This window comes from Parus major, chromosome 7, assembly GCF_001522545.3.
Source record: "Parus major isolate Abel chromosome 7, Parus_major1.1, whole genome shotgun sequence".
Taxonomy (NCBI): domain Eukaryota; kingdom Metazoa; phylum Chordata; class Aves; order Passeriformes; family Paridae; genus Parus; species Parus major.
In genome coordinates, this window is record NC_031776.1 from 2,571,654 (window position 1) to 2,714,158 (window position 142,505).

The following is a 142,505-nucleotide window of genomic DNA, read 5'->3' on the forward strand; positions in this document are numbered from 1 at the left end:
TGGGACAGTGGAGGGTGTCCCTGGCATGGCAGGGGGTGGAATGAGATGAGTTTTGAGGTCCTTTCTAGCCCAAAACCACAGTGTGACCATATGATTCATAATCTCAATATGCACATTTGATAATGTCCCTATAAATTCCAACATCCATCATCAGCTTTTTAAAAAAAATATAATCAGGGAGAACAGAAGATTTTTATTGTCCCAGAAGGGTGAAAATAAGAAAGCTTATCCCATCTTTCTATGGAAAAAGTGAAAATAAAGAAGCATTTGGTCAGAAACCAGCTGAGAAACCTACTGTAATTTCCAAAGGCTTTACATTGACTACAACACTCCCTGAGAAAAATGATGTTAAAGAACAGAGTAGTTAGAAAGAAATTACTCCAAGCTGCAGTGCAGAAGCACTTAAGAGCTTTTCCAACCCCACCAAAGGAAGAGCCAGCCCTGCCATCACCATGAAAAAATGACAGCAAGGTTTTGAAGCCGCCTCTTGAGAAACAGCTGTTCTGCACAGGACTGTGCAGGGCAGCTCCTCTGGATCTGTTCAGCACCTCCCTGTGTGCTGGAGGGTTTCCCAGGCCTGCTGCAGTTTCCTACCTGCCCATCCTTGGCATAGCAGACAGAGTTGGACTGGGTGTACTTGAGAGCGATGCTGGCCACGATCAGGTCTCGGACAGCAGCCTCGGGCAGCTGGAACAGAGCACCACTGTCAGTGCCACCCTGACACCCATGCTACACCCCCAGCCATCACAGTTACTGAATCACACACAGGGAAAACAAGGCAGCTAAAAATACCCTGTTTTGTTCAATTACCAGCAAATTTTGTTTAGATTAAAACCCAGAAATGATTGGTTTGGCAGCTGATCTCCCAGAGAGATCACGGGTAAGACTCAATCTTACTGGGTTCCATCACTGGCCTTAAGCCCAAAAACTCCTCTGCATTTACTGTCATCAGATGTGCTCACAGGCAAAAAACAGGACCACAACAATTAGAACAGCTCCCAAAATCTGTATTATTTTTAAGTTCCATTCTTAATTTATGGAAACTCTTTTCATTACCTCAATATCTGAACCTGCTTCTGAGCCTGTGACTAATCATGTGCTCATTAATGTCTGTTTTTCTAATGAGAATGAGGTCAGAGACAAAGAAATTACTGAAAACTTTCTGGTGATGTGGGCTCCAGTTGCTGAGCAATAGCAGCCAGGCCAGAGTTTATACAAAACTATGTACACAAAAGGGTGATGCAAACAATGAGTCAGGAGATGTGATGGATCCTTAGCACATGGCTGTCTCACCATAAAAAACTGCACACAGCAGCTTCTTGTTTCCAAAGAGTATTTACAAACATTGTGGTAAAGTCTGAGACAATGGGAAAGGTCCAGTGGTAAATTCCTTGATGAAGGCACAGCTGTTCATTCATTCCAGGTGTCATTAAGCCCATGTATCTCCCACACTCACGTTTTTATTCTTGGTGACAATGTTCTTGAACAGCGAGCGGTCGATGACCGCGTTGTTCCTCTTCTGCATCAGGTTCAGGCCATAGATGGTTCGGACCTCCAGGTCATCGGGCTCATAGTGAGGATCCATCTGAAAGCCAAACACAGGCCAATAAAACACTTTTGGACCAAAACCTACAGTCTTGTAGCTTCCACACAAAGGGGAAAGATATGCACACACACACAGAGCCTTTTCAAAGGAAGGCAGGAATATCTGGAGCTGCTTCCTACATGCCTCAGGGTACAACTCCCAACCCTCTGTGGAATTCAAGGAGCAGTGAATGTGATTTATTTATTCAGATTTTTGGGAGCCCTATCTGAAGCTTCAGACAGGAAACAACCCAGACTAAGGTGACTAAATAGGAGCGTGCACATGCTTTATGTGCTTTTCCTAATCCAATGAAATGTTTTAGACCAACTTTCCCTAGCACTGCTCTGCATTCAGCCCTGATGATGCAGGCTTCACCAATATGACCTCATCCTTGCAAAGTTAATTGAATTCCAGGAGGTAATCAGCTGCCATGACTGTCTGCAATTTCATTCTTTCTTGCCTGAAGCACCTGAGCCATCTTCTCCAGCTCCCCTGGCAGCTACACTACAATTGCAACTTCAGCTAAGCCCTGGATTTTCTTTTTGTGATGTTACAGAGAAGTTCTCTGCTCATTTGTCTCTCAGAGGCAGCAGAAATAGGACCTGACAGCAATCTGTGATCCATGATTCATGTTCACCAAAACTGATTTTGGACTCCCAACAATCCCTGCAGGAACTAGAAAGGCAACCTGACACTGCCTTGACCACATAATATTAATACTGCTTGACAAGTATACTGGCTGCAGCATGTGAAGGTGCATCATCTCAGGTCCAAAGTGTCTGTGCTTCCAGCTTCATCCATGACTGGAGCAGGGGTACAAACCTGGAGGACACAGTAAGCACCATTCTTCTTTTTGGAAAGGATTTTGAGAGCTTCTTCCTCATAGCCAGGAGCCACCACACCATCAGACACCTGCAACACACCGAGATTTCAGCTTCTGCCAGAGAAAAATGAGATGGGGTCTAAGCCTGAAAGCTCCACCAGCCACTTTCCTGCACTGAAGACACCTCTCTTGGGGTCTGTCTGTATCCTACAACAGCAAAAGCACTGTTACAGTATGGGTTTCAGTCCTGGGAAAAAAAAAACCAGCATAGCATTGTGAGCTCTTGGCAGAAGTCAGGAAAAAGCACCCCACATCCCTCTAATCAGAATGGAACTAATAAGTAATATCCTCCTCCAGGGGGAAACAGTTTGACCATGACATCCCCACTTCTCAGCCCTAACAGTAAACATGGCTTTAAAATCCAATAAATCCTTATTTCAGCAGTGATACTCCTGAGGAGGCAAAAACACTGGAAAAAGAGCTGTTAAGAGCATGGAATCTGAGAGTTTACATTCATCAGTGCTGTGAAGCGATACACAACTTTCACATTTGTGCCTTACAGTGTGGGTAAGGATTTTTCATTTTCAGCAGCACTGTACCAAGTGCTACCCTCACAAACCAGCTGAATATGTTCTTTCATTTGTTTGACATCATAAAATCACAGAATGGCTTGGTTTGGAAAAGGCCACCTCACTCCATCCTCCTGCTGTGGACAAGAACACCTCCCACTAGAATAGGTTGATGCAAACAAAAAGAATCTGTGATTCTGAGGAAAAAGCACAGCCTAGGAAGGGGCTAAGCCTACATCTAAGTGGCAGGTAGCAATCTATTTCCAAATTCCTGCCTTGGGCAGAGGGTTGGCCATCAGCATTGCAGTCCTTCACTTCTCCCATGACAGCTGCTCAACCAGACACTTGTGACAGCCTAACCAGGGCTCCTCTCCAGAGGTTTGCAAGCACCTCGTGGAAAGCAGCATTGCCAGCTCTGCTATTTCACAGGCTCCAGCACACAGCCAGGTGCTAATTGGTAGGGAAAAAAAAACCACATCAAAAGACCAGTGTAAATTCTGCACTCTGGATCAGAGGTTTACACAAACAGCCCAGTCAAAGTCTTCCTGGTAAAATGGGTCAATTTCCAACAAAAAGGCTGTCACAAACCAATGGCTGCATGTGAAAAGGTTCTCCTTGATACCCTGGAATGATTTGCTGCTGTCACTGACCTCTCTGGAGATGATCTTGGCAGTAGCCACGTCGCAGATATCAGACAGGGCAATGAAGTCACCAAAAGAAGACATCCGATCAGCACCTGAAAAATCCTGATTTTACTCATTTACCAAACTCTACAGCACCAGACAAAGAAAACTCTTCACTCCTACAGTCCAGTCAATTGCTGTGAGAGCTAAGATTTCAATCCCACAGCAAAAATAACCAAAAAAGAGGCCATAAAAGCAACAAGGATGAAAAATCCTACCTCAAACACATGGGCCTTTATATATTCCCATAGTTCAGATATTCTTCCTTCTTCACTGCCTCTGTCAAAGCTCTAACTCTGTAATGACTACCTCCAGCACTGCAAGCAGCTCAGCTGTACCCTTGGTGGCAAGAGGACAAGGAGAGGCAAGGATCACACAGAAAGATTTTAGATGGGAGACAGTTGGAAAAAGAGAGGAAAGCTTTTAGATGGCTATGCTCCCACCTGGCTTTTCCTGCAAGAAAGCAGACCCAGAAATGTAGCAACTTTTATTCTTCTTTCTTTTTGAAATAAATATTTTCCATTTAATGGCATAGCTAAGGTGAAATCAATTCCCATCACAAATGCTCCACTACTCAGCAAGGTCAATTCTTCTGTCCCTGCCAGTATAAGGCTTTATATTTTCAGCAATCATGCAATGGTTTTGTGAGAGCAACATTCAAAGGTGGTCTGTGAAGAATGAAGCCAAGTCAATATGCTCCTTATCAACTCTGCCTTTTTTTTTGAAATCTGTGCAAATTTTCTAGGAATTCCTTGAAAAATGACTAATGTAGCAAAGTATCTCAGCTAAGCAAACTGGTTTTGTTTACTTGTTTTAGCTTTTTTTTGGTGAGATCTGAAGTACAAAAGCTTTAAAGAAAACCCCACCAAATACCAGACAGAAACATCTCTACTCAAGTTAAATATTCCTGAGCACCCCAAAGCTGAGCATGCTACCAGCACTGCTGTTTATCCAGACTCTTTAGTCAAAGCCCCACACAGGTATGTGTGAATGTACAAATCTAAATTTAAAAATGCATCATCTTACAAGTCTTCTATCTTCACCAAGGAACAGAATCCAAAGTGGTTTGTGCTCTTTCAAACCACATACAAGGGCTGTTCTCTTGGAAAGCAACTTCCAGTAGGGACTCAGGAAGATCCTTATGGAGAAAACCCCTCTGGAGGAGGAGTGTGGTGCAAAGGGAAGAGCAGGAAGAGCTGAGGATGCTGCTCAGGTGCTGAGCCCCGAGCCCAGCTCTTTGGACAGGCTGGTTTGCTGTGGTTATTCGGAGCCCTCACCTCTGCTCCGGGCGTAGGCAGAGGCCAAGGGCGTCAGGGTCTTGTGTAAGTCGTGCACCATGCACACTTGGGCCTCCTCCTCGCTGAGTGGAACTCCAACAGCAGCACCTAGTGGGAAACACGAGCCAGAGCACTGCAGCTGCTGGTGCCTGCCCCAGGACCTGCCCACACAGCCGGGGGAGGGGGGCACGTCCCACCCTACCTGCGGGACTGACGTGCTTGAAGGAGGCTGCGGCCGGAATGCCCAGCGCCTGCTTCAGCTCCTTCACCAGCTGCCAGGCATTGAGGGCATCGCAGAGGTTGATGAACCCGGGAGAGCCATTCACCACTGCAAACACAGCACATGGACACATTGAAGCAGGCAAACCCCTCTCTCCCCACAGCCTGGAGAGCCAGCAGAAAGGGTTTCTCCCAGAGAGCACTCAAATCACTACAAATTCTTCTTGTTCAATGCCCCTGGCTCCTCAGCAACTGGTGGAGTGCCCAGAAACCCACACCAAGAGAAAAGGCCATTTTAAGGTCTGCTCTCAAAACGTTTTGCTCTGGCCCTGAAAGAAGAACTGCTCCTACTGACATGGCATCACTGTGAGCATTTCAGAAGACTGGAGGAGAAAAGATCATTTTAACAATAATCCACATCCAGAAGGAGTGAGCACAGCATTGTTCTGCTGCCATACTGGGAGGCAGACCTGCAAGCAAATCAACCTCCAGTGCAGAAACAGAAAAGCTTCCTAAGAAGTCCCAGAGTTTAAATGGGAAAAATACTGCAACACAAAGTTTCACTGCTTATTCAGCAGGACAATGCCCACACACATTCAAAGCAGCCTCAAGAACAAGAGTAGCCAGACTCTCCCTCCAAAACAGGGTTTCCCCTCACTACAATCCTGTGGCAAGTGGCACACCCTATAAAATGGCAGAGAGACACATCAGACCTGTCCCAAATTTGCAAGTGGGGCCAGTATCCCTTCCTGCCACCACCATCAGAAGGTGCAGCATTCTACAAACCCAAAGTAATAACCCTCTGCTCAAATTCACCAAAGAAAGACAAAAAAAAAGAACAAAACCAATTCAGACTTAGAGAAAAATAGCTTGGTTTCTAGGGAGAGTAAATAGTGACACAAAAAAAATGGGAAGATACTAAACAAGGAAAATGGCAAATAGAAAAACATCTTAAAAGGATGATGAGGTTTTCCCTTGTGAAGTCTGGATCTAATGTCAAGCAGAAAGTACACTACATAAATCTGTTCAAAGTATCCTGGACACACAATCCTACAGCAACAGAGAACACAGAGCTGCAATTGGTCTTGTGGGGCTCAACAAAGCAGCTTTCCTGTCTCATACAGCTCATCTTTTAACTGCAAAGTTAGCACCACTCAGTAATAAAGCAGCTATGAAGACACTGCTGGCCATCCCCTGGACTAAGGCACAACATGGTCTCTCAGTTTCAAAGACATGTCCAACCACCTCCATTCCCAGCTATCCCAGAGCTCCCTCCTGGCCAGCACAGCCCCAAGGCCTCACCTGTCAGGGGCAGTTTGGGCCTCGTGGTGTAGAGCTGAGCAGGACTCTGGTGAGGATTCATGCCATACCTCAGGGGCAGCTGCGACACTCCCTTGCTGTACTCCTTCCTAAAGTAGTCAGAGATGGCTGCATCGTACTGAGCAGTGTGGGTGAAGGCCTGGGGACACAATGGGGGACACCTGACAACTTAGAAACGTCAACTTACAGAGGATTTGGTGTTTAAAGATGTAAAGAACCTCTTTTAACACGAGCCTGGCCCAGCTCCTTCATGGCAGGAAAACGTGACCAACCTTGAGTGCCAGCAGCCGCCGGGTTTCCATGGCAGTGTCTTTGTCCCTTGATGCTGCCATCTCTTTGGCCACCGCAGCGTAGTCTGCAGGGTCACACACGACTGTCACACGGGCGTGGTTCTTGGCAGCTGCCCGCAGCAAGGCCACTCCCCCTGCAAGAGAGGGGCAGGCATGGAGCACTTCCCTCCTGGACACAAGGGACGTGCATCTTCGATCCCTTGTGCCAGATGAATGTGTCCCCTCCCTCCAGCACAGAGAGGGGTGAGAGTGCTCTTCAAAATGCTCAAGGCTGGTGAGTTTGACTCAATCTGCTGGTGAAGGTACACACTGATTGTGCTTGGCAGACCCAGACAGAACTGCAGGGGTGAGGGAATAGGATGTGCAACTAGGGCAAGGATGTCTTCCAACAGCACAGCCACATCCCAAAGATGTCTGTCCTTACACTGGCTTAACCACCATCCTCTGCACACTGGGTCTGCAGAAAGATTTGCTTTCACGCTGCCACACAACAGAGGTTCCCAAATGTCTCTGCAAATAATAATGAATCTTGCCCAGGTTCCTCTGTGTGAGATAAAATGCCACACTTCTCCCGTCAGTCTTGACTGCACTGCTTTGCAACTCTTTAAATCATACAGGATACTAGGCTGCTGCAAAGGAAAAGTAGAGGCTGGCACTGCTTCATGCAGAGCGAGTATTACTCCATAAAACATTTAATAGAGAGCTCTGCTGGGCATCATTTGGACTAAACTACTGCAAGAAAATCCAATCCCAATCCAACCACATGGCAGAGAACTGTGCCCGTGCTGTTCACAGGCTGCCAAGCAGAGATGCTGCAGAGAAGGCACAGCAAGCCTTTGGGGTTAATAACTAGCAGCAAGAGAAAACATGCTAATGCAGGTGTCCGTGCTTCCCAGCTCAGCTCCTGAGTACTCTCCCATACATTCACCCTTTTCCTTCTAATGGCCTCCTGCAGTGAAGTTCTCACCCATCCTCGGAGCACTTTCAGTGGCTCAGCTCTGCTCTCCAAAGCTCATGTTTTTTTACATTTCTATTACACTGTCAGGCTACAGAAGAGAAGTCTGCTCTCCATGTTTCAGCAGGAAGCATGGTCCACCTGGCCCTTCCTAGCAGAGCCCTCAGGCCCCTTCTTTACAGCAGTGCATGACTTGCCCCCCGTGCAGCGTGCCTTGCCAGCCTGTTATTGCCATTTAATTGCTTAAAAGCAAGGAGGCTTACCCAGCTATGCCTTCAGCCTGCTCCTTGTAGCTCCTGAGCTCTTGAGCAGATTTCCTTTACAGGTGTGCAAAGACCACCAAACAAAAAGAGAAGAACTGAAACCACTCAGAGTTCAGAAGCATAGAGTCTGTCTGGAAAGCAGATTTGCTCTCCCTTTAACTTACCAATATCAATCTTTTCCACTGCGTCCTGTACAGTCACACCGGGAGAAGACACGGTCTTCACAAAGGGGTACAGATTGCACACTACAACTCTGAGAATTGAGGGGGAAAACTGGGTTATTCAGCAAGAAATAAAAGTGCCAAACTGGACTTGGCAAAGCACAAGATGTCACCAGTGATTTTATGGTCTCATCTCTCAGATCAGGGACCAGCATAAAATCCTGTGGCCAAGAGTGGTGCTCAGCCCAAGGGCAAGTGATGGTACAGTGTACTATGACATTCCAGCTGAACTCTGTGTATCAAACAATGTCAGAACCACAGTCTACAGCACCAGATTAAAGGAAGAGCTGCTTTAAATAGATGTGCCTGAAATAATATATGTTTAGTGATTTTGGTGCACAACCTGAGCCATTTCAAAGGACTTCAAAGTGGGCTCTCAGCAATACTAAAAATGGGCATCCACCAATTCTCAAAAGACAGTAACTATCCAAGAAAGGTCCATTGCTAACAAAGTACAATCAATCCAATTTTCCACAACTTTTCCAAGAACAGAAAGTGACCTACATGTCACCTTCTGGACTTTTAAAATACCAACAATATATGGAACCTGAGTGTGCAGCCCAAATGCCATAAAGCCTCTGCAGCACATGAAAGCAGGGGAGAAAATTGACTTTTCCCTCTCAAACTAAGACCAGACCTTACTGGAGTTAGTTTTTCCATCTGATCTAGAAGCAGCATGTATTCCAGCAAGCATGATGTAATAACTTGCCAGTCCCATCCTACCAGAGCCACAGCAACTGCAGTGAAACGAGGGATTTGTTCTGACCCTCACAAACAGGGGTTTTAATCCAATGGAATTAATTTTCTCTCTTGATCTGAGTACATGAAGGTATCAAACTCCAAGGTGTGCTCAGTGTGGCAGAGAACTGCTGTGATGAGTACCCTTGTGTCCAACTTATTCCTTTGTTCCCACTCCATGTGAACTCCAGCAGAAGGGATGATAGGTTTCCAGTATGGCTTTCAGAACCCCCCGTGTCTCTAAATTTCTTACAGTGTCTTTCATTGTCTCTTCTGTTTCTAATGCCCCGTTTCCCCCCCTCAATCCATTCATGCTCCTGACCTGTAGCAAACCATCAGGAATCTGTGGACTTTAACAGTGCTAACGCTTTTATCTGTGCAAACCAACACAATCGGTATCAGGCTTTCCTTCGTTGACTTGCATATGCAAATTTTATGCAACTATGCAAAGGCAGTCCTGCTGAGGATCAGCTACTTCTGCTTTTTGCAAGAGAACCCGAATCCAAATTACCAGTCTGGATGCAAGTGCACCATAAGTCATTGATGTAAGGGCATGTTATACCCCCTGCAATTCAGCAGAGCCTGCTTTAATATGCAGTGTGCTCTGAAGAGCCACCACTGCTGAGCCATCTAAGAGGATTCCTGTGGTTTTAAATTTCAGGTTTTCAAATTCAGCCTGGAAATCCATCCATCAGTTTCTAAAAGTAATTTTAAAACTCCAGATGCATTCTGGCCCACAGTCATACTGTACCTCCAACCCTGGCTACACCTACAACTTGCTATGTCCAGCTCAGCCATTCATTTCTGAACCAGGAGCTACTCCCTGATGTACAACTGGTTATTCACATGCAGTAGCTGGGTGTTAATATAGTTAGTTATATACATCTCCCAACTGCCCTGTGTGACTCAACTATGTAAACACATTCTAATGAAAAACTGGAAAAAAACCCAAACTTTGGTACATTAGTGCACAAACTCTGTTACTTCCGCTTCTGGATGCAGCTCACTTGCTCCCAAGACAGCTCTCAAAGTTTAAGCTTTCTGTCTCTTTATCTGTGTGTTTTCTGTCTGAACAAACGCTGTGTTCCTGACCCATTTTCCAAGTCTATTCTTTATTTATGTGTTGAAACTCAGTAAACATTATGCAAATATCAAAGGGTATATTTACTAAGCAAGCATTTCAAAATCGGGAATTGCCATCTGATCAGACACGTGGAACCAACCTGAGGGAAGATGAGCCAGCTTCAAAAGTACTGCACTCAACTCTGCAACACGTGTAACATGGCCCTATCCTGACTGTGGATAACGTGTCAGAATTCCCAGGGAACCAGAAGAAATTCAGACCTCTGAGTTCCCTGTGGAAATCACAACGTAACTTTCTTGTTTTAGTTTTCTCTTAATACAAGTGGTGAAGAGGCGCCTGTAGAAAATGGTATTTTTAAATCCATAGCCTGTCCTGCCAGGGTGAAGAAAGGAGACTGCAGATCTCCTGGTCTGTAGAGCTTACAATCCCTGCTGCTCCCCTTCCTTGGTGGTGACTGGGCTCTACTGCTGGTTTTTGATTACTGATGGATTGCATCACGTGCCCCAGCATTTACCTTACGAGGCTGAAATCCTGTTTCTTCATATCAGCATTATCCTCTGGAATATTGCGAGCCAAGATGCCTAGTTACAAAAAACAGTGCATCTTCATTAAAAAATAACTAAATTACCAACAGATGTTTTTAATTCAACATCTCCCTTCACACTGTGCTTCTGTGCTCAGAGCCTTTCTCTCTTAACTTTTTCATTTTAGTTCAGACAGCACCCTCAGCCCCTGCTCCTTTATTCTACTTTACAGAGCCTTTGGCTGTTCAAATTCCATGCTAACAGGTGTTCTTCCCCCAGTGCTGAATCCTAGAGTATTCCAAATAATGACCAGAAACCTCAAAAATGGACATTCTAAGCACTTGCTTGCTACCATTGAAACACTGAAACCATCATCAAGGACTTCATGGGAGAGAAAAAGGGCACCTGCCCTATGAGACAAGGGAAGCAAGAGAGCATGAGCAGTGTAGGTGGCTGGTGGGGTCTAAGAACTCAAGAGAAACATGAGGCTGACAGGCTGGCACAGTGTGAGGGACAGCACAGTCCTGCGTTCAGAGTCATGGGACATTGTCTCCAGCCCTCATGTACGATGGGCAACAGGTTCCACTTGAGGTACCTCAAGCACAGCAAGAGGAAATGAAAAGAGCAGATGGATTAATGTGCAGGCACACCAGTTTTTAGAGATCCTCCCTGCTGAAGAAGAGTCAGAGAACATCAGAGCGTGCAGAAATCAGCCCTAAAGCCTACACTGTTGTGTTCCTTGTGCTGCACACCCACAGGTCCGTGGAGCTCCCTGCCCCAGCACATCTGCAGCTGACTCTGCAAAGGCATTTACAGAGAAGCTCTGTTACTTATAGCCCCGGGGAAAGAGCTCTGCTAACTGCAGAGATGCCAGCATAGCAACAAGGAGGTAATTCAGCCACCCTGCACTTCACCCCATGGCTTTTCACCTCTCCTTCTGTTCCCGGAGAAAACCTGTTCTCATTACTCGGTTCTTCCACACCACCCTTAAAAAAGGCAGCTGTTAACTACTCCTTCCCACCCTCCCTGCCCTCTTCCAGACTGAAAGATGTATTAGCAGAAACATACCAGCATGGACTGCAGGATGAAGGGTTTTCACACGCCCACCCAGCATCTCAGGGAAGCCTGTCAGGTCCGAAACATCTCTGGCCAAAGAAGAAAACAGCACAATAACAGATGTGCCATACCGACTTCATCCAGAAGCTGAATGACCCAAACCAAAGAAATTGTACAGATTTCACTACATAACCTCCCTATGCCAAAGGGGTAACAACAGCTTTCCCCATGGCTGAAAACAGAGCTCGTGGGTCACACCCAACTAAGCAGTACGGCTATTTCTTGAATGCACTGGAACCACCAAAATAAGCAAGTAATTTTGATTTGACCCCAACTCAAAATGGAGAATGGAAAAGAATGATAGAAGAGAATGAAAACACATGTGGAGGTGCTCATCCTCCCAGCTTAGTTTCACCACTCCTTGTGACTGTTTAGGGTGATAATAACAATAATGAGAGAAGGGGAAATGTAAGCACCCTTTGCTTCAGGCTTCACTGACAGCACAGCCAAGGAAGTTGGAGAGACACAACCAAGTGCTGGGTAACAGTGAGCTCTGGGGGTGATGTAGATTTGTGCTGATGTGTCTCAGGGGCCAACCACTGCATTCACAGGGAGGAAAAATGGAGTCAGTCACCTGTCCTGCCAAATAACTGACATTTTTTTCACCATTGCACTGAAACCTGTTTTTATTTGGCCAGAGCTCTTTTTAAAATCACAGCATGGAAGAAACCAGAACAGATTTCCCCAGATTCATGGGCTAAAACAGCCAGTGACTGTACATGACCTTTTCCCAACAGTGGATGCACAGCACTCAAAGGCTCTGTCTGCATTAAGTGATTGTGCTGGGAAAATTATTTGTGACCAGTGAACTCCAGCAAGCTTCAACATGCTCCTGATATATCAGTGCTGTCCCAGGACCAGGCAAAGATCAGCTCTCACCTGGCTGTGAGGAGTAGCACTCAGGGCAGATTATAAACATCAAAGTAACAGATTGTCCCATGGAAACAAAGCTGGCTCAAGGGAGAATCCCAACAAAAAGCTTCAACACCTCTCTGCACAGTAACACTCATCAGCCTCAGCCAACCCAGGACAAAAAGGCCCTGAAGTTTGCTTTGGGGCAGGGTTTTCTTTTCTTTTTTCAAAGGGAAGACTTGCTTTCAGACCGGTTTTCACTCAGTTTTCTTCACAGAGAGAATAATATAAGCAACCTCAGGGCCCAAAAGAGCATTTTTGGTGATGCACAGGGGAGTGTGTGTACCTGACAGGCAAGCCAGCATCCCTCAGGGATTTGGCTGTTCCTCCGGAGGCAATTAAACCCAGGCCAAGCGAATTCAGGCTTTTCGCAAATTCCACCAGGTTGGTCTTGTCAGAGACGCTGAGTAAAGCTGGCAGGCGGGAAGAGCACGAGTGTTTAGGTTTTAACAGCGGAACAGAAAGAAACGACAGGATTAAGCGAGTGAAGCTTTTATAAGCTCCGTAGTTTAGGAGTGTATGCGGTGCCGGGGGATTGGAGCACCAGAGCCTCGCTGTCCCCCTCAGGGGAAGCCGCCCCTCAGGCGAGGCCACGGCCGCAGGGCGGGCGCCTCAGGGCGCCCAGCGCGGGCCCGGGCGCCTCAGCGCCTCTCCGCTCCCCGAGCCCCGCACCGGGAACGAGGGACAGCCGGTCCGGGGGGCACAAGCAGCGCCTGCCCGCCCCCGGCACCCCGAGCGGGAACCAGCGCTGAGGCGCCTTCCGGGGCCGCCCCGCCGAAGCGAAGCGGCGGCCATTGCGGGGCACCGCGGCGGCAGGGCACCCCCCACACCCCTCAGGGACACCCTCCCCGCGGCCATCGCTCGCCCCGCGTTACCGAGCTGCTGCCGCGCGGCCATGGCGCCGTCGGTGGGTGCAGGAGGGCGCGGAGGCAAGGAAAGAACGAGCGGCCGCGGCCCGGCGGGATTTGGCCGGGCGGGGCGGGGAATGGAGGGGGGCGGCGGTGCCCGGGTCGGGTGGCGGGCATGTGTTCCTTGAGACACACGTGTATTTTGAGACACACGTGTTTTTTGAGACACACGCGTGGCCTCGGGGTGAGACAGCGGGGCTGTGGTGCCCTGGAGGGTGAGGATGAGCCGTGGATCGCGGTGTTCCCGCCTCGCTTGTGCTCAATGCCTGTGTGAGCACGATGTGGGCGCACCGAGCATACAGAGACTCACACATATATACAAAATTTTAGGTGCTGGGAAACCCAGCTTAGTACATGGGTGAAAAATGAGGTGCAGACGAAGCAATACCTCTTCACAGTGGAAGGAAGTGTAGTAAGGATCATTAATTTTTTTCCAGGAGTACTGACAGGAGTTTCATCCGTGGAAAGTCCTCTCGCAGAGCTTCCACACGGGCAGAGGCAAAACACTCATTTACCAAGTCTGAGGTAAAAAATCATTTGCAAATAGTAAAACGACTCTTTTCTTTATTTATTTTTTAGTTGTCTCCATAAGGGGAGCTACCAGGGGGAATTTTTTTCCTCTGTGGCCCTCCAAATTTCCTGATACTCCTTGCAAAAGAGCTTTGCTTGTTTTCCTGCTAGGCTGTGGTTCACAGGTAGCATCGACTGAACGTGTTGGCTTTAAATGGTTAAAATCTGTGCTGTGCCCCTGTACACCCCAGCAGGGTTTAGCTGCAGCTCAGTGCTTTGCAGGTAGAGCACTCTGCAGTTAATTTGCAGCACAAGCCCTGTCCCCACCTGGTAATACTGAATCAGCAATTGTGTCAGCATAGGCAGGCCCCTGAGGCATCCCTGCGTACTTCTGTCACATTTTCATCGGCCACACAGGTGTTCATTGTACACCTGCAGCTCCCAGAGCACTCAGACTGCATTAGGCTCTCCGCTAGCATTAAAAAAGAAGGAATAAATGGAAGTTTTTAGCTCTTGCAGGCAAAAAGGTGGGAAGTGCAACGCAAGTGCAGCTGGAAGGCCCAGACACTTGGCTGTTTTGATTTGTGAGTCTCTGGGATTGGGCAGTACTGTCTGGGTAAGGAAGAGTCAAGCCAGAAATACCAAACATACTGCATAAACCCAGAGTGTGTATTACTCTCAGCAGCAGCTAGTGACAAGCAGTAATAAATTACTGCTCAGGAGGGTGGCTGGGGCCAGATGAAAATATACCGTTTAACTGGTACATGAGCAGTATCATTATGAAAATACACACCTTGGAGAGAATAAAAGTTGTGCAAAGAGTACAGCTGAGGTGGGCTTTGGTGATGATTAATGTACGAGCAAATGAACAATTTGACAGAGCACTGGATTTTTATCCAACGTCCGAGAGTGACTGTGTGTTCCAGCAGGGTGCCTGGTGGCCCTCTCAGCCAGTGCACAAGGACAGGGACGCTGCTGCCTTCAGACAAACAGTGGGAGGGACATTATCAGGGTCAATAATGGCATTGGCTCTGTTGCCTGTCCAGCAGTTCATTGTCCCTTGGCACCTGAGGTGAGATTTCTGTTTGCACAGGAGTGGCAGGGGGTGGTTTGGGCTTAATCTCTGTCCCAGCACAGGAAGGACATGGAGCTGGGTGAGACAGTTCAGAGGAGGTCACCAATACAATCAGAGGGATGGAGCACCTCTGCTATGAGGAAAGGCTGAGAGAATTGGGTTGGTCACCCTGGAGAAGAGAAGGCTTTGGGATGACCTGACTGTGGCCTTCCAGTGCCTGAAGGAGCTGACAAGAAAGATGGAGAGACTTCACAAGGGCCTGGAGTGACAGGAGATGGGGGCAGATTGAAAGAGAGCAGGGTTACATTGGATATTGGGAAAAAATTCTTCCCTGTGAGGGTGGTGATGCCCTAGCACAGGTTGCCCAGAGAAGCTGTGGCTGCCTCATCCCTGGAAGTGTCCCAAGACCAGGTTGGACTGGGCTAGGAACAACCTGGGACACTGGAAGGTGTCCCTGCCCATGGCAGGGTGTTGGAACTAGATGATCTCTAAGATCCTTTCCAACCCAAACCATTCTGTGATTCTGCATCCGAGAAGGGATGTTCTGGCTGTGTGCTAGAGGGGTGTCTGGGTTTGGATGTGATTGATGTGTCCTGGTTTGGGGATGGCTTTGCAGGGGAATCAGACAGTTTGCCTCCCCACAGGTTTAGTTTGGCTTTATATAGCTTCATTTTAATTTGTTTTGGTGATGTTTAAAGGATATTCAAATATCCTGTGCTCTGCTCATGTCCCATCATTTATTCAATAGGATTGAAGTCTCATTGGAGCTTTTTCCTGGTGTTTTAAAGCATTACAGGAGCTCGTCCTGAGCCAAGAATGCAGTAACATCATATTGGAAATAATGGGAAGAGGTAAATGCAAGAATTATAAATACCACATTAAGGTTATTTCCAAATCATACCAGGGCCTACATCCAAGAAAGAAAAATCAGGCTTAATAAGCATTGTGCTCTGATGTGTTAATACGGAGAAGTAAAAAGAGGATGAAGCTGAATAGAGGCATACAAAAGTGATGGTGTTGCTGGTGTTAGGACAACACCCTAGTTTCCCTTCTCTTTAGGCTGTAGGGAGCAAGTGATGTTTTTTAGCTTGGCTCAGTGTCCCTGTTGTGAGTCTGTTTTCTGTTGTTGGGTTTTTTTCATGTAGCAGACCAAGAAGAGTATAGAAAAACAGGTCAGTCTGGCTGTTGGTTGATTTGTTAGGGTAGGAAGCAAACAAGGTAGGATTCTCCAGCTACCTGCAGCTGCCTGTGGGCTAGCAGAGGGTGGGCTGGGCCTGCCAGTGGACAAGGAAGACCCAGCCAAAAAGCAGGACTCCATTCAAAGTGGATGTCCATGCCTGGCCTGGTTTGGGGCTTCAGAGATGAAGTGTCACAAGTGGTGAGCATTATACCAGTGGTCTGATGTGGATCTTTCTTACCCCAGGAAAGGTGTCTTATCACCACAAGGCTGCTTTGGAAAAACACGTTATTGTGGGCATCTCTGTCTATATGAACACAGTCCTCAGCTTTGAAATTCCCCATCATACCAAGCTTATCTTCCTCAGCCAGGCCCTGCTTTCATTTACATCCCTCCCCACGCCTTTCCTCAACAACCCCCTGCCTCTGCCATGCTCTGTGTTGCCCTCAAGCAAAGGTTGTGGTATTCAGCACGATGTAAAACCAACACATCTCAGTCCTATTCAAACTCCTGTTTTCTTCCCTGGCAGTTATTTGAGTGGGAAGTAAGGAAGTACATTGTTCTGATATCTCTTATGTCCCTTGAGGATGCTGTTTGCCAGGCACTGGGCCTCAGTTTCTCCAGTCTCCCAGAGACCACAGCCTTGCAAGCACTTATCTATGCCCCTTACTCAGTATTATGGGATTGCTTACTGGAGAGGCCTCAAGTGCCCTGTCTCAGATGCTGCACAACAGTAGAGGTGAGAGTGGAATTGAATCCAGGCTGCTTCTCAAGGGTTACTGCTATAGGCAGACTTCTGGTTTGTCTGCTGTTTGCTCTCAGGGTTCATAAGAACTTCAGGGTAAAATCTTCTTCCAGGAGAAAAAGGGCTGGTGAGTATTGCTCTGTTGAACCTTGTTCAATGGCTGCATCACGCTGCCTGTGCCACTCACTGTGAGTTAACTCTGGGGTAACTTCAGCACTGAGCTGATGAACAGGCTGGCCAGGAGTGTTCCACAATAACAGAGAGGCTCAAGAGCCCTGATGCATTTTGAGTTTCTTTTTCAGCCCTTATCAGCTTGGAGCAGCTTTGTTTTACTGTGTTCCTCAGAGGTCCCAGTTAAATCACATCCGTGGTGTGTCGACTGTCATTGTAAATCCCTGCTCAGGGTCCCACAGAGCTGCTGAGGTGACAGTGAGCCTTTAGCTGAAGTTCAGAGACACCAAAGAGCTCTGCATGTTCAGTTTGACCTGGGATGTGAAGGTTACATCCCCTCTTCACTCACCAACACCACTGGTCGGTTTTCCCAAACCTGTGACATCAGTGTCTAATGCTTTTCCTGCAAAAGAACCAATTTCCTTGTAATAGAATAAATAGTGCAGATTTCAGCCTGAGTTATTCTCCTAATGCTCTGGGTTATGAATGAGACCCAAAGGTGCATGAACTGAAGGACGATTTATTTTCTGAATGCTCCCATTCCTTTCCTCCCAGAGGCTGGTTCCTAGCCAGGCATAGAAGGAAAAATAATACCAAAAAAGTAAGAAATAGTTTCTCTTGCTGGCGACTCAGTGCCTGCTCTATGATCTGAACCCCACATGTAGGCTGTGGCTGAATGGGTGTTTGAAAATGCAAATATGGGGTTTGCAGTAAAAAAAAAACAAATTTCATCCACTTTGAGGTTCTTTGCCTTGTCAGGCTATTTGTGTGAAAGGAAGAATTCCCAGAGAAAAGAAAAGAGGAGGAAATTATTTTGTTTGATTATTTTTGCTGTAGGTGTGAATAAATTATTTTTTTATCCACCGATAACAGGCTGCTTTACCTTTTCACAGCACCATGGAATCCCAGAATGGTTTGTGTTGGAAGAACCCTCAAATCCCATTTCATTCCACCTCCTGCCATGGGCAGGGACACCTTCCACTATCCCAGGTTGCTCCAAGTCCCGTCCAACTTGGCCTTGGACACTTCTAGGGATGGGGCATCCACAGCTTCTCTGGGATATTGAAATCACTGATTGATCGGTGTCTCCCTTTGCCCCCAGCTCTTTGGACACCGGTGTTTGTGTGGCTGGGTGAGAGGGCTGCTGCCGGGACAGCTTTCCTGCCGGGATCCCGCCGGGATGCTGCCAAACGTGCAGAGAACCGGCTCCCACTAGAGCGCGCTAGGACAGTTAAAATGGAGCTGGTTTTCTGCTGGCATCAGGGTGCTTCCATCAGCGATGCCTTTGTAAGGAACGGCACTTGTGTTTTTCAGCAGGGATTCTGGCTAAGTTCCCCATCTTTTGAGTTCGGTTTCCCTGGATGAGTGTGCAGCAAAGCCAGCTGTAGCTGCCTTAGAGCACTGAGGTTTGGGCTGGGACAAGTGCTGGCAAAAACCTGTTGGAAGATCCTGGCCTGGACAGAGGGCAGGGAGAAGCTTCATCCTCAAGCCCTGTCTCATCTCACAATCCCTTTGTTTGCTGCTCTGTAAGGCAGAGGAAGTGGAAATCTTTGCAGAACTTGGACATGGACAGGTGTCCACCTCAAAGTCCCATTGTTGGTCTGCTGCTGTTATTTGTGCATTTTGAAGCTACCCCTAACAAACTTGCCCATCTTCACAGGAGAATTTCCTGCCTCCACCCAGGCTCTTAGAACCCTGTCTGCTACCCTCGTTTGCTTCATGTTTACTTAATTAGCCAGCTGGAGCATAATTCCTTTCATGATCTATGGTCTAATACATAAAGATGACAGTGACATGAATCTTGGCTTAGGTTTCAATTTGCATGTTAATTCATTGTGGTTCCCCAGATAGCTGGAATTCGCTCCAACAGGATCTGGGAGAAGATGAAATGGGCTCCTGTGTCCTGGCGAGAGCCCGGAGCGATAGGTGACATAGTTTTACTGTCCACCAGGCACCATCTCTTGCAGATCTACAGCAAAAAGCAAAGCAAAAGTGAAAAGCAAAGCAAAAATCCTAAATGAGGAGAACAGAGTCATGGCTCTGGTAGTTGAGAAGCATCTGGAAATCAGTGAAGCCTGGTGAGAGAGCCTGCGCAGATTAAGAAGGAACAGAGTGATTTTACACAGCAATCCAGCCCCAGCCTGGTTCACAAAGCCATCGACACACTTATCTAGAGAAGAGAGAGACTCCAGGCAGGGAGGAAACAGTGATTTCCCTCAGTGGGAGACAAGTCCACGTTGGCTCTGAAGGGTTTAGGCACAAACCCCATCACTCCATGGGACTCATCTTTCTGTCTGACATCCAGGGGCTGGCTTGGAGGGAAGGAAATGCTGCGAGCCTACGTTCAGTTCCAGCGCTCTGGGGGACCACGGGAACGCTGTCAGGCTCACAGGAGACTGACAGCAAACACAGGCAGAGCTGCCATTTTCCTGAAATGCCTGAAAAAACAGCGGCTTGCCAAAGGTGGCACGAGGAGGCTCTCCTGGAAAGACAGCCATAGGTGGTTATTTATCTGTTATGTTAGAGCTAACTGAGATCCCCACCCAAGAGAGCTGAGATCCAGGATAAAAACAGGGCTTGCCGCAAGACCCTGTGAGCTGAATAGAAATCATGGCTAAATAGGAGGATGGGAAGAGAGACAGAGTTGTGTGAAGAGGCATGGCCAGCATCACACAGCAGGCAGTGCCACAGCCAGTGAGGCTTGGAGCAGTCTCTAGCTGGCAGATGGGTTTAGTTGCAGCAAATCATCCATTTTCAGATTTTGCTGATTTTACACAGTCTAATTTTAATAACAGAAGAAAAGAGTGAGACTTTTCTTCATAAATTAGTTTTTTTCCTCCCAAGTAACTGCACTAGGTAACTGTATTTTGGGCTTAGAAACATGGATAACATTTAAATGAAGAATTGTGGGGACAAAAAATTGAAAATAAATGTTGTCTCTTCTCTGTGTTCAAAACCCAATGGCTTTGGATTCTCCAGGAGTTTCTTGAGCTTTCTGAAAATGCTGTTATCCTGTATGCCCTACATTCATAATCAGTTGTGGCTCCTTCTTTCTGTTCTGAGGTTCTTTGCTCAGTCTTGAGTCACAACAGGACAAATTTTGGCGTTTCAAAATCATCTTCCTGATGCTTTATGGCTACAAAAAGAAGGGTTCCCCCTCTCCTCCCAGAAAACATAATTAAATCAAGCCTTTTCATTTTTCACCTCAATCAAAGCCAAGTTTTTCAGCTTTTCATTAAAAACCAAGTATTTGAAGTTGTTCAGGAGACCTTAAAATGAACATTTCCAGGTTCTAGAATAAACACTGTCATTTTCCAGATACTGCTTTTCAGAAAAGTAGGATTTAATCACGTAGCTTCTGTTCCATTAATATTTTGAGCTAGCTTGGTACAGGTCTGGATTTGGGAAATGTGAGGTTATGATAATCCTGTGCCAATTCAGTGAAGGGTGTTGGTGTTTCCCTGCATGAAACAGAGGGAGGAAAAGCCTGTTCACAGTTGAAATCTCTCAGAGAAAAACCCTGGGCAGGACCCAGTTCCATCAATCCTGCGCCTGTGTTCATGTGACAAATCCACCTGGAAGCCACAGGGAGTCTTCAGGATGGGGATGACAAACACCAAGCCCTCATTAGGCAGAGCTGAGGCAGGTACTAATTAACCTGGAGCTGCAGTGGTGCTGCTCGTGCCTCTTGTCCCGATGATTCCTGACTCTCTTGAGGCAAGGGCAGGATCAGCCTTGGCTCTGCTTGGTGCAGCTTTCCTCCACCTTTTCCTCCACCTGTCTCCATGAATTTCAGGCATGGAAATTGTGTCCCTGTGCCCATCTGTGCTCAGTGGCTCTGGAGCCACTGGAGCTTTAATTGTGTGGAGCTGTTTTCCTGAGCTAAATTAGCAGACGGATGGGGGTGACAATTTCGGCCCCTTATGAGTTTGGTGGTAAAAACTGAGCCTGGGACTCAGGCCAAGGCAGCAGGGCCAGAGGGAATTTAATGGCACTTCCTGCAAAACACTGCTACAGACTTTCAATTGACTTTCTTCAATTTGCCTAACTAATGTCTTCTCCAGCCCTGCTTTTTAATTCATGATGCTGTCATCAATCACATAATTATGACCTCATCTCATTCTCTGTTAAGACTTGGGTGACAAATAAGGACAGGGTCACACTTCAGTTTGTGTTGCTTTGTTTTATTGCCTAGATGAAAAGCAGCAAACATGCTGGGGACAGAATTCCCAAAACATGAAATTCTGCTGACAATATGCAACATTTAGCTATTTCTGGAGAGCTGGTTTTTATTTTACTTTTTGGTTGGCTGGTTTTATTTACACTGTTTTCCACATAAATACACACCTTGTCAGACCTGGGAACAGGCTCCTTTTAGCTCATCTCTTGAGCACACATGAGCATCATAACAAACACATGGGGAGAAGAACTACTCATCCAGGCAAGAGGCAGCTTAATCCAGTATGTCAGATAAAAATCCTTCAGATAGAATATGGGAAGCTCTTTCATAGATTAACCACTGCAAAGGACTGAAATCCCAATGTTAGGCAGCATCAGATTCTACTGATGCTATCAGCCATGGCAAGGAGCACACTGAGGGTAGGAACTAAGAACATGATTGAATCATGTGAAAGGGTTTTTACTCCTGAATTAGTGTTAGAGATTTGTGTCTAAAGTTATAGTTTGGGGAAAGGATGATTAAAACCATCCTTTGCTGACCAAAGGATGCCAAACCTCCCCTTGCTGACCCATTGTTCATAATTTTTCTGGGTTATCAGTGTCATCCCATCTGGAAGGAGGGTGGTTCTTTTCTTCACAGATATTTTAGGCTAAAGAGATCCTCTTCCAAGTATCTTGGGGATATCCTGAGTGCAGAATTCCATGGGGTTCTTTGTATTCCCAAGAAGGGATAAACGACAAGGCTGTGGGAAGTCTGGTGTTTGAAATCTGATCTCTGGCTTTGCTGCAGACATTTGGGGCAGACTCTCCCCTTGCACAACAGAAATAAACCATGAAGGTTGGAAAATAGAGGAGAAACATTTAGAATGTATGGAGTGTTTTTATAAACCCATCAATTTTCAAGCCACTTTCACAGTTTCCTGAGCCTAACTTGAAAGTTTTAAGTGTTTGGGGTAGGCAACACCCCACAAACAATATCCACTTCCAACACCTGTATATTCACAAGCTTCTCACTGTTGGAACTGTGAAAGCATTGCTGTTTCTCCTACAAATAATACCATGTAATACTATTCATAATGGTTTGGTGCCCCAGTTTGAGCTGTGTCATGCCATGCAGCAGTTTTGCTGCTCATTTCTTGTATTCACACTTGGTAGCTGAAATACTGCAGCCCTGTGAACTTGCTTTCCTATTTCCCCCAGATTTTCACTCATACTCTGATTAGTACTTAGTCATCTTTACAATCCTTGCCTTTCCCTGTGTTCTCTTCTCTACAGCATGACCAAAAGTTCTTTGCACAGGATTTTTATGAGCTTCTGCCCTCACTAAAAAAGGGCCAACTTGTCTTGGGAAGTTTTCCCCATCATTTTTGACATCCCCTGCAGCCTGCCATTCCTTAGCATTAATTTCTATCACTTCCCCCGATTTCCCTGGAAGAAATCCTGATTAGGCAATAAATGCTGGGCTATCCATCATTTCATGCCAGTCACAAGTCACACGGTTCTTCTCTCAGCCTGGAAGGCACCGATCGTTCTTAATCCGCCCGGGTGTGCCAGGGGTAACAGAGTTAAAGACCTGATCTCTGTGGCCATCCCCCTGGGAACCTGTCTAAGCTTGGCAGTAAGGCAGAGCCATTGTGAGAGCCTGCTAACGGTGCAGCACAGCTGATTAAACCCCTGCAAAGCTCCCAGGGTATCACAAAAAGTCCTGTCAGTCAGCTTGCATTTGATTTCAGGTCTGATTTTCATTTGTTTACAGTATTGCCCATTATGTGCAGAGTGTTTGCTAAACGCTGAAGAATAATGGTCCTGTCCCAGGTAGCTGACAGCAGAAGGGCTGACAAAGGGAAGGAAGGCAGTAAAAGAGGTAATTTATGTATGAGTCATGCTTCCAAGCCAGCTGTGCTGATAAAAAATGGCCACTTTTATGGGAAGGCTGGAAAAGAGCAACGAAATTACCTTTCTAAAAAAAAAAACAAAACCAAAAAAAACCAACCAACCCAACCCAAACAAAATATTTGGACCAGCAGTTTGATTAAAGATGACTTACTGCCAACAGTGCAGGGAAGGGAGTCCTGGGGAGGCATTTGGGTTTATCAGGGAAAGGTGTTTCTGGCACAGGCACCTGCACCTAAGACAATAGGAAACAGCAGCAGGAGGTCCTGCCTACAGCACAGAAAAACCTTGTAAGGAAGCAGGACAACAGAGGATAGGAGGTGTGAGAGATGAGCATTGATAAGCAGGGGTGGAGTTAGGAGCTGGGAGCAGTCGCTAAAGCAGGAGAGGAAATCATTGGAGGTATTTTTTCGGTAAATTGCAGAGCAGTCCTGTATCCACCTAATGCACAGAACTCTGCAGAAAGATTTCTGTTGTCATCCAGCAATGTGATTTGGGGCCTGACTTTGCTCCACTTAGAGGCAATGACAGATTTTATTGATGCATGGGAAACCATAGAAATCAAAGTAAACTTGCTGTGGCAACTGGCTAATTCAATAAAAGCATTGATTTTTCCAGCTGGACTATTAGAGAGCATGAATGCAACGTAGCTGATTTCTGTCTCTGAATTAATGTAACAAATGATCATTGATTCAGGTGAGAGGAAACCATACCCCAAAGGAAAGGGCCTTCCACAGTAAAAATCCCCCAGTCTATGTGGGCTGGTCTTTAATGTGCCACAGATAGAGCTGGTTATGGTTCTGTGTCTCTCTTGGTTAGCACACTTAGGAGTGAGTTGACTGTCACCTCCCAGAGCAGCCAAGGTAAAGGCAGACACACAGGGTCAGGGAGAATCCTGGAAAGGTGATGCAGGAGACCATGGAGTGCAGAGCAGGTAGTGATAGCACCTCATAGCATCACATCACATGAAATGGCTCTAGTTTTGCCCTGGGTTTGAGACAGAATCACAGAACGGTTTGAGTTGGAAGGAACCTTAAAGATCATCCTATTCCAACCCTCTGCCATGGGCAGGGACACCTTCCACTATCCCAGGTTACTCCAAGCCCTGTCCAGCTTGGCCTTGGACACTTCCAGGAATGGGAAGCCACAGCTTCTCTGGGCAACCTGCGCCAGGGCCTCAGAACCCTCACAGGGAAGAATTTCTTCCCAACATCTGATCTAAACCTACTCTCTAGTCAGTGGGAAGCCATTCCCCCTTGTCCAGTCACTCCAGGCCCTTGTAAATAGTCTCTTCATTTTTGTTGTCAGCTCCTTCAGGCACCAGAAGGCTGCAATTAGCTCATCCCAAAGCCTTCTCTTCTCCAGGCTGAGCAATCCCAATTCTCTCAGCATTTCCCCACAGCAGAGCTGCTCCATCCCTCTGATCATCTTGGTGCTTCCTTTGGACTGCCTCAAACAGCTCCAGGTCCTTCCTGTGCTGGGCCCCCAGGGCTGGGGCAGCTCTGCAGGTGGGGTCTCACCAGATTGGAGCACACAGCTCTCTCTTCCTCCACAGTGGGGAGGATACTTTGAGCACCCCCTCAAAGTCTTAAAGGAGGAACTTCTTAAACCACGTGCAGTAGCTGTGAACAGGCCCAGAGATTTTCAGGGCTGCTGGGTATTTGTGAACTTAGGTTATGGCTTCATGCTCTGCTGCCCTGGCTCAGGAGTCAGTGTTGCAGGCAATGTGATGGTTTCTTTCATAAAAACTGGTGTGCCACTTGTCCATCTGCAAACCCTTTTTGCTGTTGAGATTAGTTCTAATGGTGTTGGAGCATCCTGAACTCAGTGCACCATGGAAGCCGCCCAGACGGGGCTGAGGAGTCCCAGCTGCTGACAAAGCATCCCCCAAGGGTGACAGGAACACATCCCTGTGTTCCCAGCTCCTGGTTTCAGGCTGGCTGCTGTCTGTGTGGTGGGTGCCACGGGTGTGCTGCCGTGCTGGCACAGGGGCTGCTGCTGTTCCCTGCTCGGTGTCACCTGGGCCACAGGGGCAGGACAGGTGGTGACATTTTAACAGCTGCACTTGTTTGCGTCAGTGCTTGTGAGTCAGGGCCCTGACCTGGGGGATGTTTCACGTTGATCCCTGGGCTTTGACGTGGATGGGCCATCCCAGCACCCCTGACCTGCCAGAGACACCACCTCCTTTCATCTCCCCACTGCTTCTGTGCTTGGTGCTTCTTTTGTTCCCTTTCTAATGGCCTGTACCTGCAATAGAAATGTTGTGAGAGGGCCCGGCAGACACAATGCACCTCCTGCCCTTCATCACAGGAGCAGGAGTGAGGAGGTGTGATAAGAGTTGTGGAGCATTAATGGAGTGGGATGCTCAGTGCTGGAGGGGAGGAGGGATATTTTGATCAGTCACTGGGATAAAAGCTAAGCTGCTTTACAGCACAGCCTGCTAGAAAGTGGTGGTTGGAAAAACGTGTCTATTAAAAGGTCAGGTGTGGTCCTGAGTTCTGGGCTGACACTTGCACAAGGTGGTAAATGATACATAATGAACACCTTATTAGATTAATTTTGTCTATTTGGGGTCACCGTGAACAGCCCATTAGAAAATAGTAGGTTTCTCAGAGGCTGCCAAATGCCTGCCAAATGCTGGTTGTTATTATTTCTGCAGATAGTACCAAAATCTGTAAGTTGTTTGAGAGCAGCTTATGCAATGTTTGGTGATCAGATTTGGAGCATTAACTGGATAGCTTAACTCCTTTGTGTGCTTCTCTTCACTGACCATGGGAGTGTAACTCTTAGAATCAGATTTCTCATCTGCAACTATCAGAGGGATGGCCACAATTAAAGTTTCACTACCCCAAACCACTCAAAAATTGTGGTGGCCTTTCTGATCATCATGTCTTTTTAAAGTCTATGGCTTTTCAGTTGTGAGAGCTGAAAATTAAGCTTTTGTTTCAAGTAAAGAAGTGCTCTCACTTAAATCCCAGATCCCAGCACCAGAAACGTCAGGGAGGAAAATGAAATACCTGAGAGCATAAAACTGCAAATGTACTTTCAGAATACAGTGCAGGATTTGCTCCCAGTAAACTGTCAGAGCTCCTGCTGAGAGTGGCGAGTGCTTGCTGAAAAGCAACGTGAAAGGTGCCAGACTTGTTTAAAAATTCACAGACACATTTTCATACTTAGAACTTCTCTCCCAGTATAGTAAGAGAGCTCCACTCCTGTAACTGCTGGTAGCTGTCATGGAAGCTTTTTGTTTCCTAGCAAAAGGTACAGAGGCAACAGTGGCACAGGCAAGAGAGCTTTGATGCAGAATGTTCAAAAGCCTGATTTCTATTTCCTCTCCTAAGAGCAGTCCTCCAGAAACCTTCCTTGACCTCTTCCAGGTATGAAATAGTCAGGATGGGCTTTGGTGCTCTTCTTCATAAGTTTCTTCCACGTCCTCCCCACAGGCATCTTGCCAAACAGCCAAGGAAAGTGTTGCTAGCACGGCTTTCTTCTGTGGATGGATTTAGATTATTAATAAAATGGTCGGGATGAATGGAACTAGTTCACATCTTGTCAAAGCAGCACAAGCAGGATGCTGCTTTTATGAGACTTGCCACTGCCCCTTTCTCCTCCAGATCATCCCTTTCATGTGCCTGAGCAGCACTGAGGTGACTGCCTGCTTCATTAAGAGCTGTTCCAGCACGGGAACCAGCTCAGGAAGTGGTTTACAAACAGCAAAGAGAAAACTCAGAGACAGAACAAAAAAGAGGGGAAGAAAGAGATTATTGCAGTTTTAAGTTGAATTTCCATGACCTTTCAAGCAGGCATTCCAGTATGAGTACATTAAATTCACGTATTTCTCAACAGCAAGGGCTGTTTAGCAATAAAGACCTTTGGCACTGAAAGAGGCTCAAAACAAATCTTTGCAGCCAGCAATAAAACACAAGGAGTGCCATGCTGAACATCACTGGGTCGCACAGCTTGTTAAGAGGCTGGAGGCTTATTTGTGCAATCCCTGCAAGAAGTGTTGTCCTGTGACACACTCACTGTCAGAGATAACTGCCTCGGAGATTAAAAAGTAAAAAAAATTAAATGTAGCCTTATAAATGCAGTTCTGTAGCCACACTAAAGGAAAATGTGCACACCCACAGACACACAGAACATGAGAGCTTTTTGAAACTTGAACCAAGCTGCATTTGGAATTGGGTTTAGAGCTGTTGATTGGTGCCTGTTGAAAAAAAAATCACTGCAAGAGACGCTTACTGTGCATCATCTGAACAACCTGATCCAGGGGAAGTGGAATGAGATGATCTTTAAGATCCCTTCCAACCCAGGCCATTCTATGATTCTGCTATTCAGAAAATAGAAGAAATAAAAAATCTCAAAACCAATACAGGTGGCCAATACAAAACATAATACAGGGAAGTTCTGAGTCTGGAAGTTCTGACCATCCAGTCCAGGAAAAAGGCAGTGTGGGGTTTTCACACTTTTTCCTGTCAAAAAGGAGATGTTTGACTCCCCAGCTTTCCTGAGATCTGAAAAATGAAATAGTTCTAACCAATGTTGATATTAAGGTTTGACTTTGGTGCTGCTTTGCATTGCATCCACAGCATGCCAGGAGCCTTCCTGCCATCGAGGAGAGGCCTCTGGCTCCCACAGGCTGGTGCCCCAGTCCTGCAGGGATTTTTTGCACAGGCTTTTCTTCTCGTTTGTGGGGAACTGTTCCACTTTTCAGTTGTCTGTGGAGTTAAGCATGTGTATAAATCATTGTAGAAGTGGGTTATTTAACCTTTGGGTTAGGTAAGGGCTATAAATTTTAAGATTTTTTTTTTTTCCAGGGGTTTTGCAGGCAGATTTGAGTTTGCCCTGCTTATACTCCAAGGAAAACTGAGGAAATGTGGAAATATGTCCATGGTTTGCTGACACACTGTTCCAACTCAGCTCATAGTAAACTCCAAGCATTGCAGCCACAGCTCTTTGTGCCTTTAAGAATCAAAGCAAATATAGGCACTCTTCAAGACCGAAGGCAAGGTGATGCTGACATCTCTCACACCAGTGTGTAGCTCTGTGTGTGTGTATGTGAGTTATTCCACTTTCTTACATGCAGTAGAGTTATTTTTCCAAAATCTGTCTCCTTTCCCAAACCCACTGTTTAACCAGTGCTTGATAAGGATGTTTTAAATTACACTTTTCATCCGCTTTCTCATGGAATTTAGGATAACTTCACTGTCACAAAATATCCAGTTGTATCCAAATGGCATTAACATATGGGACTGGGGGACATGCCATAAATACCAGTGGCATAGGAACTTAGTGTTTTACATTGATGAGGCTCCTACCTGCCTTCAAGTGATGAGCTCCTAGGCAGCCTTTATGCCCAAAGCAATCTGAAAACAGTCCTGCAGCACAGAATTGCTTGCAGTACTTTGTCCCATTGCTAGCCCAGCCTTGTTTCAAATTAATCTGTGCCTAATTTGATTTATGTAAATGCAGGACATAAATTGGTGATTCTACAATAGCTGGATTAGTCAAATGAAGACCATGTCTGGGTATCATGGAGTCCCCAATTTGCTGTTCATGGGCTGAGAGGAAAAATGTTTCCAAAAGGAGACAATCATCTGTTATTTGCTGATTTCTGCTATTACATGTTATGTTATTTGTGCACTTCAGGCCTCTTCACACAAGTCAAACAGCCTGAAGTGGTGAGGAGGTTCATGCCTTGCTATGTCATCTGCCTGATGCTGGATATATATCCACATTTATCCTGTGGTTTAGCTTCTAGGAAGAAGTTATATCCCAGATAAATACACAATCCCATTTGCCCTCACTAGTCTTTAATGTTGTCTTTCAGTTGTCAGGATGGCAAAACTGAGCCTTGCTCACCCACTTCTAGTGAGATACAGGAATAAATCTATCACAGTCTGACTTGGAATTAGTTTTGGAAAGGCAGGCATCAGATAGCTTCTTCCCAGGGGTTACAGGGATTAGTGTCTACAGAGGGCACCCTCATCCATGGCATTTTTTCCTCAAGCAGACATCTGATGCTATTTCTGTTTTCTTGGAGGCAATGAATGTTGCTTCCAGTGCATCATCAAGTGTCTCATTATTAAATAATTAGAAAAGTTTTTTTTTTTATATGCATTTTGAATGTAAAGAGCCCCAATTACTGTTGGTACTAATACCTTCTGGCAATGCAGAGGAAGACACTGGTGAATCTGCCTTTGATCTTTGTTGAAGCAAGCTGGAGAAAATGGGCAGACTTTTGGACTCTAAATAATGATACTATCCATAAATAATAAAGCTCTTTGGGGCCCTTTGTAGACAGACTGTAACTTCCAGCCCAAAGGTGTTCATCCTCACACATGGGCACAGTGTCCTGTGCTCCTCTCTTATCACTGGTCCTGCTGCTTGCATTTCTGATTGTGGTAGTTGTGATGGCAACCAAAAGGACACTCATCCTTTGGGATGGGTTTAAGGGATATTTTATAAGGGGTTTTTATAATGTAAAAGTTTTTCTGGACAGAAATTTTTGGTGGGCAAGGAAAAGAAATCAAGAAGTAACAAACAACGTCACTTTTTGGAGATTTTCAGTCATCCAAATTGGCAGTGAGTGGCCAGAAGCTGCAAAACCCAGCAAGGTAATTGGGATATCTTGGGCTTCAGATCAAGGAGTCCAGAATACATTGACCAAACAACCTTGCTAATAGTCAGAGGTATCTGCCAGACCTGCCAGATATTCAGAGGTCCTGGAGTTGTGGCTGTAGACAACTTGTCTTTCAGCTTTACAGTGCACATGGAGTGGGACCAGCACAAACAGGACCTGTCTGACCTGCTGAGGAGGTCCTGCATGGTGCATCACTCTGTGCCCACCAAGCATGGCTTGGTTTGGGTGTGATTGACCATCTGTGGCTATCCAGAAGCTGCTGGACTCGCTGTGCCAATCTGTCCAGCAGTACTGGAGTTTAATTTCTCCTCTTTCTCTGTTCCATGCCCAAGATAACTTCCACGTGTCAGCAAAGTCCCAATATCAACTCAAGATTTTATCCTGCTGTCATTTCTGTTTGAAAAATGGAACTGCACTATAAATCAACTGGCTGAGGTGTAAATCTAGAGTGGGGTCTGTCTGCTTGGACATCCAGGGATGTGTATCTCACAGGACACCTCCCAAGGTAAGGCACATCATGGAAGCCTCAGTGAGGGCGTGCAGGTGGCAGGGAGAGGGGAGCTGCAAACTCAGGGTGTGCAGGTGAGGCCCAGGTGGGTGGCAGCACATCTTCCAGCACATCCTACAGCCTCTCCCAAGGAGCTGCCTCTCCCAGCACGTGTCTCCAGCTGCTCCCCAGCTCCCCAAGGATCAGCCCATGTGCCTTGTGCTCAGGCACACACGGGTTCTGAACTGCAGGCCATAAACTGCCTTATAATGAGCCCTTCTCCTGTGCACTGCACTTCCTGAAGGACCAGGCTGATTCCTCCCAGGAAGGGTGCCTGGTGCCACAGTCATTAGGGAAAGGAGGGGTGAGCACTCTCTCCCAGGCTGATTGCAGAGCCACCTTCCTTGCCCATTCAGTGAAGATTGCCCATCTCCACCGTGGTAATCAAACCCATTTTGGGACAGCTGCCTTTTATCAATGACCTAAAGAGGCAAAAGAGATCTTTAACCTTTGCTAGGAATGGAGGAGCTCTCAGAAACATTCTGTAGGTAAGCAAGCCCTTCTGTACTCCTGTCTGTGCTCCTCCATCGCTGTGGTGCTTGTGAGGGATTATTACAACACATATTTTTTCTCTACAGCAAGCAATTCCCAGCTCCAGGAGGCTGACAGGCCTTGTGTAACTTGTCATTACTCATCAGCACTCCCTATGCTCGTTTAGATCTCAGGGTGTGGTTTTAATTAGCTGATTTTGTAATAACACCCAGGTGACTTGGTGATGGATAGTCACCCTAGAAACCTATTAAGCAGGAGTGTGGTGGCTCCATGTCCTTAGACTACGCTCTCAGATTGCTGTTTGCTTCTAGACATTGGGCTTGTGATGTTGCCTGTCTGCCCTCCCCAATAGCTTCCAAGCCTGATAAATCCCACAGAAATGATCTGTAGAATCTCCAGTGAAATGTGCAACCAGGTAGCAGAGAATGAAGATGATGAGTGCCTGGGCTGGGAGTCCTGTGCTTGTTTTAGAAAGTCCATGTGAGAAAGAACATGTGTGAATGCACTCCACCTGTGGGGAGAACAAACATTGCTCACAACTCAGCTGCTAAACTTGGGCAAACCTTTAAGTAGGTGTTTTGTTATCCCATCATATCATTATCAAAATATAATAAAAAATATGTTTTTCCTGTTTTTTACATGATTATGGATGTTGGGTCAAACCACTGCATTTTGGAACACAGAGAAAAGCCTTTACTAAATCCACATGGCTGAGTTTAACTTCCTTTGATGTGAAAATGTAGTTAATTTTTAATTTGATACAATTTTAATCTTTCAGGAAATATGTTTCCATTGCCTACAGAACAGCCCACCCTAATACAGCTGTTGTCCCAAGCACATCCTGCTTCTGTGTTTCCTTATCCTTACAGTCTGTTCCTAGGCCTCTTGACTTGGAATCTGTTTTGTTGGAGGCTTTTTGGGCAGTTTTGCTGACAGTTTGGTTTGGAAAGCACAAGTTGTGCCCAGCCTTGGAAATAACCAATTGTTCTTCGCAAAGTCAAATCTATTTTTCACAGTGACCTTGCTTTGACCTTGTTATCAGCCTTGCCATGAATAGTGTGATCCCTAATTAGTCCATCTGTCAGCTGTCCAGGCTCACGTGGTGGGACAGGAGCAATGCTGGCAGACTGGAAACCAGCTGAAAGCACAAAGAATGATAAATGAGAAATGTCAGGTTTTGGACACTGGTAGCCATCTCTTGTTGGCATCAGGTCTGGGTTTAACATTGTTAATGATCTGAAGGAAGGGTTAAAGGACATCCTAATGAAATTCCCATATCACCCACTTGCTCCAGCTTTAGGATTCAGTGGGTTTGTGTCGATTGGGAGCTGGACCCTGGCCCCAAGAATAAGACTTTGGAGAAAGAGTTTTAGTAAGCAGACCCTACCCATGACTGTGTGAGCACAACAGACCCCAAGCTAGTGGCTTCATTGCACACTCTGAAGAACTGTGCATTGCTGGGCTCATTTGATTTCAGTGGGATCCCAGGAGTTTGTAACCACTAGAAAAGGGGGTGTGTGATGCCTTTGAGTTAAACCTGTGGCAAGGCAGGTGTGTGTGTGTGGGAGCCTCACAAATCCAGCCCTCAGTGCTGGGTGTGGTGGGAAATGATTCATGCACCTGTAGGTTTGCTAGGACCACATGTGGCTGAAGGTGACCTTGGGAGCCAAGGAGTGGGGTGAAAGACTGGCTGGGCACTTCTGAACAGAGGCACCATAGCTTCAAAACCAAAAGTTGCATTTCCCTGCCCTTTCCTAAATCTGCTCCAGCAGAGAGTTGTTAACATAAGAGGAAAAACCCCAATGATGAGCTCTGCAAATCCTGTCCCAGATATTTCAGCTCTAATTCATTTGCAGGAAGCTTGGACTTGGGCTAAAATGAAATTTACTTTTATGCTTATATGCTCTGATATCAGAGTATCCAGTTGGTCTGGGGGCTTGTTCTTGTTGGAAACAAGGCTGCTTTGCAAGAAGAAGGAGTTAATGTCCAAGAACTTTGAGCCAAAGATCAGCTGCACAGTTCTCCTTGACTTTTTTGGGGCATATAATTTTATAATATATAAATAAATTTGTGTGATATAATCCTTGTATTGATGACAGTGACAGACCACTTGAGGGAAAACTGCTTCCAGCAGGGACTGCTTTGCATATGCATTTTAATGGGGAGGAAAAATCACCGATAAATAGTGGAAATGTGTTTGGTGGCAGAGTGACACTGTGGTGGTGCCATATCACCTGCACTTTCATAGTGAAAAATAAAATAAATAGTGGTGAACATTTTAGTTTTTCTGAGTGTTCTAAATGGGGTTTTTTTGTGTTTGGTTTGGTTGTTCGTTTTTGGTTTTTTTTTAATTCTGAGTCAGCATCTTTCTCAAAACCATATCTTGAATTTAGGCACCCAGGAAATGTGCACAAATTTGGATTTCCAGGCTCCTGCCATGCCACTGGAAGGAACTAGGAGCAATTCCCAGAGAGTATGTGCAGCCACTCCTGTGTAAGACCATGGGCTGCTCAACAAAAGCCTTTTTTTGTCCTTTCTCAAGTGGTGGTTCAGTTTGTCTTGCACCACTGCAGCATCATCCAGTGCTGTGCACTGTGTTGCCTAATGCTGGCAAGTCCTCAGGCAACTCCTGCTCTACCCATGAGGGAGGCAGAGCTTTAAATTGGTTATAGACTTTCAAATTTTACCTTCCTTAGTGCTTCAAGGGCATGTGATGTTAGAATCATGAAATTGGTGAGGTTGGAAAAGACCTCAAAGTCCAAACATCTCTGCAGCCACCACCACATTCACCTCAGCCAGCACAACCCCAAATGCCACATCCAAAGGTATTTTTCAAAACTTCCAGGGACAGAGACTGACTTCAAGGGGGTAAATATTCTGCCCTGTCAGGTTTGATCCAACCCCCCTTGTATTTCACAGCCAAGCCAGGAGTGTTCATGAGCAGACAGCTGCATTTTGTGGTGCTGCTGTGTGGACCTGTCATTGTGGCCAGGATGAATGATAAGTGTGGCCATTTCTTCTCATCCCCCTGCTGTGTTAGGGCTGGAGAGGGCTCCCAGAACCCCTGACTGACCCTGTGCAGCAGCTCCTCCACACAGGTTTTCTCTGCTCATGGATCTCTGCCTTGCTGCTGCCTGTGGCACTCACAGCTGCCAGCCCTGACACGTCTGGACCGTAAGGATGTGTCCTCCTGCAAGAATGTTTTCAGCTCTCTTGCAGATCAGTCACTCATGGGCTTTATTTTATGGCCTTGCATCACTTAGCTCAGTTTTCATTTCTCACAGAGGTAACTGGGCACACTTGGGAAGCATTCATTGCTGTTGAAATAAAAACTCCTCTACTTGGAAGAGCATCCCAAGGAAAGTGTGTGAGTTCTGGCTGTGTGGGGCGAGTCTTCCTGCCCTGGAAGCTGCAGCCCCTGCAGGGTGATGTGAGCCGCAGCCACCACTGCAGTACAGGCCATGAATCATGGCTCTAATCATTTCTAGTGGATAAAATCACAGTTCAGAGCTCCCCTGAGAGCTTCCTCGGCTCCATGGGCACAGAAACAGATGCTGCTTTTCTTCTCAGTGATCTGAACCACCCCTCAGTGGGTTTGCCCTTCAGCCCAGAAGAGCCCTAGTTGTTCAACCAGAGGAATAAACCAGCTGAGGATGTATTAGGAGAGGGAAAAAATTGGCCTTTCCCTCCTTTCTCCCTTTGGCTATTTGTACACTATCACACTGGGACATGTTCCTGCTCTGGTCACTTTGTCCACAGGCTCCTGTGCCATCTGCAGGAATTATTGAGTGAAGGAATTAAAAAGCAGAAGAGTATAATGGTTTAATAAAGTTCTCATCTTCTGGAACGGGAATGCTGTGGTGTTTGGGGAGTTGAATGCAGGTGCTCTGAGAGCCAACTGACATTGAGTTATTCTGATTTTACAGTGGTGATCTCGAACAAATTATCCTTTGGGTACTTCCCAAGGGGAATGTTTGTTGACTCAGTTCACAAAGGGAAGTAAGGATGTGCATTTGCTTGGGAAAATTATTATCCAAATCATGGTGCTCTTTTGAAACAGTTGTTTGACTGAATACCAAAAAGAAGCAATCAGACACTTGCCTTAGAAGGCCTTGGCAAGGCAGTGAATGGTGAAATTATAAATTTCTTCTCTCTTACCCCCTCAGAGCAGAATTATCTATATTTGGATTTCTTTTTTCAGCCCCAGAGAGGAAGTGAATGAAGTTTGCAAATCATGTTTGGACCAAATGCAGTGAATCTGGCTGCGCCTATGTGGAGCTGAATTAGAACAGTGTCCCAAGGAGCAGTGCTTGTTCTCAACTCCCAGACCCAAACGAGATCCCTCTCCCTCCTAAGGATATTTAGTACAGGAAAAGAAAAAGGAATGTTGAGCTGGCAGGTTAGACATTTCAGTTTCTTCCCATTGCTGTTAAAATGATACCAGGGAAGCCTTTTAGGTTAATTTTAGCTCCAGCTTCACTCCCACCGTTGGAATGTCCAATCTATTTAGACTGAAGGTATGTGGGGCAGGGACTGCTCTGGATCTGTTGCCATTCTCACCTTTGCAGTGCTTCCTCACCAATCCAGAGAAGCTGTTTTCTCTTCACCAAGTACAACATCTCTCTCTTCCTCTCTTCTTTCCTCTCAGTACTTTCAGCAAGCCTTGGATCAAAACTCCTCTGCTGCCACCTCCACTCCAATCCCTGGGTGGAGTTTGGCAAGGACTCCTTCAAGATGGTTTTCATTTTTGAGGCCCGAAGTTAGTTTGTGGCTGAAACAAATGCCATGAATGTTTTTGGATATGTTTTGTGGGATATGCTGAGAACAGTGATGTCTTCTGTTGCTTGCCAAGTGCATCAAGGATGGTCTCGATGTTACCAGACACCTGAGGGGGACCAGAGCTCTTCCAGCTGACCATCAGACAAACCCATGGTTCAGATTTATGCTGGTCCTTTTGTGCAATGAGCTATTCCCTGTGCTGTCATTGCTTCCTTCTGTACTTGCCTTTTCTCTTTCCTCTCATCTCTGGCTGCTCTTTTTAGGTACCACTAGCCACACTAGCGCTCTGAAATCTTGTGAAATCTGATCCATTCTCAGGGGATTTGGTGTATTTCATGGAAATCAGTCAGTGAGAACCCCAGGACTGATTTCCTGGAGGAAAGGAAAGATGCAGGAAGCCAGGCAGTCAGCTCAGTCCCTGAGATTTTTCACCTCTTTCATTTAATTTACTTGGATGGGTAGGTCTAATTGAGACATTCAGAAGTATTCAAACCCCCCTAACTCCAAATCAGCAGTGGCAGGAAGATGCATGCTGTGGCTGTGGATGCTTTCTTCCCAGCCATTCCCTGTGAACTTGGGGAAGTCAGACTGGCCTGGCAAGGGGCCTAACTCTGCAGCTGATGACACCTCTCCAGCAGAAGCGCTGTGTGGGCCGACGGGGAGTTTCATCATGGGGAGGAGGAGGCATGCATCACCTTTTGTTTAAGCAGAAGCATCTTTTTGGAATGCTATCCATTTTATCGGTTAGGGCTTGGACAGGGAGCATCCAGGAGAGGCTGGATATTGTAATTAACACAAGTGGAGGCAGGCTGCTGCATCTGCCCGCCCGCCCGGAGAGGAAGAACCTGTTGAATTTGCTAGGAGCTATTGCTGTGAGGACAAGAGCCACAATTCCTGGGAGTACAGCAGCCACAAGTGGATGGAGTAGCTGCTTCAGAGCTATGCTGTGGGGAAGAGGCAGAGGCCTGGATTTCGGACACTGGATGCCCTTTTGGGTTAGAGCCTCCACTTTTGCCTCCTAAGCACGGGGAGGAGGAACACGCAGCCCCCTCACTTTCGGTCAGGAGAGCCAAGGATGGCTGCGCTCTCCCAGCACCTCAGGATCCTGCTCTGGAAGAACTGGCTGAGTGTCAAGAGGCAGCTGGTGAGTGTGGGAACAGAGGAGTGCAGGAGGGGGAACCTGGGAATGCCGGGAGCTGAGGAGCAAGGGGAGCACTGCAGAGAGGAAGGTTGTGCTGTTAGAATGGGAGGGTGGTGGTAGAAGCAGAAGGAAGGAAGGAAGGGAATGGCAGGGAAGTGAAGGTGGGTCTTGTGTGAAGCTCATGCATGAGGGCTCAGGAGTCCAGACTGAGTACCATGAATGCCTCTCTTGTTCCCTTGGGACAGTGTCTGTGCAGACAAAAGCATGCAGACCTGAGTTCAGGCTGCAGTTTGTACCTGCTGCCATGTGAGCAGACCCTGTGAGAGGTGTACAGCCTCTGAGGAGCCCCTGGGGGTGATGGGGCTGCCCTTACACATAGCCATTTCTAAAGGATGGATAATGAAAAAAGTAGCTCTGAGAGATGCAGGTAGGACAGATTTCCAGTGCAGTCCAGTGTACTGCAAATCAAACACCCCAATGATCTTTCTGTCCAAAAGATAAACCATTGCCAGCAATGTCCAGAGAGTGATCTGAACTGCAACAGCATCAGGGAGCCAATGTTCCTTTGGGAGGCATTGCACAGCCAGGCAGAGTAGTTTTGTCCCAGTCCAGTTTTGGTACAGCTGGGTGTGGTATTTTCAGCAGAAAATTTCAGGGAGCTGCACCATAACCTGTGCCCCAGTAACCCAAACGTGGTGGGGTTTAGACTTGTCTCGGTGAATGGAAACCTTGGCAGGCACAGGAAATGCTGACCAAAGAGAAATGGCCATGGAGGGCGTGATGTGAGGATGAAGTGAAAGTCCTTGTGTGACTGTGTGCTTCTGCAAGGTCTGCTGCAGCTTACCCTGCCCTATCTCTTGTTTGTGGAGCCTGATTCAGAGAGGTGCTGAGTGCCTCTGACTCCTGTGGATGTGCTGTGAGCCTTGGAGCGTTCTTCTCTGCTGCAAAATACACTTTTCCTGAGATGCAGAAGAATCCCAATAAATTAACTCTAATTTCTCAAGAGAAATTGTAACAGCCTAGTTAAAAGCAGAAGGCTTGGGTCCCTTTTAGCTCTTGTGTACCCAGAGTAAATGCCACCTAAGCCCTACCTGTGCTTCTGACCACAGTCTGACTTGCTGCAATTCTGGTTTCCTGTGGAGTTGAAATATCAACTCTGTAGAACTGAAATGTCAATTAAAATAAAAATCTGGCCACTGCTGACTGTTTCATGGCAGGCATGCCTTGCAGCCCTACTTAATTTCCTCTCTTGCACTAAATTAGGGAGCTTGCTCAGACTGAGGAGTGTGTGAAGAGGTAAACTCAGTTCTTTTTGGGAGCAAAGCTGGGTCTGAGTGCCAAAGGGAACTGGAGATATTGATGCCTCTTGCGTGTTGCACTTCATGATTTAAACAGAGGCAGGAGGGGGACAGAAAATGCATGCACTCAGCCAGAGACCCTAAGTAAACTCTGAGAGATTAAATCAATTTTTAGCAGTGAAATAATCCAGCAACTAAGGGATTATGCAACCTACATCACTGTTCTTAATGTCCCAAGAGGCAGATTGAGATTGGTTGTGATTCCATTTCAGTGAACATGTTCCACCTGAAAGCAGTTTGGCCAAGGTGCTTGTCTTGTTTTTGTTCACTAGAAATCCCTGGGACAGTGGGAATGCTGTGATGTTGCAACTGATTTACCCAGCTACTATTAAATCCAGTTAAGTCACAGGACAGAAAAACTGAGAGGAAACATGTCTGGAAAGTGGGGAATATAACACCATTGTAGCTGAAAATGGGGAGGGACAACAATTTTCCTGAGTAGGAACAATCAGTATTCATTTATTGTCCCAGGAATGTGACAGATGTCCAGCCCTTCCTTTAGGCAGCTTCTGACTAATATCAGTTTCTGTGCTGTTACCCCATAATTTTACTTTAGCCTGTGTGGTGCTAAACAAGGACGACACAGTAATAATACCATTTGCATGAGAATTAATCACAGTTAAACTGCATGTTTGGGGACTGATTATAGGGAAAGCATCTGATATAAAAAAATTACTAAAATATGTCAGTGTCAGTGATGGATCTTGTTACAAGTTGGCAGTGTATACATAAAAAGCAGGAAAGGTACTGTCTGTCGAAGCTAAAATGTGGCTGAATGCTGAAATTATAGGAGCACCCTCTAAAGGGGTGTGTGGGGGAGTGCCTTGTGGTTTGATGTCTGTCACTTACCTCTTTTGGGACATGAATTTGCTCCTACTTTCAAGCCTGAGTCACCTCATCAGGGACGATAGGGATGGAGTTGCTATAGAACAACCATCTTTAAGCTGAATTGCTCTCCAGGATTTGTTTGTCTGTCTGTTTGGCTTTATGTTCCAGAGAGTGCTACAGGAAATTAAAACATGGTTATGGGCTTGGAATTACTTTGGAAAAACAGCTTTGAGTAATATGTGCTGATCTGAAAAAAATAACAGCACAACGATGAAAAACGGGATTATTTTGAAAAAAGACATCTTTGCAGTTCCAAAAATTGGCATGGAGATAGAACAGCAATTTTGTAGCAGAGTAGTTTCAGTTTAACTACTGATGGATGGAAAACTCTTAATCTAGTCAGCATGGGAGCCAGCTCACCAGCTAGTGCAAAAGCAGGGGATTCTTTGAATAATTACAATTTCCTAGCTCACAATACTCCAAGGTTTGTATTTTAAGATTTTGGGCATCCTCCCCAGATTGGTTTACTATACTAGATGATTAATTCTAGTGTTTTCTTAATTCTTGTCCATTGAAAGGGGCAACCCTCACGTCAGGGACAAGAGTTCTATACATGTTCATGTCTTTTTCAACACATTAGGGAATAATACATGATTTCTCTTCCCCTTTAAATAAGATATTAAGAAGGACTTCTTCCCTGTGAGGGTGATGAGGCCCTGACACAAGTTTCTCAGAGAAGCTGTGGCTGCTCCATCCCTGGCAGTGTCCAAGGCCAGGTTGGACAGGGCTTGGGGCACCCTGGGATAGTGGAAGGTGTCCCTGCCATGGCAGGGGGTAGGACTGTATCAGCTTTAGGGTCCCTTTAACCAAAACCATTCTGGGAATCATCTCAGCTCATCTGTATGGACTGCTGGAGATGGAAAGGTGCCAGGGATTTTGACTGCTGGAGTCAGAAGCTCTTAAAAGGTTTTTTTCCTTGATGATGGGTGTTCAGATGTGCATTCTGTAGGTTGCACAACTCCATAAACCCCTTTCTTTACCGTGCTTGAGCTCCACATCTTGTGAATGACCACTGTGAAAATCCTTCCTTCCAGCTCTGCCATGAGGATCCAGTGGTTGTGAAAAACAGCTGAATTCTTAATGGAAAAACGCTGTAGGCTTGTCAAACACTTGAATTTTGGGGTACAGTTCAGTCAAAGTCCTAGTTACCCATCATTTCACTGAAAGTGAAACCAAGCTTTCACACTGCAGCTGCTTTATCTTTTGGCTGGTGTTTCCCAGCATGCCTTTACTGTGACATAGCAGTGTCTCAAAGCTGGGTAAACACTGTCCCCCATAATTATCAAACTGAAACCTTGTGCTGCTTTCAGCCTTGTTATTTGCTCTTAAAACCTTCGGTAGTGTTTCTTCCGGAATAGATAATGCTTGGATTTTAATTGTATGCATGCCAAGACAGGTGTGATTTACAGTGCACCTTATAACTCACTTAGGGCTCTGCTTGTACATTCCAGACAGGCTCTGGGTAATGTCAGTGCTACAAATGTAACCGATATATTTTCATTGCTGTTTTATAGGTATGGTCGTTTGTTTTAATTTCCTGGCCTGTGGTTGTTTTCATAATCTTGGCCATTATCCGTCTCAAATTCCCTCCAGAGCCACAGCAAAACTGTAAGTAACTGGTTTGTTTATATGTCTGTGGGGTTTAGTTCTCATTTCAGTGACTGATGTGTTCATTTGATGTGTTTTGTTACTTTTACAAATTTGGTTCTGTGTAGTTTCCAGTGGAGATTTCCTGGGATGCATCACGCTGTAAATAAAATGTGTGTGCTCCTCTGAGGTTGTTTTTGCTCATGTGTTTTTTTTCATATTGGCTTTATAATTAGAAAACAACCTTAAAGAACTGTCTCACCAAGATTTATTCGGATACTGCTAGGTAGAGAGCAATATAAATTTCCAGGATGAACTCCAGGAGGGAGAAGAGGGCAGCTGGGGGAGAGCTTCCTCAGTAAAATAGTGAGGGCAGAGCCTGCAAGTGTGATTACAGGGGTGAGGTGGCAAACATGAGACTGGTCAATGTGAGAAGTTTTACCTTCTGCATGCCACAGGCAAAATGTGCACATTAAATTATCTCACTGCTAAGGCTCAGTTGAAGAGTAATAACTTGCTTGGCTCCTGGGACCTGATGGTGCATGTGAGCCCCTTGTAATAAAAACAGCAGTTCCTTGGGTGGGTCAATAGCTGTTGGGGGTCAAATGGGTGAAACTTTGCACAAGCTGGTTCTGACTTGGAAGCCATCTCCTTGGGTCAGGAAGTGTCCATCTCAGAGCAGAGATGCACTTGGGTCTGCTCTAAAGCATTTCTGCTGATCAGTGAGTCCTTACCACCATCAGAAGCATGTCCCAGCCCTGAGAACATTTGTTCATGAAGTTACAGAGCAAAGAGTTCATCCAATTGGGAGCTTTTTATTCTTTCACAGTGTCAGTTTTGAGTTGAATCAAATGATAGAACCATAGAATGGTATGGCTTGGAAAGGACCTTGAAGATTTTCAACATCTGGTTGATAGCAGAGAGACATGGGACTGTCATGGGCCTGGCAGGAGCAAAGCCCTGGCATGGGCAAGGTTGGGGCTTTGTATTTGGGGCAGGGAGACTGATGCAGGAGGAGAGGAGACAGTGCCTGGCAGCAGAGGGGACAAGCAGTTGGCTCCCAATGTTTGTAGCTATCCCATGTGTGAGATGTGGCTGGAAGGAATCCACATCTGAACGCTGGGAATGTTCACCCTGGTGAGTGGCAGGTGTGATTCTCTGGTTAGAAACTCCTTGTTCCTCTGTGAGGTGTGAGAAAGGACCAGCCTGTGACAAGTATCAGACATACAATTAGGATAGTCCTTGTTGCAGAGAGTTTACAGCCTAATCCCAGTGAAGCATTGTGTACCTCCTTCTGTAGGCAGGGATGGAGGGCCAGAGCAAGTTCTTCCTGAAAGTATCATAGGAATTCTTTAATGGGAAAGGACATTCTTGATGTTTTGGGATAATTTTTTAACCCCAAGCCCATCTGCTGTCAGCAAAAGACCTCTTTAGGCATGTTATATATTCCAGGTTCTCCCGAATTCCCTTGAACCAGTTGGAGCAGGCAAGACCTGACATGTTGTACTTTGTGAAAACCCTGGATTTTGCCAAGTGTGGAAATGCAGACCTCCCACGCTGCCCCATCAGTTGTACTTCCTGTCCCCAATAAACCAGATAAATTGGATGTCAAGAGAACCATCTGGATGGGGAAATATTTATTCTTTTATTTGACACAGTTATTAGTTTGAATCTTTGTTTATTCGGAGCTCTTTTGCTCTGGATGATCACATCTCTTTCTTAATGAATTAACAGGAATAATCTTATTAACTGCAAGTAGCACCATCAGTTGTGCTTTGCAGGAAAGGGGAAGCTTGGGCAGTATCTTTGGATGAGTTCCCTTTCCTTCTGTAGATTAATTTTATTTTAGTACAAGTCTCAGTAAGTATGTGAGTAGGCATCTGTCTCTCTTAGAAGTGGATGATAGGAGCTCTCTACTGCAAGAGAGTTTTTTTTGCTAGAAAATAATGGTTTTGGTGTATTCTTGTCATTCAGATCTTCAGAGACCATCTAAGAATCCTGAGGGAATAGAGAAGGATGCTAACCAGAGCATCAAACAGCCAGTTTCTGCTGCTATAACAGTTAAATAAGAACAGTTGCTTGACAATTACTCTTTTTTTTTTTGACAACTGGAAAAAATATGTATCAAACTTTTTGCTTGAAAAGCAAAAGATAATTCACTTGGGAACTTTCCTTTTTGATAGAGAAGCAGGCGGGGGTGGACACATCTAGGAAAACTATTACAGAAGGGAATTTTATTCATTTTATTCATAAAATTCACCTTATGCTGAGTTCCAATGCCTGCCTTAAGACAGAGTTGTTAAGCAGTGACAAGAAGCAGTTCCCAGTTCTGCTGTCAAGAGATTATTGCAGGTAGACAAAAGTCAGGAAGCACGGAATCAGCAGCATGGAGCCTTAGAGATAACCCCACAGAAAATCCCACTCTGTAAGCTTATCTTGTGTATTCAGGGCCACAAAAATATCATTAAATCTTTTGGGTTTTTTTGGTTTTTTTTTCAATTAAAACAGCTCAAATTCGAGACAGTAATTTCTTCTGAAGGGCAGCTAATACACATTGGATAGATGGAGGATTATGTAGAGAAATTACCTGGCAAATATCAGTCAAGGGTGAACAAATGGCAAGGGTTTCCTGCAGGAGCAAGTTGCTTGTGCTGAATTATATTGTGTAGCACTTAATGCAAAGGGATCTTGTGCCAGGCTGAGCTTCAGAGGGAAATGACATGCCAAATAAATGTCACCATTCAAGAGATGCTCACAGGAGAACTAAGAACTGAGGAAAACAAGGAGCTGAAGTCTGATAAATCATTTTCTTCACAACTTAAGCATCTTGTATCTAGGAGGTATAAAAAACAATCTCTCTTTTTTAATCAGGGATTCGGTTTGATGATGTGTTTCCAGGTCAGCAGAGATTGTTGCTCAGAGGAGAAATGAAAGAGATTTCACTGTCTGCATACCCAGTTTCTGTGATGATCCCAGAGTCTTACAAACAAAATCCTCATCCAACTTACTATTCACATTGCAGTTGTGACTTTTAACCTTTTTATTTCAGCCTTTGTCTTTGCTAGGGGGCATGGGGATGTGTATGTGTGGAATAGGAAACTGGACTGGAAGCCTGCAGGTGAAAGCTACTGAGTTTGATGGTATCATCCAGACTTTTGTGCCTGTATCACCTGTTTTCTAGAGCAGGGACAGGAGTCCTTTTCCATCCTACAGGTTTTAGCAAGGTATGGGAACTGTGTACGAGATACAATCTGTCCCTCAGGGCTCAGCCCACTCAGTCTGCAGAGGAGCCCAATTACACTCCTCGCTTTAACCAGCCCTGTCACACCCTGTCACACCCTCCCCGCCCGATCTCTTCCTTTCCTGCTGGCCTCCTATCCCCTGCTGGCAGTCTGACCTCGTCAAAATTCCCGGTAGGAGCTCTCCTGGGTGTGGTTACCCCTCCACTTGGCTCAGCTGGGCTGTGGAGAGGATGTGGGACAAACCTTGCTCCTGTTAAACCCCTGTTAAACAGCTGGGCTGTGGAACCCGTGCCTCTGTCACAGACAGTTCTTCTTCATGAAAAGCAGCTGTGCTCTTGAGTCTGCTCTTAAATCCACCAGATTCTGCCAGGGAGTTCCTTGGCAGAGCTTTTCCCAGTGAAACACTCTCTACCCATCACCTCTGCCCAGAATTTCCACACAGATTTCCCCAGAATTGTGAAGATGCCTGCAAGGGTGCATTGCATTCACTCAGAGATGTTTGTCAGAGAGAGCCTCAGCAGCAGAGTCCTCCATGAAGCTGCTCTTTGCAGCCAGTTTTCTGGGGAAATATCATCAGAATTGGTCACTTTTCTGCTGGTCAGTACCAGCACAGCTGTTTGGGTCTAGCCTAGAGCCAGAAATGCGTGGAACAGATACTCTGCTCTCATTCCTGGCTCCAGTGCTCCTGGGAGAAGGAAGGCCCAGGATATCCGCTCTCCCTGAGCTGAATTCAGTCTTATTGTGGTGGGTAGCTAGGATTTGAGCAGGTTCAGAACTGGCTGGAAAAATCAGTATGAGCCCCTGAGAAAAGATTTGCGATGCCTTAGAAGGTGTCTCGCCTGGAGGTGAGAAATCTCTGAAAATATGCTGTACTTCATAGGAATTTGCCTCTTAGTTGGAGGCACCTGTACTCATCTCTTTTCCCAGTAATGTGGAAAAAATAATAGGCTCCCATGCTAATTACAGGGAGTTGGGGTGATGGTTCAGCTGCACAGGCCACTCCATTCATTTGGATAAGTCATGGGTATTTATGCAAGTCATAATCCACCTCCAGGGTTCAGCCTATCCTGCACACAGACAAGCACACATCAGACTTCAGGTTCTCCTTCACCACTTGCCTGTGGTGGAGCAGCCTCACTCCTTGTGTTCATTTACACTGCTTCATTTCCCTCCCTTTCTATTGTGCCAGTTTGCCCCCCTTTTCTACACATTAGATTTTTGTCTGTGCTCATCTGCAGCGATTAGCAAAATGCCTCATCAGGTTTCTGGCTTTGGTATGAATGTTTTGTTTCATTCTGTTGTGCTAGGGAGCAGACTGCCATATAGCCCTATTTTTCATTAAACCAGAGCTGAAGTGGGTATGGTTTATATTAATTAACTCCACATTTGCTGGCATAGACATATACATTGATTTATATACATATGGCATGTAGAAGCAGTGCCCAGCCATACAGTAATAATATATAATATTATAATACAATATATATATATAAAATATATAATTATTATAATATAATAATGGCTTCCCATTAGCTTGGAGACCAATTGCTTAAAGAGAGCACTGTGATATTTGTAATGCCTCCCTGGCCATAAATCTCCACACTTCCCTTTCATTCCACAGACTCTTCCACCTTCTGGGGTGTGACTGAAGGATGTTTAGAGTTGGAACTGGGAACTCCTGACTTACCACTGTAATTTTTCCTTCCTCATTGAAGCAGGATTTTGGGGCAGTCACTTAATTCTAACTGACTTCCTCAAACATCTCAGTCCAGGAGCTGGGATCTAAAAGGGCAGAAGTATTTTTCCAAAGGTGCTGAGCAGCTTGGCTTAGACTGAAATTAGCAGTTGTTGATGTGTGTGTTTCTGGAAAGGAGGTCACTTTTGTTTAAAGAATCTAAACCTGGGCTCTGGAGGTGCTCAGAATTGAAAGATGTTGGTTGGGTAAACACAGTTTTTGTGCAGTTGTTTTTGCAAGAGTCTAGATATGGATTTAAGCTTTTAGGTTCCAGTTTCTTGCTGGGGAGTGTCCTGACTCTCTTCCTTGGTCTTTTTTGGGTAGTCCCCTGCTGCTCATACATACAAGATCAACCTGGCTGTGTTACAAGACCAGGTTAGCCTTGTCTGTATTAAATATTGCTTAAAAAAAGCCCTGTAGGAAAAGGGCTTGTGTGCAGTTCCTGCTTTCTCCTGGTGTGTTTGTGCTTCAGGCAGCGGAGCATCCCTTCCTAGCACTGTCAACCTCCTCAGCTCTGCCTCGTGGTGCAGACAGCACCTCTCATTTCCCCACCTTGCAATACCTCTTTGAAGGGTTCCAGGTTCCACCTCCTCTCCTTTGTTCCTGTCTTTGGTTTGGAGGTTCTTTCTCCACCCTTTACACCTGCTGCTCTTTAGCTCCTTTGTGATTTTTATGCTCTCTGCTCTTTATGTTCTCCCTGATCGGTCCATGAACCCGATGCGATCAGATCCAAGCACTGATTTTTAATTCATTAAATAAGAAGGTGGAAGTGGAAAGTTTGTGGGCCAGCAAAACCAGCTTGCCCAGTCTTAATAAGTGTGGAAGAAGAAGGTGTCTGCTCTAGGCTGGTCTTATTGCAGAGCCTGAAGTGCTTGGGGGAAGAATTGGGTAATGAAATGAAATGTTTCTTCCATGGAGGCCACAGAGGGAAGGATGAGTCTGGCTGTGAGTTGTCTGCTGCTTTGATTGCAGTGTCCTAGGCAGGCAGCTGAGGACATCATGAGAAAACAACCATCCTGTTGCTGTAATGATAAAAAAATGCAAGGTTTTGAATTTCACCCAGCCACACTGGGTGTCCAGGGGGCTTGAATGGATTTATCCAGGGTCCTGCTGAGCTTTCATTTCAAAAATCAGGAGATGCAAAAGGAGGCTGTAGTGAGGTGGGGATCAATCTGTTCTGCCATGTCTCAAGTGAAAAGATGAGAGGAAATGGCCTTAAATTATGCCAGGGGAGGGTCAAATTAGATAGAAAATAATTGCACCAAAATGTCACAGCAAAAGAAGTGCCAGGACAATTAAATATTCTCTTTTAATAGGTAAGGCATAAGCCAGCTGGGTATTCATGTGTAAAAAGTACCCTGCTTAAAAATTAATCTCATCCCATAGATTTGATGATTTGGTTTAGTTTTTGGAGATAGATTGAAAGCCCTAGCATTAGCTAAAAAAGGAAAAGAAAAAAAAAAGGCAGCTTAAGTTGTTACTGATAAATAGATGTAAACAAAGCTGGAAATGGGAAGTTGCACGTGGTTGAAGGGAAACAGAATCTTTGTCACATCATGAAACAGACACTTTTGTCTTTTTGGCTGTTGAAAAAAGCAGAGGAATAAAGTTTAAAGGCTAGAAGGGAAGCCAGGAGGTTGTGTGTACACAAACACAGATAAAATTCGGCACAGAAGGTTGGGAGGAGGTCACCAGAGCAGGAAATATCCTCACTAGAAGTTACTGTGACTCTTGAGATAAATATGGATCACAGCTGATAAACACTTCAGGGTCTTTTGCTGCTCTGGGTTAGATCCCCACTGCTCAGGGATGATTTCTGGAGAGGTGTAGGAACACAGAGCACAGAGTGTTCCCTCCACTACAAAAATCCTGAAAATTTTAAGGTTTCTTCAGCCAGAAGTTGAAGGGGTTTAATTCAAGTGATCATATTTAGTAGCTGCTGACAAGTCTATTTTTGTGAATTTGTCTAATTCTTTTGAAATCAATGTCTGCTTTATCCCATGGCAGTAAGTTCTACAACATTTTGGTATTTGTTACCAAAAGGTGTTTTTGGTCCTGTTTGCTGGTTATGTCCTGATCTCACTGTGTTTTGCTGTCCCTGTGTTGTGAGGGGTGATCATTTTTTCACCCTTTTAATCACTGATTCCTAACTTTATTTCTTTCCTTATCAAACCACTTTTTGGCCACCTTTTCCCTAGCTGAAAAGTCCCAGTTATGATGTTGGCTCCTTTGATTTGGCGATGACTGAATGCATTTTCAATTAAACACAATACTTCCTAATGAAGCCATTTGATCATTAGTGCTTCCAATTCACCAGTAGCAAAGTTGAGGCTTGTATGGATTTTTTATGAACTGTGGGAGGGATTTGGAAGGACTTCGAGCATAGGAAGTGTCAGAGTGTGTGAATTCTGAAGGCAAGAGAATTTTTTCATGCCCAAGGAGTGGTGGTGATACGACACTAAACTAGGGGTGGGTAGAAACCAGGAAAAGTCAGCTGGGGGCTGCTGTGTTTGTGGTGCTGTGCCTCTGATCTGCTGAATTCCTGGCTGGATCAGCAAATTGCTGGACTCATCTATCATGGAAATGCCACAAACCTCAGTGCAGTGGAAGCAGCAAAATCAATGTGGCAATGTGAAACACAGTCCATTTAGGTTTAAACATTTGGGTCAATTTCAATTAATCTTATAGACCATACTGAAACAGTAATTTTCATCCCTCTTGTATGACATTTAGAACCATCCTGACATTTCTCATTGTTATTATACCAAGCACCTTTACCTGAAGAAAACAAAATGTTTTGTTCATGTTGCAGGGAAGCGTGCTGGAATTTACAACATTCAGAAAAATGGGAGAAATTATTTTTTTATTTTTTTTTTTAATGATAACAAATGGGGAAAAGCCAGAATTTCCAGTGGCATGCATGCATTAATTGGTATCTTATGTTTATTATTACTGCTCTGCATGCCTTGTTTTCTTCCAGCTCTTGGAGATGTGGCTGGCCTGGTTAGATGCTACTGAACAGGGAGAACCAGCCCATGCAGCACTGAGCCCTTGGCCTCCTCTGCCCTTTGGGATGCCTCTTCCCTTCATTTTGGAGCCCTTCTCTCAGTGGGGGTAGGAAATCCAAACTCTGTGAGAAGACACAGTAAAAGCCTCTGTGCTTGGGATTCTGCTGCTGGCAGACCCAAAGTCAGTCTTTGCTAACAGGTTACAGATCTGGGCTTGGATTTTGTTTGCAGAGGTGTCAATTTGGCCAGAAATATGAGAAGGTGATCTCTCAGCTCAGACATGTGGCAGCAGTGGGTGCAGTGATCTCTCCCCCTTGACTCATAGGCAATTTCCCCTTCAAGAGAAATTGTAGTTTTAGCAAATTAAGAGGTTTAAAGCTAAAGGCAGTGGGGAGATTGGAAAAAAAGATAAATAAAAATTGTTACGTGTTGTGGATCTTCTCTAGTGTGTGATATGGGATCATGAAGTTGGGGCTTGGATATGGCTTTGCTGTAGGTTTGAGTGGGAGAAGGAGAACACTAAGGGATTCCCAACAGTAGAAACACTGCTGAGGCCACTAGTGGGGGTGTTATACTCCAGGCTGGGAAATTAATCACTGTGGAAAGATTGTCCTTTAAAATTTGTAGAGCAGATGCAAGGCTGAGGACCAGCCTGGGTCTAACTTACACCACATGGGAATCTGGCCCAGACATTTGGGATTTTTCTGTGTCATGGTCTTTCTGAAAAAACCTCCTTAATTCTCTAACTGCTGTCAGAGCCCAGGCCTCTTCCAGAAGAGTCCTCCCTGGCACTGCCACTGCTCTCATGCCAAGAGCATCGTGGGGTAACACTGGTTCATGCTTGCAGTGACTCAGGGATGGATCAGGCCCCATGGCTGCAGCCAGCTGCCAGCAAACTGCTCAGCATCTGCTGAGAGTTGGCAGAGCCTCAGTGTGCCTCAGCCTCACAGGCCAACAGTGTCCTCACAGGCATTGTGCCACCAGCTCGAGCGGCAGCACTTCCAAACTTCAGGTCACAAATTCCTGGCTCTTTATATTTGGGGTTGCTGTTTCAAAAGAAAAGAGTAAACCAATGCCATTGCTGTGTTCTGACACTGAACACTTCACTTGTGTGAAAACTTGATTGTTTAATTGTCCACTTTGTTCAAAGTGTGCCAAATTTGAGTCCAATTCTAAAATTTGTTATTGCTCCTTGTACCTCAAGGAAGGGTCTTCCTCTGATCTGGATTCATCAGGATCTCTTGCTTAATCACCTCTGTAAACATCTTGCATGTCTCTGGAGAAGACCATTGCTCTCCAGACCCATCCTTGTGTTCCCCATTCAGCCTTACCCTGAGGAATTACACAGTTTTAGCTGTTCTTGGTGTGTTGAGAGACATGAGCTTAGCTCCTGGCTTGTGGGTGTTGGTAGATGTGGAGGGCAGTGAAGGGTGGAGCTCCTACACCTCACTGAGGCTATGCCCGCCATCCCAGGCATCCCTCATGGCTTCCCACATCTTTGAAGCTTCATTTTGGTAGGGATACTGATCCAGTGAGATCTTGTGGTGTGTGTTTTTGGATTGTTGTGCAAGTCAATGCCCTGCATGGGAAAGAGGGTGTGGGAGATCAGAAGGAAGATGAGAGGGAAATGCCCATGTGTGCAGAACGCTGTGCAGGGCTGTAATTGGTGATCCCAAAGGGAAAACACCACAGACACGGCAGGGATGCTCACACAAGGCTCCTTCTAGATTAAAGTGTCCTGCTCTAGAGTTTCCCTCATGGGCAGCAGATTAATTACCTTACAACACCTTTAGACTGATGGATGCTTGGTCCTGTGGCCCCAACACCAGAAGTTCTGCCTGCAGGGACAAGAGAGCTCTTTTACTGCCCTTAGAGCCCTGTGGTTACCAGGAGCTTGTTCAGCCAGCTGTGTAACTCCTGAGGGAAGGAGGGAGAGAGGGATGGAACTCCTGGGGTGGCTTGAGGGATGCAGGGAGTGTTGGGGGAAGCTTCCCACAGCAGGGAACCTTTTCCTCTGGCAGGTATCCATGTCCTTTAATTTTCTCTTGTACTCCTAACTCTCCACTGAGGTGTGCAGGAGAATCACACCACCATCAAAATGGGTGCCTGTACCTCTGCAGGTTTCAGAGGTCTCTGTGCCAGTTGCTGTTTTGCCCAAAGCAGTGAGAATTCCCATGCTAAAGCATGAGCTCTTGTGTTGTGACCCAAAAATGCAGTGACCAACTGTGCTGAGGAAAGCTCAGGAAAATCCAGTCTCCATCAAGGGGACCAACAGCCGTGCATTCCACCTACCCCTGCCAAACCTGGGAGCATCTGGTGGCTGACCACTGCTATAATGAGTAAATGGTGTACAAATGTAGTACCATGTCCTTGTTGGAAGGGTGAGAGACAAAGCTGTGTCTGCGTGAGAGTCTTGGGTCATCTTTGAAGACTAAAGAGCAAGGTAATCAGTTACCACAAGCCTGCCTGCAGGCCTTCAGCAAATCTGGCTCCTTTCCATAGCAGAAATAATAGCAGTGTCCTTCCCCTGGTAATTTTCCAAATGATTATTTGAAATAATACGTTGCTGTGATCCAGCAAAAGAGTTTAGAGATTTATGAGAGCATTTGTCTCCGAGAGGAAGAGCAGCTGTGAACTCTGTGGGCTGGCAGTGAGCAGCACGGGGCAAGTGGCACATAAAATACTCAAGTGTCTCATTGCTCAGGTCCACTTGGAGACAGGGACACAGATCTCATCCCTCAGCACCGGCTGCCAGCATCCCAGGTGACCAGGCAGATGGTGCTGGAGCTGCTCTGGGCTGGGAGGACACACAGGGGGTGTGGTGGTGATGGATTTCTCCTCTGCCTCCCTGGGGCAGCTCTGCACAGAAGGCAAAGGGTGTTCTTGGTCCTGGTGTTGCCCCTTCCTGTGGTAAAAGCTGAGACAAAGCCCTGTTTTAACAGCCTGGCTTGGAAATAAAGATTGTGGTGTTGCATAGAAACCAATCCAACAGTGCTGGAGAACGTGTTCTCATGGGAGCCTCAGGTCACTCTGGCTATGTGCCTGCTTTTACTTTATTTTGTTTTTTAAAGGCAGAATTAGGCTATCTTAATCAAGGGGGATTTTTTCATTTCTTTCCTGTTCTTGGATTTTGCAGTGAAGGGGGGAAATCTGCAGTTGCTTCAGGACCAACAGGTATCCTATGAACAAATAACTTGGCTCTTCTTTCTATTAACTGGAACCCTGAGCAGCTGGGTCTGGTGGGATGTGTCCCTGCCCATGGCAGGCACATTGGAACTGGACAACCTTCAAAGTTTCTTCCAAGACAAACCATTCTATGATTAAATAGCCTGTGATGGCTTTGTCAGTGTTGAGGAGGTGCTTGTAGTGGGGTTTGGCAGACGATACTGCCAGGGTGGAGTCAGTGAAAGGAGCCCCAGTGAAACTGTGAATCTGTCCTGTTGTTTAGGGAGGGAAAACAGCACATCCTGACAGGAACATGTGGTGAAAATGTGCATGTCCTCATTGTCATAATGGCATTTTCTCTCTCTTTCTTCCTCCAGGTTATCTTGCACCCCGAAACCTTCCCAGCGCAGGCTTCTTCCCGTTCCTGCAAACGGTGCTGTGTGATTCCGATGCCAGGTGTAAGGGCACACCATACACACCAGAAGATTTGCTGCCAAGGCTTAATGACATCTCATCCCTCAGACTGTAAGGGAGTCCGAATATTTCTAGGTGTTAAGAGCTGTAAAACAAAGCCTATTTTGAGGGGGAGGGAGCATCCATGAATGTCTGTATCTGTGCACAAGTTTGTCCACAGCAGATATATCTCAACTACCTGTTCTAACAGCTGTCTGACACTTAGAAAAGAGAATATCAACTGCAACTGGACACTTCAGAAGTAATCACATTAGGAACAGCTCTCAGAAATGTGTCCACTTATTCAGGATTGAATCTTCTACTGAAGGGAATTTTGGTGCCTGAGAAAAACTCTTCAGCTTACCCAGATCAAAGCCAAGGAACATTTTTTTTGCATGACTGTGGGTCAGGTCAGTGATAAGACTTGGCCCCCAGAGCAGCCCAGAATGCTGATCTTAGAGGGGTCAGTTCAGGATGCTTTGGCTGGAAGTTTGGATGGATCTTTGAGGAGTTCCTCCAGGTGCCAGCCAGAATGGATGTCCTCTCTGCAGGCCATCAAACATGTTGGGTAACACCTGAGAATGCAGAAACAATTTTTGCCCACAAAAGTACAGAGATTTGCAGTGTGGAGCTGGCTTGGCATGTTTTGTTGGAATGTCAGTTTGCCAAAATGGAAATGTTCAGTGGGACCATTTCAATTTCTTGACGTTCCATTTGAAGTTAAGTAGCATTTACTTTGAGGCATTCCAGCCAGGGTGGTTTCCACATCTTGGCTGCCCAGTTCTGACAGACCACTGGGGAACATGCTCAGCCTGGCTGACTCATGGAGAGCTAAAAATCTGGGCATCTCACAATGTCCTGATCGCCCATCTTTGCTTTCAGGTGAGAGGCTGCTCCATAGTCAGTCTCAAAATCCCCCTTGGCCAGAGCTCGAGAGTCTGAAGAGCTAAAATGGGCCCCACCAGAGATCACATCAGGCAATCCTGGGGTTGGTGGCTCCTTGAGGATCCTCCTTAGTGCAGAGGGAGTAATTTCCCAGGCCAAGTCAGAATTTCTCCATGAGTAGGAAGGATGTCTAAGGTTGTGGGCAACTGAAATTGCACAAGGTGAATCCTAATAAAATTCAAGGTCATGCAGCAGAAGAGAGGAGGGAAGGCAAAGCCACATGGAGACCAGATGCCTGGATTCACAGCTCTGTTCCTCAGTGTCATTGCTTTTCCCTGGGCATGCTAAACAATGGTTCATTTGGGGTATTGAAATGAAGAAATGGGAGCTTCTAGTGCCAAAGCTGGAGGTCTTCCATGGGCTTCAATAGCTACAAATCCTCCTTGCTTTCTGCTTTTGGTTTCTGAAAAGCTGTTTAGGAAATAGGTGGTTTTTCCTGCCAAATGAAAATCAAAACATTTGGCCTAATTTTGTATCAAGAACATGAGTCATTAACAAGCATCTTGACCACTCTTGATGCTCGAGGTTGTCTGTGGGAAGTATCATGATAGATATGTGGCCATACCTACCCTTGTAGGGTCAGTGTCAGCCTTGGTGTGTTCTACAAGGAAAAACACCAACTGTTAAGTAGTCACAGCAAAACTAGAAGGATGCAGCAGGGTCTAAAACCTCAGGAAAAGATTCCTTGGGAAGGGGAAGGCTTCAGATGAGTAGGTGCAGCTCTGCCTCAGGTGCAGGATCCCCGTTGGTGAGTTTGTCACAAAGTGTTTGAGCTGTGGCCCTTCATGACCTGGATATATTGTTTTGTAATATTCAGCTAATTCAGGCTGTTTTTCTCCTCTCCCATTGTGCAACTCACTGAAGCTCCTGTTAAACTGTTTTATAACTTGCCCTAAAACTATGTACAACCAGAGGTCAGCAGAGAAAATGGGAAAGGTTCTCACCTTTGATTCTGTTCCTTAGAGGCATTTACCGAAGTGTGTGTGGTATGGTTGCTTGAAATTTCCCTTAATAAAAGGGAACCAAGTCCAAAAACCAAGCTCAGCAACAACTTCTTCCATTTTTTTCTGCTGTAGTGGAATGTTTGGGATGGATGAGTAAGGTCCTGTTGTCTGGAAGGATTTCTTGGTAAGGCCGTGCACTTTATAGATTTGCTTCCCCAAGATACATGCCAGGCCTCCAGAAGGAACCAGACTTTTGCATTGCTCAGATTTCAACACACCTGCCATGAAATCCAGCCATAGACACCTTCTGAATTAAGGCAGTAAGTTAATGATAAGAAATTCTGGCAGTTGTTACAGGTGTCCCTTCTTTTTTTCCTTTTTCCTTCTTTCCCACAGGAAGCACGGGAGCTCATCCAGAGTAGCCAAGGACAGGCAGCCATCACCATGGAGTGCTGAGGTTCCTGAAAGCAGGAATGCTTCACTGGGTAGGTTACTCGCTGCTCTGTAAAGTTCTGATCTTTGCAGGCTGATCTTTTGAAGATCTCTGGACAGAGCTGCAATCCTCAGAGCATTACTGGAATGGTTTATGTGTTTCATAGAGGCACGTGACTGTGGCCATGATATTAGTGTAAATTTTTGTGAACAAGTACAAGTAACTGTCTGTAGAGAAGACTTTGTAATTTGGCCAAGAAACCAGGATTAAATGGTTGTGCTTCACAGGAGCAATGCAAGATTGATTGGACATTAATTAGAGACCTGGCTATTTATGGAATATTGCCCTTTTACTACCCACAAATTCTCCATAAACAGCTTAAGATTTTTTTTTTTTCCAAATGTGTTTTTATCCATGGTTATCCAGCAAATAAGTTGTCTTCTGTGCCAGAGTGGATATTTATTGTTGGTGATGTTCTTCTCTGATGTGATTCTCTTTCCTGAAGGAACCTTCAGTCTGAAAGTTTCCATAAAATCATTACAATTATTATTTATTGATGGTAATGGCTGGTACAACCCACAAGCCATCATGATGGATAGTCCTTTCTGCAGGGAGCTCACGATGAAATGAATGATTACAGATTTGCATTTGCCTGTTCTGCTCCAGCCATTCACTGCTCCAATTAGCATTCCTGCCAGCACCCTCCGTGGTGCACAGACAGAAAAAGGCAGAATGCAAAAGGGACCAAGTGCAGAGATGTGAGGAGAGGAAAAGTAAATCAATGAACAGTTATGGGAACTATTGACTCATGTTGATGGTCAGGGAGGAACTCAGTTATACATTTTATTTTAAAAAAAAAATTAAAAATTATAGACTGTGGCCCCATAAGTTACAGTGTCATCCAGAATTTAATTAGATCAGAAAAAAACCCTAAAGTACTTACAGGATGCCATGGGCTGTACCTTTGGAAACAGATTGATAATGCACCCAAAGCTGTAGGTAGCTGTTCTGTGTCCTGGTTTTATGTAGCAAAGAGGTTTTAAAAGACATAAGTAAAATACGATGTTTCAAACTGTTATTGCAGCATTTGGGGATTTGATATCTCATGGAGAGAAAAACCTTCAGAATATTTCATCACCATCCAACTTGAATTCCAGCACCCACATGTTCAACAAGATCCTCAGTTTTGGGAAGGTAAGTCTGTATTTGCATAGTAGCTGAGTGTAAACATTCAGGTACCCTCATATTTAAAGAATTAGAAGCTCAAAATACCAACACAGCTTTTATTGCTTTAGGATCTCCCCTATTATGTGAATGAGCTTTATTTTGGAAACACAGTGATTGTGGGTGCATTTTTAATCTTTGTGGTAAGTTTTTTATCCTCTAGGCAGAAACCAGGCAAACCTCGAGACATAACAGCATGAAATACAAAATATAGTCACACACAATAAATACCCTGAGATACTGTGTTCAGAACTTGTGTGAGTTAAGATATTTGCAGTACATTTTATTCCTTATGAAATTAAAAATATGATGTCACAGGCTTTGACATTCAAGTATTTATTTGCCCATGATAGTCCTGCAGTGGCATCAGAGCTGCTGTGTGTTTATTGTAAATATATTTAATATTTATAGAATCTATTCCTTTGTAATAGAAATTTGTTACCATGTAATGGACACTGCTTTTGTGTTATGGTGTCAAGGCCTACAAACACTTACAAATACATTTCTCTTTGTAACAGATGAGGAATTGGAGGGGTTTTAGTGACACTGTTCAGCTGATAGAATTCTGTCTATATGTAAGTGCTGTAACCACAATGCTTTTCAGATGTTACTGCTATCCCTTATGAAAAGTCTCATCACTGCCTTTAGAACCATCCCAAATACAATGTTGCTCTACAGCTACCCTGAATGTTTTGTTGTTCTTTCAGAACCAGGGCCAATACTCCACTGCAGGGAACCTCAGGGCCCTGCTGTGCCAGGTCTTGTCGCGGTACCTGGCACATCCCGGTGCCACGGGAGGGAGCATGGCAGCCAATATCCACCACACCTTCTGCTTCACCAACTCATCGCTTCTGGAGTCCTTAGCCCAGGAGTTCAGGACCCAGCTCTCCCAGGTGAGTGCCTGCCACCTTCCCTGGGAGCTGCAGTGGCAGTTCACACACGTCAGGCAGGGTTTGGGAGCTACAACACGGCCTCTCATGGCAGGAGTTGCTCATCTCTGTACCTAAGTGCAAGTGCACTGGGCAAGGGCACAGTGGGGCTGGGTCTTGTGCATGGGGTTGGCCCAAAGACCTCCAAGCTGGGTACATGGCTTGGAAAGCCAAGGGTCATCCAGCCATCAGCTCATGGCCACTAAAGGTTCTCACATGCCTGGGCCTTGCTTCTCCTCTTTATTTGCCCTGCTGCAGTGGCAGGTCAATAGAACAGTGTGAAGATGTGGTATAAATAAGAATGTTTAAACCTTGGGAAGGCAATAAATTTAATTGTGTATTACCTCAGCAGTATAACTTCATCCAGTGACTCCTGCATCTGATCCAACAGTTCATGATTGAAGCAGTACTTGTCTTTGGGAAAGCAATATAATTAAAGCAAATTAATCCTTTAAAGATAAAGCCTCCTTTTTTTTTTTTTTTTCTTTGCCAAGGTTAGGATTGATATTAATTTTCTTGTATTCCTAGTCTTCAGACTCTTTAGGACATTGTGAATTGTAGGGCTTGTCTGAACAGAGAATTTATTGTACAACCCGGGATGTGAAGGTAAAACACAGTCACACTCTCAGTTATTGCCTATCCTTGGAATGTATTGTTTGCAGATTTGCATGCAAGTGCAGTGCCAGCTGAAAAACATAAAAGGACCCCCCCAGCAGCAAGGCTTCTGGTTATTAAATAATTTCTTCTGGTTCTTAAATAATTTTTTACATTTTTATCTGTTAAGGTAAAGCACAACCCACAGTACCAGGAGACCTTTGTCAATGAAATGGTCTCATTTCTGACGCTCGTCTCCCAAGTGCAGAATGACACCTCCCTGTGGCACCTGCTTTTGCTGGCCCCAGATGTGTTTCAGGACAACATGCAACTGCAAGACATAATTGGTTTCCTTCAGAATCCAAGCAGGTAAAACAGAGAAAATGGCAGGAGAAGCACTGAAAGCTGGTGGGTTTGTGTACTGACCTCTAAGGACATCACCTCTCCTCTTGAAAAGAAGGGTGTTACCTTAAAAGCATGATTTGTTTGGGGAGTGATGCAGCTTCATGCTAATGCATCTCTAAAGGTGTCTGTGGACTGTGAGCAGTGTGTTGTTTTTCAGTGACTCTTGTGTCATTCTTTTAATGGGAATTTGATATAAACTCTTGAGTTTTCTCCCAGCCTGCTTAGAGGCACTGTCATGCCCTTGTGCAGATAGCAAAGCTGGTGAATCACAGCCACTGCCTTTGGTGGAAGAAAAACCCTCCTGGCTGGATAAAGAAAGCAGCTGGCTGCTTCTTTCCAGAAAAGCACAGAGCCAAGTTCAGGTTGCTTTGAAACACCTCAAGCACTTGTAGGAGAGCCATAATGTTGTTTTTTAAAATTGATTGCCTAATCTACTTCTGGTTTAATCTTTCAAGAATGGTCCCAAGAAAGCAGAGAAGAGAGGGAGCCCAGTTTTCTACACTACAGGCTTTAACACTTCTAACTTGAAGAAGAAAGTGCCAGTTAGGTACTTGCTCAGTGGTTTATGAAAAACAGAGCTGGCTTATCTGCATTATTTAACTGCACTGAAATGTTTGATCCAGTTCTCACCTAGAACAATACTAGATTCTAAAATGGGTCCTGGGCTGTAGTTTGGCTAAACTCTCCCCAGTCTCCAGAGCACTTGAGTCACTTAAGATTAAGGGGTTCTGTTCCAAGTCATCTTCTGGATGCATGACTGACCCTGCTATAAAATATTCTGGATAGTCCAGTTGTTACAGTACATGGAGGACACCAAGAAACTGAGTGTCTTCAGACTGCTTTTTGTTTTTATCTTGCATACATGAGCACTTGGGCTAAGATGTCAAAAGGAAGTTGTAGAAGCTTTGCTACTTTTATTGCACCCAGGCTTAGAGGGACTCACTTTTGATCACTGGTGTGTTGCTGAGGCACTTAAAAACCTGTACATTTAATATCAAGGTAATTTTCCATGCTGCATTGTGAGACCCATGTGTAAGCTGTAATGTCCTTATCCTTAAAGGAGTCAGTAGCAGTGTGGCAAGAATTGTAATTTTATTCAGAAGCGTTTTGTTCATGCTGCTGTTTCAGTCACAGGATTATTACATTTGTTTGCATTTACTGGCTTGCAGAGCCCAGCCTGAGAACCAGCCCTGTTGCAGTGCCCAGGGAGAATTAATATTTACTGTGCTGCTCTGCTTTGCTCTACAGCTGCAGAGCTGGGCCAAGTTATCACAGGCACGACAAAGAAGCACATAGAATTTCATCACCAGAACTGTGCAGTGCTTTTATGCCTGGCATCTGGCACTGTAAATGCATGAGTAAAGAGTTATTGCAAAGAGATTGCACAAATAGTACTTTTAATGATGCTTACAAAAGCACATCTTAGCGAGCCTGGCCACGTCTCTTACTCAGGCAGAACTCCTCAAGAAGTGCTGTACAGGGAATTTTCTTTGGTGGCAGAAGTATGAAGGTATAGAAGAAAAGAACTTATGCTCATTGTGGCATCTGTGTTAACCAAGTGATAAACACCACCAGTGTGAAACTTCCAAGTCATGAATCCTATAGAAAGTTTAGCAGCAAATTTTGTTTCTCATGAAAACCTGTTTTGCAGACTGATTTCACAAATGTTCCTGTTTGTTGCTGTAAGATAGTTTTTCAGCTAAGCACGTAAGCTGAACTTTTTCTCTACAAAGTCTGCAGAAGCCCTGCAAGACTGAAATAAAAGGGCAGCAAAACAACACTTGTTTTCATGTTTGCTGCCTTCTGATCTGCATGATATGCATCCGTTTTTGGCAAGCCTGTGCCTGCTTCCTCCTTGGCTCTGCCATTGCTCAGCTAAATATGTCATTTATAACTGAGTTTCTTCCCCTCTAAGACTCTTACAAGCACATCTGCAGAATGAAAATGATGAGCACCAAGCCCACGAAGCCTGCACAGAGACATTATGTTAAATCAGGAGAGAAGAGATCCCCAGTGCTCTGCTCTCAGCAGCAGCCTGTTCCCACAGATCAGTTTGTATTTATTCATGCCACTGAGATCAGCCCAGCCAGGTTCTTTGTGTGTCACCTGCAGAACTTCAGGCAGGTGAGAGAGAGAGATGGTGCATTTCAGTGACCCTGCACCTACAGCGAAGGCTGCTCTTTGAACAGGAGAAGAAAAATGGACTAATAATCACAGTGAAGTTTTCAGTAACCTGCCCACCTGAGCAGGCAGTCCTTTAAATGAGTTCCTCTGTGAAACAATATGCCTGATTATCAGCTTGTTCCTTCCTAAGACTGAGAAACATTCCTTGCTTCCCTGTCAGCCTGGCTATTACAGCATAAAAAAGGGAAAGAATGAGAATTGGAAGTGGCAACAGTTATTTGTGATTGCTTCTTCCTTCCACAGATGTTTTTCCCCCTGGGATCCCTGCTCTCCCTGGAGCCTTGTCTCCTTGGTTCTTGGGTGTTTTAGGAGGAAATTCCCCTGCAACAGTAAATCACATGGCTGGTGTGTCACCTGGGTGTTTTCTGAGACCTGCTGGCTGGATTTTAGTGGTCTGGAGATTTTAGATAACTCTGAAAAAGTGCACCTAATGGGTGCCACACGTGCGTTTGTGTTTGTTAATACACCACCATGGCTTTCCCATCAAAGCCCCCAGTGCTTGTATCTTGTGCATGATTAAACAAATAATTAAAAATAGGGGTGATGTCTTGTCTGTCAGACATTTTAAGAACGATAGGCAGTGCTCCAGCTGTTTCCTATTAGAACATTTGTTTTCTCTTTTCTCATAAACCTGTACCCACAATTTATTTTCCCTTCCTTCCTCCTCAGTGTTGTGCTGGCAGCTCAGAATGTCTCCGCATCTCTCGTGAGTGATGACAGATTCGAAACTCTTCAAAAGGGGGTTACAGATTCTCCACATTCCCTGAACTGCTTGGAGCAAGGTAAGACTCCTGCATTGAGTCATATCTCTGCTGAAAACCTGTGGTGCTAAGGAGAAGCAAACTGCAGGCTAATAAGTAACCATACAGATTGCTCACTGTTCAGGGCTCAGCATAATGGATTCTTCCTTCAGCTTTTTACAAATGTTACTAAAATGGCTCATTTCAAATGGAAAAGTAAAAAGGCTTGGGTTTGTCAGTAGACAATGAATTTACATGAGTTTGCAGCCTCAGTGGAAATGGGGAGCAATAATGTTATACCTTGATTTGCTTTTTTGGGGGGTGATGTCAAAATCTGCCTGTGGTTGTGGACTCTGTCAAACTCAGCTCGGTGTATCAAGGCAGGGACTGAGGCTGGGCTGCACAATGAGCTGTTTACATACAGATGAGCCATTCCTTTAAATCCCTGTCCCTTCTAGCAGAGACAGTCCTGGATAGCCCCCTCTAACTAGGGATCTGTGAACAGGCAAGGGAAAGGAACAGCAACTAAATGCTTCAAGGGACAGACAGGGATTGCTGTCCCTTCTGTACTTGTTTCGTGGAGATTGTGGAAGTTGAGGTGGGTAAGAAGAAAGGTGAGGTGTGCAAGTAGAGGAAACATGGAAAGTGGCTGGTGAGAGGACTGGACACATGGGGATATCAAGATGAGTGTAAATGGCTGTGGGAGACATAATTGATGCTGCAGGCAGAGCTTATGTGTGAGCAGTAAAAAAGCAACCCTAAATGAGGGGAAAGAAACCATAATAAATACTTGGCCACCTTACTCTGCATTACTGCCAGCACAGTGCTCCTAAAGCAGGAGACCTCTGTTAGCATCCAGATCACAGGAGCACTGTATTGTTCCTGAATGATATCAGCACAGAAAGTCATTTCTAGGATGCCAGGCAGCATCCTCACTTCCTTCAAGAGGCCAGGAAGAGTTACACCCCAAAAGAACACTCAGATTTGTAACCAGGATGGTTTGTGGTAGGAGCCTAACCTCATCTGTGCATGTTATCCTGGATAGATTTTCCATTATAGTATTTCTCAGGTTCCAGAATTACATGATCTTTACTAATATGCTCTTCACATTTTTGTTGTAGATAAAGAAAGGAGTTGGGTGACCAGATCTCTTTGTAATTCCTTTGTTCACTGGAAAGACAATCACACTTTAGTATCTGAATTGGAGGAAGTTCTAAGGTGAGACATTAGCTAAAGGCGTATTACTAACAGTGTAATTCAAGTCTATGATCTTTGCTCTAAATCACCTTACATTTCCACTTGCATTGATTTCATATTCACTAAAACACCTTTTTGTTCCCCTCCAGAAAAATAAAGTCACCAGAGATTGGTGGAAAGCACTCCAAGAGGTCCATTAATTCAGATGATTTAGAAGCCATACAAAAGCATCTACATGGTTTAAAAGGCTTTGAGGAAAAAATGAATCGAAGTGAATTAAAAAGCTTAAATCTATTCAGAAATTTGAAGAATGAAACATTACAGAAATTGTATGCATTTCTTGAACTGGGAATGAATCCACATCATGATTATAAATTAAAAGAACCATATAATAAGGAAATAATTGATGAAATCTATAACTTCACATCGCTGCAATTACAGAGTGACTTTAATGGGACTTCCATTTTCAATACAATGACCCGGTGGAAAGAAATTCAGAGGGCTTTAAAATTAGCTACAATGCTTTGGAATCAAGCTCCCCTAAATAATTCTAATTTTAGTACACTGCAAACTAAAGATGCTCTAAAAATGTTGCTCTCCACAAGCATGCCATCACTTTTGGAAGGTCTCAGAGACCGTTTGAGTGGAACCCAAGAAATCCCATCCATCTTTTCTGATGTTCTGCTTGAGCCTGAGTCCTACAGAAACTTCCCAGAGCAGCTCCTAGCTCTCCAGAGGATGTTTTTTAGAATGACAGGCACAAATGTAGGTTATCAGTACCTCCTGCTGCCTGTGTTTGAGCTGATGAGGGCCGTAGAGAAGTCCATGGGTGAGGCCTGGTGGGATGAGTTGAACGTCTACTGGCGCACTGCGGAGAAGCTGAGATCCATGAAGTGGAATAACACAGCCATCGTTGCCTATGGGCAGTTTTTGGAGGTGTTAAACAGCCACTTGCAAAAGCTGAATAATAAATCAAGTGGTGTCTTCAGTGAAGAATTGGATCAGCTGTCAGAATTTATAACAGCTGTATTTAAAGAGTTTGGGGAAAGCTCTGGAGTAGCCAATATCTCACAAGTCACTCAAGCCATCCAAAAGACATTGTACATATTAAAAGACTTACAGCTGAATTATAATGTCAGTACATTAAAATCTATAGATCTTTTCTTTAATTTTAACAATAAAACCTTGGAGAGCTTGTCTGAACTTCTGAGAACAGGAATGAAAATCCTTCATTATGCAAGTGCCAATGAAGCTTCCAGTGAAGACATAATTCACCCCATCTATAATTTAACACATCTACTACAGGAGTTCAGCCAGTCCCTCTCACAGCACAATAGCTCACTACAGGCAAAAATTTGGGAGTTTCTTCATTTAGCCTTGGGTCCTTTCCTTGAGAACAGCAGCAATGGCTACAGGACATTCCAGAATTGCTCCTTTGAAGATCTGCTCAACGTGGGCCTTGAGGTGCTGTTTGAAAATGCCACTCTAAGGGAGTCCTCAGCCAGGAGCCCCTGCCAGCCCCTCTTGGGTTCCTTGGGCGTGGAGGGTGGGACAGGGAACAATGACACCTTTACCAGGGTGTTCCAGCTGGCCATAACCAACCTGCAACTGTCTCCAGAGTTTGCTGCTGCCTACAACAACAGCAGGGAGCGCTTTTTCCAGGAGCTGTCGTGTCTCAGCCGGTCTCTGTGTTTTTCTCTGAGTTTCCTTTCCAAGTTAAACCTTGTCTCTGAGGCAGGAAACGCGTGGCTCCAGGAGAAGGCAAGAGCTCTGAGTGCAGCCACGGAGGGGCTGGTGCAGGGTGATGCCTCATGCCCCATCCCAGCCCAGGATGTGGGTGATGTGTCCCCATCCCAGCTTTTGAACGTGCTCCTTCCTGCCCTGCTGGATGAAACAGTGCTGAGCTCCCTGAATTCCTCTGACAGCTCTGCAGACTGGGATGGGCTCCCTGTGTTTTCCCATCTGTCACCACCTGCTTCCATGAGGAACAGCAGTCTCTACGAGCTGCTGCAGGTGGGCAGAGCTGCTTCCAGCCAGCCCGAGTGGGGACACTTCTCCCGGCTGTGGCGTGCCACTGGCTCCCTGCTGACCTCCAAATGGAGCCTAACAGAAGTGGGTGAATATGTGGAACTCCTGCAAATTATGAAGAAAGCTCTAATCCTTGTGGACTTTGGGGTAGCTCCTGGAAAAGCATTGGTTCATCAGATCTTTCAGAATTTTACTGAAGCAATTAAATCTTCAGATCTGAGTGATTTGTATAGTTCATTAAAACTCTCTTTCATTTCAACTTCTGCCACAGACAGCACACTGGACTGGAAAAGAATATTTCAAGAAATACTTCCTTTGTATGAAGGGGGTGGTGAAGGATTGTTCTACTCTAGTCCCGATGGAAAAGAAAATCAAGATGTTCTGACTATGGCTGCAGTGATTTGGAATGAGATAATTTTAAACAGGACTCATTTTAATACAGAGAATGCATGGGAGGTGATCAAAATGATTGCACTCGACGCAATCTCGCTTGAAGACATTGAAAATTATCTCAGCACAAATGAAAAAGTGTCATCATTATTTTCTGACTTCTTGTTGACCCCTGGAACTTCTGAAAATTTTGCAGAACACCTTTTGTCCCTTGAGCACCTTCTTGGTGCCATGGCAAAGGTGAATACCAGTGATCATTATCTGCTGATCTCTTCTTTGAGTAAGCTAATGCAGAAACTCCCTCCTGGAAGGCAGGAAGATGAACTTGGTGCTTTCTGGCACATTGCTGAAGGTCTCCAGTTGTTGAACTGGAATAATACAGCCACTGTCACTGCCCAGTCACTTCTAGACATGCTGCAAAATCTGCTAAATACGACAGAAAATGACACCAGTCTTCCTTTCAGTAAGGAACTGAAGCAGCTGCTGAACTTTGTATCTTCCATCTTTGAGCTGTATGATGAAGACTCCAGAGGAAGCAACATCTCCATGTACTTGCAGGCCATGCAAAGGGGAATCTTAACTTTGAAAGGTTTGCAGAAAAGGTATAACATCAGTGAGCTTGAATCTATCAGCCTGTTACTTGATTCCAGCAGTAACTATGCCCAGAGACTGATGGAAATGTGGAGAGCAGGAATGAAAGTTCTTCATGACATCAACTCAAACAAAACATTTGAGGAAAAAATGAACATTGTCTACAATTACTCACATTTGCTGCTTCAGGAGTTCAGCCAGTCTCCCTCACAGCACAATAGCTCACTACAGGCAAAAATTTGGGAGTTTCTTCGTTTAGCCTTGGGTCCTTTCCTTGAGATCAGCAGCAATGGCTACAGGACACTCCAGAATTGCTCCTTTGAAGATCTGCTCAACGTGGGCCTTGAGGTGCTGTTTGAAAATGCCACTCTAAGGGAGTCCTCAGCCAGGAGCCCCTGCAAGCCCCTCTTGGATTCCTTGGGCGTGGAGGGTGGGACAGGGAACAATGACACCTTTACCAGGGTGTTCCAGCTGGCCATAACCAACCTGCAACTGTCTCCAGAGTTTGCTGCTGCCTACAACAACAGCAGGGAGCGCTTTTTCCAGGAGCTGTCGTGTCTCAGCCGGTCTCTGTGTTTTTCTCTGAGTTTCCTTTCCAAGTTAAACCTTGTCTCTGAGGCAGGAAACGCGTGGCTCCAGGAGAAGGCAAGAGGTGCAGGGTGATGCCTCGTGCCCCATCCCAGCCCAGGATGTGGGTGATGTGTCCCCATCCCAGCTTTTGAACGTGCTCCTTCCTGCCCTGCTGGATGAAATAGTGCTGAGCTCCCTGAATTTGTCTGGCAGTGCAACAGGCTGGAATAACCTGACCATGCTCTGTGGTGTGGCACAGGATGAGCTCCACAACCTGCTGCAGAGGCTCCAGGGTGCCTTCAACCTCACGGAAGGCAGTTATTACACAAGTGTCTGGGATGTGTTTGACAGCTTCCTCAGCACCAAAAGGAATCCAAGTGAAGGAGCTTCCCTTGCAAGGCTGTTGGAAGCAGTGGCAAGCAACTCTGCCAGCCATCTGTCAGCTCCAGAAATCACAGAAGCCACCCTCTACGTTCTCAAGGGGCTGAACATCTCTGGCCTGCTAAATGAATTCAATATAAGTTCCAGCTCAGCTTTTCTCTCCAACAAAACCAGTTTTGACAGTGTGATTGATATCACTGCTCATCACTTCACTGTGGTGGCAGAAACCCTTTACAATAAGACCCTGCCTTGGACTCTGAGTGACCACACTCTGTCCCCAACCAGCTTGATCACACGGTGAGTTTGGGTTCTGGGTATTGTAATTCCATGGATGGGTTGTGACCACCATTCTCATTACAGCATGAGAAGTATGGAATTTTCTTCCAGTGGAATAACCTAAGCCTGCAATCACTGTAATTTAGGACACAAGGAATAATGTGGGTTAAATTGAGGAAGAAGAAGAAACTTCTTCTTGAGATGAACATACAGCTCAAAGTCAGACTTACTAAAATTTTGTGTGTTGGCACATAGCAATGCACAGTGGAACAGACTCCTGAAGGAGTCTCACCACCAGTGGCAGGCTCTTTGGAAAACTTTCCTTTGTGGGATCACTCTCTAATTTTTGATCCTCAGTCTCCCTTAGGTGTGCCTTTCCATCTATATAATGCATCCATCACACAGATTTGAACTTTTCAAGTGTGTTTTCTTATTTTGAGAGTGAATGACAGCTTTGGGAAATAACAGCAAAAAGAACTGATGGAATAAAACTGGGAAGCTATGCACTTAGGAGAGATGGCTTTCATCTGGAATTCTTATTTACTCTGCCAAGGAAGAGCATCCACAGCTGACAGGTTGCTCACTAATATACACCTTGTTTTTGAAAGAGAAGCTGATTTAAATTCCTATCTTGTTTTTCAGATTTCTGTTTTTAGAATTTGCAAACACCATCTTGCAGGTGACAGCAAATAACAGCTACAACCCTTACCTGATGTGTTTAATAAATGCCGCGGAAGCTGAAGATGGAGAATTGACAGGTGATCATGATTTCATTAATTTCATTAGCTGGAATGTGTCCTGCCTGTGTTTTGTCTACTGGTGGGAAGGGATGGTGCTGCATGGTTTTATCTGCTGGCAGTGAACTGGAGCTGTGAGATGTGGGGAAACCAGACTCGGTTTTGTTTGAGTTATATCACACTGTTGTTATAAGTTTCCATCCCCGTGTCTCCAGAAGGCACATCTCCTCTTTTCAGTGTGATGACAGGTTGCTGACACTCAGACAAAGCAATTTTACAGATAGAAACCTCTTTCCCTTCACAGCTTTATGTAGCAGTAATATGACAGCAGTTATTCCTGAGAGCTAACATGGTATTTCACATAGATACTCATCATTTGTGCTTACTGTAACACCTGAGAGGTTTTACCTGTGCACCTGTTACCAGGATGGGGTGGATTTCACTAGGAACAGAGCACCTACTTGAACTCAATCCATTATAACCCAGATTACAATTTAGGCCTTCCTCTGTGATTTCAGAGGTCCTCAGCCATGGGAATTTGGTGGAAAGTAGCAATGCCCAGTTGGCCTCAGAATAAAAGCACTGATATTCCCATCTGTGAAGTTTCTGGCATTTTTGTCTGGAGTAACTGTTGTTTTTTTTTTTCTCCTGCACAGAAAACATCACACTGCTTTTGAAGCAAAGTCATCTTAAAAAGAACTCTTTTATGCATAATAATACCTCTGAGAAACATTCATCCATACCAGAGCTCCTGAAGCTAAAAGTGAGTCTGCTTAAAATGCTGACTTGAAGGACATCCCACAGAGATACATGAATGTGCAATGGTGGTTTTGAAAAATAGCCTATTAAGAAAACAGAAAAAAGTTTTCTTTAGAGAACAGCTGATAAAAACTAGGACTGAAACTCTGTGTTCTGTCTGCTGCCTATATTTGAAGGTCATCTGTAAATTGGGTTGAGGAACTTGTTCTTTTATCTCTCCCTTCCAAGTGTACACCCATTTTTCAGGGAAGGCAGAGATGTTCCTGTCCTCCCATGTGCTGGGTAGGATGGCTCTGTTTTCCACCAGCCACCCCAGAAGGATGAGCACTGCAGAGATGGCCAGTGGCAGCATATTCCCCAGTGCACCACTAAAGTTCAGCACATTGAGACTTCCTGAAGCACCTTGCAGAGCTGACATCATTCTAGGATGCCTCAGCTTCACTTGAGGAGGAAGCAGGGAGGAGCTCTTGAAGGCACAGATAGGGATTAGATATCTCTGCCCTGCTGAAAATCCATGTAATTGTGCACTCCTAATTGGCATTTAGAAGCATGACTAACTGGGTTACTGCTGTGCCTAAGGAGCTGTACCAACACCAGCGTGGCTGGAGTCAAGTCCCCACATGCTCCTCTGGCCCCAGAAGTCTCACAACACCAGAATGGCTTCTGAGATTAAGCACCAGTATTGATTCATGGAGTTCCCTCACCAGCTTTGGGTTTGGCAATGCCTCATTTGAATAAAATGCTTCTTAGCCCGTGCATTCATGACTGCACTAATAGCATGCATGCACTTCAGTCTATTGCTCCCTATGAGAAATAGCATTTAAAAGTCCTTTTTTAAAAAATGCAGCAGTATGCAGTGTTGTTGCTGTGTAATATATCTGTAACAATAATATGATGAGCCTCAGTGTGACAGGTACTTAAAGGCATAAACCTGAAGATAATTCTTCCCATAAGAGCCTGATAATGTAAATAATGATGTCAGACAAGAGGGAAGCCCATAATAGCAAAGGACTATAATTTTACATGGGTTGGCAGATGAGGAAGCTCTGTCTGCTGGCCAAGTCTCCTTCCTGTACTGCAGTAGATGACCAGGTGGTATCTGAAAGGCTAAACCTGTTGTGCAAGGTAGATTTATTTGTTCTCTGAGAAGATTAATTAGTAAACAGGCAAGTTCAATGGAGTATTGCTGTCTAAGTGTGTTGGGCAGGGGAAATGACATTTTAAGGTTTGCAAGGTTTATTAGATCCAGCCAGGTCTGCCAGAAGCTCACACAGTGATTGTCACAAGCTGTTCTATTGGAGACCTTTTGAATGAATTAAATATATATATATATTTTAAAATCTTAGAGGAGAGGCAGAAAGGGACAGCTAGACTCTTTAAAGCTTGCCTTTTATAATTCTGTCATCTAACTGATGTTTGTGCATTTGTCTTCCTTTTTTCAAAATGTCCTTTGAAGATCTCTCGCCTCCGGGATCTGACAGCACTTCTGTGTGACTACGAGAGCTTGAAGTCAGTCCAGCAGCTCTGCCACCTCCCTGAGGTTCCCTTTGGGGAGCTGTGTGAGCAGGGCCAGTCTCAGGAGCAGCTCCTCCGTGCTGCTCAGCTGAGCAGCCAACTTGTGACCAACCTACTGAGTCACAGGAGGGTCTCCCAGGAGCTCCAAAATGTACTCATTGGGGATGCCACAGACATCCAGGCACAGCTGAAGTGGTGAGGCTCTCCCTCTGAGCTAGACTGTTTTAGTATTCTGTTTATAAAATGACTTCTTGCCTTCTCTTTATATTCTCAGTTTTGTTTGTTGTTTTGTTTTTCCAATTCAGGCTTCAAGAAAATGTACCAGAAATTGCTTTCTTTCAAGAGATTCCTCAATATATGGCTGCTTTGAATTCCATGTTGAATATCACTGAGGGTTTAACAGACTCCAGCAAGCAAGGTACACTTCTGTATTTTCTTTACAATGTTGGTAAACATCACCACTGGTATCACACTTTCTGCTGGAAATCCCAAGAATTGCCTAGCTGCCAGGAAGAAGTGGTATTAATGAAATAACCATACACCATGACCTTGGGATCCTTTATCTGGGATACTTCTAGAGCCTGTTCAAGACCACACCTGGTTTTGTTTTTTACAAAGAAAGCACCAAATCTTTCCATCTGAGCAAATTTTGCTATCCTGAGATGTGATAACTTCAGCCCACAAACCAGACTGTAAAACATAGGAAGTAATGACTGTATGCCCCAAATTTTTTAAATTTTTTCTTATCAGCAGTGAGATACCACACTTCCATGCTTTGTATAAAGTCTTCTCTATGTGCTTGAGATCTGCTGTGTGTCTGGAGAAAGCTGTTACATCAATTGTTCTTTGACTGTTCATTCCAGAAAAGTTAAGAGATGTGTTTAAAAATGTGGACCAGCTCAAGGAGGACCTCAGAAACACAACAGGAATGTCCACAGCCAGCATTGATGCTCTTCTGGAAGCATCTTTCCCAGAAAACAGCAGTCAGGTAAGTTTGCTGTTATCCTTTTGGGAAATCTTGTTGCTGTCTACTGCTCAGACCATTAAAACTATAATTTGTTAGTGAATGCAGCTAAGCAGGTTGCTGGGTGTGTGACAGAACAGATGACCCCGCAGGCATAGACAGCAGAGCATGGATTGGAAAAGCCACCAGGAATGCAGTAGGAGCATTGTCAGTCCTGCCATTGGTCCCTTTGGCTGTCACCAGGAGCCAGTCCAGCAGCCAGGCACTGCCTGGAGAGGGGTGGCTGTGATCCAAAGCAGGGCACAGATCTCTGGGACACACTAATGGGGACTGAGCAGGGTCTTCAGTCAGGTCCTGGTCACTGAGAAGTTTTCCCAGTCCAGGTGGAAAAGTACATTTGTAACCACAATGTGTGAGAGCACTCAGGGTCCAAAAAATACCCTCCCAGGATGAGAGATGAGCTTCCCTTCCTCAGCCTCCTGCTCCTGCAAGCAGAGCTCCAGATGCTTTTCACCTTCCCAGCTAACTTGTCTGGACTGGGCCCCAAAGAACGTGCTCTTTTCCAAACTTCACATTCATCAGTCAATGAGAAATTGAAGCCACAAAAGCTTTTACAACTGTGCAAGCTGGGTAGTAAAACACAGTCCTTAGGATTTGTCCCTGGGAGCAGGAGTAATGGGAAGGCATTTTCTGGTTCTTGGGTGCTTGAAATATGGCCCTGTGGAAAGAACAACAGCCAGGCAAGATTAATCCACGCGTGGTGGAGCGTGCAGTGCACCCCTAACAATTCTCTTTTCCCTTTGTGCCACCCAGCTCATCTCTCAGGTGCTGCAGCTGGAGTCCTGCAGTGCCCATCCTGCTGACCCACAGCTGCAAGTGGTGGTGCAGGAGTTGTGCAGCCTTCCTCTGCCAGAGAGGACTCGCAGGACTTACCTCCTTGGGGTCACCCTCTTGAGACACTTGGACATGTACAATTTCTTATACAAGGTTAGTGCTGGATTTTTAGAGTGGTTCCTACAGTCTTTGCTGCACCAGGTGGTGGCTGAAAGGTTATAAAATATCATTGCAGTGGCCAGAAGCTACACTGATTTGCACAAGCCAAAGATCACGCTTTGCTCATGCAGCAATTTTTATTGCATCTCCATGCTGTGACAGCGTGGATATAAATGAGAATCCCAGCTGGTGTAAAGCAGCAAACCTCATTTAAAGGCACTGCAGCTACTCTAAATGCCTCCCTATCTGCTAGTATCCTTTATGTGCTGTCACAACCTCTTGAACACTCCCAGCTGACCCAAAAATAAGGTACTGAGCTAAATTTTTTGATTCCCTGAAAAGGAAGCCCTGGAAAAAGTCCTGTAAAATATCTTTGTCTATTTGGAACTACAAAGTTACTAAATTATTCCAATTCCTGTCCCCACCCCCCAACTATAGAAAATATTCACAGAGAAGTGAATAGTGAGCATGTATTTAAAAATACAGGAGTGATCCTGGGCAAAAAAAAGTTGTTAAATAACAATGCCAATGAATTTGGGCTCAGGTCAAAAGTCACTCATAGTGTTTGACACCTGTGCTGTGTGAAATGAGAGATTTTATCACATCCCAGCCAGTACCTGACACTTATTTCCCAATGGTAGGTGTTTGGAAACACACGGTTAGATTATGTAATGTTCAGGGAAATGGTTTGCAAAAGTGCTTGGGGATTTAGGAATACAAATCCCATTCATTTCCCATGGGGCACCCACTCTGCAAAGCCTCCTAACAGCTTTGAAAATCCCACAGTGCTCATGTTTGAGTTAACACAATATGGGCGTGTGCATGCCTGTGCACGCAGATCCCTGCTCATCGTAATTGATTTCCTTCCTGCCTCTTGCAGATGTTTTTCCCCAAGGAACTTCAGAAACCCATGGACAAGATGTTAGGCCTTCTGACAAAAATGAAATATTTCAGACACCAGGTTGAATCTGGCATTGATCCATTGCTACAAGCTATTCATTCCCTGAAGAAGCTCCGACAGTCCAGGAAAACGCCACTGACTAAGGTATGTGTAGTCTGCATCTGCTTTTGAGGCAAAATAACCACTGAAATGGTTTCCACAGTAATTTCTTACCCTAAAAGCCACAGGTGCATTAAACCATAGATCCTGTTTCAGAGCAACAATGTTCTGAGAAAAAGCTCTCTCAGACTTACCTCTGGAAGTGCTCAAGGCCAGACTGGTTGGGTGTCCCTTCTGGAAGGTGTCCCTGCCCATGGCAGGAGGTTGGAGTAAGATGAGCTTTATGGTCCCTTCCAACCCAAACCACTCTGTGATTCTGTGTTGCCTTCATGGGATAGTTTTGATTTGGAGCAGTGGGACCATCATGTGCTCATGAGTGGGGAACGCATATTGTGAGAGAAACACTTGGAGCAAGAATGTCTTGAAGGAGGGAGAACTTCCAGCAAAATACTGGAAGGATCAGCTGGTGCAAACAGCTGGAGAACTGCCCACTAAAGGCAAACCCACCAAAATCAGCAGCAAAAAACTGCCTCAGCTTTAGTGTGCATTAGATCACACCCAAAGCCTCGAGACTGCCCAAAACATTCAGTACAAACCCATTACAGCTCTGACAGCTGCAGTAACTCCAGGGTGCACTGCCTCCATCCAGCATGGTGTCCAATCCATCTCTGATCCATAGTCCAGGAGAACACAAGTGACAGGAATCCTTCCTGGTCATCATTCTGCCTGCACATTGCAGAGCCACGTGCAGCCCTGGACTAGATGGGGACAGTGATGTGCAGATCCACGTGACAAATCTGTGTTGTAACCCAGGTGTGTGAATGTCACCAGGCACACATGATAGGGAATTTCTCTGCACATGTTGTAGGCACTTCCTACATTAGCTGTCACGCCTGGAAATAAATGTACCACCTCTGTCATAATCAAAAAAATGCATAATTTCCATGGAAAGTTCCTATTTTTATAAAGGCAAACTTCTCGTAAGAAAGCAGTATAAAAATGTTCAGTCCTTTCCTTCTCATTCTGTTGTTTCTCTCCAAGTGGAGTGCTTTGTTTGTGCAGGTTTTATTTGTGTTTTGTCTTTTCTGCAGGTGTTATTTAAACCAAACAACTTCAGGATAACACATGGCACATTTAAATCCATGTCAAAAGTCCTCTGCAACCAGGAGATCACACCCCTGTTTTTTGAGTCTTTGCTTCCAGACTTTGGGGACCCCATAAACAACAGTTCTCATGCAGAGGACGTCTATGTCCAAAAGCTGATGAGGAAATATGGGATTCCTCAGGATTCCAGTAAGTCTGGCTTTTCCCTAGGGCACAAATGTTTCAGAGCTGAATTCTGCCATTTCCAGACAGATCTAGTGCTGAGCTATTCTCCATATGTCTCTGAGGGCTGTAAGTGCTCATTATTTATGGTAGCTGAAGATCTGCACTGCCCTAATTATTGATGGTTTATTTCCATAAATGTTCAAAGGGAAAACTGCCTGTGCAGCAGAGCAGTGCTTGACACTGCACTGTCTCCCATTTGTTGATGATCTGGTCCTAGGGCTCGACAGGTCACTGCTTTTTCTTGATGAGTAGTTTTTCTGACTGTACTGACATTATTAGCTCCTCTGAGTTCACAAAACTCCATTTAACCTCCAAGCAGATAATGCTGGCTCAAACAGCCAGACTCTTGTTGTCTTGAGTTCAGCAACAGGAGATCTCCGGGGTGGATTGCTTTTGTCAAGATGCATTAGATCAGTCAGTGAAGAGAGCCCTGAAGTCATTCACTGGCCACAGCAACAAACTGGGCAGACGGGAGAGAAAACCCACTGGTAGGTTTCTTGTGTCTGGTCTGTTTGTTCTCTGTGCAATTTGTTTGCTCTTCTCCTCTTGCAGCCCCATTTTGCTTATCCTTTTACCTGGACCTGGTCAAGACCCCGACTGGAGCTTTGATTTGGTCTTTCTTAAAACCAATGGTGCTTGGGAAGATCCTTTTCACACCAGATACCCCAGAAACTCGAGCAATCATGGGAAAGGTATGGCTCTGTTTCAGGACATCAGGATACACCCACTCCAAAGGGCTGTAATTTATCTAGCACAGCCTTGTTTCCCTGGGAAGCTGCTTTCTCACTGTTTGGAGTATTAATCAAATTATCTTTTCCTACTTGCCTTGCTGGCTGTATGAGTCATCTTTTGTCTTTGATTGAATCTTCCCTCCAGAAGCTGCTGTTGGTCTAATATTTATAGGACAATATTTATAGGACAGTTGTTTATGAAGTTTCACCCCCATATTTTCAGCCAGTAGGAGAGATGTGTCTCCCAGGACTAATGGTGTAACCAGTGCTTGTTCACAGGAAGGCCAGTGGTAGAAGGAAAGCAGATATTCAAGACATGCTCTGAATATAATATTTTTAAATACTTGCATAAATTCAGTGTGTTAAGGAGCATTCTGCCAATCAATGAGAGGATGCTAGGAAAAATCCTAAGGAAAACAAATTAGGTCTCATGTGCTTTATTGATTTATTTATTGGTTAAAATCTGTAAGGTAATGAATCAATTAATCCTTATATGTTGTGGGCTTCTTTTGTAGTCAAATGCAACCCTGGAGCAGATGGCTGAGTTAGCCCTGAAGTCCCAGGAGTGGCTGGACCAGTCTCCTGTCATCATGAATTCTCTGACTAAGTTAAACCAAACAGTTCCAATGATCAAGGTATGACTTCTTACCTCCCCTCTGTCTCTTGCCAGGAGGGAACTGGGAGGATGGATTTGTTCACTGAAGTAAACTGGGGTTCCAGGGACACCTGAGGTCAGCTGGGGAATCCCCTCTCAGGATGTCCTGGACTTCACAGTTTCTGTACCTGCCTGTTCCCTTAACAGAAATGCTCTTGACTGACCCTTCCCTGCAAGCTCTTTTTCTCAAATGAACTGTTTGTAATATTCTCCCTGACCCTGGCCGTGCTGGGGCCTGCTGGAGGGCTAAGATGAGCAGGGAACACTCTTCAGTTTGTAAATTAACTTTTTGCTTGATGGAGTGATCCAGCCAGCCAAGACCAGGCAAGAAATTACTTTCTCAGAAAATGAAACAGTGTCTATAATAAGCATGTAGTTCTGGGTATACACATAAGAGCTAGAAGATGTTTTGTATCTCAGTGAATGTAAATAAAATTTCTTTTTCCCCTTCTTAAGAAGCCTAGCATTGCTTGGATACAGAAGGCAGTAGACTGTAATGTTACACACACTTGTTTCCCATTCTCTGTAGGAAAAATTGTCTCCTTTTCTTACAAAAATGAGATCCCTGGAACCCAAAAGCATTAGCAGTTAATTTTAGGGGCTGGAATTAATTCTAATTTCCATGGCACCAAGAGAAAAATCCAGAGTGGAATATGCAAAAGTGAAATTAAATATTCTCTGCTGATTGCAGTCATTGGTAGAATAATGAAATATTCAGCCAAACAAAAATCTGTGCTGATCTCCAAGTTTTGGTTGTGCACTGCCTGCGTTCACAGAACTTAAAACACACACAAGGGAAATTTACTTCTAGAATAACTGAAATTATCCATGATTTTTTTGATGGGACTCTGGTGCCTGGTGGAGACTCAGCAGGCATCTTTTCTTGACTCCAAGAAGCACTGACTTGGACTCAGAGAGCTCTCTGTGACATTCTCCTTGCTGGAATTTCCCCGTTCAGATGCAGAGTGAAGAGGGAGGGGCTGTACACAGGCTCAGTGAAGGCTTCTGGTCAAACTGATGCTTTGTCTTCCTCTGCTTGTTGATAGAATGCCCTGCAGAACCCCTTTGTGCAGGTTTTTATCAAGCTGATGGTGGATTTGGATGCAGCTGAGCTCCTGAGTCAGATAAATGAACTGGGTAAGTGTGTCTGGATGTGCTGGCCTCTTCCTTACTTGTGCTTCAGGTCTGCGAGCTCCAGAGTTAGCCAGCTGCAGCCATCCCCTTAGTCTGCTCTTCTCTGGCCCATGTTGGAGGCTCCAGGGCAAGGCAATCCCAGCTGTGATCCAGAAATCTTCCAGGGAAAACTCTTAGAGAGCAAAGTGCTGGTGTGAAGAGATGTTTCTCCTGGGTGTGAAGGGGTGGAGGGATGGGAGGCTTTGCCGCGGTGTGTGTGGCCACTGGAGGACACTGTTTAGCTGTAATTATGACTTCAAATGAGCTACCTGGGACTCAGCTGGGAAATGTTGAGGGGAGCTCCCTTGCATCACAGCGAGGTTCAGATGAAAAGTTCTCCAGAGCAGAAAAGCCAGGGATCAGATACATGTACCCAGGCTGATGGAGCCAGAGACATCAGTGCAGGAGATGCTCTGCTGCAGTTTGCTGTTCTCTGGTGGGCTTGCAAGGCCCTTCAAGGTGACATTTGCTGCTGTGCACTGTGAGAATCACCAGTGCCAGTGGTGGTGGGTACATTCCCTGTGAGTACACAGCATGGGTATCACAGTCCCTTCCTGCCTGGCCTTGCTGTCCCTACCTGCTTTTGCAGTGAGTGGCCAGGCATGTCACCATAAATCTGGACTGTGGCAGCAAAGGCCAGCAGCAGCCAAGAGTGCCTGTGGTCTGTTGCAGTCATTTACATCCAGTTGTTGATGATCTCTGTTATTCATGAGCAACAACTCCTGCCTTAACTCCCCATAAAGCCACGGTGCCTGCAGCAGCTGTTCCATATTAGTTACCTTGCATTATGCAGCCACCTTTGAAACCTGCCAGCAAACAGCAGCATCTTTATTAACTGCAGCATCAGGCTCAGTCCACACATCAGCACAGCACTCACAGCTCTGCCTTGATGTGCTTGGATAAAGCACATCCTCCCCTGAGACACAGCAGCTCAAAAGGCGAGTTGATTACATCCTCAACCAGAGGGTGGAAGGAATGGTGAGCACCAAAGTCTCAGCAGGTTAGTGGGGACTTCTGATTTGGGATGGCTGTCACATCCCATTGCTGGCATCCTCCCAAAGGCAAACTCACGAGCGTGTTACAAATGATTAACATAAAAAACTGGGTCAACAGCATGCCTTCATTGCATTGCTGAGTGCAGAGATGTATTTCACACTTCATATTTAGTGTGATGGGTTTGGTTTGTTTTCTTTCCTCCTTTCTGGTGTCATTGTTGGTGTGAAGGAGTGGAATGATGGGGTGGATGTTTTGCTGGGTGTAGTGATGCTGGAGGGTTTGTTTGTGGGGGTTTTTCCCTAGATGATATCCGGCTGGAGCTGCAGAACAACGCTGACATTGTTGACCAGCTGAACACTTTGGCTGCCCTGGCTGTGAACGTCTCCTCCTGCGTCTCCTTCAACCGCATTCAGGCAGTGCAGGACCTGGATGAGATGGAAGCGGTGGCTAAGGAGCTCTTCCTGAAGAATGAGCTGTTTGCAAGTATGTGACAGTCCTGAATCCCCCTGGAAATTAAATTTGCCTGATAGAGTGTGGGAATGTAGCATAAAATATTTGGCTTTTCACCAACAGCTCCCACCACACTGCAGTTGATTTGGAGCAAGTGTGTCTGGGACCTGTGTACCTTTTCATACTTCCCTTACACCTCCACTGTCTGTGGTCAGCTGCTGATTTCTCATGGTTAATTCTCAGTTTGAATAAAATCCCACTGCCCCAAGGTGATCTTTGTGCAGCCACTTTCTTTCAAGCTCCCACAGGAAAAGGTGCTATAATCAAGAAAGGTATCATGGAATCATTCAGGTTGGAAAAGACCTTTAAGATCTTCAAGTCCAAATATAAGACAATTCAATTTATTAGAAGGTCATAAATCACTTGAGACGTTCCAGCCAAGCACCATAATGGTGTACTGGGTCTTCTCAGTCACATTTTTCACATCTGTGGGATTGGATTGTGGGTGGGATCAGACTGCACAGAGGGGTGGAGGGAGCAGGAAATAGGAACTTATATTTGTTTTTTGATATTTATTGATATTAATGTATCAATATTTAAAGAAGGCCCTCAGTTAGGATTTACTCATAAATCCTGTGACCTGTTTGGTTTTATATGTCGTAACTGAGGGGTAGATAGAAGCTTCTGCTTCCATTGGAACTTCAGACCCTGCTAATATTTGTCCTTTCCCATAGTAGCAGTTTTCTTCCCTGTTTGTCCTCCATTCTGTCATATGTTTTATATATGGAATATATAAATATATATTCCATATAATATCAGGAAAAATGCTCTGGATAGAAAATTTCTGTGAAGAAACCTCATGAAAATGAGGAGTTCCTGCATATCTGTGTGTGTGCTGCTGCTGTGCTGTTGGAAAAGCCTTTTTTCCAAAGGAAAGCCTTTTCCCTTTCTTTTCCCAGGTATCATTTTCAAGCTGCCTTCAAGCTCTGAACACTCAGTTCGTGGGGGCCTGTCCCTCCCTCCTGTGCTCAACTACACCATCCGAATGAGCAGCAGGATAACCCAAACCACCAACAGGATCCGGGAGCGCATCTGGACCGTGGGCCCGCACAATTCCACCTCCCAGAGCCAGATTTACAGCAGGGCCTTTATTTACATCCAGGACAGCATTGAAAGGGCCATTATTGAACTGCAGACTGGCAAGAAACCAGAGGAAATAGCTGTTCAGGTGCAGGCAATGCCTTACCCCTGTTACAACAAGGATATGTAAGTTTGGGTGGCTGTTGCCTTCATGTTTTGTGTCAACTCATCTTGTGTGACTGGTGGAGTTCACCAGCTGTGCTGGTTTCCTTAGTACCATGTTCATGCAGCATAAACATAATTTAATTCTGTTCAGTTGGAGTTTTTTTCCCAAGGAGTTGAACAAAAGAGGGAATTTTTGGCTCTGAGATGGTCTGTTTGGTTTGCCTAATCTTTTGTTTTCAGTGCTCTTTTTATACCTGGATCGTGGTGGTAACTGTAGGTTTTACAGCAGATTAAACTCCCTGTGCCTGTTTTACTACACATGGTGGGGTTGGGATTTGGCAGAAATTGGGTTAAATACAAGTCTTGGCTTGTTTCTGCAGGTGTTCACATGCACACAATACAGCAGAACTTAGAAAATGGATTTATTGGGGGAAAAAGGGTGCCTGGGTTTATGAGCTTTACAGTGCCTGGGTTTATGAGCTTTGGCCAAACTGAGTGGAAAACACACAGGGAAGGGATTTCAGTGTTCATCAGGGAGCACTGGAGGATGCTCAGCAAGAAGTATTGATAGATGTGAGGGTCACTGTGCCCTGACTGAGGGTCTCCCTTGGAGCAAAAGGACAGGCTGGACCTAGGAGCTTTTCCTACTGAAAAACCTCCATGCCAACTGCAAGAGCCAAAATATTTTTTGGGAGCTATAAGGTACCATTTAGGAGCCACAGCAGACCTGTAAATCTCCTGTGGGAGCTGTCACTGAAGAGAGCTGGGGACCTATAGCCTCTCCTCAGGGCAGCAGCATGTGAGATGCCCACCAGGATACAGGCAGGAAGCATCCAAACCCAGTTCAGCAGCAAATTCCTGGGATATTGCTGAGAGAGAGTTTTGTACAGTGATTAACTGGCTGCTGGAAACACTGACTCCAGTGCTGTCTCCTCCTTTTTGTTCTTGGGCTGCTGGGAAAACCACTTGCCTTTGGGTTTCCCTCCCCATCCTGGGTTTAGAGGGAAGTGTTTGCTCAATTATTAAAACACCTCAAATCTTTGGATTTGCGTCCAGCAGAAGTCAACACAAAATGCCTGCTTATTAATTTTTATTTCACAGTTAGCATCCTGTAGAGAAAAGTGAGGGAATATATATATATATATAAACCAGTACACAAAAGGTGTTGGGCTATGCTGAACTTTTAAGAGCCTTTCTTGGTTCTTTATAAGTAAAGCTCCATTTGTGTGGGAGCATTTCCTGAAATGCTGGTTTATAGGACATTTTCAGCTTTACAGTTAAAAAAAAAATTAAAAACAAATGTAATGTTCATTTCTCACTCTTATTGTACATTATTTCAGGAGTAACATTGATTATGGATTTTAAGCCAGGTTTAGAAATTAAGGAGGAAAGCATAAGCCCTGCAGATGCAATGAAGGGGATCTCCTACTATAAAAGTTTACTTTCCATGGCAAAAGGAGAAATTTATTGTTGGCCATTGGGTTTTTTTCCTTCACACATTTGGCACTGGAAGAAGTTTCAATTAAAATAAGGAGCCACAAAATGTGTTCTGGGTCTGCCTGTCCTGTGGGGTGATAAGACAATCTGTAGGAAAGCACCCACATCCAGGCTCCAACACCAGGAAATATGGCCTGATCATGAAATTTGGCCATTATATGTGTGAACAGAACTGGGAATTGTGGCTGGTTGTTGTGATGTTTCCAAATGGAATGCAGTCCATCAGAGAGCCAGGAGATGCCACTGTGCTTCCTGCTCCTGCCAGTGGTGCTGCTGAGCAAGGAAATCCCTCTGCAACTTATAAAAATAAAAATAAAAAGATTCTGAGCACTCAGGAGTTTGATGAATAGAAAATCCCATGCAATGGCAAAGGAGTCCTTTTTTTTGTAATTACTAATTTTACTCCACATTTTGAAATATAAGCATGTCTTTTCCTGTGCCAGAGTATTGTTCTGAAAAATATATTCTTGTATAAAGCCTTAATCCCAAGAACATTTTATATTCAGCTAAAGCCTGCTTTTGCCTTTTACAGGTTCTTAACCAGCGTGACCTACTCTCTTCCATTTGCTCTGATGGCTGCCTGGGTGCTGTTTATAGCTGATTTTGTTAAAACACTTGTTCAGGAGAAAGATCTGAGGCTTTATGAGGTATGGGGAAACTTTCTGGGGTGTGCAGAATTATAAACAGATTTTCCTCATTTGTGGTTAGTGTGTCTGATGTTCAGTGTTAAATGAAGCAAAACAAGCATTAAGGAAAATATTCTAGATAGCTATTGTTTGACCTGCAGTGTGTGAGTTCTGACATTATAATCAAGCTCAAAGCCATGGAAATGCAGGGTGTTTGCCCTTCAAGTGGAGGGAATATTGCTTTGCAGTGCTGAACACAGGATACATGGGCACCTCACAAAATTACAGGGTTTCTGAAGATTTAAAGCTCTCTAAAAATTGACTTTGAGTCATACCTACTGGGGACAAAGACATGAAAAGTGACTTATTTCCTATCCTTGAAGTTATTATACTTAATATTTCAGAAGGTGCTACATATTACATCAGCTCCTCTGAAATGAAGTTCTTCATTGAGGTTGCCTGTTGGAAGAGAAATGACATTGAGTATTTATTAAATTAATTCAGGTTTTCAGTGTGATCACTGTCAACAGAGATGAACAGCAAAAAAATTTGTCAAACTAAGCTTCAGCAAGCAACAAAAGCTTTGAGCAGATTTGTTTTTTATCCAACACCATGGAAACAAATTCACCAAAAACACTTCCAAGAAAGGACACTCTGACCTGTGATGAGGTGGAAAATGAATGAACCCCCTGTGTGTGCTCCCTGGCAGCCCCCTACTCTAATTTAGGCAACCACTTCCACTGTCTCCAAGGACCAGGGCATCACTAATCTCTTTAGCTGTGTAATAATGCACAAGAAGACACCAGCACCTCTAGTTTCTCCTGGATTTATCAATATGAATTTACAGTTTTATGCAAGTATGGGGAATTAATCATCAGCTAACATAAATTAATATTTTTTCCTTGTAACTATAGTAATTTAGCTTTTATTTGTTGTCTTGGGGTTGTGTGAGAAAAAGGTCTGGTTTCAAAGACGTTTGAGAGCTTTTAAGCTTAAGTCACTGTGTCAATTATCATTATTAAAAATACAAATAACCAAAAGACTTCAGAAAAGTTACAAGCCTAAGGCCAGAAGCTGCTTTGGACCTTGTGGACTGTGACTCTTGATCCTTGCAGGTCTTGTTTGGGCTGTTCTTTTCCAACAGACTGCTTTGCAAACCTTGGCCATTCCTGAAATGGGAATTGTGCGTGGTTTGTCCCTGGATAGAACGAGCACAGTCTAATTGCAGGCCCTGTCCAGAAGCTGGAAAAAGAAATCATTCAATATCAACAGAAAGATCTCTTAATTTTTCTCAAATGCCACTTGTGATTGTTATTTTGACCTTCCTCTCTGCAGTACATGAAGATGATGGGTGTCAATGCCAGCAGCCATTTCATCGCCTGGTTCATCGAGTGTGCCATCTTCCTCCTGATTACTGTCACCTTCCTCATTGTTGTTTTGAAAGTGGGTGAGATCCTTCCCAAAACAGACACAGCACTCCTGTTCCTGTACCTGATGGACTACAGCCTGTCCATCATAGCAATGAGCTACTTCATCAGTGTTTTCTTCAACAACACCAACATCGCAGCCTTGGTGGGCAGCCTCGTGTACATCCTCACCTTCTTCCCCTTCATCGTGCTGCTCGTCATCGAGAATCACTTGAGCTTCTCTGTCAAGAGCCTCCTGGTTAGTTCTGCTTCTCCACATTTCCAGGCATGGTGTGCAGGCAGGGACCTCAGTGCACTCCAGCTCTTACTGTATCTCATGTCCCAAACACAGGGGAGTTGGGAGCTGGGTGTCTTTTTGTGTTCCATCAGTGGGTGTTGACAGGCACAGTAGGAGAGTTGGCCATGGCCTGTTTGAGGGACACGTGGGATTAGCTGTGTCCCATGACTGAAGGCACTACTTGTGGAATTTCAGTGAGTTCCCACCTGCCAGCTGAATCACAGTAGTTTGAGCTATGTCCTTTCCCCTTTGGGATTGCAAAGGAAAATGGGCTGCTTTCACCCACTCTGAAAAGCCAGGCTGTCTCAGTAAGAGGTTTGGGTAGCAGGGCTGGCTCTGCTCATTGCTGCCTCAGATCATTCTTTGGCTTCCTGTGTCTCAAATTCCTAGACATGGGAGTAGATGTAAAGCCTTGTTTCTTACCAAGGGGCAGACTAGGGTAGGTGTTAGGTTCTAGAAGCCAGACTTGTTTTCTTTGAGTCACCAAATTCAGGAAATGACATCTGTTAATGCAAGTGGCAAAATAATTAACCACATGGCTCCATAAGGTAATTCTCAAGTACTGCTGTATTTCAAAAGCCTAAAATAAAGTCCTGTATGAGGGGAGGAAGTTGCATCCTGGGTGTGGAAGCAAAAGAAAGTCAAGCTCTAAGGAGACATTTCAGCCTGTCACCAGGTAGCACTTCCCATCACAGTCCAGTGCTCCTTGTGACTGCTGGGAAAAAAACAAACCCAACACTCATTTTTCTGGCTGTTGGAATAACCCACTGAGGTACTTGATTGGTTGACTGACCTGACTTCTCTTTGAGACTAATTCTAATGTTTCTTGTTTTCAATTTTGTTTATTCCCCAGAGTCTGTTGTCTCCCACTGCCTTCAGTTATGCAAGTCAATACATTGCTCGCTACGAGGCACAGGGCATAGGTGAGTTTATGGCAGACAAAGCCAGGCTTCAAGCTCTCCTGGGGGTGATATTTCACTGCCTGAGATGGGCTCTGATTGTATTTCTCAATTCTTCTCTGCAGGACTGCAGTGGGACAACATGTACAAGTCCCCAATGATTGGAGACAACACTTCCTTTGGCTGGATGTGCTGGCTCATTCTGATAGACTCCTTCATTTACTTCATCCTGGGGTGGTACATAAGGAATGTTTTTCCAGGTAGGGATGCAAAGCATTGAGGGTGGTGCTGTAGCATCTCTTTTGGAGAACAATGAACAGAGCTGGCTGGGGCAGTGACACAGTGCACACCCTCTGTCCCAGACCAAAGGGAGCACAACTTTGTGGATGTCTGAGCCTATTAATGGCACTGAGAGAGAGCAGAGCAAGGGAGAATTAGGGTTTTTCAACCTATCAGATGGGTTGGTGGGTCTTCTGAAGAAGCTGAAGCCAAGGGCACAGGAGGGTGGGATTGCAGTCTAATGGATGAGAGTGGAGCATGTTAGACTGCATTTGTCAGCTGAATGATTTCTAGCTGTGTCACTTACATCATTTGGTTTCAAAAAGTAATTCCTGCCTTGGGCAAGAGCCAGTACATTTGTCTTTTGCTTTTCTTCCCCACCTAATGAAGCAGTCCATTGGCATACAGAAATCTACCCAGTGGAAAATGTAAAGTTCTCCTGCCCTCCAGCCATGGAGTTACTCTGAATAACAAATTAGTGAGTGCTTCCTATTGTGCCAAACAGAAAAACTCTCTACCAAGTCCTGGTAGTGCATGAACACATCAAGAAATCTCTGTGAAGTGAACTTTTTCTATTTTAAGTGCACCCCAACAGTGGTACTTGCTGAGGAGCAGATACCTGAAGGAGACTCCTGTTCCTGCAGGTAGATATGGCATGGCTGCTCCCTGGTACTTCCCACTGCTTCCATCTTACTGGATTGAATACAACAGCTACCTGCCCTTCTGGAATGAGAAACAAAGAGGCATGCTCTTCTCCAAGCTGATGTTAAGGAAAGAAGCCACCCTCCCCAATAAAATATGTAAGTGGATACTAGATGGAGTAGCAATAATAACTTATATTTTGGGTAAACAAAGCCAAATTTGTGAAGGGGCACCATACTCAGAAAACACCACTGATCATTATTTTGAAGCACAGGAAAAATTGAAAGCTGGCATTCACATGAATGCAGATTTGGCCCTTAAATTTTATTTTTCCTCTTTGTTGTGGAGAGTCAGTACTGATTTTCACACACATATTCATGTGTGTTGTAGTTGGACAGTCCACGCCTGTCTCTATGTGTAGAAATACACTTTTGTTTCAACAAGCAAATACAGGTTTCCACTTGGCACATCATTGCTTATCTCTTTAAATATTTAGCCTGTAAAATTTTGAGATAACACATAAAAACTTGCTGGTTCCACCTAATTGGAAATAACTCTGTAGTTTTTTCTTCGTGTCCTCTAATTTTCTGTGCTTGTTTAGTATAAATAAAGTTAGGTGCTCTGAAACACCTAAATATGAGACCTTTTCAGAAGTGATTAATGCCTGTTGTCAGGAGTTATTAGAAGCTTCAGAAGTAAGAAGGAAAAATCCCAGAGAGCTCAAAATGATGCAGTTCCAGTGACATGTTCTCAATATTCCCAGCTGAAAGGCACCTGCCTTTGCTGTAATTTGGTGTTCTCTGAGATGAGAAAAGCAGCACAACACCTGCTGCACTGTAGTAACTGTCCCTGACCCCTCTCTTTGGTGTCAAAGGTGCCCCCCACCCTCATGTGGAACCAGAGCCCACTGACCTCACCTTGGGAGTCTCCCTCCACGGCATAACAAAGGTTTATGGATCCAAAGCTGCAGTGGACAACCTCAGCCTCAACTTTTATGAAGGGAATATCACTTCCCTGCTGGGACACAATGGAGCTGGGAAAACTACAACCATGTATGTATCCTTTAAAGCAGCTCTTTTTTATCCTGTGGGGTGTGGCTGGGTGAGCGAGGGGGCAAGTGGGGCTGTGCAGCAGCAGGAGACTCAGGAAAGTGCTTCATGAGACCAAATCCCTTGTGTAGTTTCATCTTGTTCATAAATGATCTCAGGAGTTCCTTCATCTGTTAGAGTTCTTTAGGTTCTAAAAGGTGCTTTTCTGCTTAGGAACATGCTTTTTTAATCTGGTGAGATGCCTGGGACAGCACAGCAGCTGTTCAGGTGTTTTGTTCCATGGCCTGGGGTTAGGTTGTTCTGGAAGCTGTAGGGAACTCCTGCACACACCAAAGCTGAAGTGGTATTAGCAAGAAAACTTAATATACACTTCAGGTGTACAGAGTCATGTGTTGACTGGGCTGGAATGGCAGGGGATTAATGCACTGGCCTTTCAGCCTTGCTGTTTATAAATTATTATTTGACTTGTTAGATAACAGCACTAAAACAGACCTGTAGAACTTGATTTCTCCACTGATATATATGTGCATATCTCTGAAAGCAACATTAAGCTGATAAATAGAAGCCTCAGAAGAGCCAAAACCAGTAAGACAGATGTGTGCTTCACCTCAGCTTATTATCAATTCACCTCATATTCTGTTTGCAAAGTGTAGCAAAGGTGATATGCAGAAAAGTATAAAACCTCCCTGAAATTTAGCACGGGCTCCAAATCCTGAGTAAGGTCACAAGTTACTGCTTTTTAATGATGTTAAAAGTCCCAGGAGAGAGAAAAAAACTGCAAAGGTGAAGGGCAGTCTGAGATGCATCTTCTCCCTTTAGTCCCTGCAGGACAGCACCAAAAATGAGCTGTAATGTGCAAGCAGTTATTCTGAGCAGAGGGAGTTTGACTCAGCTCTTGCTTGGTGGGTGATTATTTGCTTGAACCAGATGAAAGTGCTGCCCACTGTGAGGTGTCTCATCCAGAAGTCCTCTCCCATTTCTCGTGGATAATGGCAGTGAAATCAGGTTTCCATGCTCTGCTGTGGCTGGTCAGACAAAGAGGTGGTTTTCACTCTCAGCTGTGGTTACAATATGAGGCTGGCTGGACACTCCAGGCAAACCTCAGAGAATAAAGAGTAACTGCATTATATGAATTCCCAGTAATTAAACTGGAAGTCAAGGGCATTCCTGAGTGTGTGGGACATGCATGGTCTGACCTAGGGAGAGGGAGGCTGAAGCAGTAGAGGTGAGGAGCAGCCAGGGTGAGCTTGGAGCTTGCCCTTGCAATCCCATGGAGGGGAACAAGGATGTCCCTGGATGTTAATTGGCCTCTGCTCTGCCAGAGCATGGCTGGGCAGCAGGAAACAGAGGGCAGTGGTGTCTGGCTGGAAGGAGTGGGATACCAGAAAGCCTTGGAAGTGGTGACAGCTACAGACAAAAACATTACCCATGGCTTCCTCCTTTTTCTAACTCCCCCTTTATATTTATTTCTCCTTCAGATCTATTTTGACCGGGTTGTTCCCTACATCATCAGGCACGATCTTTGTGTACGGCAAAGACATCAGGACTGACCAGGAGGTGATCAGGAAGAACATGGGGGTGTGCATGCAGCACAACGTGCTCTTCAACTACCTCACCACCAAGGAGCACCTGCTGCTCTATGGCTACATAAAAGTCCCTCATTGCAGCAAACACGAGCTCTACCAAGAAGTGAAGAGGTACAAAAGTAGCAGGGTGGGAGAAGGGAGAGAGGGCTGCCAAAATTGTTGGGTGGTGGTGCCAGTGCCCCTGCAAAGCTCAAAGTTGTGGGTTGGAGGTCTTGTTGCAGCTCCAGCTTAGGGTTCAAATGGTGCCTGGCTCTGACTAGAGGAATATATTGATACTTATGCTGTAAGAATCTCTTCTCCAGGGGGTTTACAGGCTGCTGTTGCAATTATTTGGAGATGAATTTATAGGCCTATGGGTCTACTCCTTGTTGCTTCACAGTTTTCCCTGGGAAGAGATTTAATCAACCAGTCAGAAAGATGACGTTGGCTTTATTGGTTCTGCGGAGAAACGAAGCAGCCAGACCGTCCCAGGGAGTTTGGATCTTGGTGTCTTGGTTGATGGGGTTGAGCCTTTAACCTTGACTTGTCAGATGAAAACTTTGAAAACATCCTCAGAAACGTTTAAAATTAAAATCCCAATGGCTGAGCTGCAGGGTGACTCTACACTGTGACCACTCAGCAGAGCAGTCCATACTTGAGCAGGTTTTCATTTGCAGTTACAGTTCTTTTTCAGGTATTTTCAGATTCCCTGCTTGGAAAAGATGCTCGAAGGATGAATTTTGGAGGTTGTTTTCCCTCTGTTTTCCAGGACTTTGAAGGAGACTGGGCTGTACAGCCATCGTCACAAGCTGGCTGGCACTCTGTCTGGGGGGATGAAGAGGAAATTATCCATAGCTATTGCTCTCCTGGGGGGATCCAGGGTGGTGATTCTGGATGAACCAACCACAGGGGTGGATCCCTGCTCCAGGAGGAGTATTTGGGAAATCATCTCCAAGAATAAGAAAGGTACTGTGATGAGAGGAGATGCTGCCCACAGACAAAGGGGATTTGTCTTTACAAAGATGGTGCCAGTGGCTTTGAATTTGGGGTTTTGGAGGCCAGAGAGAGAAAAAATTTGGAAGACTGGGATTTTGCAGTTCTGGAGAGTGCATCCTGGTTGATTTCTGTAAATTCACAGTGTCATTTAAAAACTAACTTTGCCATAGAACTCAGCTTACAGTACTGTAAAATTCATCTCTCTTGTTGCCTTTCATCCAGTTTCACTAATAATTACCAAAAAATGCAGTTGATTTTCACCTGATAGTCTGTGTCCCCTCATTCAGCTAGGCTTTCACCTTTCTCACTGCTGAGATAAGGAGAGATCTGACCAGAATGTGGTAAAAGAAAATGGCTATAAACATTCATTGCATTGGTTTAACAACGTGGACTTATTTGCCATGGATTGATCCCGAACAAGGGGGAGCTCTGGAACCCCTGCAATGATATTGATGATACCATTGTGTAGAGAAATACAGAAGTGTTTGAGAAAGGAAAGAAAATAACCCAAGTCCTTTTAAAATCCAGTTTTGCCATAAAACCAGGCGTTGATTCAGTGGTGACTGTGTTTTCCAGGCAGAACCATCATTCTCTCCACACATCACCTGGACGAAGCAGAAGTTCTGAGTGACCGGATCGCCTTCCTGGAGCATGGAGGGCTCAAATGTTGTGGCTCACCTTTCTACCTCAAGGAAACCTTTGGGGATGGCTACCACCTGACACTCACCAAAAAGAAGGTCTGTGTCTGAGCTGGTCCTAGAGCTCCTGGCTGCTCTGTCTCCAAAGGAGTCATCAGGGCTGGCTGAGGGGTGTATTGGCAGGAGATAAGTGATCTCTGTGGCCTTGGGAAAACAGAATGTCAGTGCTCTGCTTTGTTGAAAAAGAACAGGGTCTCCTTGAAGGTTAAAGGCAAGGCTGGGTGCAGAATATGAAGCTCTGGAGTTCAGGGGAATAAAGCAGATGACAAAAGCCCATCCAAAGTGTCTGGCCTGACACAAAGTGTTCTGCTTGCAGGGAGTGGAGAGCTCTGTTCTTGCTAGCACTTATTCCAGTGCTGGTGGTAACTCCAGCACACAGATACCATGAGAGACCATCCTCTCTTCCAGCCTGCTGGCACTGGAGACAGAGAAAATGAAAACAGACTCATGAACAAGCCCCATTTTTCCTGGGAAAAAGAGTGAGTTTGTGCTGGCAGCCACGTTAAGCTCTCTGGTGGCCAGGCTTTTTCTCTGTTGTTACAAACCTCTAGCAGTGCAAAGGGGTTGATTTGGCCCAGCCTGGTGAGGTTTTGGATGGACCAAGATCAGAAGAGTGTCACACTCCCTTTTTTAAGGGCCAGAAACCCACTTTCATCTGCTTTTGATATTTACCCTGACATGCTGGCTAGCTGGACTGAGATCACTTACCAGTTATGCTCTGGGACAGGATTCGGGCTACATCTTACAGGAGGAAGGTTGACCTTGCAACCTCTTCAGTGACCACAGAGTGTTTTCCTCCTTTTTCAGAACATGATAGAGGAATGTGACACCACAGCAGTGACCTCCTTGATCCAGTCCTATCTCCCAGAGGCTTATCTCAAGGAGGATATTGGTGGAGAGCTCGTGTACGTGCTTCCCCCCTTCAAGTCCACGGTGTCAGGGGCCTACCAGGCCCTTCTCAGAGCCCTGGACACCAGCTTGAATGATCTCCACCTGGGTTGCTACGGTATTTCCAACACAACTGTGGAAGAGGTATGAGCTCAGGAGCTGCTGGATCTGCTGAAATGTCATGGAGATTAATTTCACAGCACTGTGTGGCTCTGCTCTCTAATGTTAGGAATTATGTGAGGGTTTCAGCAGAGAGGAAGGGGTTACACTTAGGTGTACATGAGTGTGTAGATGCATCTATAAATTTATACATACCCTAATGCACTGTCTCACCTTGTTGACAGCTTTTTGATGTTTTACCCAGAAAATGGAGTTAGACTAAGGAGAGTAACACAGGCACCTTTCTGCCCATGGGAAATCTCTGGTCAAATAAACACATTTAATTGCATCAGAAATAAAAACTAAATGATGAGCAGTGATGACCCTTGTCTTGTAGAAGGAAGGGAGGGAGATTGTTACCCCCCTGCTCAGAATTTCTGGCTTTCTTTTAAGGTGTTTTCCTAAGGCAGCAAGAATAAGTTGCACATCATGTCCCATGTGCAGCTCAGGTGCCATGACTGCACACTCCCAGCACGGAGGCAGTGGCATTGTCAGGAGTCAGAGGGTAAATATGCCAGGGAAACAGTTTTGAGTTTCCACTGCTGCAGCAGAACAGAGACAGGAGGTGACAAGGAGCTGGACAACAATTTTATATGGAAAAAAAGTTAATTTCTCTCACGGAGCACAAAGGGGATAGAAAGAGGATTCTAGTACATAAATGCTGCACCAACTACAGCTACAAAGCAGGAGAGCGGATTCTGATAATTGTTTTGGTAAATGGAGTCATTTAGACAAATTTTCCTTCATATTTTCTTGCTCTCTAGGTGTTCCTCAATCTGACAAAAGAGCTAGTGAAGGACCAGCAAGAAGATGCTGCACTGCCCCACCAGCTGCCTGGAGTCAGTGGTGATGAAATGTCTCTGAGCACAGACACCTTCACAGAAAGAGACGGTACTCAATCACCTACAGGGTTTATTCCAGATTTACTGCAGATGCAAACGCTGACAGATAGACTGATTTGAGCTCCCTGTCTTCTTTCTTTGTTGAAAACCACATTTCACCCAGCCAGGAATCACAAACCCTATAAATTACTGGAAAAACAGCAGTCATCAGTCCTTTAGATCCCCTATTTTGGAACAGTCTGGATCACAGGATAAATTCCTAAAGGGGTTTTGTTTGCATCTGCCTTCCTTTAAATTGATCCAGGTCTTCATCTAATCAAATACAGCATGTGGGTGAAAGAGTAAATGTGTACCTGTGAAAGTAATTGCCATCATAGATGTAGAGGATTATTTCCCCATAACTAGTAGAATTGGAAAGAAACTTTGTGGATATCTCTTAGTCTGAAAAGCAGCACAACTCTGAGCTGCATCCTCCTTGCTGCTTTTTGCTGTGCCCCAGACACTGCAGTTTGGTAAAGGAGCCCAAGGGAGCAGATAGTGGGGTAGATTCAGAAGAGAACCAAGCTACACCACTATCCCTGAGGGTCTGAGACCTCCTAAAGGTGGCCCAAAAATGAGACATACCTGGCTGCAATGTTTTCTTGGCTTAGAAACATTGTTTTGTACTTACAAATATACCATTTATAGTTAGGGAGGCATCCAAGGGACAACACAGAGGTATTTTTGTACTTTTCAAAGCTGACCTGCACTGTAAATGTTACTGTAAACAGTCACTCGTAGAAAAGTGTTTTGTTCCACCCTTAAAAAAGGCTGAAAAGGATTTGCTTCATGGTGTATTTTATAGGTTAATATTTCATAAAGAAGAATAGCTGGCACAGGATTTGGCTCTGCTTTTAGTATACCACAAAAGCTGTCCATGCAAGAGGCCCAGTGGCTTGTGCTTGTGTTCTTATTTCAGGATTAATTTTGTGGTTTATTTTTCTGAGGACCTGCTTTTTAAATTATGAAAAATTTCAGCTCGCAAATCTAAAAGAAAAATACATTTCCTCTGTAACTTGCAGCTGGATAGGTAGGATGTAGATAACTTAAATAATCTGGAAGCCTGTGTTCCTCTTGCAAGGAAATGCACAATGAAAGTCACTACATGTGCACATTTGAAATTTAACAAAAGAAACTGGCGTTACATGAGCTGATGCCTGGAGCCCTGTCCCATTCCTGATCCTTGGATTTGCCATCTGTAAACGTGTGCAGGAAGTGAAACACCCTCCCAGAGTGCTCTAACCATCACTTCCCTGCATTGCACAAGTGCTCAGCCATGACCAAATGCCCACCTTTGTGTCCAGACCAGCTCCTGATCAGGTCCAAGAGCCTGCGGGGTTTGCCGCTGCTGCTGAAGAGAACTTCAGCCCTGTTCATCAAGAGGTTCCACCACACCCGGCGCGACGTGCGCGGCTTCATCGCCCAGGTCATCCTCCCCGTGCTCTTTGTGATGGCTGCCATGGGCCTGGGGACACTGAGGACCAAGGAGACCGAGTACCCCGAGCTGCTGCTGTCCCCCTCCCTCTATGGCACGGCTGACCAGGCAGATTTCTTCGGGTGAGTGCTGCTCACCCCGACTCCCCTTGGGTCAGAATGAGCCCTTCAGGGTTATTTCCTACACATAGGATATGTAGTTATGTTGTGCAGACAACACAGAGATACCCTGTTCCCAAGGGATCTCTGAGGAGATGGCTTGGCTCAGACCAGAAAGCTTCAGAAAAAACAACCTCTCGGTTGGATTTAACTATGAAATGTCTGAGGAATGTTCTTGGCGTTTCCCATTGGAGTCCTTCAGCCCCATAACAGCCATAGGGATTTTCTTAATATATACATTTCTTAATATATACATAATGCTGTTCCCCCAATATGAAATGAGGTAGCCACATCAGCTGCCTCCAACATTACAATTCTAGGAACAAATTCTATCCATCTTGTGAGCATTGCCCTCTCTGTTAGCACAGGATGTGCTTTCCTGGCCAGGCCCTGCTGGTCCGAGGCACACAGGCAATTGGAAGAACATGTGCTTTTCCAGGGTCCTCAGGATGTCACCACTGCATTATTTCATTCTCCTTAAAGATCCTGTTACCAAAAGAACTACAATTGGTATCATTCTGTTTTCACGTTGTGAACTTCTTTTCTTCTCTAGTAATTCTCAGCTCAAAGTCAGAAATATAAAATTTAGCTCTAAAGCCATCTGCTCTAGGTGTTCTTCCCAGGATACCTCACACCTTTCCTCCTGCTAGATGGGGTATGAGCCAGAGCTGCATGTCCAAGTCCTCTGTTCCTAACATTCCCTGCTTCTCCTGGTAGATCATTGCTGGAGAGCTGGGGCAGAACCAAGGACAATCTTCTTGAATGGTCAGAACTAAGCAGGTGTCACAGATGAGAGACCTGACTGAGACAGGGCTGCAAGCAGTGTCTGAAAATTGGAAAGTGCCTGAAAAATTCTTTTTCCCCATAAAGAGAATCTTGATTGTCCAAAAGTATCTTGCTTGGATCTAGAGGCAGCAAATCCCTGGAGTAGCTGAGGTGATGAGGGCTCCTTCTAAACCTGTGTGACTGTCCTCATATACTGCGTGTCCCTCAGTGCTGCTTCCACAAATACTCAATTATTCAACACCTTAAATCCTGTTTCATTCAAACACAGTTTTTCTCTGCACAGTGGTAGTGGAAGTTCTTTGAACCTTTTCCTGTTTTCTGTTTTTCTTCATTAATTCTTAGGAATTTTAATGAAACCACAGCTGCTTTAGTTTCTTCGATGCTGGCTTTCCCTGGGACGGATAACACGTGCATGAATGAAAGCAATTCGTAAGTTGTTCTTGGGGTTTTTTCCACTTAAACTCCAAACCTGCAAGAGAATTGGCATGACACTATTAGCCATTAGACCTTAATAACCATCTTTGATCATCAGCAAAATTCTCATGCATTGGACTCCTGCATTATTGGGAGTGATAAGGAAGCAGCTTTGTTGGTGGCAGGATGCCAGGATGAAAACGAGCAATTCTCCTCTCTGGGAAGTGGTCCTTGCCGCCCCAATAATTCCAATTATAACGTGAGCACACACAGCAAGTTCTCAGCACAGTGTTTGTTACCTCTGTCTAGAAGCTGTGCCACGAGGGCTGGTTTGTTTTGGGCTTTGCAGATAAATTCTCAGGGTGGTGAAATCCTGGGTGGACTCGAATGCTCGTGCAGGCAAATATTAACCCTGGGTGTTTGCAGTGACTGTCCAGGGTAAATCACAGGGGTGCCCAGGGATTGCCACAGCAACAGCCCTTATTTCTGGCTTGGTTTCAGATGCTTTTGGCCTCTGAGTGCCAATTCCTTGCCCTGTCCACTGTAGGAATGAAGTGGTGCCTGGATTCCATCTGATAGCTGAGCAAATCCAGGCACAGGGAACAGCAGGGAGGGCTCTCTGCCAAGGGGCACAGGAGGCAGCAGGGCGCTGGGGATTCCCTGAACCACCCAGAGCTGACAAGAAGCTCTGCTTTTTTGCTGGAGCTGCTCAACTGCCAGCCTTGCTGTCATTAAACATGACAGCAATTAGCTTGGTTTGCACACCTGAGCACGGAGAGCCTCAGAGGAAAATGTGTTCCTTTTCAGGCAGTGTTTAACAGAGGACATGCTTGGCCAGTGGATTACCAGTGGAAACCAGAGAACTAAGTATTCTGCCTGCAACTGCACAGATGGCATCCAGGTAACTTGGATAAACCCAAAAGTGAGGGGGCTTGGGGGATAATTGAGGGCCTTGTTTGCTGGGAGTGGCTGGCATGATGCTGAGGCAGATTCAGCATTCTGAGTCCTCCTGTCTCTCTTTGGCCTTGTTGAATTTGTACACTGGATAACCACTGTCTGCTCCAGTTTGGGGAGAGGAAAGGAAACAGCATCCTCAGAAGATTCACACCCTAACATCCCTGCCTTGCTCCCTATGGTGGGAAAAGGTTTAATGGTGCTTTTGAGTGTTGTATGATTGACAGAGGTGAGCATGTGTTTAAGAGGAAGATTTCATCTTATGCAAGCACTGTCACGATATAAAATCACAGCTACTTTTGCTGCTTGCTCTTCAGAATTTATGCGAACTCCAGATCTGCTCCTTCTTCTAAATATTAATGATTAATAATATTAATTGTTTGCATTACAGTGGTACCTACAGAGCCAGATATGGGTACTTCTGGGGTTTGCATGCACATGTGGAAAAATCAGATTTTTCCCCAAGGGTGTTACAATTTTACAGTTCAGTTTGGGGCTGAGCTCTCCTCCCTCCAGTGCTGTTCACCTGTCCTCAGCTTTTTTTCCATAGCAAATAAACTCATGGCACAATGTGATGTCTTTTAGCATAAAGGATGTACTTAGCTGAATGTTTCTAGTCATTCTTTAAAATGCAGCTATTCTGTAGAGTTTTCTGGACATACACTTAATTTCACATCATTAAAAGTGTTGGCATAATTTCTCCAGCAAGTTGGGATAATGTTCAAAGCTGATTCTCACCTCCAGCAGACACAGGCAGGTGTTCCTCAGCATGGAGGAAGCTATTTTGTGTATTCAGATGAGCAGATGCACAATGGGGGAGTCCAGGGCTTTTGTTATGGATGAGCTGAAGGAAGCAGCTAACATGCTGTCTGGGAGGACACTTCAACCTCATGAAACACCGATGTGACTTTGGCCCTCAGCATGTTAAATTATATATTCAGGACTAATTCAAGGTTTCTCTGAAGCCCAGGAAAACATTTCCAGTGACTGACAGCAAAGCAGAAATGTAGAGTGTAGCTGCTGTGAAATGGAAGATGAGAGTTTGAGGCCACCACAGAGTTTTCTGCTCTGTGAGTTGTTTTGCCCTCTGCAGTTGTCTGTGCAGTCACTCTGCTAAGTAGGATCAGCCTAAACTCAGCCAAAATCTTCCTACATAGCATGAAGCACATTTCAAGGTCCCACTGATGCCAGTAGAACTGAAGGGTAGATTTAAGCAGAGGTTGTTTTTAAGCACATCCCTGAATGTGTTGGGGCCAGTGTGCAGGGATTTGTGCCGTGTGTCCGTGCAGCCTGGCTTGGGAAGGAGCAGCCTCTGCAGGAACGAGGCTCAGAATGCTGCTATGACAGCATTCTTGTCCCAGTGTGGTGGTTTTTAGTTAAAACACAAACACTAAAGTTTTTCTTTGCTTGTCTCCCCTCAGACATGTCCACAGACCAATTACACTCCTCCTCACAGAAGGACCTTCTCCACACGGACACTTTACAACCTGACAGGGCACAATGTGGAGACCTACATCCTGGCAACCACCAAGGACTTCCTGCAGAAACGGTACAGCCCAAACTGCCCTCCCTCTCTGCTGAGTGGAGCTGGGAGCAGGGCAGGACATCCCACACGTGTCACATCCCCTCTGCCTGAAGAGGTGGCAGTGCAGAAGGGGTTTAGAATCTGGGGAAAGGAGCTAAAGCGTCCTGCAATGATGGATAAAAAATAAAGTGCTCGTGGAAGTGCTCTGATCACAGCAGATCGTGGCCTGGGGATAACGTGTCAATCACCTGGCACCTTGGGGCTGGATCTGCAGACAGGCCTTTGTCTGACTCAGAAATCTTTAAAAAGAAGAAAATCTGACACAGCCTGTCATGAAGTAAACCCTGGGGAGAGATTTTCCTCCAGGTTTGATTCTCTGAAGAGTCTCGGTGTGCGCTTCGCTTGAAGGAGCGTATCATTCCAGGGAGAGCAGAGTCTGAGCGTTTCCTTGTGCTGTGGGGCTCTGGGAGCTGGGGGTCTGGGCTCTGCCAGGCAGCTGCACAGCAGGGCTTGGGCCAGAGGTCACCTGCACTAAGGCTGGCAGGAGATGTGTCCATCTGGACAACCGTCCACTGGTAAACGGAGCTGCTCATCTCCTGGGTCAGCATCTCGCTCCAGAGTGGCAGGTGCACAGCTCAGGAGTCCACAGAGCTCCAGGACCTTCCTCAAATGGAGGCTTCCAGCAGTTTTGTGACAATGTTTTTTTTTCCCCCCAAAGAAAAGCTCCCACAGGAGAGGTGGCATAGCCCCACTCTGGGATAGGCTCTCTGAAGTCAGGCTGGAATTGTCTGGGGAGGGGCAGTGGCATGTTGGTGTGGCCAATCCAAGGGAATCAGAGAATTGGGGTGAGGGCAGCAATGCATTTCCTTCTGGTGTTCACTCAGGTATGGTGGCTGGAGCTTTGGGCTGCCTTTGACAGCAGATCTGCAGTTTGACATCAGGCCAGTGCCCCCCAACAGAACACTGACTAAGGTAAGCAACCTCCAGCTGCTCATCCTGCCATGGGAAGCGTGGGACTCAGGATGTCAAGTTCATGGACATTCCAAAAAAAGAAACCAAAACCTCCTGAAATCTGCAGCTTGGAATGACAAAGATGACTTGCAGTTCATTTTATTTTCTTTCCCCATTCCTCTGTATTGGTCTCACTTCTTTTGCTAGCAGGAGGCAATTTTTCTGCTGTCATAATTTGATTATACAGAGGTGAAAAGATCAATTAGTAGCACCTTTATCTCATGAGGGGATGTATGTACCATAATGAGGGCTGGCTGGTGCATTCTGATATGCCCATTTCTCTGGTTCAGCTCAGTGAAAATGTTGTAGAACACCAGGGCTGAAATTTGAGGTAGTTTGCACAAGTGAAGCAGGACAAACCAACACATTGTCAGTAACAACTCCCAAATTGTTTCAATTTCTCCATCAGGTGTGGTACAATCCTGAGGGTTATCACAGCCTCCCAGCCTATCTCAACAGCTTGAACAACTTCATTCTTCGAGCCAACTTGCCAAAAAATGAGACTTCCAGATATGGTAAGTGTCTCTTTATATGAGCAGATAACTTCTCCCCTTTGCAGGGATATCCTGGTTCTGCTGAAATCAATGACAACACTTACCTTGCCTTCAATGAGGCCATTTCTTTATTCACTGTTCTGCAATTCCTTCAAAACAGAATTGAAAAGCATGAACAAATCACAAAGTTCATTTGTCTTAGTCAGAGGCTCAGGGGAGCTGGGCAGGGAGGACCCCAGCTCTTACATAAAACACTTCATCTGAGCAATGCCAGTGGTTGCTGTTTGATTTATTGCCACTCATGTGGCACTGGAAGGGCTGTCACTTGACAGGTGCCCATTAGTTATGCAGAGAAAAGCTCCTCTAGGTCATCTCCAGGGGTGGGTTAGATTAGGAAATTTTAATATGTCACCCTTCTGCTGAGAGCAGCCCAGGGTGTGAGGGCAGGGAGGGTGAGATTAAATGAGAAACATCATTTTCAACTGTGTTTTTCCTCTGACATCTGACATACACAGATCCAAGGAGTGCTGGTGAGCCATCTGGGGTCCTCAGAGCTTCCCCTCAGTTACACACTGCAGGCAACACAAATTCCTGCTGGTAAACCAGGGCACCCTGCCTTTCCCTTTGCAGTTTAGCCCCTTTCAAAGTGCAGTGTGAGCACAAACCTGTCTGGAGACACCTGTCTGTGTCTGCCTCCAGAGAGGGCCAGGGTGCAGAAACAAGAGAGAGATTTATATTGAGAAATCTTACACAGGTATTTCTGGGCTCTGTTCTGCCAAGAGCAGTAATTGTGTGCAGAAATACTCTCCTGATTGACTTTCTTGGACAAACTGTGCCCTTCCAGCCATGTCCTGGCCAGGCCTAGCTCTGCTCACCTAAGAGAGCTGCTGTCCCTGGTGACACAGGGACAGGTGGCAGTGTCTCTTGGCTCACAGGACATACCTGAATTGAGCTATAATAGAATCAGGCATCAGGCCTGAAGCTTTGAGTGTGACACCCAGAATTCCAGCAGCAGCAGGTGCTGATCACAAGCGGTGCCAGCGTTGCTTCCCAGCTCACACCACTGCACCAAGACTCAGCTCAGCTCAGAGAGTGACACCAGAGCCTTCTCAAACAGGCCCTGGCCATCCCCTCTGGGGTTTGCAGTGTGCCCTCAGCTTACACATCACAGAGCTGCAGCCCAGCTGCCAGGAGAGGAGTCCCCAGCCAGGCGCTTCCAGTGGCAGGAACATCCCAGAGCAGCTGAATTATTAAGCAGTGAAGCTCCTTGCTCTGTCTCTGTATTCCCAACACATGCTGTAGCAAGAGCAAAAGCAGGAAGCTCTTGTGAACAGCCAGAAAGTTATTGCAGGGAAAGTTTTATACCAGCAAAACAGCAATTTTCAAGGGGAAAGAACAGGAGCGGTTTTTGTTCCATCTGTCCTGCTGCTTACGTGTTTTTGGAAAGAAATGCTTAGTAGCAAATGACCAGACAATTCTCTGCTTACCACTAATCATCCAAGGCAGAGGAGGGGAGAAATGAAATGAATGGATGAGGCTGGTTCCCCTGAGGTGGAGTAAATCCAGTCTGAAATACAACTGAAGGCACGTTCCGTGGGGTACGCTCCTGGCAGCTCCATCGAGTTCTTGTTGTTGTGACAAATAAATGAAGGTTTAAGAACCACTGAAATGGTCAGATAAAAGTGTGCTGTCGCTTCAGAAAGAGGTGCCAGTCCTGCTTTAGAGGTTTGACTTAGAGTGGGTATATATTTAAAAAAAAAAATACATAAAAAGCTTTTTTCCCTGTCACTAAGCAAGTCATAATAGCTTTTGACTTATGTACATTGTGCTTTCTCTTCTCTCAATCCCAGCTAACAAAAAAGGAGGAAGCATTGAAATGGAAATTTTGACTTCTAGCCTAAGCTCCAGTAAAGGAAAATGGCTTTATAGTGAAGTATTAACAGATTAGACAGACAGTATCTTTCTTTCTCTCTCTCCCTTCTGAAGAAGGGAAACATTTCCTGGCTGTTTGTATGGCTTTATCAGCAGTCCAAAATTTTAATCCCATTTTCTCACTGATGACAAGACTGAGGTTTGGTTGGGGTATTTTTGTCTCCAAAATTAATTTCTGATTAAATCCTCCCTTTCAAATTCATTTGCTCAGAATGCTCTTTGGTCAGCTAAACCCTCAAGCTCCTCCCTTCTGGTCTCTCTGTCAGAGTGCCCATTCTTAGGGAAAATTACCCAGAATAGTTCTTCATCACATCATTCCTAAGGTCTGGCACCTGGCTGTGAGGAGTTTAAATTCCACAGGTGGCACAGTCTAGAAATTCTCTGGATTTAAGAGCAGCTGGAGGTGCCTCAGCACTCCATGAGGCATTTACTTGATGAGGTATCAAAATACAAATTGAGGGCCTCATCTTTAGGCACATAAACATGGGAGCCCATTCTCAGGCTCTGGAGTCTTAGAGGCTGGGCTGTCATCCTGGTGGGGCCAAGGCAGAGACCTGCACTGGAGGTTGGATCTGGCCACTCCATGTTTTTCCATTTGCTTTTGTGGACACAAATTGCCTCCAGACATGGCAAAAGCACTGTGGTGAGCAATCCTAGGTGTTCTCCTTGGAGAAGGAGTACTTAAACCACACTGAGGATACTTGCACATGAGCAGAGAATTTCTCAGTTGCAGTTTGGGCTTCATACAAACCCATTTTTAATGGATTTTTTTGGATAACATTGCAGGGGATTTACCAGTATGGTAATTAAATTTTTACTAGTAACTGTGAACAAAAGACTATTTTTTTTGTTTGTTTTTTTTTCCTAGCTTCTTAAGACAGAATAGTTCAGAATTAACTCACTGCCACACTGAGGGCAAAAGTGTCTGTAGCTTACCTGGGTTTCTGCTCTCACCTCCACAGATCCCATATGGAGAAAGACATCCATATGGAGAAAGTCAAGGCAGGTAGCAGCTGTGGAGAAAGGCAGCAGGGAAAGACTTGTTCCTGGTGAGGAGAGAACAAATGGAATGAGGTGGGATCACCAGACAGCAGCCTCGAAACAGAACATATTCATCAGTTTTGAAGGTGTCAGTGGTGAGGAATCTAAGCTGGAATACACAGGCCCACGTGCCTGATTTGAGGTGTGGGAAGGGAATGGTGCTGGCAGCCAGACAGATGGAGGAACAAGGCCTAGGGTTTGAGTTTCAGATCTGCTGTGCAGCCAAGTGAAGTCCTAGGAAAAACAAGAATGCTCAAAATTCTGCCCAAGATCACACAGAGATGACAGAGCAGACACACACTTTTGATCTGCTTTTCTTCTCTTCTCTCTCAGTTTTCTGTCATATCAGGAGCTGGTGAAGGAAGCTTTAATTTGGACACATTTTCAATTTATCTTTTTTTTTTTTTTCCCCTGTAGGTATTTTCTTATCAGCTCACCCATATCCTGGAGGACAGAGTCAAGAACAAGTAATGTAAGAAGATTCATTTGGCCGATGCCTGAATTTTTTAGCTTTAAAAGGAGCAAACCAGTTTATTGGAAACCATAAACCAGCCTAAATTACTGGATATCTTACTCTAAGTGATGAAATTGTTCTTGCTTATGTTCATTCCCTCTATACATGAATAGTGTCCTACTTGCCACCAGAGCTGGGGATTCCTGTGAGGGTTTTTTTGCAGGATCTCATGGAGATCTGGAGGTCACACTTACAGCCTCACACATTTGTGTGCTTGGGCATAATAATAATAATAATAATAAGTAATGATATAATTTTCCTTTTGGCCTTTCCACTCCATGCTGGGGTCCAGCATTCCAGCTCAGTGCTGTGAGTCCCTTTTGCTGGGCATCATTGCCATCAGCAAAGGGAGCAAAGAAAGGAAGAAATTCTCCTCTGTGAGGGTGGTGAGGCCATCCTTGGAAGTGTCCAAGGCCAGGCTGGATGGGGCTTGGAGCAACCTGGGACAGTGGAAGGTGTCCCTGCCCATGGCAGGGAATGAAATGGGATAGGCTTTGAGGTCCCTTCCAGCCCCAAAGCATTCCAGGATTATAAAAGATGCTATCCCAGAATCAGGACTTTATTGCTTCTGAGCTCTGACCACTCCCTCACAGTGAGGGAAATCTGCCACTTTCACTCACTAAATGCATCTTTCTCCCCTTTTCTCCCAGGCTCAACAGCTTACTGGACATCATAGTGTCCATGTCTGTTTTGGTGGGCTACTCCATCACCACAGCAAGTTTTGTGCTCTACATGGTCAAGGAGCACCAAACCAAAGCCAAGCAGCTGCAGCACATTTCAGGCATTGGGATGACAACCTACTGGGTGACCAACTTCATTTATGACCTGGTAAATAATTCACATTCCTAAATGCACCAGGAGGAGCATTACACAGCATGGGGAAAAAAAGTTCTTTATTTAAAGTTGGTTGCCGAGACTTCTTCTTATTGCTGCCAAGAGTGTTGTGTAGTAATTGTTCTCCAAGGCATTGGGGACAATTAAATGTGAACTGCAGCACTGGGTTCTGCTAAGCAAAGGCATTCCTGGTCTCTGGAGTGTGTGTAAAACACCCAGCACGTTTATACAGGAGCAGCACAGAGCAGGCTGCAGCTTGATTTCCATTCCAGCAGCCAGCTGCTCCTCTGACAGCAGGGCTGGATCTGCTGTCACCCAGGCTCCACAAATCTGGGGTGAGGCTTTAGGGCTCCAGGCTGCAGCCAGTCTGGGAACCCTGGCTGGGACAGCAGCAGGCATCCCACTGCTGACACAACCCTGCTGGGCAAAAACCCATCTCTGGCTTGAATGCTGTCTGTAAGAGTCTGTGTTATAAAGTTTTTAAGCCAAGGAAAGCTACAAATGCAGCCTTACAGGATCTGAGCAGTTCTTTTTCACAGTGCTGCACAGATGTACCTTGCTGAGCTCCCAGCAGTGTGCTGCATTCCCTGGCATAGGCAGTGCCCTTGCTCCTCCTGGAGTTGAGTTTCCTCCTGGTGCAGAGGTTCATGGCACTGTTGGAAAACATTGCTGGGCCAAGAGGAAAAATGTTTGTAGTGTCTGTAGGCTGAAGTGCTTTGTGTCTTCTGCATTCCCTGTGGTGCAGGGTGTCAGACCCTCACACAGGGAGTGGGCAGTGCAGCCAAGCTCAGCTCCTGAGCCTGGGCATTGCCAGCTGGGCTGCAGCGGTGACCAGCTCCACCTATCCCACAAATTCCTGTTGATGCAGATCTGCAAGTGCTTAAAATCCCAGTGATTCCATAGCTTCCTGAAAACAGGAAATCTTCAAGGGCATTTGGGTGACTCTTTGGTGCAAGGAGGACTAAGGGCTGAAATCCCATGGGAAATGTGAGCCAGAAATGCCTGCCTGGAGGAGCTGATGAGTGCAGACATCAGCACAAGGATCCCCTGCCCTGCAGGAGGGCTGGAAGGGGTCCCAAAGCAGCAGCACAAGGATCCCCTGCCCTGCAGGAGGGCTGGAAGGGGTCCCAAAGCAGCAGCACAAGGATCCCCTGCCCTGCAGGAGGGCTGGAAGGGGTCCCAAAGCAGCAGCACAAGGATCCCCTGCCCTGAAGGAGGGCTGGAAGGGGTCCCAAGGCAGCGTGGCCCCAGCCTGGCTTGGCAGTGCAGCCCTGAGCTGCAGCACAGCAGGGAGGATGGAGCAGGCCTGTGCCTGCCTGCCTGCTCCAGGCCCTGACTCCAACACTGCATATTTGTAAATCAGCCTGTGGAAAAATCCCCAGAGCCCTTGCACAGTCGGTATTCAGCGGGCTGAAACTAATCCAGCGCTCTCGGCAACTTGATATTTCTCAGTGAATCCCTGCCAGTAAATTCTGCTAAATCCCAAAGCTGGGGAAGAGAGGAAGCTCTCCAGGCAGACATTTGGTAGGTCTCTGGCTTGACTCAACACTATAAAGATTTACAGGGCACAATGAAGTGGTCTGACTGCAAGGCTAACAGAAAACCCAAAGGGGTATTTTTCATTCACAACCTTTTTTTAAGGTACTTTCTGCCCACAGTCCTCAGTGCTGAGGCTTTGCCTATTCAGAGAGGCTTTGTGGGAATTCATCTGCAATTCATCTAGGGAGAACTGAGAGCCCACCTGTGTTTGGTTTCCATTAGAGAAGCCAAGCTGCATTTGTGCAGATTCAGTCCTGGCATTGTTTCTTCCATATTGTTGTAGGAAGGTGTTTCAGAACTGTTGTCCTAGTAACATCTTTTTAATATCATTTTGCAGGTACTTTTTATGGTCCCTATTGGACTCTCTGTAGGAGTTATTTCAGCCTTCCAGATCCCAGCTTTCTGCAACAACAGTAACTTAGTGGCAGTATTTCTTCTGCTCTTACTGTTTGGGTAAGTGTGGAGCTTAGTTATTTAAATATCACTGCACAGGGTGAAGAACTGGATCTTGCAGTCTGAGATCCAGGGGGGGAATACCTGGGCTTTTCTCTTCAACATGCCCTTCACAAACAGTGACTAAGTTGCTCCTTCCAGGAGCAGGGAGGTGAAGCACTGTTGTTATGCCTGCTTTATTCAGAGCAAAGCCTTTGTGAGGATATAGAAATATTCAAGGTCCCAGCAGCAGCCCAAGCTGTAAGCCAACGCTTGCTGACCTCTTGCAAAGTTCAAGAGTGTTTCAATATCACAGAGAAAAACAAACAGCAGTAGCACAATTCTGGAAAACTTAGACAAACTCTCCCTGGCTGTAAATCCTCCAGGCCCAGTCTCTTTGTTTTCAGGTGGGGTTCCATGTTCAAAGTATGTATAATAAACCTTTTTCTCCAAATTCTAACAGACACAAAGGCATTTTTTCTTTCTTTAAGCTCTGCAATGTGGAATTGTAGTTACATGCCAAAACAGAACTATTATGTTCCAACCCTGGAAGTGTTCAAAGCCAGGTTAGAAAAGGCTTGGAGCAACCTGATCTAGTGGCAGGTGTCTCTGCCCATGGCAGGGGGTAGAGCTGGATGGGCTTTAAGCTCTCTTCCAACTCAAACCATCCAATGATTCCGTGTTGTCAGATGTCTTCAGTGGTTTGTTTTCAAAGTAGCCTTTGAGTTACCATGGTTTTCTCTGCTCTGTTGGTATTTATAGATATGCATCATTTTCCTGGATGTACCTGCTGGCTGGGTTTTTCAAGGAAACAGGGATGGCCTTCATTGTTTATGTCTGTGTCAACTTGTTCTTCGGCATCAACACCATTATCACTCACTCGGTTGTGTTCCTGCTCTCCCAGGAAAAGGCCACGGACCAGGTAGGAGCCCCAGCAGTTCTGACCCTGTGGTGACACAGCAGGAGACTTCTTGTGGGCTTGGTGCCTTTGATAGCAGCTGGACACAGTCACAGGATTTCACAGGGCTCCCTACAGATGGGACATGAGTCACATATGGATCTTGCTTGTCTGTAAATCTGCATTCCCCAGCAGAGAAGGAAATGGTGGTGATAGAGGGGAGAACATGAAAGGAGAGGGGAAAAAACTGAGGACTGTCTTTATAACCACCCTGGTGATGGAAGATGAAGGGCAGGATGTGGGTGGAGATGCTTAATAAAAAGCTGTTGATAGACACTTCAAACCATTGCTGAGTTCTCGCAGCACGAGCTGTGGGGAGTGACAGCTGAATGTCACTGCCCAGAGTGACATGTGCTGCAGTTAACCCAGCACCAGCTGTCTGTCATTTCAGCCTGTAATGCAGTCATCTTCTCCCTGCAAGGATGAAAAACAACCCAGAGACAGTGATGGCTCCCTAAAGCCCCCTCTTAAATGGAGATCTCTCAGGGAATGGCTGGGATAAAAAGCACACCTTACACTTAGATTTTTTTTTTTTTTTTTTTTTTTTATGGAGAGCAATTACAATAGCTGGGTTGGATTTTTCTCTCTATCTGGACAGAGCTTGTTCAGCAACCCCTTGGATTTTAGGGATATTCAGTTATGATCACCTTTCATCCCTCTGTGCCCCAGTGGCAGGGAGTCAGTTCCCTTCCATGCTAATTTAGAGCCTCTCCAGTTTGCTTTGTGCACTAATCCTTTATTCTGCTAGAAATGTACCAGAGTTCTTTACTGTGAGACTGCACTGGGATGTTTGGCTGTGAATTAGCTGGAAAAGCCCTTCTGTGTCTAGAAAAGCCAAATCTTTTGTTTTATGGAGATGTTTTTCCAAGGAAAACAGACAGGGCAGTGCTCCAGGGGAGCAGGCTGTGCTCGACAGATTACAGGGGTGCAGTGGCAGGACTCAGCTCTGGCTCATGGGTGGGTTCTGGGTGCTGGAGCAGCAGCAGGGACCATCCTGGGAACTGGCTGCTGTTTACTATGGGTGATCACAACCTCAGAGCTGCCTGTTGACTTTTATGACCTTGTGCCTGTGAAACGAGCTGTCTGCAGAGCTCTTTGCTTGCTCTCAATTTATCTCTGCTCTGAGACACAGGCAAATCCCAATGTAATTGTTACACTTCAGTCCCACAGTAAAACCTATGAATTTATTCCATGGATAAAAGCAGTGACTGACTGTGCTGCTCTTTGTTTTTTTCCAGGGCTTGCGTGATCTTGCTGAAAATTTAAGGCACGCGTTCCTTCTCTTCCCACAATTTTGCTTTGGCTACGGCTTGATTGAACTGTCGCAGGACCAGGCACTGCTGGGCTTCTTAAAAGCCTATGGAGTGGACTACCCTGACAAAACCTTTGAGCTGGACAAGACCACATCCAAGCTGCTGGCCATGTTCATCCAGGGCACCGTGTTCTTTGCCATTCGCCTCGCAGTTCACGACAGGATGATTCAGAGAGTCTGGAACAACGTCCTGGAGTAAGTAACACCTGGAGCCAGAGCTCCGTGGTTTCATTCTGGGCTCCCACACCATCACTGTCAATTATGAAGCCCATACATTTCCAGGACAATTTGTGAGTGTGGAGTGAGTTTTGTCTGGCAGAAGACCCAGTGATTAGAGTATTAATTAGCAGAGGTGTAGTTTACAGAGTACCCTGCTAGTTGGTGATGGCTGGCACTGCAGCCCTGGCTCGGGTTTTGGTGGGTGCATGCTCAGCTGTTGCTGAGGGCAGTCATTCCACTGACAACCTCCTCTGTTTGGCTCTCCCCATCTCCTCTGCCCCAGGTGCACACAGAGGGGAGTGAGAACATTCCTGTCACCTGCATTAGGAGCGTGTCCACAAGGCAGGACCTGCTCCAGCCCAGAGTATTTGCTGGAGAGTAAAAAGAGGGGAGTAAAACAGGCAGGAAGAGAACACTGGGTGAAGAAAATATGAGGAAAGAATAGAAACTGTTTCTCTGAGTATTGTGTGCATGCCCTGGGATCTCACAAGGAGGCTCCCTGGGATCTATCCCAACTGCTGGCTGTTGTTGGAGTCCCTCTCTGCCCTCCCCCAGGTTCCTGTTTGACAGAGTCCATGGCAAAGCCTCCCTGCTGCCGCCCACAGCCGTAGAGGATGGGGATGTCCAGGCAGAGAGGAGCCGGGTGGAGTCTGGCAAAGCTGACTTTGACATGGTGCAGCTCCAGAACCTCACCAAGATCTACCACCTCCCTCACAAACGCATCACAGCAGTGAAAAACATCAGCCTTGGGATCCCTGCTGGGGAGGTGAGCGATGGGGGAAGGCTGTGGGCACCTTCCTGTGTCACTGTCATGTTCTCTAATGGTTTCTTCTGCTCTGGCCCCTTCCTTTCTTTGCCTCATTTATTGATTCTTGGGGTTACAGCAGTGACAAAAGGCTCCTGGTAGATTTGGGACATCAAGTGATAGTCAGAAGGCTCTAGAAAAAGGGAAAGTGGATGGGAATTGATGGAGCTGTATTCAGAGCAAAATGTCTGCGTGCTCTGTTTGTACAGTGCAGTCTTGGGGGTGTCACTGGGGATCACCAGGTGGTAAATGAAGACAGCTGAACATGTCCAGCTGAAATTACTCATCTGAACTGCATGGGAGATGGTGAGTCAGGCTTATCTGCTTGTCTTTTCCCATCAGGGGAAGACAAGTCACTTCAGCTGAACACACATTTTCATGAATTAGGACCTAAAATTAACTCCAAAGAAAAAAACATTCTTTGGTCATGTCAGTGCAGTTGCCTCGCTGAGAAGTGAGAAGACAGGAATACACAGAGCACCTCTGAGATCCAGAGGAAACTGCAGACCAGATTCTACCTCAGGCTGTGCACCTGACTTGTGGGGAAGCTTGGAATTAATCCTTGGCACCTGGTTTATTTTAATTGCCTGGGTCCCACTGAGATGAAAGGACAGTATCCTCACATGGATACTAGTCTTTATGACAGAGGATTTTTTCTAAGCCAGAACTGACATTGAGATCTCTAGTTTCTAGCAGAATTCAGCCTGATGCTGGTGGGATTTAGGGCACCATCCCCACCTGTCAGCAGAAGCAGTGGCCCTGCACTGCAGACTGTGCACAGATCCTGTTCCTGTACTGACCAAGGTGGGGAAGAGCTATGGGTTGCTGTGCATCCCCAGCACAGGAGGACTTTCATATCAGCTGGTCTGTGCTAATGATGGCAAAATAACAGTAATTATCAGCACAATGGTGATGGCTGATGCAACACACAACTGCCTATCTCCAACCTTAGCAATAAAATGTGGATTTTACCAACAGATATGGGAGCTACACTCTAGGGAGACAGTTCTTCATCTTACTTAGGTAGTGCTTTGGTGACACTTTGTGACAAAAACCTTGTGTTGATCAAGGTTTTAACCAGTGCCAGCCCAAGCCTCACTCACCCCACTCCCATGAGCAGCTGTGTCCCTGTCAAAGGGAGGCTTTGCACAAATGAGATGATGGGGATTTGGCCTGAGCTCCTGCAGAAATGCACCTTGCAGTAAAAGGAATGACTCTACTGGAGACACATCCTTGATTCTTCACCATATTAAACAAATGGTCCTAACATAAACTGGAGTATACTGCACCACAAACAACCTCCATTACAACTCTGGGATGCTCTTGAGTTCCTCTGGCAATTCATCTTGCTCAAGGGGCTGGAGAAAGAAGGGGCACTGAGCACCCATCTCAGAGCAATATTTCTGCATTACAAATACAGCAGGTTTACACTTTGACTTTTCTCTCCCAGTGCTTTGGCTTGCTTGGTGTGAACGGGGCTGGAAAGACAACAATCTTTAAGATGCTGACAGGGGACATCGGAGCATCCAGCGGAAGGCTGCGGGTCCAGGATCATTCTGGGTATGGAGGATATGATTTCTGGAGAAGCAAATCAACCTGACAGCAGTTTTTAAGGCTGGGTGGCAAAGGAAAAAAAATGTAAAAGTCTGAAATAAAACACTCAAACCAGAGCAAAAATAAATAAGGCAGGGAATTCATCCTTAGAAGGTGGCATGGTTGCTTCCTAAGGGGTTGCATTTTGCTGCTCAGAGGTGTTTGTTCCACTTCAGTCCATTGCAAATGGGATCAGGCTCAGATCCTCAGCAGTGTGATCCCCCTTCTAAGCCAGACCTGGAGACCAGTAGGGGTCACCTTAAAGCTTTATTTAACAGGTGGAGGCTTGGTGGCAGCTGTGCCACCCGAGGTGCTGGCAGTAACTGGAGAGCTGCATACTGAACATGCAACCTCTGCTGAACTGAAAGCTGGAGCTGTGCAGAGCCACTGCATTTTCCTTCAAGGGCTGGGGAAGGGGGTAGGGAGGAGGAAAAAGGGGTTTTCTCCCTCTTGTTTGATTCTGGCAATTGAGTGTGTTTACAGTTATGTGCCAACCTCCTTACCCAGGTCCTTGAATGACATCAGTGAGGCTCACTGGTCACTCTTTGGCTACTGTCCTCAAGAAGATGCCTTGGATGACCTGCTGACCGTGGAAGAGCACATGTATTACTACGCTCGGCTGCACGGCATCCCGGAGGGGGACATCAAGGGAGTGAGTAACAAGGGGCTTGACTTGCAGCATTTTTGTCATTTGGAGCCTTTAAATTAGTCTTTCAGTAGATACATGTGTGATAATCCATGGCCTGGATGTGGATGTGGAAGCAGAACTCTCGCTCCCTAGGTTGTACTGCAGCTCCTCCAACGGCTGAACCTGATGGCCTACAAGGACAGAGTCACCTCTATGTGCAGCTATGGCACCAACAGGAAATTGTCAACTGCTCTGGCTCTTATTGGCAATCCATCCATCCTGCTGCTGGTGAGAAATGGGGGCCCTGTTGAGGGAACAGGAGCAGGTCCTTGGGCTGGCAGGAGAACTTGGACAGTCTCACAAAACCTCCTCAGGCTTAAGGGACACTCCCCATGTACCCACGCTTGGCCTGACAACAGAAACCATTACAGGAAAGTTCAGGTTCCAGCAAACACTCATATTTTCTTTGAGGGCATAAGAGAGTGGCAAGTCTTTCAGTTTGTCTGGCAGCATCTTCAGAAGTCAAAAATAGATTGTGTATTTGCCAATTAAACTCTCCTAGTTCCCAGCTCTATCTTGGTTTTTATTTCTATCAACTTACCTGCACAGCCTTGCAAGAAAAGAAATGTCTTGTCTTTCACTGTGAATTTCTAGCTCTTCCATGAGCTTACCCCATTGCTAAAACATATCTTCTAGTGCAGTTTTCCCACTTGCTGCATACTGAATGTGTGCAGAGCTGTGTGAGCAGGATTCCCAATATTAAGTTGGATACCTAGCGGACATAAATATCCCTTGTCCCAAATTCTGTCGAGACTGCTGCCGTTACTTCTGACCACCTGCCAGTGTTCCTGCTGCTTTTGTGAGATAAAAAAATCTCAATAAAAATAGCAGGAGGGAGGAATTCCCTCTGTACTAACTGCTGCCTGAGCCCAGGCTTGTTTGCTTTTTGAGCAGATTTCCATTCAGGCCTGTCTTTCCCAACAGGATGAGCCGAGCTCTGGAATGGACCCCAATGCCAAACGGCACCTTTGGAAAATCATCAGTGAGGAAGTGCAGAACAAATGCTCAGTGATACTCACGTCCCACAGGTAGGGCTGGGCTGCTCTGCCTCCCTTTTTGGGGTCAGCAGAAGTGTGGAGAGACACATCCCTGCCACTCCCCACTGGTCCTTGCCCTATTTCAGGGCACCGAGTTGTGACAGGTTTGGGGGTTTGTTGTGGCTAAGTGTGGTGTCCACAGAGACTCACAACCATTTAGGAAAGATAAATTATGTTCTCCAGTTACTTAACTATGTTTTTAAACCTTTTCAATGACTTACTAGAGCTTCTTGGTTGGTTTTGCAGCATGGAGGAGTGTGAAGCCCTCTGTACCAGGCTGGCCATCATGGTGAATGGGAGTTTCCAGTGCATTGGCTCTCTGCAGCACATCAAGAGCAGGTCAGTAAAATGAACCTATTTAATTTTCACTCAACAGCCTCTGGAGTTACTGACCTACAGCTCTGAGTGCTCAGAACATGAGACCTGTGTTATCAAAACATGGACTTTTCCTGGTTCATGTCCCTTATACACCACCGAAATCTTGTGTTAACTGATGCACTTTGTACTCCCTCACATCATGTCTTCCCAGAATGCATCCCCTAAAGTAATCTGTTCACTGCTCCAAAGGAGAAATGCATATTAAGGCTGAGCTTTGGTTTTATTAGTTATAACAACAGCTCAGCTTCTTACCAAGTTCCACTCCAGGTTAACAGCCCTGACCCCATTCAAGCTGCACCGTGCCTGGATTACATTTCCACAAAGAAGCTGTGCAGCACTCTCAAAGTATTTTCTTCATCTGTTTTTCTCTTTTCTACAGTGTTAATTGTGATTTTCTGTTTCCCCTAGGTTTGGAAGAGGATTCACTGTGAAGATGCACTTAAACAGCAGCACAGTTTGCACTGAGACGCTGACAGAGTTCATGAAGTCACACTTCCCAAATACATGCCTGAAGGTAAGCAGGGAAAATGCTTTCAGGAGAGGCTTTCAAAATCCCCTCAAACTCACCAAGAAGATCCTTGCAAGGTGGACATCTTGTGACATTCTGTGCACATAGATCTGAGCTCTCAGAGTCACACTTGTCACTGCTTTCAGCTATGTTGTCTGAGGGCTGGAGCACTCCAGTTCCTGGTGGCTGAAGTGACATCAGCCAAACAGCTGCAGTGACCCTGCAAGGCAGCTGTGAGGTGACCCCCTGCCCTGGGAATGCCCTTCCCACTGAAGCCTGGAATGGATGGAAACCCCCTTCAGGTTCAGTGGGTAATGAGATGCTTCCAGTAACTGAGTAATTGTAAAAGCAGAGTAACTGAGTCACAAATCCCATCCATTGTCTGTAACTCAATCTGTGCATGAACCCAGACTGCACACCTGGAGCTGGAAAATGCTATGGCCACCCTGGAGCTTCCACCCTGGTGCTTTAGCTGTGCTCCCCCAGTCACAAACCCCACAGGAACTCCCAGTGGGGAAACACTGGTCACTACCAGACAGTAACATTCAGAAGACACCACAGCCCCTGCTCCTTCATCCTCCCGTGGTGCAGCTGTTGGATCTGCTGACTCTTGGCTTTCCCCCACCGACCCTGTCCCCCCAGGATCGGCATTTCAAGATGGTGGAGTACCACGTCCCGGTCTCTGCAGGAGGGGTAGCGAATATATTTGATCTCCTGGAAGGCAGCAAAGCAGCCTTCAACATCAGGCACTTCTCTGTGAGTCAGACAACGCTGGAGGAGGTAAGGAATTAAAATGTGAGGCCATCCATTTGAAACTGCTAACAGGGGAGCAGACTGATGGTTACACATAATGGACTGCTGCACACTATAGACTACAGTTTGAAAGGGATTTCCATCTATATTCCTCCTGGGGGTACTTTATCAGCACTGCTGCCTCCAGGTACCTCTGCTGGTGCTAGGGAAACACACACAGAAAGCTGCCTGGAACATAAAGGATTTGTTCTTCCCTCAGTCACTGCTGATTTCAGGAGCCTCGTGGGTGTGGGTGAAGGGCAGGACTATGAATCATCCCCAAGTCCAGGGCTAGGCTTTCCACCGGTACTGAAAATTTGCTTAATTTCACTTTTGGGTTGGAAGTTCATTTAGCATTACTCCAAATTTAGCTTTGGGGTTCAATCCATTTCCCTTGCAAGAACATTCCCAATGGCAACAAAATCTCATGGGGAGCATATCAGGCAAAGGGATTTCCACAAGGACTATCCAGAAGAAATCATCCTGTTGAGCACCAGCACCTGGAATATCAGGTTTGTCCCAGAGAGAGGAGCAGAGCTGCAGCCCTGCAGCACTATGGATTGTGACACAGCACTCTGGGAGGGGAATTCCTCAGTGCTGCTCCACTAAGGGGCAGTGGCTGTGAGAGAAACAGGCAGGCAAAGCACAGGAAGCCCCAGTTCAAATTCTGTGGGAGGACAGCTTGGATTTGTGAATATGCAAATGTGATTGCAGGGAGTGTTCTGGTAGGAGTCCTTTCTGTATTCATTAGCTGCTGTTGAAAGGAAGGCTGTTAGGTGTGATTTTATACAACTCTCTCTACGCTCTGCAGTTGTGCGTGCACAGATGTCAATTACACGGAGACAGATGGATTTATGAAGTAATAATGGGACTGTATTAAAGTGTGATCAAAATGAGCCACTGCATGGGCATTGCCTCTCTGGCATTTCAGGAAGCTGAGCTGCAGGACAATTAGGTTCTGTGCAGGAATTTCCTTTGGATCCCAGGTGTCAATTCCTCAGTCCAGGAGTGCACATCCATTTATTTACATGAGCCCATAGAAGCCCAACAATTTGCAATTCTCACATTCAGTGTGGATCCATCCCCGAGTGTGCTCTCCAGGCTCACAGTCAAATGAACAGCCATGCCTTCTTTATATTCATTCATATCATAAATTATTTATGCTGCCACATACTGAGTGTTTTCCTTTAAACTTCCAGGTTTTCATCAACTTTGCTAAAGATCAAGCAGATCCTGATGGCACAGACGTGGGTCCTGATGTGACGCTGGACAGCTCTGACACAAGTAGCCAAGCCAGCACCATAAGCTCCATCTATTGAAAGGGATCCACCCACACAGGATCATAGAAGCTGGGGAAAAGACCTGACAGCCCCTCCAACCCTGTTTTCAGGGTGATTTTAGGGTGATGGGGATAAGCAGTTCCATTTTCTTAAAGTACTTTGTTTTTTGATATGCACTTCATTAATGTCACTAGGAATATGGTAGTTGTTTGAGACTGGCACTTGGTTACAAATCAGATTGGTCTTTCCACAGGTTCTTTCCTCCCCCCAGTTCTTGTTTTCTCACTGTAATGGCTGTGAGGATTTAGACAGCATCACCTGCTGCTCTGGCTGTTTGCTTACAGCAGACGTGGCCGTGATGGAGCAGAGGAGCTGTGGGCAGCACAGGGTGTTTGACCACAGAGCAGCCCCACAGCCACAGAGGAAAGCCCACGTTCCACTCCCTGCTCAGCAGCAGATTTCCTGGGTGACTGAGTGAAAGTGGCTCAGTTTTGACAGGCTTTCCCCTGGGGAAATGGGGCTCATGGCCTTGCCCCTCCTCACAGGGGGTTGTGAGGGTGCAGGGGTTACAAGGCCACTGCCAGGGGCCATCTTTGGTAATGACATAGAGCTTATCTGGTTATGTCAGCACAAATATAACTGTTTGGTAAGTTAGTGCTTCCAGTGGTTTTGGTTTGTTCCTGTAGCTTATTCCAGCTCTGTAACTCCTCAGGTGAGTCCTCTGGTCCCAGGCAGTTCCTGGCTCTTGGCATCTGGTGGAAGATGATTTCCCCATGAGCCCCTTTCTCCTTCTGGCTGGAGGTCAGGGCTGCTCTGGTATAGCTGAGTGATACAGGGCAGCTCTGTTGGCTGAGTGCTCTGACAGGAGGAAGCTCTTTGCTTCATAAGACTGTATTTCCCTGGGCACAGTGGAAGCAAGGAGCATCCCCCTTGCTCATAAACCCTCCATCTCCAGCAGCTTTTCTTCTCTGTGTCCTCTTCAGTGACCTTCTTCCTCAACCCCACGTGCTGGCTGCCCCCATGACCCCAGAGCTGTGTTTTCCCACATAGTAAGGTATCATTAGCTCCTGCTTCAAAGACTCTGCCTGCTGGCTTTAAGGGAGTGCTCTGCCCACTTCTGAGAGCAGCCCCCAGCAGCTGAGTTCAGCACACCACCACACACATCCTGCTCTCTTCCCCCAGAATGATTAATAGATGGAATAGTTTAATATGATTCTTTATTATATGTATCAGCATAAGGCCCCAAAGACTTGGGCATTGATGTACCTTCAAGCACAAAATGAATTTAAACTCTGAGCTCAATAAACTTGCTGTTGCTGGTAAAACAGATTGCAGATAAAGCCTTACCTTGTGAGACCTGGGGTGGCCCAAACAACTTAGCTGGGTTCACCCACACAGTTCCAGCCAGGTGGTTTCTTTTTCCTTTGGGTCTTTTTCTTTTGTTGTTTTTTGGGGTTTTTTTGCCTTCCCCCAAGCTAATTTGAGTCAAAGGAACCTTTGATGAAAGCTGCAACGACACATCTTTGTTACCCTGACCATGACTATGACTAGTTCAGCCTCTATGTGATGCCAAGGTTTGCTGTGATAATCGTGCAAGGAGTAGGTACTTTGTAAAATCCCAAACATCCTTGATATTCAGTGGGATACTGAAGTTCAAGGTTGAGCTGCTGCAAGGAGGCCACGTCCTCTCCTTGGTCTTGGTGTAAACTTCTTACTGATAGCAGGAGTTTTATAATGGGTTGAAAGTATTATTGAGCTTTGAATTATGCCTCAACCTGCTGACTGTAATTAAAACTGGGATTCAGCTTCTTTCCAGAATGCATTTGACACCTGCAGTTTGTAAGTAACTGAAAAAGCTGCCCAGACATCCATTGTAGCTGCTTCTATTATTATGTCTCCAGCACTGCAGAAGCTCTTTTTTCTCATTTTCATTGCACATCTTACACAGATCACAGTATAAAATTAAGCTTTTCTCTAATGGAGGGCTTGTGCTCCCTGCAAAGGACTCAGAGCATGAATGCCAATGATTTAAATGCAGCCTTGTAATACCAATCAGAGCATTATTTTATTATGTCGATGGCTTTGCAACTGCCAGTGAAAGATGGATCTTCAGACTCTGTCCAGATGTACTTTACATGTAATTGAGGGAGACTGATACAAAACTATTCTTTTGTCCCTTTAGAGCCTACTAATCAAACAGGAAAAAAAGAAAAAAAAAAAAAAAAGAGGAAGTGATTCATTGGAATACTTCAGCAAGTTGCAATTGTGCAAAATAGAGTTTTGAGGGGGAAAAAAAAAAAAAGCAAAAAGCATCCTTTGAATTTCCACCCAATTCTGGCATTAATAGAAACATCTGCTCCATGTGAAATGTGTCACGGCCATGATCTACGCTCCCCCTTCTCACTCTCAGGTAAAAATAAACCATCTGCTATTGCAATCAAGTCTGTGGGTATTGGTCCAAGCAAGCCAGAGTTTATAGACTGGGGGGAATTTAACTGAGGCCCGTAGAGAAATACTTACAACTGTTTGGGGGCTGGAAGCATCTGGCAGGGAGGTTGTATATAATGTCACCAGGGGCTGAATTACCATTTGTGCCACATTACAAACATCCCCATTTCCTGCAGAGCCTCGGATTCGGAGGTAGGACCCGCTCCAAGCTCAATTCCGAGGCAAAAACCTTGGAAGCCAGTATCCTCCTGCCTCTGAACACCAGCCCCATGCCTCCCATCAGCTCTTTGTCCCCCTGAGAAGGTTCCAGGGGTGGCCAGGAATAGAGCACTGACTGAGAAACCACTCATGAGAATGTGAAAGGTTTTGAGCAGGGTCTGCAGGGCACGGAAAGGATGAGGTCCCAATAGTGGGTGCCCCCCAACACCAGCTCTCTCTGAATCCCCTCAGAAATTTTGGCTTTATGTGACTCTGCTTTCAAAATGAGCCACCAAGCTGCCTCCTTCCTCTGGCCTGAGCAGGGAGCTGAGGTTGCTGCCGCTCGAGCGCTGTGTACCACAGCACGTCACCTCTCCAGGAGCCAGAGGTGAGTGCTGCAGCCCGGGAGGAAACAAGCTTTTCATCTTCCTCCTTTAATTCAGCGTCACCTCAGCCACCCCAACAACCCTCAGGAGGCAGCAGTGCCAGGACCAGCCCTCCCAGCCTGGCCACACAGCCCCGGCTTCACTTAAAATGCTCCGGCACATCGCAGACACCGGGGAGAGGCAGTGCAGTCACTCAGCAGGGCCAGGGAGCCGGGGAGGAATTTCAGAATTGCTTGTGTGCATGGCGAGGCTGACTGAAGTCAGGTTTGTAATTTGAGTTGTGGACTTGGAGACAATGATTCAAATCTGCATCCTGGCTCTCCTTCATCGCTTCGTGCTGCTGGGGAGAGCACGGTGCTGCTCCTGCCTGCTTAGCTCTGCTCTCGGCACAAATAGCCACCGAGGGCTGCTTTTGTAGGGTCAGAAAGGGGCTGGCAGGGGCTGGGGAGAACTCTTCAGAGAAGCCAGTGTTAAGTAAAATATTGCAAATATAAATTCAAGGTCTCTGATGGGATTTTTTTGGTCCTTTCCTAACAGCTGCAGGAGTGTTTTTTTTACTGGGTCAGTTCAGAAAACATGTTTACAACGCAGATGAACATATCCAGGTAAACAAAACCCAGTGGTTACTAAAGCTTAGTAAGACCTGCAGCCTGTGAGGAGTCACTCCTGGCATCCAGAATTTGCAGGATCCATCCTCATAACAGCCTCGGGATGGGGCTTAGCCTGTTGTAGGAGCTTCAGCTTCCTTCCATTGCTGCAGCTTCACTGAAGCTGCTGTGAGGCTTTCTGGCTTTTTACAAGCCAAGAAAAATATCTGTCTCTTCAGTTAATAGGGGAAAGGTTATTTTGTGAGCTGGTGGAGAAAGAGAAATGGGTTTTGGATGGCAACAGCACATAGCATGATTTTACTCTTTTTTTTTCTCTTTTTTTTTTTTTTGTGGACTACAGCTGTGATCTTGCATAGCTCCAACAAAATATCAACAGCATACTAAAAGTGAGCACAACACAGAAAAGCAGCAGTGGGGAATGACAAAAAAATTGAATTCACCAGAATTATTATTCCATGGCAGTATTTAAATTTAAAAAAAAAAAAAATCACTCTAATTAATTTAGTTGTTCAGGGAGAGGATGGAAGGAAGGAAGATGGCACTAAAATAATAAGAACAACATTAGTAAGGGACACAGCCAGCTCTTGCTGTTGGCTGTGCTCCTCATGCTACTCGCATACACAGCACTGGGAAGGAGGGAGCACGATGGGGAGCAGAAGGGGGAGTGCAGCCCATTTTGGGAGGGAGTATCAGAGTTGTGAGGCTGGAGGCTGCCCCATGTACAATCCTGCAGCACCTGGATGGTGGCACGAGCCAGAATGGAAGAGTCCCACTGGTCAAGCCTGGGATGAAGGACACAGATCCTTGTGCCTGCAACCCATGGAGCAACACTTGGAACCAGTTCCCTCCCCCAAGTGCTCATCCTGGGGGATGCAGCCCCCACTTCATTGCTCATTGCTGCTGGAAGACCCTTCTGGGAACAAGGCCTTCAGCAGGGAGAGCAATCCTGAGGGCCCCACGCTGGGGGGGAGACAAGAAAATGGCAACGCTCCTGCGAGCTGTAAGGCTCAAAGCAGCAAATCTCCCCAACCTCGAGGGTCAGGGAGGTGCTTTGGTTTGAAGCAGTGAGTCTTCCACTAGACCAGCAAGTTGGGTAGAAGAAATGAAGCCTCTCTTGGAAAGAGTTCAGGTCTTCACTGACTTGGCTGACAAAGGGAAAAAACAAAGGATGGCCACAACAATTTACGCTAACGCACATGAGATGAAATCCAAGTGAAGACAGGGTAATAAGTGAGGCTCTTACCTCCATTAGCAGGTCAAGGGGAGCTCTCAGCCCTCTACTCTCCATGTCCTGGTTGTCAGGGGAAGTGTTTTTGCCCAGCCCTCTGCTTGAGTGTGCACTGCCTATTTCCCAGCCAGAGACAAACAGATTGAAGCACATCTAGTGTATGACAGGAAGGAGGAAGCAGGATGATCTGCCTCTCCATAACCAGACCCAGCTGGGTTATTCCTACAAAAGACAGCAATGAATTTAAGTTAAAATGATACCAACCAGATTGAAATGCAATTAAAGGAGTCCCCTTAGGGTTGCACATCCAATTAGTAGCATACCTTTAATTACACCAGCACAGTTTCAAACAGATACGTGCTGAGAGGGCCAGCAGCACAGAGCTGGAGCCTGCCTGGTGACCCATATCCGTGAGGTCCCAGAGGAGGTGCACGTGGCTTTGCATCACCATCAGTGGCCTGCTCCTCTCCTGGAAGGGAAAGGGCCACCAGGGTAGCCCAGACTGGCCTGGAGGTGAGGCAGAGGAGAAACACAGAAACCTTTTTCAGTTTTGTAAGAGCGATTTTCTCCAACAGACAACTGCTGGAAAACAAGATCCAGGTGCTTCTAAAAGGTAAGAGTTTTTCCACACTTTTTTGTACATGACACTTCCCTCTTGCAGTGCCAGAATGTACCCTGCCTCCAGGAACCGTGAAAGTTAAAGCATCAGAGTTGACTTTGGTAAAGAAAAGTCATTAAAAAATTAACAGTGCAAACATTAGGAATTGCTAGAAGCACCAGAGCACTTCTAGCTGTCCCTCGGCCATCTCTGTGGAGTTACATGAGGTAAAAGAACTCAAAATACCTCCCCACCTTTAACCTTGAGAATAATGCCAGCCCCAAAGCTGTGAGTCTGGAGTATGGTCCTTGGTCTTGTTCAAGTCTGTGTCAAAGCCTGTCATCAGGCTGCTCTGGACAGCAGCAGGCTGTGCAACCACACCTTGCTCCCCCAGATTCTTATTTGAAATCCTGTCAAAGAGAGAAAATAAAGCTGAATGTGACTCTCCTTTGCCCATTGTGCCACGAAGCCTGAGGGCTGGCATGTGTCAATAACCCTTTTTAATGCAAACTCACATCAGCTTGCATCAGATGGAGCCCTGGGATCTATTCTGAGAGGTGCACGGAAGCCGGTGCTTCATCCATCTTCACTTGCTCTTCCTCAAGTGTTTCTTTAAGTACCTTCAATGTCAGCAAAACGAGCAAAAGTTGAGAGCATAGGTTTAATCAGATTAACAATTCTAATCATTCCCATCCATCACTGCAAAGCAGCTGCGGTGCTGCCGAATCCGTTCTGCTCCAGGAACCCGGAGAATCGGAGCCATACCTAATCAGCCAGACAAGGGCAGCTCTGAGCTTGCTGTAAAGAGGAAGAGAGCCATTGACTCCTTTATTCATTTTTTTTTATGAGCCTCCAGAGCCTTCCTAGAAATTATTAAAGCCTCTCTGAGGAGCGCAGCGCTGCAAAGGGAGCGATTCCTCCAGGGCTGGTGCTCACGCTGCGATAATGCCCTGTATGAAAATACTTGGACCCAGGATTTTGTTATAAACCACTCTGGCTGCCCATTTGAGGGACCCTCCTGCTCCTCAGGGGTGGGTTATAAACAGGGATGTGTGAAATCAGGCAGGATTAGGGAATACCGTGATGCTGCAGCAGAGGGGACCTGCACAGGGAGGATTTGGGCTGAAGGCCAGGCAGTGTACAAGCATGTGCAACCTTTAAAGAGCTAGGACTGGGCCCCCAGATGCCTGCAGGGGATGGAGATGTTTGAGGAGGAATGGGATGTTTTGCTCCATGCCTGTTGCCCTGCCTTTGCTGACAGTGGAGGCAGGAGAGCAGAGGGATGCAGCTTCAGACCGAGTTCATATTTCAACCATTCTGGAAATCCTGTGTGCCAGAACCACGTAACTCTGCCAGCCTACAGGAAAATGTCACCACTGGGTGAATGTCAGTGACCTGTGAGAGCAAGAAACCTTCACAGCTCCCTTGGAGAGTCCTGATGTTCTAAGGGGTCATTTTTCCACTGTGAATATCCTACATGGGGTGATTTCAGGGCTTGAAATCAGCTCATATATGATGCTAATATAGTGCCCCTGTGAATAATACAGCATCACTTCTCCCATCAAGTGAAATGGGAGAGGCAAGTGTCCCCCCTGGACTGCTAAATTTCTGAATTACTCACCAGCCTCATCCTGATAAATCAAAGCTGCTGTGTTGTACTTCCCTCCCAGCCCCCTTGGCATTCTTGAGCTCTGGTTTAAGCAGGAATTAGGGGGGGAGCTGGCATGGGCTGTGTGAGGGAGCTTTCCAGACTAAGTGGTTATCCACAAGTATTCAAGGTCCTTGAAATCACCTTAGGATGTGGGAAGCTGTATTCCCATCCACCCAGGCTGTGACATGCAGAGGTGCTCAGCACCAATCTAGTGAAAAGAGGAGGGTCTGTGCTAGGGCCTTCCTGTCCCCGTGGGCCTGTTTGCAGAGTGGGGCAGGAAAAAGGAGCCTGTCCAAAGGGTTTGGGGCTGGGGAGTCGCAGCAGCAGGATGGGACAGTGTGGGTGCAGGGCTGGGGATGTGCACTGGGCTCTGGGAGGGCACAGGAGCTCACAAACCATCCTGCTTCCCTCAGCTGGATCAAGAGGAGGGATTACAGGAGAAGCAGAGCACAAAAACAGGGGTTGTGCTTGCAGCATGGTACATTTGAGTGACAGACCCTGCTAACCCACAGGGGAGGTGGTATCATCCACTGTCCCGGTTTGGCCCTCTTCCCTGTGGAGGCTGGAGAAGCCAGACCTGCTCCCAGGTCAGAGGGAAACAGCCCCCATGGCTCACAGGTCAGACCTCTGTTTCTTCTGGAAGTTTATGGCAATCCTATTTGTGGATTAAAATGCAGCTGTCGAGGCTGTTGGTACAGGATTTACAACGTGGCCTCAAAATAGAGGAGAGAAGGAAAGCTGAACTCTCCTTTGATGTTTGCAAGTGTAAACTGCAGACCTGAGCTGAACACACTGTAAATAAGGATCATTAATCATCAGCTAAGTGCCGTGCAGTTGCTGTTATTTACTATAACAACATAAATCATCAGGAGCCGCTATCATGTTAATTTGGATTTAGTATGGATTAGTATGGAAAAAAGAATATCCTCACCTATTTACAGAATACATAACTTTACTTGTAAACCCATACAGATGTGCTGTGGCTTTTGTTCCTTAGTTTCCTCCAGCTAGGAAGCAAGTCAGGAAAATGTTTTGGGAGCTCTGCACGTGTGGGATTGCCAACAGTTCAGGCCAAGCTGCTGCCCAACAAAATCGTTCTTGTGCTGACACAGTAAATCAGCACCGAGGGCAAAAGCAAGACCAGAAGGTCTTGGACCTGTTTCACCTCCCCCAGCTCTCCCTCCAGCCCCAGTGCAGGGCACAGTGGTGACACTTCCCAGTTACTGCACTGCATCCATGGATCTCTGCAGTAGCTCCATGGGTTTCCTTATTTTTTTGTCTGCAGCTCAACTCCAGTTTTCCCATTTAAAAAGCACCAGGCATGGGTTTTGTGGGATGCTGGAGGCTGCTGCTCCTCCCTTTGGAAGGAAGGCTTAGCAGGGAAGGTGCATTTAATTTTAAAATAAGGGAGCATTACCCACATATTTCATATTCTCCAGAAATGCCAGTTGATGTATTATTTCTTCCCCCTGATTTGACTTTATTCAGGCTAAAAGGTGGGGCTGAGACACGCATGCACCAGAGCAAGGCTGGCAGGGCACTGACAGGACTGTGCTTGGTGTTTTGGTGTGGAGCTCATGCCAGATTGACCCCATCCCTCTCCACAGATTTGGTGGTAATATAGCTTCACTGCCCAGGGATTCTCATCTTGGTGCTTGGGCATCTGTCTCTGCCCTCAAGCATTCAGGCAAAGTGGGGTGTGTCTACTCTACCTCAAAAAAATAACTTGAATTTTTTAAAGTGAGGCAGGTTTGTTGTTAAGAAATCACAGCAAATTTCTTCCCAAAGTTAGTGCAGCACTCACAGTCCTGGTGTCGAAGTTATAAAGGATAAAGTTATCTGCTTTATCCTGGTGGAACTGGAGGTGCTGAGCCATGACTGAAGGTGTGGAGATCCCTGACTGACCTCATGGAGGTCACCAGTGCTGCTTTGGCTGGAGGCTAGCCCTGATTAAGAAATAGGCCTTGATAGCTGGGAAACAATTATGGTTTGCATTTATAAAATGTAACTGGAAGGGAAATAAAAAGGATTTGATTTTTTTGGGGTGGTCCAAAGATTTCCCTTTGGCTTGAAGCTGCAATGATACATTTAAAAACAGTCACGGGTAAAAAGAACAAAAGCAATGTTGGACCTGAACCTGCACTCTGTCAAAAAATGCAAGTAATTGCCTTTAATGGTTTCTGTCATTTTTAACCTGTGTTTTGTGTGTGCCAGATGAACAGACATCAAATCAGGGTGAATCTCTCTAAGCGTTGAGCCAGAGCTGGGTTTGCATAAATTAAAACTGGGTTAATTATAATAACTCTAGCACAATAGGGATAGGATAACAAGATTAATTAGAGGGGGGCTAATAAGAGCCCCAAGCCACAGCAGTACAAAACCTGCACCCAGCTTCACCAGCAGTTTCCTTGGACTTGTCTCCCACTCAAGCTGAAGGGCAATCCAACATCTAAAAGCCTCTGCAGAGCCTTGACTGTGTTTTCCCGAGCATCCAGGCTCGCCTCGCACCGACCATATGTCTGTCTCTGTCTGCTAGCAGATTGCACCAAATATTTTCCTTTCTTATGGTGGCTGAGCAAACAAACACCATCTGTGGGGCTCGCCGAGGGAAATCCTGGCCCCCTCGGCGCCAACGAGAAGGCAGCCACACGTGTCCATGGCGCTGACATTTCTGACATCCATAGCTCGAGACAAGAAGTCCCCTCTGCTCCTCATCTCTGCCCATCTGCCCAGCGGGGTCAGGACCTGGCATTTTGCAGATTTAAATTCAGATTTTATTGAAGAAAGGCTGGGTCCTATCAAAGCAGACTGCCTTGCCTGACTCAGGTTAGGTGGCAAGTGGAAGAGGGCAAGCATGTTTTTTGGGTGTCTCTGTCTTGGATGTATCTGCACTGCTGGGGGCTTTGGGCATTTTCCAGCCTTGCTGAAATCCCTCAAACCCCAGAAGTGATGGGCATTTTTGGTCTTGCTTGACCTGATTAGAGCCAGAGTTCTTGGAGGGCAGCTATGTGAGATGCAAATTCTTCCCTGTTCAAACCTTTTTTCCTTTGTAAGTTGAAACTCTGGGGGTACCACTTGGTAGGGAGGATCTGTGTCATCTATCCATGCAACCCAGCACTGGGGCATCAGCAGGTACTGCAGCAAAGGTGTGAACGTGGTTCCCAGCTGGGCACAGGGTTTTCTCCTGCTTTGCTGTTCTCTGTTACTTGCCTTTCTGCAGGAAATCCCTTTTCTGGTCAAATCAGAGGGTAATTTAAATTTTGTCAAATCCCCCACAGTTCTGACCTGTGTGGGCATTGACAGAGCTCTCCTGCTGGGCGATGGGCAGGTGGAAATTACCTGTCACCTCTGTTGCTTTTCCACTTGTGCTTCTGCACTGCTGGGCCCAGAGCTTGTGCTCTGACCAAATCTTTTGTACAAGTGCTCTTTGGATTTAGCAATTCGCACGGTGAAAGCAGAACCAATGAACCACAGGCTTCTCTGCTGCTGCCTTTAATTAAAAATGCCATGTCTAACACCAGCAGATGTTCCTGCTATCGAGACTCGAGGAATAATTTAATGCCGTGTAATGCAATGCTGACTGTGCTGCTTACTCTGAAAGTGTAATAGACTTTTTTTTTATTATTATTATTTCCTTTCGGGGATCAAATCCCTCAATATTTGAAATTTTAGAACTTGGTAGTCTAACAGCCCTAATCAATTACTGCACTGAATGATCTCAGCAGCCTGGTGTCTGTCAAACCAGCGCTGCAGCCCACGCTGCCTCTGTGACCACGGTGAGCTCACAGGGCTTTGGGTCAGGAGCAAAATTGGCCCCAGAGGGGTGGCCTGAGGAACAAATGAAGCCTATTAAAACCTGTGATTCAGACATTTGGGGAGAGAGGGGATGCAAAGATGAGGCTGTGCCTCCTCCAGTTTTTCCTGCAGTCTTCTGATGAAGAGGATCCATCCTGTCGCTTGCTGTGGGTGCTCAGCACATCGAGCTGGGCACCCTTTCCTGGCAGAGCGCAGTGGTTTCAGGATGTTCTCTGTGTTCAGGTGGATGAGAGCAGAGGGATCCCCTCTTCAAGGAGCTTTGGCTCTTTTAACCCCTAGGAAAACAACTGATTTACAAGACTCAGTGGAACTGCTTCCCTCTGCACGCTCCTTCCTGTTACATAATAAATCATATAATAATTGTATGTTTGTTGAAAAACAGCTGGGGAACTTCACTAAATTAATAAAATATCAGGTAGCGGTGTATTTCCATAAAAAGGTCTTTACCAGATGGGCAATGCTTTGAAATGAAGCACAAAGTAGGTGAAGATTTTTTACCTTCCTCCTCAGCCAGGGAGCCGAGCCATCCTTCAGTGCAGGTCTGGCTCTGGAGCTCAGCGCTGTTTGGAAATCCCATTTCCAGGCCAGCACGGTGAGGATGAGCACTGCCTCAGCAGGGTACAGAGCTGCTGATTCATGCACGCACCAAACGCTGCTGCCTCACTATATCACACCACTGCTGAAACCCTTTTACTGGCTTTCTGTCATGCAACAAATTTATTTTAAAGTGTGTGGGCCTTATACTGCCTGGAATGGCTTTACTTGTACTTTAAATACTGCATAAACCAACTTTAGAGATATATTTCTTGCTTCCCTCTGTTCCCCCCCCACCTTTTCTTTTTTTTTGCTTCTGACTGTCCAATTGGTTGCAGTAATTCACTGCTGAAGAAGACATTTCTTAGATTTCCAAGAGCGTCAGCTCCTTAACCTTTATAAAATTAAGGAGAATGAATCATTCGTGACTTTTACATCTTTCTTGAACACAAGTATTTGTTAGATGCAGGCTGCCCAGGGCAGTGCTTTGCCTCAGTTTAACTGAGTTGTAAATGTTTGTAAATTCCCACATAATGTCTCAGCACAATGGAAACTATTGCATCTGTGGATTTATCGAGAGAGACACTAAACATATTTCAGCTGGAGGAAAGGAAAAGGAGGCACTTGTCTGGTTTACTGGGCTATACAGTATATATCAGCATCTCATATTTTGTGAACATAAATGCCAGGTTGACTCAAGAGATCTGTGGATCAAGTATTATTTGTAACCTGCTCCGAATGCTTCGAATTGTGTTAAAGTTTCATCTCAGAAGTGAAGCCTTTTGCCATCTTTCAGGATCCCTGGTGCACTGGGAGATGCTGGGAGCTGGGTTGTTGGAGCACAGGATGAGCCAAGTAACAGGATGTTAAGGTTTCACCTGCCACCTCTTCATTCTTAAGGGAAAAATGACAGGCTTAGCTTATTTTGTGAGTTTATCCTGGTTTTGGCGACGTGAGGGAGCAGGTCCCTGTCCCAGCTCCACCCCTGCAGCCCAAGGAAAGAGTGAGTGTCGATGTGTCCCTTGCTGTCATCCCCTCCTGTATCCAGCTGTGTTGGTGCATGCACACAGGATGGGATGAGGCAGCAAGGACGTGCCAGCTTGCAGGGCTTGGGGACAAGCTCCTCTTTGGGCAGCACGCCTCTGCCTGCCCCTTTTCCTCCCCCAGGACAGGAAAGGAGGATGCTGAGCCCTGAAGCAGCTCGTTGCACTCAGATCCCGTCAGACACACATCCGAGCCCACCTGCTGCCCGCATCATCCGACACGTGTCCCTTACAAGGTGCGCTTTGTTACACCAAGTTGTTTTTGTTGCGCTTCCACTCTCGCCTCCGTGGCTGCTGTTCTCTCCCCAGCGCCGCCGGGGGTGCCGGGCTGTCGGCAGAGGGGACAGCGCTCCGTGTTATTAACGCAGCGGGGCTTCCCTGAGCACCAGGAAACAACAGCCCATTACACAGCCACAGCCACACTTTTCACAGCTGGATCCCAGCGCGCTGATGCAGCTCCTGCAGCAAACAGCCTTGCTCTGCACGCAGGGAAACGAGGCGAGCGAGGATCGGCGGGCTGGCATCCACCCCGGCCCTGCTTCTGAGGACTTGTGTGCCACCTTCACAGGCTGTTGTGACCTCTCAGTCCCTCCATGGAGTCCTCTCTCACGGACAGGGATTGGGAGTGACCATGAATGAAGAGAGCGTGATGCTGCCTCTCGCTGTGATGTGTCAGCTTTGCCCCAGACGACAGCAGCAAACGCTCTCAGATCCAAAGCACTGAGAGATTTCACAGTTCCACGTCCTGTGTGGAACACACTTCCCTGCACCTCTGGCTCATATTAGTAAAAAAGATAAAATATTTAGCCTTCCCTAAATAAAGAAAAAAACATATTATAAAATTCACAATTTAGACAATCTCCGGTGTTCAGGAGCCACAGAGTGAACAAGCTGTGAAAGCAGAGGAGTGACACTTGAAAACTGGAGAACCTCCCTCTTGGAAGACATTAATAACTTAGTAAGAAATACTTCCAGCCCTGATTGAACACACATTTAAGTAGAACTCCTTCTGTCTAGATAAGGTAAGGCTGGGACACCCCTCTGATGGCTGTTTTCCACAACTGTCGCAAACCAAATTTTGCAGCTCCATGCTGCCATGTCCTTTTATGATGAAGTTCCCTCAAAGAATAACTCGCTGGCTTTAATCATGTTTTCTCTGAGATTTATGGCTTGATGCTTATTCACTGGCGGAGCTTCTCCACGTGAAATGTCAGTAAGCCTGTTATAAATTGCTCCTGGCATTCCTGCTCTATCTTTTACTTGGCCAGGAGTATTTCTACCTGAAAGTGATAAATTCCTGCTATAACTGCTTTATGTGCTCCAGTAATTATGCTGTAGAGGGATGGCGGGGGCTGCATCTCTGTACTGCATAAAACACACCAACCTGCAAAAGTGAGAGATCGGGCTGTGGCTTGGGGTGCTGCAGGACACACAGGCTGAGGGGAAAACCACCCTGGAAACCCGAAATAATGGTGACTGGTGAGGTACCTCTGCCAGAGGAAGCTGAGGAATGGGGAGAAGAGAGAAAAGAAAATGAACTGTTTAAAGGGGAAAGGCATTGGCACGGGGCAGGTGCTGTGCCACGTCCATCCACCTGTGTCAGGCCCTGTCTGGGCAGGAGATATTCATGCTGTGTTAGACATGTTGGTTATAGATACACAAACACTGGAAATACGTACACAGGAGCATCAGGTTTGGGTATGTGATCAATTTGGACTCTGTTGTGGTATCTATACGGGCTGAGCCAACTGTATGAGGTTGAAGAAGGCCAAGTGGGTCCTGTACTTTGGCCACAATAACCCTGCAGCTCCAGGTGTCGAGTTGTTCATGGGGGTCTCTGGGTCTTTGAGGAGATGAGCAGTTGTTGGTTGCTATAAAGATGTTTATTGTATGGATGCATCAGTCTCGAAGGCAAAGAGTTCAGAGAATTAAAGTCCGTGCTAAAAGCTTTTGGTATAAAGCCCTGGTGGTCTGGGCAGCAGAAGCAGTTGGAGCAGATGTGATGATGACTATGGTGCTGCTGTTCTTCTTTGTGGGGGTGTGTGTTTCCCAATACAGGGGATTAAATTCGTAAATCACCCAATCAGCTAAAAACACAATTCTAAAACATTCTTCCTACACTAATCTAAGCTTAATTCTAACATGCAAAAGTATTGTCAGTACTTATCTAAATCTTACATATAATCTGTTTATGTGAATAGTCCTATCTGTTCTATCTAAGAATGCAAGCTATATTTTCATTGTGTCTAGAGTTAAGTTCAATCTGTGAAGGGTATCATTACTGAACTTTAAACTAGGCCTTAGGGCTTTTCACTAGCTAACACAGACTCTTAAGGCATTTAAGCTATATTGCTACTTACTTAAAACTAAAACCTACACTCTTACTTCGTACCTCTGTGGTTTAATATATTTTAATTCTTTTCTCTCTCTGAGGGACTCAGGCTTTTATTTCAGATTCCAACATCTGGGCTGGGGCAGAAGGACTGGAAAGATGGGAAAGGCCCTGGAGGTGCCAGAGGCAGTGGCTGAAACTGAGCCCAGGTAGGCAAGAAGGCCAATGGCACTGGGCCTGTATCAGGAATAGTGTGGCCACAGGACCAGGGAAGTGATTTTTCCTCAGTGCTGGCCACCGGTGAGGCCGCACCTCAAGTGTTGTGTCCGACTTCAGGACAAGATGGATATTGAGGGGCCAGAGCAGGTCAAAAGAAAGGCAGTGGAACTGGGGAAGGGGCTGGAGCCCCAAGAGAGGTTGAGGGAGCTGGGAAAGGGGCTCAGCCTGGAGAAAAGGAGGCTCAGGGGATCCTTCTGGCTCTGCACAGCTCCTGACAGAAGGGGACAGCCAGGGGGGTTCCGGCTCTGCTCACTGGAACAAGGGATGGGACAAGAGGACATGGCTTCAGGCTGCCTGAACATCTATCGTCATTTGTCCCTGAAGCTCAGAAGTTCAGACACTCTGGGTTCTGCAATACACTTAGAGACTTGTGCGGACCCATTTCTCCTATTACACTAAAGTTCTGAAGTTGAAATTGCCTGGGTCCTATAACAAACGAAAAGACCCATTATTTCCTCAAGTGTCAAGCCACTTTTTCAGACCCAGTCGTTCCTGAAGACATCAACAGCCTATTTTCCCTATAATTACTGAAGACTCCCACCCATCGAGTCGCAGGTGAAGACGTTAGCACTAATTTCACTGCCGAACCCTAAATAACCCTGCGCTTTTGAACTATCCGCCATTTCCCCAGCCCTCCCCTCAGGGCGGCCCCGCCCCGCTCCCCGAGAGCGGGAAACGCTGAGGGCGGGCAGCGCGCGCGCGGCCCCTGCGCCTGCGCAGTGGCGGCGGGCGGGGGATTCGGAGCGGCGGCGGGAAGCGCTGAAGATCGGAGCTGCTGAGGGAGCCGCTATGAGGGAGGCGCTGCGCGGACGCTCGGGCAACCAGCCGGCCCCGGGTAGCCCCCTCCGCCCCGCCGCCCCCTCCATGGCGCAACCCGGGCACCCCTGGTCCCACACCCGCGCCGCGCTGGGCCGGCTGGAGAAGGCGCTGAGCTGCTCCCGCTGGTAATGGATGTCCTCCTTCCCCCTTTCCCTTCCCGCCGTTTCCCCTCACGGCCCCTACCGTGTGGCCACGCGTGTTAAAAAGTTTCTCCTTGCTCTGCCCACAGCGCCGGCGTCCTGCGGGAGCCCGTGTCCCTGGGGCAGTGCGAGCACGTCTTCTGCCTGTGAGTACTGGGGCTCGGCCGCCCGCCGCCGTGCTGTGGAGAAAGGACAGGGACGTGGGCACCGCTGATGCCTTCTGAGGGGGAGAGGAAAGCGGGAGCTGCTGTTCCCCTGTGCGTCCCATGCAGGAGTGCTAGCTTAGGCTTCAGGATGCCGGCCAGGTGTGAAGGGAGCCCACAGTCTGATGGAGGGAATTGTGCGCTTGTAGTGGGGTAGAATTCCAAAACAACTTTAAGTTCTCATCATTCTCAACTCCTTTCTCTTTCTCCTTCACTTAAAGAAAAAGAACAGCTTGGGAGCGCATTTCCTGTTTTCAAGGGGGATTTCCTCTGCCCTAAAGGGTTGGGTGGTGGTGCTTGTTGTTGGTTTGGCCTTCTACCAAGACTTTGCTCCTTCAGAGCTGCTTCTGTGGCTGTTCCTGTTTTCACATGCGTCCAAACACGTTGGCATAGGCAGGTGTACCTCTGCTTAGAGCTGGCCAAATAATCTGAGTGCTTCAAAAAACTGACTTAAATTAGAAACGTTCTGCCAGCGGGGCACTTCTGAGGTGGTGGTGGTGGATGTGTCACCTGTCATAGGACAACTCACTGAATTGTCAATACAGGCAGAGGCTGAAATGTTTGTGCCCCAGAACCGCCTTTGGGTGAGGTGGTGGAACCTTTTGGCTGCCCTATGTATGTATATTATGTATATATACAGTGTATACTTATGTATACTCTTCATTGCATGCACATGCAAACACGGGGAGTTAAAAGGTCTGCAGCCTATCTTAAAAAGAATTTCTCTGCACAGCACAGGTGTAGGCAGTCTGATAAAATCCTGCCTTTTTTTGGGTGAAGAAGAGGGATGCTGCCTAACCCCTGCTTGTAAACCAGCATAGATTCTCAGCTTTGCTTCCTGTTAATCTATAGTCACTACGTCAGTAAAAGCTGAGGAAACATTCCTTCATGGATGGTATATCCACTTCCTATCTTCAGCTGCACTTTTCTAATAGGAATTTACAGTGCTGAAGGCCTGAAAGGTAAAATACAAGTAGAATGTTTACTGGCTTTTTAAGGAGTAACTGCTTATGGGACAGATGCCCTCAGCATCTCTACCCCCAGTATGCATGCATGAACTAAAAGATGCATGGATTATTTCTCTCCAGACACGTGTCCTTTCCCAGCTGTGGCCATTAATTGATGTAGAAGATTCTTGAAGAGGGACATTTTACAAGAACACATAGGGACAAGACTAGGGGGAATGGCTTCACACTGAAGGAGAGCAGGTTTACATTGGATATTAGGAAGAAAATCTTCCCACTGAGAGGGGATGAGGCCCTGGCACAGGTTGTCCAGAGAAGCTTTGGTTGCCCCATCCCTGCAAGTGTCCAAGGCCAGGCTGGATGGTGCTTGGAGCAGCCTGGGATAGTGGAAGGTGTCCCTGCCCATGGCAGGGGGTGGAATCAGATGGGCTTTAAGGTCCCTCCCAACCAGAACCATTCTATGATTCTGCTGTTTGAAGGAATTCTTTAAATTATTTATTTCATTTATACAACCTCCCTACAGACGATTTTGTAAAATAATCCCCAGAAACTTGTAAAACTTTTTAATAATTGTGAACGTGTCTTAATAAATGTAATTGTTTAGCTCTTGGGCATCTAAGGCCTTGTGGTTTTATTTTGGATAAACCCTGTGTATTCTAGGTGATAGATTTAAATCACCCACTGTAAGTTTTGTGGGGTTTTTAAAGAAAAATTTTCCAAACATCAAGAGGACAATGCAGTTTGTATTAATGAGGCTGGAAAGTATAGCTAACAGGGGTCTTAAGCCCTCATTAGCAGCTATTTCTTGCTCCAGAAAAAGGAGTTTATTTGCTATTATCTGAGTTATCTTGTGCCTGATCTTTTCTCTCTTGTATGCCTGACCTTTTATCGGCCATTTCATCTGTCCTTTCATGACTGAATCTTGGCCAGTGGCTTTTTTTAAAAATAAACTTAAGGAAACTCAGATTAATTTCTTCAGAAGAAAATTAGGTATTTGCAGTTACCACTATTGAGCTATTCTCAACACTAAATTACATAAAATCACAATGTATTTGCCTCACCTTTATAATCTCTCCAGTAAGTCGAGGTTGCTGCTATTTCAGGTATAACTCGGTTGTTTGCCTGCATGTTTTTCATTGATGTTTAACTGTTGTATGACAAATTTCCAGTACCTCTTTTGTAATGCTGGAGTCCAAATGAGTTCTGTTGCATCTGGAAGTTTTAAAGGAACACTCAACTCTGACTTTAGTTTCAATACATTTAAGTGATATCAGGTTTACATTCTGCTAATTTGAAGTTCTGTTACATTTAATTTCTGTCAAGTTTAAGTATTGTGAGCTGATTCTGGTCCACTGCTGAAGACAGACATTTATAACACACCTGGGGAGGATTGGGATGAGTGGCTGGAGCTGCCTTCTGAAATAATGGAGTGAAAGATCTGAAACGAATGAGCTGCAGTGCTCAGGTCACACATAAAACAACCCGTGCTCCCTCACCATGGTTTTGTTAGGGACAGGGATGTTTATCAAGATTGGTTTCTGCAGTTTTGTGGGGATAGCTGTCCTAGGTAACTGCAGTCATTACCGGTTGACTACAAAACCCCATCAGCTGCACATAATTAAGAGATGTTGTGGTGTGAAAGTCACTCTTTGTCCTTTGCAGTGCGATTTATAGGGCTGGGAAGCCTGAGGCCAGCTTCCCTAGGGAAGGAGACCTGGCTGGCCCTTCCCTTTGCTCCAAGTGAATTGTCAAATGTCATCTAGGATATGTTGGAGCCAAGAGCTGGGCTTCAGTCTCCCAGACACAGCAGTGCCTCAGCCACAATGGCCTCTGCCTGTTTAAAGCACAAAACACACCTAGGAGCAATTTTTACATGAGCAGTGGTCAGGTAACTGAGACTGCTGAAATTGATTCAGCCTTGGCTGTGTGGAGCTATAACTTCTTTTTAATAGGATAGATTGGAGAAAAGATGTAGCAACGGCCCTCAAATGTTGCAGTTCAGATGGCAACTCATAAGGTCTTCTCACTGGCATAATCAAAAGAATAAAAGATTTTAGGCTGATTTGGGGAGAGTAGTATTACTGAGTAAATCTGTTTTCCGCACCTGTCCCACCATGATGATCTGACATAAATGCTGTGAAAGAGAGCAGTGATAAAATACTCTGAGTGTGTAGATATCCTTGTGGGACTTCATACAGAGAAATGTTCACAGAGGTGAAACTTCTTCACAGCATCAAGCAAATTTTAACTAGGAAAAAAAAGCAGAAATTGTAGTTTACTATGGGTTGGCTTTCTGGCACTTGTTTAAAAATGGAAGGCTGCAGAATAGCAGGTGTAAAAGAATGTGTAGTTTTAACTGTCAAGCCTAAATGTTACCTGGGCTCAAACAGCAGTGGAGCTTTTGAAAATTTGGGTCAGCATGCAGGGTGCTGCGTTTCTCATGACTGTCCTGACAAGGCTGTGCAAGTGGGTTGCTAAATTATGTTCAGTTTGTCACTTGCCATGATAGATGTGCAGCATTTGTGACCAACTCGTATGGGCTTTACAACAGCGCTTTGTCAATGCTAAAATAAGAGATTCTCTGTGGAACAGTTGATAACTTCCACTGGGTAATGGGTTTTCCCTTTGCCTTCCAGGTCCTGCGTGGGTGACTGTGTTGGCAGCGAGTGCCCCGTGTGCCACATGCCAGCCTGGGTGCAGGATGCACAGATCAACCAGCAGCTGGATGACATGATCCAGCTCTGCAGCAAGCTGCGGCAGCTCCTGGGCACCTCAGGTGAGACTCGCCTGGCTCCCTGGTGGCTGCAGAGTCCAGGCTGCCCCATTTCATCTCACAGGCTTTACAGGGAATGAGCAGTGCAGCCCTGCTTAAAATTCCGAGAGGCTGTTCCAAATCGTGTTTGGAAAATTTGATTTGAAGAGAACTGTCTGTATGGATTGCTCGTTCTTTGAATCTGTTTTACTGAGAAATCTGCGTGAGCGGGTTAGTCCATAATTCATTAGAATCAGGCTTCCAAAATTAGATGAAAGTGGGAGAGATTGCTGAGTCACATGGCACAAAGCAGGGGCACAGGTTGTCGTGTCTTATGGGAGCCCCAGTGTGTTCTGCATTGTATTAGGGGGGGCCCTATTAAAGAATTAATGCATATCTTCTCCTGCCTCTGGGTTTCTGTGCGCTGAGTCGTGCCTGCTGTCCCAGTAATTTTCAGTTTGGGGTTTTTGCACATGGGAAAAATTATCTATGCTCCTTTCCTAAAAAGGGGAAGGAAGCAAATCTTAACTCATTTATTTTCTGGTCCCTAACAACCAGCTAGTCTGCTGCAGTGAAGTTTTGTCATTGCTGACTGTGCTAGAAGATGGCAGAGAACGTACTCTGGGAATTCATCTCTATCAAATTTTGGGTTGTTTGTCAAAGTAGGAAAAACTGTAGTGAAATAAGCGTAGGTGATGGTGTGTTTCTTCTGCAAGCTCAGAGAGGAGCATTTATGTAATACCAAGTTTTAGAAAACATTCATTTAGTTGTCAGATACAGAATAGGTAATTCTTCCTTCATTGTTGCTTCCTAATATGTTTGTCTAAGTTAAGGATTCTTTTTCTATGTCTAATCCCATCAGCACCTTCATTCATTTATAGAATAGCTCTTTATCGACACCTAAATGGATTTTAAGTGATGAGGCTGGAAGCCTGTGTCTGAGTGTAAAGGAATACATTTTATATAGGTATAAAATCCTGTGGTGGTTAAATCTCCTGGAGCATACAAAACAAATGATGGCTTAAATAGGATTTGAGGGAAACATTTTAAATGATGAAGGCTTTTAAAAGCACACTTGGAAGAGAATCATTTTGAGAGGCACTATTTGTGATGCTATAAATAAAACATTTAAGATAGAACATGGTAGCGTTATTGACACTGTTTAGATGTTTTGGAGAACTCTTAGAGGTGGATTAACTCTTAAAAATTGGTCTGCTAATTAACTGTACTAAAAATTGAATAGTACATTGAATCCCATAGTTCTTCTAAATTAAAGTTTGCATGGTGTAGCTAGGCCATAGAACTAAATGTTCTTATTATCATCCCTCGTTCTGACCTGAAAGCAGACACAAAATAGAAGTTTACAAGGGTGTTTTATATGAAATGATTTGGGAGATGCCTTTCTGTCACGTGTAACCTTTGCAGTGTGCTAAGGATTAGCACAGTGGCCTCTTGGATGTGTGATACTGAGGTTAGGAGAAAATCCTCCTGAGCTGGTAATAGTTCACTGTCAGGAATGGCTTGAATTTGTAAGTAAATGAGCACACCTCTAAGAACAACGAATTATGTGCTGGGGAAAAAAAAAAAGGGTTGAAAATCACAGGATATTGTAGCTTTAGAGATTTTGAGAGCAAATTCTTCAGGATGTTTTGTCCCTTATCTCAGGCAAATCCCTCACCTCCCATAGATGTCTGGATACATTAAGTTCTGCCTTGAACTTAATGTATCCAAAGTGAAATATGTTTGAGTTTGGAGAATCACAGGTTCTCTTTTGTTAAGGACACGCTTTCATGTTCTTACAGCACTGTACTTCTGTCAACAATATTTTCTTCTTTTGTGTTAGAAGGTCAGAAATTGTACTTCATGTTCCAGTAAAGGAAATAGACCGAAAAATCCATCTTTCAGTGCAGGAAAGGAAAAGAAGCAGTTGAAAAAAATATTTCCATATATTTGTTTTGTGTCTCTTTTGCATATTTGCTGTGTATGCCTTGTTTTGAGGCAGTTGTGGCTTCTCTTAAATCTTGTTGGAGATCTTTGTTGACACTGAAATTTCTAAGTCTACTAGTAATTTTTTTAGTCTCTGACAGTGCTAGTGCATGCAGTGAGTTGTGTGTTTTTCCTCTAAAAAACCCCACAGAACTGCTGTGACTGAAAAGGATAGGGTTAAGCTCACACTGAGTATTTCAAATACAAAAATCCTTGTACCCTGAGGTTCCACAGCAGACATGAGAGGGATCTCACTTTATATTCCATTGGGATAAAAATAGCTTCTGCCAAACAGCATGTGCATTGTAAGAAGCAGCAGCAAATAATTCAGGAAAGACTGCACAAAACAGCTAATACTTTCCTTTTGAATTAGAGGGAAACACATTAAATGGCACTCCTGGGGTGACTAAAGATGAATTGACAAACAACAAACCTGAAACTGTCTGGAAAACACAAATTATAGGTGAAAAATTCAAGCTGGAGGTAGGAAATGCTGAGCCTCCAAATTAATTCACTTTTTAAAGGTTTTATATGCTGAGTCCATGGCAAGGCGAGGAGAGGTGCCTGACCTTTTGGCTGCCCTGTGCTGTACCTTCCTAAAGGGAAGCTGGCTGGCAGGCACCACAGGTAGGATGTCTGCAGCTCCAACTCTTCAGCTCTAGTGTTGCAGTGTCCAAGACATCTTGGGAGCTGACATTGGTGGGCTGATGGGCTTCACAGGTGGGTAATTCCTGAGGACTTGTTGAATTACGGGCATAGTGTGCATAAAACACTATAGATTTGTTGATATACAGTGATGATTTTGAAAGAAGTTCTAAATACTTAGACTTTTCTGTGTTCTTTAAAAAGAAGAGATGGCTGTAAATTTTCAGGACCATCATCAACCATTTCTAGTTGATTTTACCTCATTCTTTGTAGCAGTCTGCTTCACTCTTACACATCAAAAACCTTCCTCCCCTCTTCCCATGCAGAGCTACACCTTGCAGGTGTTGGTCAAAGCTCCCTAAGCTCGTGCTGATGCTGGTGGACACTCAGCAAGATCAACACTCAATCAGCCTTTTATAGTGTCATCACTTTGTTTCACATTTACTGGATGTAGAACTCCTGTTGTAACAGATTAGATTGCATTTCATGTGGCATTTTTCATAATATCTAAAGATGAAGTTTTGAATAGCTGGGATTTCTCCCTTTCCCCCTTGATGTTGAATACTTAACTTTCAAAATAATCATTCTTCAGTGAAGGCACTAATGTTGCACAGATGGTACCAAAGCTCTTGCCTTTGATTTTTAATAAGGGACTAGTTTGTCACAGAGCTTCCTCAACTTCTGTTCTGAAACCCGTAATAGAGAATAATTTGAAAGGCACACAATGTGCATCATTATATTCCTTTGATGCAGATTAATGATAGCTAAACCACATTGTCTAATTGCTCCTTTTTTTCCCCCTCCACTAGTCTGCTGTTGCACTACAGCAGAACTTGGAGATGGGAGCTCCAGTTGCAAGGCACTGACTATCTCCTGGTATTCTTGTGTACTCTCAACCCTGTTAACACTTTAAGAATTCCAACTCTATTAAATGTCAGCACTGGAAAACTTGGGCTTATTATGTGCAAATGAATCTAATTTAGAAATAATTCAGTTACTACATTGTGTATCTGAATGTTGTGTTTAATAGGTAATTGAGACTAAATTTACTGCATTTATTGTAGGCTGGTTCTAATACTGTTATTGTAGATGTTCTTTATGCTATTGCAGATGCTTAAAATCTAGGATTAGTAAGGCGTGATTTACCTTGTCCAAATGCCTCTCTGAAAGTTTTTGAGAGGACACTTAGTATTAAAAATATGATTAAATCAAAATCATAATAGTAATTTTTTTCAATCATATTGAGATCCAAGCTCTGGCTTCAAACTCAGAGGCAGCAGAAAATTCATGGGGATTGATTTTATTGTGAGCAATTTTCTCTGAAGGTACTTTAACTGAATGAACTTAGCCACCAGATAATACCATCTTTATATAAATTAACATTTACTTATTAAATCATAAGGACTTCCTTTCAGCTTCTTGGCACTGGATCTCCCCTCTTTCTTTCTCTATCTCACAGCTCTGGGTCCATCAAAAGATTTGATTTTCAAGGAGGGTAGATTGGCCATTTGTCCAAATTGCTTTGGCTCCCTACCTTGTACAATTTGGAAATGGAGGAAGAGGTGGCAGAGTCTAAGAAAAGCCAGAAAATGCAGTTTCCTTCCCTGGGTGTGCAGGGCTGGCCTTTGGGTGGGTCTCTTTGTCAGGATATATCTTTTAATCATGTCCCATGAGTGCCTCCCTGTCCTAGAAGATGCAACATACTCTGTTACACCTCAAGTCGTTGCAGGTGAGGAAAAACCCTCCTGGGGATGTATTTATTCGGCATGTTATATTTTCAGCAGGTTTCTAATAACCTGACTAGTAAATCCCTGCTGAGCAACCAATAATGAACAGATCAGGAAGCCTTTTGGTGGATTTTTCACAGGCTTTCCTGCTGCCAGAAGTGGTACATCCAGTGTAAATGCTTCATTGTGTTCTGCTGCTTTAGATCATACTTCTGAAGGACAGTGCCTTTGATTGAATTTGTCACTTGGACTTTAAAGTCTTGCTGTGCTATACACATCAAAAAGAATTCTGGCTATCATAAAATTGTTGCACAAATTACTTCTGCAAGCCGATTTTATTCTTTCTTTTTACTTGGGGATGACTGATAGTTTTAGCAAGGTAAATATTTTTCAAGGAGATCTGCTAGTTTGTGTAAACACTGAAGGAAAAATGAGTAAATAGTAACTTGTGTTTTATATTTTGCATCTGTTTGCAATCACGCTCTTCCTTTTTTTAGATGTTATTGTCAGAATGAGATTGGATATGATCTCAGGACTAGCTAGTTCTGAGATTTCAGTCTCAATTTGAGTGCTTTTTTTGTTGTTTGCACCAAGCCCAGCCTTAGAGGAAAACCAAATAGCTGCAGTTCTGTACTTGATGATTATCTTTAGATGCCTAAATGATTGATTAACTAGCCTTAAGCTGTATTCTTAATGACACTTCTGGTCTGACGGCTTACATATTCCTCTAGCTAAATCGAATATGTAACAGGATTTAATTCCAGGGGTAAGTAGGGTAATTGAAATCAAGATTAAGGAAACATTTAACTTTGCAATATAGTTTTAAAAGACAACTGTGAATGTCTGTTTTAGTGTTGAATTACTATGCAGTTCTCTTTTAAGTGGAGTTTCAAATGCACTTTTTTTGTGACTAAGGGATTGGAACCAGTGTGTTTGCTGCTATGACTTTATCCCAGCTTGCTGTGAAAAAGGGGCTGTAGTTACTAACACCAAAAGGAAAAGGGAAGGTATGGAGATAATAAATTAGCCATAGAAAGTTAATGCACTGAAGTGAAAGTGATAGATTGTTGCAGTGAGCATCTGTCACTTTTAATAATTGAGACTTCATATTATTTATTTCAAGAATGCTTAAAACCCTCCCTTCCTTCTAATCTTGGTCTTAGTGCTGCTTAAGTAAAACACAAAACAAATTTCATATTGGTTTTGTTTGATTGCTGTAGATAACCAAGACTTTTGTGAGTGGTAGTCCCTGAGGTTTGAGGCAACAGAAAGAACGAGTTGTGCATTTACTTTGGAGGACTTCTCCAAATAACCTAAAATAACACCAGTTCAGAATGAAGGAACTGGTAAATTATCTGCTATAGTTCTTTTGTGTCAAAAAAACTGTCAAATTAAATTAGTATCTAATCTCTGAGGTCACTTTATACTCCTTAATTTATTCTTAAGCCATTGAGGACAGTATTTATGTCCTCAGTCCTTGTTCTCAAGTGTTATTTCATGTGCTGGGAGTACAGGATATTCCTCCGTCATCCTGGTCATTGATTTGTAATGTGCTGTAGGATGTGATTTATAAAATTGCTCCACTGCATATTTTTAAAGAAGTGTTTGAGATCATCAAAATGCTTAGCTGCCTTGAAATTATTTACTACCCAGGGGTAAAGGATCAAATGACAGGACACAATTGCTTACAGATTTTCTATATATTTCTCTGGTTCATCTGCTATATCTGTGGAATCAGCCAAAATTTCTCAGGAATATTTGACATTTTTATGAGGATATTGTTTTTGCTTGCTTACAGCTATTTTTCCTTTTCATCTTTGGATGAACTGTAATATCTCTTTAGAAAATTGTTTCTCTGCTCTTTCGTGTATGCACATGCCTCTTTGTTAAACTTATTTCTAAGGAAAACTCAGTGAGAAAACCAACTTCTGTCGTTTTCTGACCTGGTCAGACTTCTTCTGTGCACTTGCTGTGTTGTGAACCCAGACTGCTGAAGGAATTTCTCTGCCAGGATGTTGACATGCCTGATGGATAGCTGTAACTGCAGTGATTTCTGAGCTCCAGAGTGGTGTGTGACCTTTCCAGGGCTTTTCAAGTCACTATGTGTGTCTTCTCAGAAGGAATGAAGGCACTCACAGATTGTATTTAGTAACACTTCATCAGTTCTTCTAGTTGTTAAGATTTTTTATTTTTTTTGCTTTGTGAGGTTCTGAAGAGTACTTCATAATTATTTTTACTCTTTCCTTATCCACTTAGATTCAGCAGAAGATACATCCACACCGACTGACTCAGACTTGGGAAAAAAGAGCAAGAAGGAGCAGATAAAAATGTGGTTCAGCCCAAGAAGCAGGAAGATTCGATGCATTGTGAACAGAAGTCAAGCTGAGACTAAAAGCAACGACCTTGGTCAAGGCACATCTTCTGTTTACGATTTCTTTCCTTCCCCTCCTCATGAAACTCCCTCCAAGCCAAAAAAAAGACCAACCCAGAGGCAAATTAAGAAGATGAAGAAGAAACATCTATCAGACATTAACAAGGAGTGGAGCTTAGAGAAACCTGAGCAGAAAAGAGCCGAGAAGAAGGCTCCCAGGGAAAAGTGTGTGACCATCTGCAGTCAACCAGTAGTGCTGTGCACTCAGGAACCAGAGAGTCCTGAAGAAAGACCTCAGCAGGAATCTGTAAAGGAAGCTGTCTCCAGCAGTAGTACAGAAGATGGGGAAGTTCTACCACAGGTAGAATCCCCAGAGAAGAAAGATAACGATGAGTTTGTGCGCTCTGCACGAGATAGCAAGGAAAAATATTGTGCTGCAGAGATGTTGCTGTCAATAGCAAATGAAGCTACGCCTTTGAAACGTGGAAGGGAGCAATCCGGATTTCAGGGCACTCCTCAGCCTAAAAGAGCAAGGAGAAGTGAGAGGGGTGTTCCTGGGAAGGCAGGCAGGCAGGCCGATGGCTTAGAGGAGTCACTGCAGGGCTCCCCCATCTGCCCAGCCACTGAACAGACACCAGGTCAGATTTCCTCCTCTGCATCCAAACTCACTCCCACTGGAATGAAGACAAGAAGATCTGCAGCCCTTCAAGCCATAAACAGCCCTTCACTTTCAGAATCTCCCTCTACTCCACCCACCTCTAAGTCTTGCAGCCAAGTACCAGCACTGCTCAGTCCTGCTGTGCTGAAATCCCCTGGTGGCAATACAATTGCCAGAAGAAATCACAAGGGAGAGACTTTGCTCCATGTGGCTTCCATCAAGGTAGGATCATCACCTTCTAGTTCAGCTTTAAGCAGAAGTTTAAAAAGAAAAAGTTGTTTTAAAAATATTCTGGAAGGCAGTTATTTCAGAATAGCCTGTTTTGGGGAGGGAAAGCTCATTTTGTGATCTTTTTCTTCTGGGTTTATTGGGAAGTTTCCAACCTGATTCTCTGATTTCATAAAGAAATGACTGTTTGAATGATCAAAGATGATTGTACTTGGAAACTCAAAGTGTTACAGTGTCAGTTATACCTTCGAGTTCTAGAAAGTGATAAGCATTTAAATGTTTTGCCCTTGTGTGCCAGAAGGCTGTCTCTGATTTGTCATAAGGAGTTTAGGAAGTATTTCAGGTCTCACTGACTGACCTTGATCAGTTCAGTCTGAGCTGGTAACTCAGCCAGGACAAGATCTGAGTTATGTATATAAAGATAGCTATGTGAAACATTATTTTACAAGTGTTGAGATCCACCACCTGCTGCAGTTGTTGGCTCAGGGGGAATGAGGTGCTGCACCCTGTGATTCCCATGCTGAGCCCTATGCTTTGGAGGGAAGGGACAGAGTTGGGTGGTTCTCAGCTTTATATGAGATCAATATTATTCTTGGAATGACAGCTGTCACTCATTATGCTCTTAATATCTTAACCAGTTCCTGGTGTGGTAAACTTCATGGCTTTGCTGTTATTTCTTTGTAAAACTGTGTAAAATATGTCCCACTCATCAGATGCACTTGTTGCAGCTCCCTTCTGGGAGTTTATTTCAAAGAGTTTGTAATCTGGCAATTTAAGTGTACTTTGGGCTAAATCATAAAATACAAAAGCTGTGTGATTAATAAACTGCATATACTGGAAGAATTGATTCCTCTATAAGCACCTGACATTTATACAGCACTTCTGTCTGGTGAGACAGAGGCTGTTCTTGATAAATAACTGCGTCCTCTTTCAAAGGCATTCTAATAAGCCACTCCTGCTGCACGAGACCTTTTTAAATGGAAGTGTCAGCTGAGTTGAGTTCAGATCTCGTATTTGATGTCATTAATACAGAATTAGGGGGGAGAAAATGAAACATTGTCCTCACAGGACTCAAGAGCTTTGAAGGAGAGATCTCTTGGTGCCTCTTGTCATAAGTCCCGCATATTCTTCTTTATTAAAACGCTGTTTACAAATTACCCTTCTGTGATTTTCTGGGAATTTGTAATGAGTATGGTCATGACTGACTGGCTCTGAAAAAAATGAATCTGCCTTGACAAGTTTTCACACAGGTATGGTTTCCAGCAATATGCCTGATGCTTCTTTGGAACGTGGATATTTCATCTAAGGAAACAACATCCCTGCAGCTTGTTGGAATATTGGCGTATTGGTGATATGCCAATAAAGTGGTTTTTCATTGCAAAGCATTTTGAAGATAAATGAGGGAAAACTAAACAGTTCATGCTGTAGATAAAAAGGATAAACATGTTTTGATTATTGAAGTTCAGTGGTGTTGCTGGCACTTCTTATCAGCGTTGGTACAGCCAAAAAAAAGCTGACTTCCAGCTGGAGTGTGGGAAGTGGGATGGGCTTTTTCAGTCCTGTGTGTGATTTCCTTTTGGTGTTATCTTTTGATGTTTATAATTATTGAGCTAAAGTGGGAAATGGCTTCTGTTCCTCATTAGTTCTGCTGTGGTTTTTATCCAGCAGCTCCATATTCATTGAGATGCTCATTAGCAAAGGCTTATGTAGCTAGG

At 45.4% G+C, this 142,505-nt stretch overlaps 3 protein-coding genes across 3 annotated transcripts in view; 2 read left to right on the forward strand and 1 right to left on the reverse strand.

The window, feature by feature from the left end:
* ATIC (5-aminoimidazole-4-carboxamide ribonucleotide formyltransferase/IMP cyclohydrolase) overlaps positions 1-13,556 on the reverse strand; it is a 19,502-nt gene extending 5,946 nt beyond the window's left edge. Inside the window, exons 1-13 of the mRNA XM_015635318.1 lie at positions 13,455-13,556; positions 12,866-12,992; positions 11,620-11,696; positions 10,542-10,608; positions 8,149-8,237; positions 6,749-6,900; positions 6,459-6,615; positions 5,140-5,265; positions 4,938-5,045; positions 3,628-3,713; positions 2,408-2,497; positions 1,457-1,585; positions 595-687 (exon numbers count right to left, since the gene is read on the reverse strand). Of these exons, the coding sequence (XP_015490804.1) occupies positions 595-687; positions 1,457-1,585; positions 2,408-2,497; positions 3,628-3,713; positions 4,938-5,045; positions 5,140-5,265; positions 6,459-6,615; positions 6,749-6,900; positions 8,149-8,237; positions 10,542-10,608; positions 11,620-11,696; positions 12,866-12,992; positions 13,455-13,476 (1,323 nt within the window). The 5' untranslated portion in view covers positions 13,477-13,556. The remainder of the gene's footprint in view (positions 1-594; positions 688-1,456; positions 1,586-2,407; positions 2,498-3,627; positions 3,714-4,937; positions 5,046-5,139; positions 5,266-6,458; positions 6,616-6,748; positions 6,901-8,148; positions 8,238-10,541; positions 10,609-11,619; positions 11,697-12,865; positions 12,993-13,454) is intronic.
* Positions 13,557-36,514: 22,958 nt separating this feature from the next.
* ABCA12 (ATP binding cassette subfamily A member 12) lies at positions 36,515-115,399 on the forward strand. Its single transcript, XM_015635530.3, is given in 55 exon segments — positions 36,515-36,842; positions 40,600-40,693; positions 52,200-52,347; positions 54,561-54,649; positions 55,682-55,791; positions 56,529-56,714; positions 57,535-57,713; positions 60,603-60,715; positions 61,795-61,891; positions 62,020-65,529; positions 65,531-66,127; positions 66,749-66,864; positions 67,500-67,606; positions 69,059-69,312; positions 69,423-69,535; positions 69,981-70,105; positions 70,895-71,068; positions 71,955-72,119; positions 73,166-73,367; positions 73,956-74,095; positions 74,650-74,769; positions 75,836-75,926; positions 77,262-77,441; positions 78,368-78,674; positions 80,683-80,797; positions 82,112-82,441; positions 83,334-83,403; positions 83,505-83,639; positions 84,303-84,458; positions 85,175-85,352; positions 86,828-87,046; positions 87,684-87,880; positions 88,487-88,647; positions 89,416-89,640; positions 90,420-90,546; positions 91,841-92,093; positions 93,258-93,344; positions 94,137-94,230; positions 95,705-95,832; positions 96,693-96,780; positions 97,229-97,334; positions 100,704-100,758; positions 101,451-101,628; positions 103,511-103,626; positions 104,368-104,527; positions 105,802-106,070; positions 106,650-106,860; positions 108,350-108,459; positions 109,000-109,144; positions 109,274-109,408; positions 110,105-110,208; positions 110,464-110,556; positions 111,004-111,109; positions 111,746-111,883; positions 113,095-115,399. Coding segments are annotated over 55 exon segments (11,895 nt in total). The 5' UTR covers positions 36,515-36,773; the 3' UTR covers positions 113,215-115,399.
* Positions 115,400-129,032: 13,633 nt separating this feature from the next.
* BARD1 (BRCA1 associated RING domain 1) overlaps positions 129,033-142,505 on the forward strand; it is a 40,874-nt gene continuing 27,401 nt past the window's right edge. The window contains exons 1-4 of the mRNA XM_015634806.2: positions 129,033-129,240; positions 129,345-129,401; positions 133,060-133,199; positions 139,790-140,784. Coding sequence (XP_015490292.1) covers positions 129,086-129,240; positions 129,345-129,401; positions 133,060-133,199; positions 139,790-140,784 — 1,347 coding nt within the window. The 5' untranslated portion in view covers positions 129,033-129,085. The remainder of the gene's footprint in view (positions 129,241-129,344; positions 129,402-133,059; positions 133,200-139,789; positions 140,785-142,505) is intronic.